This window comes from Dermacentor variabilis, chromosome 1 (assembly GCF_050947875.1).
Source record: "Dermacentor variabilis isolate Ectoservices chromosome 1, ASM5094787v1, whole genome shotgun sequence".
Lineage (NCBI taxonomy): Eukaryota > Metazoa > Arthropoda > Arachnida > Ixodida > Ixodidae > Dermacentor > Dermacentor variabilis.
In genome coordinates, this window is record NC_134568.1 from 166,736,257 (window position 1) to 166,880,435 (window position 144,179).

General features: G+C 45.7%; 2 protein-coding genes across 4 annotated transcripts; both read right to left on the minus strand.

Moving 5' to 3' along the window:
• Window positions 1-25,156: 25,156 nt before the first annotated feature.
• On the minus strand, window positions 25,157-75,015 carry LOC142587847 (ornithine decarboxylase 1-like). Of its 2 annotated transcripts, none has more exons than XM_075699153.1 (10): window positions 74,877-75,015; window positions 68,053-68,142; window positions 53,077-53,176; window positions 50,978-51,054; window positions 48,998-49,164; window positions 45,004-45,138; window positions 38,474-38,639; window positions 27,627-27,780; window positions 27,267-27,370; window positions 25,157-26,534 (listed from the first exon to the last, which is right to left on the minus strand). In XM_075699153.1, exons 2-10 carry the CDS (start codon window positions 68,134-68,136, stop codon window positions 26,220-26,222), a joined length of 1,302 nt encoding a protein of 433 aa, XP_075555268.1. In that variant the 5' UTR covers window positions 68,137-68,142; window positions 74,877-75,015; the 3' UTR covers window positions 25,157-26,219. The 2 variants fall into 2 exon arrangements, with proteins under 2 accessions (XP_075555268.1, XP_075555259.1); XM_075699144.1 differs by lacking the exon at window positions 74,877-75,015 and adding an exon at window positions 68,233-69,131.
• Window positions 75,016-78,784: 3,769 nt separating this feature from the next.
• On the minus strand, window positions 78,785-110,820 carry LOC142587856 (ornithine decarboxylase-like). 2 transcript variants are annotated; one of them, XM_075699165.1, is made up of 9 exons: window positions 110,636-110,820; window positions 106,806-106,902; window positions 102,275-102,351; window positions 97,829-97,995; window positions 96,493-96,627; window positions 91,983-92,148; window positions 83,299-83,452; window positions 81,592-81,695; window positions 78,785-79,803 (listed from the first exon to the last, which is right to left on the minus strand). In XM_075699165.1, the coding sequence occupies exons 1-9, from the start codon at window positions 110,717-110,719 to the stop codon at window positions 79,477-79,479; spliced, it is 1,311 nt and encodes a 436-aa protein (XP_075555280.1). In that variant the 5' UTR covers window positions 110,720-110,820; the 3' UTR covers window positions 78,785-79,476. The 2 variants fall into 2 exon arrangements, with proteins under 2 accessions (XP_075555280.1, XP_075555290.1); XM_075699175.1 differs by lacking the exons at window positions 102,275-102,351; window positions 106,806-106,902; window positions 110,636-110,820 and adding an exon at window positions 99,326-99,434.
• Between the last annotated feature and the right edge of the window lie 33,359 nt (window positions 110,821-144,179).

A 144,179-nucleotide genomic window follows, 5' to 3' on the forward strand; every position in this document is an offset into this window, starting at 1 on the left:
CGAAGTTCCAAGGCGGCTCACACGCATGATGACAACACCCTCACTTGCTGGTTTGACGAGGATAGGCAAGTCCGCGTTGAGAATGGCGACATCAATGTCATAAATTACACCTGTTGTGGATGCATCATCCATCGGGATAATTGAACGCACTTTGATGCACCCTAGCTCCGAGATTTGCTTCAGGTTTTCGAAAGCACTCCCGTTGGAAACATCGATTGCGAGGACATGTTTACGTGTATTTATCCGAATGGCCTTAATTTCATTCGGCATGACCCCTTCGAAGAAAACAGATAGTTTCTGCCTGTTTAGCAGTCGGATGTTGCTTGAGGGTTTCTCGGGTACGAACACGATGGCGTGAGGCCAGCGTTGAGGCCTTGACATCAGAGTCGCCATGCTCGCTTGCGTTGATGTATTCGCATTGACAGTCCTCCTCTTGGCCCTCTTTTTGCGGGCAGTGATGAAGCTATGATCTGACGAGTCTTCATCCGACACGGAGCAAAGCTCAGTGTCCTCGGTGTCACTGAGCACGCTTCCTCTCTTTCTCGTGAGGCACGGCCTTGATGACCTCTGGCCAGGAGGGCCTCTGGAAGGCTCCACGTCCATGGCCAGAAGACCAGGAGCGAGGCACCAGGAAATTCTGAAGGTCTCGTTAGAAACCAGACAACACAGATAGAAGCGTTCTAAGAAAAAGACACTTCATCCTCGTCCGGGAAGTTGAAAAGTTTAAGGTCAGTACCTCGTGTGGTTGCACTAACGCGAACTAAACCCTCGTGTCCAGAAAAGCTGGATACGATTTACTCTGTTATCATGTACCACTCCCCTCTGTAATGCCTCCGGGCCTTGAGAATATAAATAAATAAATAAATAAATAAATAAATAAATAAATAAATAAATAAACCGCTCGGTAACACAGGTCGCTGAGTAAAGCCCTGCACGCGCCCCGGCCGGCCCGGCACGTGGATCGGGCCGGGTCGTCCGAAGCGTCTTTCGGCGGGTCCGTACCGGGCCCTGGCTTAAAGCAGTGGGTACGGGCCGAGCTCGGGCTTGAAGTCACGGGCCCAGGTGGGACTCGAGCCCACTCATTAAAGGGCCCAAGTGGTGCATACAAGCACACGCAAACGTTATGCATTAGATGGTAAACGCATTCTGTGGCGTGCTGAAGTGATAAACACAAAGAGCTGATTCTTAGTATACCGTCGTAAAGAAAATAGAAAAACAGGTCAAGTTCTGATTTATTTTTCCACAAAAACGAACATTTTTTCCGCGTAAGAAAAAAATAAATTCTACAAAAGAATCTCTTTTCGGACAATTTCCCTGTTACCGCTTTTGCGATTGCACGATTACCAATCTCGGTACTGCTATAGTATTTTAGCGCAAACGCAAGTGGTGTCTCTTTCTACTTATGCGTTTATTTTATGCTGTGTGCCCGTGAATTCTACTGTTTGTGTGAATTCATGAATTTGTGAATTCGCATGCTCAATGACCTCATAGGAGCGAATCGTACGATCAAGGTAAATGCAAACGCCCCAGCGGAAGAATAACAGCTCAGGCAATGGGCCGGAACACTGAATGGACCAGAACACTGATAAAGATTTCGGTTTGTATTGCTTGTACACTATAGCTGATTAGAGGCCGAGTAGGTAACGCTGACACATACGGTACAACCTGTAAGTAGCGAACGCAATTTTATTGCAGCTGGCTATGTGCTCCAAGAGAGAAGCACCTGCTTTTCTTGCACAAGAACATGTCGATTGTTGCCTTTTGCTGGCCTTTGCACAGTCCTATTCTTGTGGCATTGCTTTTGGGGGAAGTCCTCTTGTATGATTGGGTGTTACTTTAGGCGTATTTTTTATCCTTGTTTCATAAGAAAGGAGTAATCTTTAATCTTGTGTAGCCTGAAGCATGGTGTGTGACTTGATTATACAATTTATATTGTACGTCGTGATTACGTTTTCGTGTTGAAGTTAGAATATGAACGATTTATATTTAATCTGATTTTTCTTGCTTTCACCATATATAACATCAAGTTTTTTGACCTTGCTGCAACAAACTATTTATCATGAGCCTCTTTTAAGAATTTGCATAATCATTATTGTTTCCAACGTCAAGTGTAGACAAGAGCATTAAAGAGAATGTCCTGGGTTTGCTTCTATCCGCTTCTTCATGTTTGTTGTCCACTTTGTATAAAAAAACATTTTGCTGCGTTTTATTGTCGCTATACTTTTATTGTAAAGATGTTTCATGTACCGCCCAAGCAACGTTTCATTTAGGTTCTGGCGTACTATGTGCCAAAACCACGGCACGCCATACATAGTGGAGACTGCATTAATTTCGACCACCTGGAGTTCTTTAACGTGCACCTAAATCTAAGTACACCGGCTGTTTTTACATTTCCCCCCCATCGAAATGCGGCCGCCGTGGCCGGAAATAGAACCCGCGACCTAGAGCTTAGCAGCGCAACAGCTTCACCGCTGATCTATCACCCCGGGTAAAGGAAAATTTCGATGCACGAACGCACCGAATTTTCCGCCTGATTGCCCTCTAAAAAGGGCAAGGCGCCAATCATCATCATCATCATAATCATCATAATAAAATTTCCTCCAGCGTGTCCGGGGCGGGCCCGGTCATGCCCACGCGGCCATGGCTAAGCTTAGCTGTAAACGCCCGGGCCCGGGTCGAGCCAGGACTTGGTATCACGGGCGCGGGCTGGGCTCGGGCTTCATAAAGCGGCCCCGGGCAGGGCCCGGGCCGTAACATCAGACTCGTGCAGTGCTCTACCGCTGAGTATGTGCCACTTAGTGCGTGGCAAGCGAGAGGACAATTTTCAGCGTTCGCGGTCACCAGCGGGCCGCGTTTCTCATCTAGAAGGCCACGCATGGTCTTCGAAGCAGTGTCAATAGATAGCACAGCATGTCCAGAAAGAAGCACGAGAGAGGAGCCCGGTGGCCGCATGGCACCGCACCGGAGCGCCATACATTTCGGAGGCCACGCGCAGGCTTCGCTGCGGCGGCGCTAGATGGCACTGAATGTTCTTAGGGAAACGCAATAGCGGAGTCCCGCTGCAGCATACATGCCTCATACTTAACTCGTTTCTACATTGGCAATACGTTGTATTGCTATATTGATTCAATGCTAAGGCATAAACGTCGACAGTCATCGTTAGACGGGTGCAGTCGCAACTTCTTCTATATAATATAAATCTAATAAAGCTAACAAAAAATAAACAGGATGCACCTGTGACAACACTGTGACAACAATGAGACATAGTCATTGCAGATGGAATCTATAATACCTTTAACAATTACTTTTGTTACCAGTTACATTTAGTCACTACTCCATAAGATGCGATATGAATCGTGTATTATATAAACCATTTCTTTATTACATGGAAATATACGAAATAATCTTGCATTTTCCTAACACTTATTACGTTTTAAATATCCTGCCCCCGCAGGCATTTATTTGTCCCAAGAGACATTTCTACAGTTTCATTTATTTTATTTTATTGTACCCTGAAGACCGAAGTATTACAGAGGGGAGTGGGTAATATAGGTACAGTTGTAGCTAATACAATAAATGTAACACTTTTAGTGGCGGATATATACCTAATAAAATATACTGTTATACTGCTGCTGACGTAAAAAGTTAAAGAAAGAAATGGCCGTTACAATTTTGATTTTTCATTTTCCAGTTCTCCAAGCCATATAACACATACAGTATTTACGGCACGTTGTATAGTGTGCATGGGGATGCGCGATTGGATGCGTGACGTTAGCACTGATGTTGTTTTCCCCACATGGCTCCTGTAATCCTGCTTCGCCGCGTGACTCTACAGCGGCGGTCGGTGGGGTTGCAGAGTAGTACGAGATATGGCGCGAGTGTTGCGCAGATGACGCCACCTAACGGCGGGGTTACTTGGGTGCCAAAAGGAGAAGGCTCTTCCTCTTTGGCTCGGGCTGGGAAAGCGGCGTGGTCATTCCGCGCGTGTCTCGATCCATGCTATGCGAGACCTTCTCGCGAGGCCTTGGAGCAGTACACCGGAGTGGAAGAACACGATCCTTCGAACGCGCAACAGTTCGCATGACCGTAAACGCGAACGATGAGGCGTTGGCGTCCAGCATGGGGAGAACATATTCGCTCGATATATCCAGTCGTGGTGAGTCGGACTTCTCAGATTTGTCGCGCGCCCATCGGCATGTTCTGTGGATAATAATTTGGCTAGCAGGTATTAGTGTATGAGAGGTGCAATAAATGCCCTTGCGATTGTTTGCACTACTGTGTTGACATTCCTTTGCACCAAAGGTACGCGTGAGACCCCCAGAATAGTAAGAAATGCAGAAGGTGGAGCTAAGGTCAGTATCCACGAAACAAGCGTGATCATTTGTACATTCAGCCGAATTCTCTTGGGCCAATGTGAGCTTGTCAATGTAAGCAATGTATGAAGTCGCAAATGTGTACTGCTTTGTCTTCGCAATGAGTGAAATTCCCGAATGGGAAGTTTGTGGGTCCGAAAACACGGCTGCAGACCTTCTCTGTGAATGTTCTCATTTTATTGTGCACAGAACAGCGCTCTGTACCACGCTCGACAAACTCGACAACTGTCCCTTCACGTAAAGCGGAACTCTTGAACCCTGATCCCACACAGCGTCAGTGCAAGTTGCTTTAGAAACACGGGTAAGTTTCAAGACTACGTGAAAGACAGCGATCGTTATCATGTGCCTCATCTTGTTTTGGCCGACGGATCTTTTGCTCGTCTTTGTTTTCTTCTCTTTTCTGTCCTTCCCTTATGTAGAGTGTGCAAGCCGACACTTAATCTGGTTAACCTCTATGCCTTTCGTTTCCTATACCTCATTTATATGCATATCCTGTCTCTCGATTTTAAATGCCGTTCAAGAAAAAACACACATTTGAGATGAGATTAACTGCAAAGAGAAAGAAGATGAGCTAGTCAGGAAGAAGAATTTCGAGTTTGTAAACGGACAACGTCTGGCGGCACATATTTGAATTTTCTATTTAGCGCAATTCTTGCTCGCAGTGGCTTTTTGGTAGTGTCTTCAAAGAAGTGACCATGGTTATTTTATTGCTGTGTGGCACGGACAGCACACTACCCTATCCATTAAACCACATAGTAAATGCGAACTGAGTTAAGGCCACCTAGCGGAGTGCTCGTTAACTGGGCTTGTCTGGCACTTCCTGCCTGTGAATAGGCGCGCTGCGGACAGTGCGCGTCTGCCACACAGCGCAAGCTGGATGCTTCTTCAGAGTGCTGAAAGACTCTTAACGTTGCCTGGAAGTTTCTAAGAGGGCTGCAAGTGGCACTGGAGTTCTTTCACAGGTTTTCGCGCGCACCGGAGCTTTCTTCTCAGGATCACGTGGGAGCCTCTTAATTTATTGAGGAGGCCTCGGGCCCCATCACTGCTGCTCGCAGCAATTGAGTTAAAGAAATCAAAGAGTCCCTAAGGGCTTTTCTTTTTTTTTTCTCGAAGTTCGCATTTGGCGACAGTGCGATTTCGTCCATTTGGTTGAGCCAAATGATATGTCCAGCATTGCTTCCGCGTCAAATAACAGGTGAAATTAGCCATTTGCATTGGCGTAGCCAGGAGGGGGGTTGGAAGGTTGAACGCCCCCTCGCTCGAAATTTTCTGACGAACCGCCCCCCCCCCCCCCCACTTTTCCACGGAACAATACGATTCAGGAGGTGAGCTCCGAAAGAGCGAGATGGATGAAAGGGAAAGTCCGAAGGGGGAGGAGGGGGCTGTCATGTCACCGTACCAAGAACATAAGTTTATGCAGTTTGCCCATAACTGCTGTTGTGTTTATAGTAGTAGCGTTTCCTTGCCTTCTCACGTCAACTTTCCCCTATCCCCCCCCGCCCCCCCCCCCCTGTATGGGAACTGTGAACGAAGAGTGGCAAGGCTGTTAAACACTCGTTTCGCGACTGCGTCGGTCCTACTCATTCTCTGCCTCCTCTCCCCCCTCTACCATTCTATCCATTTTCTTTCTGGACTTGGATATAGTAGAAAGGTAATCGCTGTAATTTCTGCAGTGGTTTTGCGAGAGGTCACGGATAATTACTGCTGTCGAGGCTAAGTGGCGATCGACGCCCAGGGTCCTCCAGATGGAATTGTGCATATTCGACGTTTTGCAAAGACTCAAACGAGTTTCTCGCGTGTTATTTCTTCTCTGCCACGTCCCTTCAATGTATATACACGGTCTGAACCGTCGATGTATGCAAACTTTAGAAAAAAAAGTTTCGCTTTAAAAGAACGCTGATTTGCACCCGGCAAGATGTATCAATGACAGGGGTGGTGGGCCAGGGAAGCTAACAAACCGCCACAACAAACAGGTGGGAGGGCAAGGAGGAGAATGGCCTTGAAGTCCACGCATAAACAGAAATATAGTAACGTTAGCGGCCGTCGTGCCATTCAACAAACCGTTGAACATTGAAGAGTGTGACAGTGACTAACGAAAAAAGACTTTAAGAAGGGGAGCGGATTGATGCATACGAGGCGGGGGGACACGCATAAAAGGCGTCAAGAACGAAGTTGGCGGATAATTATGGACATAGGGAGAGTGTATCGTCACTGCCCGATCGCTCAACCCCAGACATACATTGTCAGTCGCCTAGCTGAGGCTCACCCACCACGTGGTAACACGTGCTGCTTGCTGCGGAGAGCGCATCCTAACTAAACGCCTCGGAAACTTTCAGAATAGACTGGTGTCAGGAGACACAACGCTTTCAAATCTCTTGGAGCTACTGGCCCTCATTTTACGACGGACAACAGATGCCGTAATTTTCACAAAGGGTTCTAAAGAGGAAGCAGCCCTGCTTCGGACTGTCTGCCTCGTCAGTTCCCGAGTGTGAACAAATAACAATATGCGTCGCGTGATGACTACAATACCAAGATCGCAAGTTACTTCCAAACATCTCTTCAAACAAGTCGGACAGCTGGTCAGCAAAAGTGAGAGAAACTTGCATCATATGATACTATCGAGGTTCTAGCGCAAAGATTCGCTCCTTAATTTTTAAATCTAGAATAATATAGCATGCCCATATCGCCGAAAGCGCGATTGACTGATAGGAAACTTGCAAAATAGTGCCCGCCCTCTCCCGTACGTAGACGTGGCCGTACCACTCACTAAATGATCTGGCTGGTAAACAACAGTGATTTCTACTGTTACCTGGAGTGCAACAAGTCTGGCCTGCAAAGCAGAAGAAACACGACAGTGCGCTGTCTTGTTTTTATATGGCCGTTTTTAGCACTGTTCATTTTTCCAAGTCCTGTACCAGCTAGGTCATCGACACACATTATATGAATGCATCAGTTTGTAAACGAAATTGTATATTTTGTTAAATATCATCAGCTTTGAATATAGCTTAATTTGATGCGAAGTAGCTGCAAAACGTGCATACTCGCTGTTAAAGCATCCTTGTCCGAGGAGTTTGCCTTTGCATGGTCCACAACCTCCATATATATATATATATATATATATATATATATATATATAGAGAGAGAGAGAGAGAGAGAGAGAGAGAAGGAGAGGAAGAAGTGGTAGATGGCGGAAAACACCCCAAAATAATTTTCTGTCTACGCCACTGGGCATTAAAAAAGTCCCAAAAATAATTCTCGTGATTTAATTTAGGCTACATATTCAATTGCAATATTGAAGGCAGCCCAGTTTTAAGGGCTTGCTAATTAGAAGTCTTAGCCCTAGAACATTTTTCTGTATATCGGTTCAAGGTATGTGTGCCGCAACGCACCAGCGTTCCATAAATGATTTTTCCAACAACCCATCTCTAATGCACGCACAGCGGGAAAGAAATGCCTGGAACGCATGGCTATTTCACGGCTCTCATTTTGAAGATGGGAATCTGGAAACGCGTGCTATTTCATCTATATCGAATAGGCACGCCTTCCTCTGTGATTGACTTAAACGGCACACTTGCAATATGTGCCGTAGAAACTTATACATTAAAGGCCAAATTGTCTAATTAATCTAATTGTATACTGAAACTTACCGTGCAGAACTTGTCCGCTTCCTGGATTATTCCAGCTGAAGAGTAGGAGTTTTGCTATCGGCACACGGCATAGTTAAAAATTCAGATCAATTTTTTTTATGATGCGGTATACAGAGCGCCCAGATAAAACGGAAAGAAGTTAAAAAATATATGAATAGTGTTACGCCCACAAAACTAAGTACATCTTGTAGAGTCAAGCTTGAAAGTCACCGTTAAATTGTTCATGAAATTGTACAATAATGTGTAATAGATTATGGAATTCGTTACTTGCTTTTCTAATTCACAATATGTGAAATAAAAAGTTCTAGGAAGGTATATTAAGCATTGAATTGGGATGTTTTCAACTTAGCGTGCTTAATTTTATGAGCTGAAGAATTAAACCTGCCGAACATGAAAAATACCACCTTGTTACATACACATGCATGCGCGCTAAAAAGAAGCACGCTTATGTAGGCTCACTGGGTACGACGGTCAAATTGGTGCAGGTTCCGTACTAACACCAAGGACACGGCCACTCGTTAGAACAAAGCCATCTGGGCCGCGATCTTGTAGCGATGCCTTTTCCGATGCTATAGCTTCTCTCACTTTTCGGACTTCATCAGTGGTCGGAGTGAAGCTCTCCCAACGTTATCGATGACTAGTTTTACATGAACTCGACAGAATTGTAAATCTTCTTAATTGAAGGTCCACGTTGCTGGTGCTGATGGTGTACGTTGTTGCGTAATCGCGTGCTAGTTTTAATGTTTTGCGGGTTTTCTTATTCTGGTGAAAAATGTTAAACCCACTAATTGTAGATCGCTGAAACATCCCACATTTTTATGTCTACAACTTCTTAATTGACATGCTGTCAATTGGGCCAGAATTTAACGAATTATCTAATTAACTGCAGTTAACTTCATCAACAAAAAAATTTCTGGTCGCTTGTCAACCTGACTGCAAGCAGTATGTATACACTTATTTTGTGCCAAACGATCCACGTTTTTTAAGAGCTTGGTCCATATTTGCCGCGATAACATTAGCCTGAAGATTAATTCTCGATGCTAGGCGGTTTCAAATTATTGTGCGAAGTTGCCCAAAATTTTCCTGTGTAATTTCCTTATTTTCTTTAAGTTTTCTTTTATGAGCACAGCAGTTATTACATGGTAGAGAAAGAGACTTTTAGCGCCCGCCTAGCAAAATAAATAAATAACTAAACAATGGCGAAAGGGCTTTTCTTTGACGGCAGATTGGGAAAAATATGCTCATATGGGGGGGGGGGCATGAAGTTTTAGTTGCTAGCTTCCTTACGGGGAGGTTCTTTTCTTATTTTTTTTCGTGTTGCATCAAATCGTCATATTAACGTCAAATGTCCGGCACCGATGTTATATTGAACCAACGCAAATGTCATTGTCTTGCATATTCCTCGAGTTATAATTACTGCGGATATTTCTCGTTCCTTGGATAAGCGGTAGAAAAATGCTATCCCTCGGCGTGTTTGCGCAAAAAGCGATTGAAGGGAAATGGGCGTGGGCTGTTGGTGGCGTTATCTTACTTTACAAAAAACCGGCAATTGTACCAACATCCATAATTTAATTTCGCTTCCAGTTGTATTCACTGGCACATTATATGTAAGCTTAACCATGGCACTCGGTTTTCTGAACGCCTTTATCTGAAAGCTTCATTTTATTAGAGCTTTGATCAGAACACGTGTTTATCTTTACCGCAGTCTTCTGAAGGCTGTTGTGTCCGGATCCACCTAACGTGCGTCAATGCTTCTACTCAGATCATGATAAAAACCGTTCAGGGCTTGTAATAACTTACAACAGACATCGTTCTCATTGTGACCATCAAGTCAAGCTCTCTACACGGAGACTCAGAGCCAAGGTTACACTCTCAGGAATGTCAACTTGTGCAATAGTTGGCTCTTGCTATCACCTGAAAGTTCTGCAGCCGGCGACGGACGCCAGTTTGGGTGTTGAAATATCAAGGAAAAAATGGCAAGATTCCCCTGACCCAACTAGCAGATAGTAGGACTTGCTGCTATTTGGCAGTAAGTACAAGGGAGACAAAGTAATTGAAGGAAACAACTACCCGCCACGGTAACGAAGCGGCTATGGCATTGCGCTGCTGAGCTCAAGGTAGTGGGTACAATCGTGGTCACGGCGACCGCATTGCGATTGGAACGAAATACAAACTCATGCTTAGGAGCACATTAAAGAACCCCAGGTGGTCAAAATTATTACGTAGTGATCTACTACGTCTTGCCTCATAATCGGATCGTGGTTTTGGCATACGAAACTACAGAAATTCATGTAACGTTTTTCTAATAAAACAACAAAGTAATTCAAACGTAGCGTTGTCCTACAGGGGAAATTATGCCTGCAAAGAAGGACTAATTCAAACGTAGCGTAGTCCTACCGGGGTAAATATGCCTGCAACGAAGGACAACAGGCGTACACGTCGAAACTTACCAACGCATGTTGTTTTTAGAGAATTTTAGCATTTGTTTGTTTTGTCAGACTATACTGTGTAAAGGATTGCAGTTACACTCGCAGGGCGAGAGCCCTGTGTATGATGTAACGCGGAACTTCACTGCGTTGGCATATGAAAAAGGAATAAGGTGAATAAATCGCCCGTGATCGATGTGGTTTTCATGCCGATTGTTCGAAAGAAGAACACGCGCTTGGTACCGTGCGATAAAACACTTACCCTATGGACGGAAGGAATCATTCATCGGTCATCCTGCAATAGACAATCATTTAAATAAAGAACAGAGATGAATACACACACACACACACACACACACACACACACACACACACACACACACACACACACACACACACACACATATATATATATATATATATATATATATATATATATATATATATATATATATATATATATATATATATATATATATATATATATATTTGCCCGATTGAAAACTTCTGCAAGGACAACCCCTCTAGGGTTGGTTTACGTAACTTGATGGGTTTGGGAGGAGGTAAGTCCAACTCGTCATGATTCATGGTATATCGCAGGTAAACAAGGCCGCGTCACAAATCAACCTATAGCTCCGATATAGAGAGAGCGTCACATGGCACGGAGTATTCATCGCTCCAGGCAGTTAACGACTAAAATAAAAGGTAGGACCCCAAACCTCAGGACTTAGCGCGCTCTCGATATTGCTGCAGTGGCGCACTATTCATTCCTCACCATTTATTTGATAACGCGTTGCGAATGTGCGCTCATAGAACGTTACTGAATGCGCATATGTTTATCACGTTTAGCGGCGCTTAAGTTCGATCAAGCAAAGGGGCGCGTAGCCGAATGGAGAACGGAAATCAACAGGCTGCACATCCGCTTCAACGTTGCTACATGGACTCATAAAATGCCATGAATTGCATTGTTTTTTCGTACTTACTGGAGTAACAGATACATTACCGCAGAACAACAAGTTAAATTCAACTTTCACCAATTTCATTAAACAATCTCGTGAGAGAATTTACATAATAGACCCGTCATGCGCCGATTCGAGTCGTTCACACTGCTGTGTGATGCGCTTCAGCGAGGCGGATAAAATAATAATTATACCAGTAGCTGCGAACATTAAGATACCGGGATGAATGCTACGTGTTTCGCGTTAGCATGCTGATGTGCTTAGTACCAAACCAAGCACACATGTAAAAAAAAGGAAATATGAAAAGCCACAACACATATCGTTTAAACACCCTACAGAATTATAGAGTTTGTAGAATAAGAGAAAGAAAGAAGGGGAAAATTCGAGAAAGACTTATAGCCATCAATACACATTTGGCACCTTTTATCGCCATTGCTTCTGTTATGGTGAAAATAGACGTGCCCAAAGATTTATTTGTACAGCAAAGCGTGCTCACGGCGCTCCTACACGATCCACTCAACTTTAATATTTTTCTTGGGCAAACATACCAAGATAACAAAGCCAGTTGAACGGTAATACTAGCGATAGATGAAAACAAGGGGCAGGGGTCGCATTTTGTTAAGATTCATTTACACTACCATCCTCTTTGCGTTTTGTCAGTGGCTCGCACAAAGCTGCGCCTCTCCTGTCACCGCGATCGCCCACAAGGTGGAACGCATGCTAAGAATTGTCTGAAATGAGAAGAAAAGATTCATAACAAATAGAAAGCTTTTGTGTGACATTTCCGAATACGGCGCAAAACTTTCTCCGCAAACAGCGAATACTGTTCTCCATGGCTGCTGCGCAGGTCAGCACAGTGACGTGGAGAGCCGGTGATGCTCTCAATAAAATTACGTAGGTTTAACTACTTTACGCTTATGCATCTTTGAATGGTAGTTTTAGAGAGCTCTAAAGCCCCTTAAGAGGTCATGGTCTATTTCGGATGGTTTAAAAATAGTAGCTCCCACTACATTCATATGGTCCGTTCCAATCACCCGATGTCAGGATTGGGGGCTCAATCCCATCGCTCGTAATCAGTTGTTAAGATTGGAGTCGTGCATGAATTATATGGTAGCTGGCCCATGCCGTTGTCCAACTTATCCACGCTGAGGACGTTGTTCAAGGGAAGGACTGCTTCTCCTCGAGAACGAGGAATATGGGTTTATTTACAGTATCTACATCAGGACGTTGCAGTTAATCAGCCTAGCATGACTGCGAGAGAAAGTGCACTGAGCAGCCGCACAACAGCAGTTTATAAACACTCGGTCCTCCCTCGATCCCAGGTTGAGGGAAACGTTCGACCCGGAGACCAGCCGCCTCTTCGCGAGGGATTACACACACACACACACGCACACACACACACACACACACACACACACACACACACACACACACACACACACACACACACACACACACACACACACACACACACACACACACACACACACACACACAAACACACACACACACACACACACACACACACACACACACACACACACACACACACACACACACACACGCGCGCGCGCGCGCGCGCGCACAGTTTCACGGTCCCCCCGAGGGCAAAGGGCCTTCGCAGAACTCGGAGCTGACCCCCTCAGCGCGCCCGCCATGGTTTCCATTGTCTTGCTTCTTGAACGGCGCGTGGGAAGGGGTCTCCGTAGACGTTCCCGCGGCATCTCCCCCGCTCATAGTAGATCAGGTCCGCGGTGGCGGATTAAGCACTAGTTCTCGCTAGTCCTCTCTACACTGTTTCACTGAGGGTGATAGACGGAACGGTGTATTAACTTTACCCCGAACTTTTGCAAGAATGTGGAAGTCAGTGCGCTGGTGAATACTGACCCTTCATCCGCCTGAATTTCGGCTGGAAAGCCAACTCGTGCAAACACTGTCAAAAGAGCGTCTACTACTTCGGTGGAGCGGAGCCCTTTCAAAGGGATTGCTTCTGGAAACTTTGTAGCCGGACACAGCATGGTAAACAAGTACCTGTAACCCGATTTGATTTTTGGTAGAGGCCCTACCGTGTCTATCACAAGTCGTCTGAAAGGTACTGTTATTAAGGGCACTACCTTTATTGGAGCTTTCCATGTCTCTACTGGTTTAACCGAGCGCTGGCAGGCGTCGCATGATCTTACAAAGTTTTCTGCGTCTTTGAAACAGCCAGGTCAGTAGTATTCCATAAGCAATCTTTCCTTTGGTTTGTTTATGCCTAGGTGGCTGGACCACCCATTTCCATTGCAGAGACTCGAAAGGTCCTCCCTGTCTTAGTAGGTACGACTAACTGATCTAAAATCCTACACTTCCGATCTCTTTAGCGCCGATACAACAATCCGCCTCTCTCATGTATCGTCACGTTGCGCCTAGCAATGCCTTCTTTAGCTGTGTGATGTAATTTAGCTAAGCTCTCATCATTCTTTTGCTCGGCTGCCAGTGACTCTCTATCCACACGTAAGAGCTGATCAAAGTTCTTCGACGCCGGTGATAATAACGACCCTGTCTCGCTTGCGATTGCGTCAGCTTGCTCTTCCTGCAGGCTTGAACGTTGACACTCTAGTGATACGTTCTCATTGAGCTGGTCAGCTGGCAGGCTCTGCTCAACTGTTTTTTTGTCCCTCGGGCCTAGCTCGGATTCGGGTATCGAAGTTATCCCTTTTTCTGCTTCCGCTGGAGCAGCTTGTGCATTTTCAGCCGAAAGCTACGCGAGTTTACGAGCTTGGCCTCGGGTCAATGCCTGTACTATGCGCTCTCAGAGTTTAAGCTCTTTTTCACGCAGTAACTGATTTGAACGATTCGAAAAAAATGTAAGGGTACTGCAGTGACAAAAATTTGGAAACTGCAGCCTCAGTCACTAGCTCCCCGAATGGTCCACTGATTTTGACTTTGGCCATGGGCAGACACACGCTTTGTTATTCTACAACCTGTTTGATCCATGCTACTTCTTCGGTGAAGTCATCTACCGTCACGTTAGACGGATGGACAATGTCCATCGTGGCGGCCCTGTCTCTTAGCACCCGGCATGGTTTGCCATTAACTTGCAGGCCGTGAAGATATGGGCTTAAAATTTCCATATTCTCGTCTTTTTCATCCACGTAGGAGAAAACTACGCTAGGCTTCCCGCAGTTTATAGCTATATGTCCCAGTTTGTGGCATTTATAACAGCGGATTGGTCTGAAAGATTCGAATTTTCTTTTCCGCTCTTTTGGTAATGTTTCCCCGTTTGATTTCTCCTCGCTCTTTTCTGAGGGCTTTTCCTCCACGTCTACAGGCTCCGGTCGTCTAGTCTGCGAACCCTTTTTGAACGGAAATGGTTTCCGCGGTCCATTTCCACCGTCCCAATTTCCGTCCTCGGCGTTCAACTTTCTACGCTTTGTGTACTGTTCGGCTAATTCAGCCGCCCTTTCCACAGTGTTTACATTCCCTCTGTCTTGCACCCACAGTTTCACAGCTTGGGGGATGCTTTTGTAAAACTGCTCTAGACACATGCATTCAATGATCATGTCTCTGCTGTCGTACGCTTCCGCGCTTTTCAGCCACTAGACTAGGTTGGCCTTTAAGCCGTATGCAAACTACGGATACCGCTCGCTATCGTTCTTGCCTGTGCTCCTAAATCTTTGCCGAAAAGCTTCGACTGAAAGGCGGTATTTCTTCGGGAGACTAGCCTTAACTGTTGCATAATCATATGCATCCTGTGCACTGAGTCTGGCGATTACTTCCGCCGCCTCACATGGCAACATAGACAGCAACCGCTGTGGCCATGTACTCTGACCGAAGTTCACCTTCTCGCTAGTCCTTTCGAAATTGCTTAGCAGCAAGGCTATGTCGGTCCCGACCTCAAATGGCTTTAATACCCTGTCCATGCGGTATGATTCTGCCTCACTTGATCGTCCCAGAGCCCGTTCACTTCCTTGAGACAACTCCAAACGTTTGCTTTCAAGTTCAAGTTGCATTTTTCTTAACTCGCGTTCCTTTCTCTCTCTGTCCCGTTTCTCTCTTTTCTTTAGAAGTTCCAATCCCATTTCAATTTCTTCCTCACTGGCCTGTTCGGAAATTAGCTCCAATAATTGCACTTTTAGCATTTCTTTGCGTACATCTAGGCCCAGTTCCTCACCAACAATCAACAATTCGTCTCTCAGCAGTCTCCTTAACTCCATGATTGCTGCTTTACTGCCTCGGTCCTGCTCGCTAAATCTACCTACGAAAATACAACCTAGCTAACAATCAACAATCTAGCTTCCCTACAGTTCTGAAAAGAACAACCACAAAATGAAGCCTAGAGAGTCAAAGCAAGAACCAAGCACTCAGCGCAGACACAGCATCACGTCGCAAAGTCCATCCCACCGCTGCCACCAGTTGTCAGGATTGGGGGCTCAATCCCATCGCTCGTAATCAGTTGTTTAAGATTGGAGTCGGGCATGAATTAGATGGTAGCTGGCCCCTACCGTCGTCCAACTTATCCACGCTGAGGACGTTGTCGAAGGCAAGGACTGCTTCTCATTGAGAACGAGGAATATGGGTTTATTTACAGTATCTACGTCAGGACGTTGCAGTTCATCAGTCTAGCATGACTGCGAGAGAACCTGCACTGAGCAGCCGCACAACAGCAGTTTATAAACACTCGGTCCTCCCTCGATCTCTAGGTGAGGGAGACGAGCCGCCTCATCGCGAGGGATTACACACAAACACACACACACACACACACACACACACACACACACACACACACACACACACACACACACACACACGCACACACACACCCGCACAGGTTCACGGTGCGCCCCCTCCCCCCCCTCCCCCCCGAGGGCAGAGGGCCTTCGCAGAACTCGGAACTGACCCCCTCAGCGCGGCCGCCGCGGTGTCCATCGTCTTGCTTCGAACGGCGCGTGGGAAGTGGTCTCCGTAGAAGTTCCCGCGGCAACTCCCCCGCTCATAGCAGATAAGATCCGCGGTGGCGGGTTCAGGCACAACGCCTGCTTCGTCAAACTCGGCTCCAGCGACGGAGAGTCGAGGACGCGCGCATTGTTGTCCACACACAATCGACTTAGTGACGCCGTATCTAGAGGTTTGCAGTGGCGTTCCAAGAAAAGTTTGCCGCCGCTGTCACAACCGTCTGGCAAAACTTGCACATCGCCACCTCGGCAGGCCATTCCTAAGAGCTAAAACTTGCATGTCAGCGGGCCGTTCTTAACACCGACACCAGATTATAGCGAAGAAACGCGGTCCTGATATCCCCGCCAAATCTGGTCGGCTTCGGGTCAATGGCTCCGCCCGTTCCTGTGGTTGCTCTGGCGAAGAGGGACGCTCGATACGTTGATATGCCGCCACTGACGCCACCTTTCACATCTAAATTCATTCGGCGCTTGAGGCGGAGCTGGCCTTGTTACCAAAAGTTGACCTCAGCTATCGCTTCTTTCCCTGTCCCTGCTCCAAAAAGCAGCAGGCCGTTCGGTTGATGAATGATATGATATGATATGATATTATATGATATGATATCTTCTACATGGATTCAGAGTCCCCGCAGAATCGGCCCGCTTGGATTCAGAAGATCATAGCGGCTATACGAAGATGCCACTAGTTTCGTGGTGTGCACGGTGCTGAATGTGGTTAACGATGTTCTGCGTAAAAACTAAACGTAAGCGTTTGTGTTGCTTTAGGTACTCTCCAGATAGTAGAAACGTGAATAACTTTGCTAACTTTTGTTTGTAGGAAGCTGCGACAGCCGTGCGTATTTAGCGAAAGAAGCGAAACAAGGGCAAATCCTACATACTGTACACCGATAGCACAGTTCCTGCAGCGCTTACCGGACAACAGACGGATTCTTTCCTTTATGCATTGTGAACTGTCATGTCTAGACTCAGTCATAGTGCAGCATAAACAGGTCGTCGGACTTATTACAGCGATGCTTCGTAGGAATGCAGTGGCTTTGGCCCGATACCAGCAAATTGTATGTGCTCTACGCAAAACGTCCGTGTGGCACGTGCAAAACAATTTATTTCACAAACTCTCTCATGCATCCACGCGGTCACCTTGGTGTAGTCACCAACATCAATGTGGTCACCAACTACTCCCAATTTGACACAGTTGACTGGCTCCGCGTCTGCTTTCATTGCTGGAACCCCCGTCATCAACGATGTCATTTTTTTTAAATGTCATCCCATATACACGAAATGCCGCGCCAATGGCACCAATTTTGCATTTAGTGAAAGAAAAGTCGCAGGGCGCTAAATCCGTCGAAAAGGGAGGGTGTTTCCGCCGAGTGACGGAACTGCGTGTGAAAACCGCGCCCATTGTCAATGTAGAGTGCGCACGCAGGGGAATTATTGTGGTGTAGAATGCAGCACCCTATTTCGGCAAATTTGGTGGCAGCACGCGGCCCACACGATCTTTCAGGCGCTTGAGGACATCCACGTAGAAACTGCATTCAGAGTTTGACCTCACTCACACTTTGTACCGATCCGTCGTGCAGAATTCCATGGCAGTTAAAACACATGTAAACATGACTGCTTTTTGCTTTGTTCTTCGCCGCTTTTCGCTCATTGACCTTATTCCATCTCGATGTCGTACACATAGATCCAGGTTTCTTCACCGCTGGCGACCCTTTGCAAAAACTATCAATGTAGTCTGACGTTTTGCAATCAATGCAACATTCTTAGCGTCGCAACTTTCGTTCAGCAGTCTCGGCACCAACGTGGGGCAAACCTTTTTCATTTCTAAATTTCCAGGAAGAAAAAGAAATGTTGTACCAACGACGTTCCCAAACCAGGTGCGTCTAATATTGTTGTAACAGTCGTTGGGCAATCGCTAAGCAAAAGAGAATGCACAGCATCGATGTTTTCATCTTCGCATAAGGTGGCGGGACGTCCTCCATTTGAATCATCTTTGGAGTCGTCCCAGCCTCCCCGAAAATACTGGGCCCACTTAAACATAGTTATTTCCTTTAGGATATCTTTTCCTTTTGGCATCGAGCCTTTTGCAATACTTGAGAAACTTCTGCACCGTTCTTGCCCAATTTCACAAGAAACGTGATTTGATTCTTTGTTCAGCCGGTTAGTCGATCTACGTTTTGACAATGACTAAAAATGGGTTGCAAAAAATACACGGCTAAAATTCTGCCTAGTCATACAGCAGCTTTAGCGTGGAGAGAGGGGCGCCGCTACACACTCTCCAAGATTCTTGCTTACTTATTGCATGAATGTTTGGGACAAACCTCATATGTCATTTCTAAAGGCACTGTTTCATGTTGAGCCACAAAGCACGCGCCGCTTCAACTGCCATCCGGGACGCTGTGCCAGGCAAGGGCACTGTAAAGTGAAACAGGCTTCGGTTGGGAAGGATAAAAGAAAAAAACAATCAAACAGGGGCCATTGTCCCGCTGTGAACGGTGCAAATTCTATCGTTTTTGACCTCTTTCTTTCGCCACCCAAAGCCGGGACACGACGCCGACACGGCGAGTGGAACTGGGGTGTCCATAAAGAAGAAAGAAAAGAGAAAGAAAGAAAGAAGGAAATAAATGAAGAAAGACGGAAGTAAATAAATAAAGAAAGGATGGAAGGAGTAAAAGAACCTCAGAAAACGCCTTTTCTACATAGTACACACATCACTGGGATGAGAACACGTTTGGAGAGTGAAGCCCTCTCAATGGTGCTTTATGTTGAATGCATGAAGAAAGAGAAGGCATTGAACCCCTTACGCATATGTTGAAACACATTTTAATTCCCCGATTCCATCGTGTACATTTCATGTAGGTCGCCCATATCAGGTCGTTTGTACTGTTGCGTACTCCAGGGTAGCGTAGCGTTCTGCTGCCGAGAAGTAGCGACGCCTGCCTATCGAAGCTCGACCGACATTACTTATTGGGTAGCGTGGCGTTGTCGGCGGGCTGCAGGCATCCGGTAGATCATGGCGACCAAGCAGGGGCGAGACGATTTGCTAGTGCGAAACTTGCACGGTTTATTCAAAGGTATTCTAAAGAAAATAAGAAAAGCATGAAGCATGAAGTATCAAGTCTGAAGTCTCTCAAAGTACATTTCGGAGCCCCTTAAATAGGCTCTCTACAAGTGTGGGCGGGAACTTGACACGTGACAGGCACGGAGAGAGGGCCCCTCCTCCTGCAATACTGAGCACGGGTAGGAGAAGTCGATCCTCTTTTCGACGAATCCGGGGAGAAGGTCGGGTGAATGACCTCTCCGGCGCCGTGGGGTCCGGCCAAGAGAAGGTGGAGGGGATGAGGTAGCACACACGATGCCACGACCAAGAGAAGGTGAAGGGGATGAGGTCGCCCGTGGGCTCCGGCTCAGGAGGTAGGGTGAATGACCTCTCCGGCGCCGTGGGGTCCGGCCAAGAGAAGGTGAAGGGGATGAGGTCGCCCGTGGGCTCCGGCTCAGGGGGTAGGGTGAATGACCTGTCGCCACGTGGTGTCAGACGCCAACCCTAACAGCATCTCCGGCGGGGGAGGAAGATACCGACGTGTAGGGGCCAGCAGCCGCTGTACGAGGGATCGGCGTTTCGGTATCAGGATTCCCCGTAGAGGTCACGAACCCTTCGTTCGTAGCAGGTAGATTCCGGGGAGTGGTCATCCGTCCTCGTGGTGCTCTTGTGATTTTTCTCCTTGGTCCGGTCCGGTGAAATTGGTCTTTGCAAGCAGGTCTCGCAACTTTTCGTCTCCTGTGTGGGCAAGCAATAACCCCAGAACAGTACCGGACCCACAACCACAAAGCAGCGAGCACAAGGCCACTCTTCCCCAAGACACACCCGGCTTTTAACAAAAAAAGAAAACCCGCTACACCTTTCCCATTTCCTACACGCGTCCTCCCCCCCCCCCCTCTTAACACTAAAAACAGCCATTTCTTGAAAGCGTTAAGTCGTCGTTATTAAAATCAGCTAACAATCGGCTTCACTTCGGAAAAACACATGAATGCACGAAAAAAAAAACGCCACGGAAACCCGGATGAGCATGAGGCTTTCGATACTCTAGGGGCAATGACTTAAACCGTCGGCATTGCCGTTAAGCTTACCCTTCTTGTAGCGAATATCGAAGGTGTACTGTTGAAGAGCCAAGCTCCAGCGCAAAAGACGACCGTTTTTCGTAGACATGGACTGCAGCCATGTGAGGGGACAGTGGTCAGTCTCTATGGTGAATCTTGAGCCAGCGATATAGCAAGCTAGCTTCTGTACCGCCCAAACTACGCAGGCGCATTCCTTTTCTGATGCACTGTATGCTTCCTCACGAATTGAAAGCTTTCTACTGGCGTACAGTACAGGATGTTCGTTCTCGTCATCTTTCTTTTGACAGAGCACCACCCCCATACGCCTGTCACTGGCATCACACTGAAGAATGAATGGCTTAGAGTAGTCGGGCGCGTGTAACAGTGGCTGACTCGTTAGTGCGTTCTTCCGCATACTAAAAGCCTTTTCTTTTGCGTCATCCAACTTTACCGTTTGTGGTTCTGTTTTTCTGAGAGCATCCGTTAAAGGACTCGCAATCTCGGAATACCGCGGAATATATCTTTGGTAATAACCCGCCAAGCCAAGGAATGATCTGATGTCCCGCTTGGTGCGTGGTTGCGGGAAGTTTTCTATCGCGATCAGTTTAACCTCGGAAGGCCGACGATAGCCTTGCCCGATTACGACCTAGATAAGCTACCGCCGCGTGCCCTAATTGGCATTTGGGAGCCTTAACAGTTAAGTTGGCCTCTCGTAGCCGACACAACACGGTTCGCAAGTGTTGCATATGGTCCGCCCATGAAGAAGAAAAGATAGCTATGTCATCGAGATAGGCAAGTGCAAAGTCCTCCATTCCTCGTAGCACCTGGTCCATAAGGCTAGGGAAGCAATATGGCGCATTCTTTAATCCAAAACTCAGGACTTCCGGACGAAAGGTTCCCATCGGGGAAATAAACGCTGTAAGCCTGCTTGCCCTCTAGGTCAATGGAACCTGCCAATACCCTCTGACTAAATCGAGCGTAGAGATGAAATTATCACTGCTCATTTTCTCAAGCCTTTCCTCGATATGCGGTATTGGATAAGTCTGGTCCTTCGTGATTAAATTGAGCCTGCGGTAGTCGATACATGGCCGCGGCTCTTTTCCTGGGACCTCAACCAAGATAAGAGGCGAGGTATAATCACTCTCTCCTGGCTCGATTACACCTAGCGCTAACATCTTGTTTATTTCAGCGGTCATGACTTCACGTTGACGAGGCGAAACGCTATAAGCTTTCGAACGAACTGGGTCCGATGAGGTTAACTCGATGTCGTGAAGGATCGCAGTTGTCCTGCCCGGTGTGTCTGAACATACGTCTTTAAATTCAAACACGAATTCCTTCAGTTCGGCCCTCTAATTGGGATTCAACTCCGCCTGTTCTACTAACTTATCAATGGTCTCGTCAATGTCTTTTGTCTCCGTCACTGCTGTTAACTCTGGAAAGTCGACAGGCATTTCCTCAGGTTGGTTATTCAACGAGGGTTTCACGATCATTCGCTTTTCCCCAACTTCAAAGCGTCGCGTGCGAGCCGTCCTGTCATAGTAATGCTCGGCATTGTTTTGTGCTTTACGTATTTCCTGCTCGGCAATCATTGTGGCAGGGCTTACGTTTAACAACTTTCTCCTACATTCTGCCTCTCGCGACATTTCAGGCTCCGCAGCTTTCCTGATTTTTTCATTAGCGGGCGTACTTTCCGCCTCATCCCCTGTAGGGCTGTCCTGTTCAGTACTGGTTGACGAATCAGCTGTCAAACCTGTTTTCTCCACCACTGGACATTCGTACACTGCCTTGGAACGAGTTAGGGCTTGCACTGTTCCCTCACTAAACCCGATTCCCTTGCGTCGTAGCAAATCCTCTGATTGGATAGAAAACAAATACGGATACTGCGGCGGAAGATGTGCCGAGACGGCGGCTTCAGTGTCCAGTACTCCGAAAGGGCCTTCAATACGAATTTTGGCCAGCGGGAGACAAACACTGGAGGCCTCTACGGCTTGCCTTATCGAAGCACATTCCCCCGTGAACTGGCCTTCCTCTACGTACGACGGGTGCACTACGTCCATTGTGGCTGCTGAGTCGCGAAGCACCCTACACGGTTTGCCGTTTACCACGAGGTCTCGAATGTACGGTTCTAGCAATTTCAGGTTTTCCTCGTTACTAGTTAGTGACATCAACACTAGTTTGGGATTTCTGCATCCCACGGAGATGTGCCCCGTTTGCCGGCAGTTGTAGCAAACTACTGGTTTCTTGGCCTCGAAAGCCTTTTTCTTTTGCTTTTCTGGCCTCTGTTCGGGTGACTCCTTTTCTCCTTCGCTGTCCTCGTCACTACTTTTCCCTGAATCTGATCTTTCCTTTGTTTTATACCGACTCGACTTTGACCATCGTTTTGGCTTGTCGGGTCTGCATTTATTCATCTCCTCCTTAGGAGCTTCGCTGCCTTCGTCCGCACGGCGAGTTACGTACTCCTCAGCGAGATCGGCCGCTCTCGAAACAGTGTCTACGCCTGGCCTATCCTGAACCCAATACTTGATGTTTACTGGCAGCCGGCGGTAGAACTGTTCTAAGGCAACGCACTGCATTGTCTTTTCGGCATCGCCGAGTGCACAATCTTCTCTGAGCCATTCCTTCAGGTTTACCTCCAAGGTGTATGCAAAATCTGAATATGACTCACTTTTGGTCTTCTCGACTTCCCTGATCTTTCGCCTGAATGCTTCCGCTGATAATCTGTACTTTTTAAGCAGATTTGCTTTGACTTCATCGAAGTCCTCTGCTTCTTCCCTCGGCATGCGGGCGATAATATCAGCTACCTCACGTGGCAGTAACGTAAGCAAGCGTTGCGGCCACGTGTTTCTCGCGAATTTTGCCTTCTCACACGTGCGCTCAAACTGTACCAGAAAAAGACCTATGTCCCCTCCTACTGCGTAGGGTGCCACCAAGTCTGTCATTCTGCGCTCGCTTTCACGTGCCTCTGTGCTAGGTCTTTCGCTATTTTGTGCTTTCAGAAGCTCAATCTCTAGGCGCCTCATCTCGAGGTCGCGCTCTTCCTTGGCCTCACGTGCTGCCAGCTCGCGCTCCTCTTTTTCCTCTAGGCGCTTACGCTCTTCTTTGTCCTCTCTTTCTTTAATGCCATCTAGGCATTCCGTCAGTTCCTCGTCGTCTGCCCCGGTCGCTTCGATCGCCTCAATGATCTCCGGCTTTCTCTTTGATTCGGCAATTTGAAGGCCCAACTCTTTGGCCAAGCTCAACAATTCCGGCTTCTTTAGTGCCTTCAAGTTCATGGCTGCCCTTAGTGCTGCTAAACTTTCACTCTATACAACCTTGGCGTACTCAAACTTACGTCAACGGTTTAAAGGAAAATCACTGGTATGTACTTTTCCAAAAAATGCGTAAAAGCCAAGTGATATCTTAGTGAAGAAAAGCCGTGCACTCACCATATGCAGTCATGATCCAGACACCTTCCTTCCGGACGTTGTTGCCAGGACGAAGAGGCTACGATCTCGTAGTTGTCGTCCAAGTTGGGGTCTCCAGGATTCCGTATCCCAATCGCTGCCAGCCAGTTTGTTGCGTACTCCAGGGTAGCGTAGCGTTCTGCTGCCGAGAAGTAGCGACGCCTGCCTATCGAAGCTCGACCGACATTACTTATTGGGTAGCGTGGCGTTGTCGGCGGGCTGCAGGCATCCGGTAGATCATGGCGACCAAGCAGGGGCGAGACGATTTGCTAGTGCGAAACTTGCACGGTTGATTCAAAGGTATTCTAAAGAAAATAAGAAAAGCATGAAGTATGAAGTATCAAGTCTGAAGTCTCTCAAAGTACATTTCGGAGCCCCTTAAATAGGCTCTCTACAAGTGTGGGCGGGAACTTGACACGTGACAGGCACGGAGAGAGGGCCCCTCCTCCTGCAATACTGAGCACGGGTAGGAGAAGTCGATCCTCTTTTCGACGAATCCGGAGAGAAGGTCGGGTGAATGACCTCTCCGGCGCCGTGGGGTCCGGCCAAGAGAAGGTGGAGGGGATGAGGTAGCACACACGATGCCACGACCAAGAGAAGGTGAAGGGGATGAGGTGGCCCTGGGCTCCGGCTCAGGCGATAGGGTGAATGACCTGTCGCCACGTGGTGTCAGACGCCAACCCTAACAGTACTTAGTGTTTGCGTATCTGGTTCTGTGGAGCGGATGGGGGGTAGTATCATTCTTTCAGATAAACAATAATTTGAACAGGGCTGATTTTTTTTTGTGGCGAACACGCTTCAAAATAATTGTTGGCCATTCACTGAAGCATGGCCACCAACAGATGGTTCTAGTGCGGTTGCAGAAAGTGTTCGCCATCTTGTTTCCCACTGCCAATATACTCTCGCGTAATAGGTGGGGTGGAGATGAACTTGTTTCCTCGGTAAAGTTATGAATATCAGTTCTTTCTGACAAATAAAGAAAAGAGGAACAGACAAGAAATTTCAAGCATATGATTATAGGAAACAATGCAAACATTTAAATGACAAGCTGGTCAAGTTAAGTTTGTTTATAGCATATGTGGCCATCCCAGCACAATGTAACACGGCATAAGTTTTGAAATAATGAGACACTGAATTGATATAGTGTTTTCGAACGAAAATTTTTACAGTTATCAGCGCTGTAGGATACTGCGAGAAATGGATCACGTTCTTTTGAAATAATGATCGCCAATGATAAAAATATTCAATAGCTCGACAAGACCTATTATATAAAATAATGTAGAGGGCACAACGACTTTATTTCTTAAGATACAAATGAACCCATTATGTACAGAGTGAGTTCGGCTAATGGAGAGAATGTTTTATTAATATCAGCAAACACCACAAACATCTCAGCTACACTCAAATATTTTCGTGTCCTGTCTCGATAAATATTCATCAGAGTACCTCGTAAACTATCGCTGTGTTTTTAGTTTGGTGTCCTTTGGAAAATATTGTAGTGGACAGACTTATTCGTGCATTTCTCGAGCTGTGGGGCATGCTGTAGCACAACACAAATCACTAAAACATGGTGAAAGTTGGAGATAAGGTATTTTTCGATTTGCAATTTTCACCGCAGATGGGAACCAGCGTCCCCTGAGTCTAGTTTTGAAGTGGTAAAACAATGACGCGTCTACAGAACTCTGAGCACAAGAAATTCTGTCTTCCACTGTAACACTCATGCAATCATAATTTACCTGTAGAACACGTTTAGGAGTGCGCGTGTGCGCCTCTGGCACATTAATTGCATTCCTGTGTCAGGCGATAAATTTTGCTCCCCCCGTCGCCCCCGATAACATCAATTAGACTGCAAGGAAGTGGAACGCAGTCATTCGGTGTTACATTACTACTCCTTTCACGAAATGTGAATAGAGCCTTAAGTTTATGACTGCTTACTGTAAGCTGGCTGAATAGATGGCACGGTCCCAGTAGGTCTATTCAATTCATTGTATTCACGCAAGTCATTAGCCACTGCTCGGTTCTAAGAAATCAATCCTTTTCAAATGAGCTTGCTTTCATCAGGAAAGTTTGTAATGAAGCAAGTCACAACATGCATGGATGAGCTTTCGTTCTGCGGAGTGAAATTCTATCCCAAAGCAGCTTCGTGTTATCATATGTAGTTTTTCGATTTCTATCATACACATTAAATCAAAAAGGGGGATTAGCTCTATTCACGGGGAGTAATTTGTATGGACTTTCTGGCACAGTATAGCTAACATTCATTCTGCCGTTCATGAGGGGACCCCGACCACTACTGTCGCGCCCTTTAGTAACATCGAAGAGGATAAAGCAACAAATAATATTCAGCAATATGCGGTGCCTCGCACTGACTTGATTGCACGCTCCATCTGAGAATAGCCACTGCACACAGAAGCCGCCGCTATGCCTTTACTGACGGTATCGGCGTCGTCTGTGGAAGCAACGTAGACTACCGGAGGCATGCCCGAGCCATTGAAGCTGCAAGCTAACACTAGCGAGTAGGCACCTATGTTGTTGATGAGGAGCCAGTCATTGACCTCCACGGGCCAGAAAAGCTGCTTGTCAAATATTAGGTCTCTCGGGTTGCTGGTGGCGGCCCAGAAGGCAGTCAACACATTGCGCGGCCGGTCATTGCACTCCTAGGAAGACAGTATAAATAAAAACAATATTAATGCCAAATATATCAACTGGAATGACCCGTATACCACGGAAGCAAAATGTAGCCTCAGCGAAGGTCTCCATGCGCACATTATGCATTTGCAAACCACCGTAGTGGCACAACTTAAATGGAGCTTGGTCACTTAGCACAACGTGGTGGGCTGTGCACGTATGAGATGAATATGAAATTTTCTCTGTACTGAGGTTTTGCTGCGTGATATATAACAACAGCTGAGGAGACTTAATCCGAAGTCCTCAAGTAGCAATCACAAGTGGTATGGTGTGACTTTACCATGCAGAGGTGTCTGCAATAATCACAGTAATCATCCCTACAGCGTCATCATCACAAATGTCAGCATTATCACAATATGCCTTTATTACCACTACCATAAAATTTAAACACCTTTTAATTTTCCTCCGTCTAGATAAGAGGGGCTCGCCTGCTAAACCGCTTCTTCCAGGAGCCAACGCAAAAAGATTACAAGTCGGAATCTGACAGCAGCGAAATGTCCCGACTACTGCAGGTACTTCCAATTTGTAATAGTAACTGAAATATCCCCACAAGAATAGCACCTCTGTTTGAGCAGCGTAAGAATTGAACTGAGCATTTACGCTAAAATTTAGCTTCAGATTGGACTTCAGTATTCATTATCGCGACTCAGCCGTTCTTTCTTTAACTTCGAATTCTAAAGGTTGATTGGCGTCAAACTCACCAATAAAGGCCGAATACTTATTCCTCTTTCTTCGCCTGCGTATCTGGGGATGCTGTTGTACTTGCTTTCGTTGATAAAAACCTCTTTATAGTATTTGCATTTACCTGAAATACAAGAATGAATCCCGCAATATCTACCGAATCCTCTACCAAAAGTTCTACAATCTTACTGCACTCGACCATCAGGCTTTATATATTTCTAACTTGTTCATTGTTAGGGATCAGTAATCTCCAGATGACATAATCACCGAACGATGTACACAACGGGCAAGCGCATGTATAGAAGTTATGGCAGTCATGCTCATGCAAACAGCGACCAGAATGATGAGACTAGGATGCAAACGGAGACTAGGGAACATACCATCAAGGAAGCTTTCTTTGGTTCTTATTCCCGCAACTTTGGCCGCAAGTGTGTAGGATGAGGCCACCAGAAATTGTCCTGGCTCAGCAATCACTGTCGTTCCCGATGACGAAGGAAAGTATGTCTTAAGTGCAGAGCTAACCAGGTGGCACACCTTCGAAGATGAAAGGGAATTAGTCAAAAAAAATCACCGGAAATACCTCATTGAATTAAGTTGTTTACTATTACCACCCGGCCCGCTGCTGGGCAGCGCCCGGAAGTACACCTACAGAGTGGCCAGGGCACAAAGCGTTTATTGTCCTTGGGCTTTTATCAGAATGAAAGCTAAGCGAGGGGGGAGAGGGAGAGAAGGACGAAGGAGGCGCGCGCATGCGTAGACTGACGGCGCCTGTGCAGCGGCGACCAGCAGTTTGTGGCATTCCTCCTTCCTTTGACTCCATAACGCTCCACTGGCTTGATACGTGTGGTACGTTGTAGTTCGGGAGGCGGGCGGTCAGGTGGGCTGGTGGCAGTGGCCGCTGGAGTTTCGCGGTCTTGTACTGGCGGGTCCGGGCTTATCTGAGGTCTATCGCGAGTCTCTGAAGCCAAGGTTTCTTCGATGCTCCTCCGCCTGAGCAGGTCCGTGTGGCGCTGAACAAGCTCGTTCTCCGGGTCTACAGACACGAGGCGTGCCCCCATGGTTGACCGGACCTTGCCAAGGGTCCATTTGTCACCATGGCCGTAATTGCGAAGGTACACAGGATCTCCGAGGGCGAAGTCCCAGCTGCCGCTGTCAGCAGACTGGACCTCTCTGTTGACCGTCACCTGGGAGGAAAACAGATGTGCGTTGTCTGTATCCCAATAACAGTTCCGATGGTGAGCGTCCTGATGGGAGCGGTGTGTTTCTGTAGCGACACAGGGTCCTAGCCAGCGTCTTCGACAAGTCTGCGTCCGCACACTTCTTTAGTCCGTCTTTGAAGTTCGCGCAGCCCGTTCCGCCAGTCCATTGCTCTGCGGCTGGTAAGGGGGTGCCTGAATGTGAACCAACCCATTTCGCTTTAAGAACTCATGAAACTCCCGCCCAGTGAACGGCCTGCCATTATCTGACACTATTGTGTGTGGCAGACCGACCCTACTGAACAGCGTTCGCAGGGTGTCAACTGTGCTGCGGGAGGTCGCGTGAGACAACGGAATGGCCTCAATCCATTTACTGTGAGAGTCCACGACGACAAGCACCATATTGTTTTGGATTAGTCCTGCAAAGTCGACATGCAGTCGCGACCATCTTTCCTGCGTCTCTGGCCAGCTGATAGGTGCTTGCGAGGGTGGCATGGGCAACGCCTGTACGCAATTCTTGCACGCAGCGGCTAAGCGCTCAATATCGTGGTCCAAGCCAGGCCACCAAAATTTTCACCGTGCCATTGTCTTCATTGCCAAAACGCCTTGGTGAGCTCCGTGTATTAACTTCAGTAGCTTATTCCTGGCTTCCGCCGGAACCACAATACGATGGCCCCAGTGAAGCAAGTTCTGTTGTACGGACAGCTCGTGTTGCCTTTTTCGGTACTCCCGCCTCTCTGTGCCTTCAGCAGTCCTTCCACTGGCGCCGCAGGCTCGTCCAACTGGTCCATGACAAGGACGTACTCGGCCGTATCCTCGGCGTCCTGCAGCCCATGTGCAGAAGATTGTGGTAACCGCCCCAATGCATCTACATTGAGCATAAGTTTACCGGGCTTGTACTGCAATTTATACTTATATGCACCAAGTAGTAAGGCCCATCTTTGGACCCAGCAACGCCTGGTGATCTGTAACAAGGATGAACTCTCACCCCAAAGGTAGTCCCGCAACCGAGTAACACCAAATATTAAGGCCAATGGTTCGCGCTCGATCTGGGAGTATACTTTCTTTCGGCCGTTGTCAGTGTTCTCGATCGAAACCCCCCCGGGCGCTTCTGGCCTTCAATGTGATGAAAAAGTGCAGTCCCAACAACATAGGGTGACGCATCACACTCCAAGTAAAGCTCACGGTTCAGATCGAGATGCGTCAGGACTGGTGCCGTGCATAACGCGTTCTTCACCTGGATGAAGGCTTTCCTTGGTGCTCCACGTCCACTTAGCACGCTTTTCTAGCAATTTGTACAACGATGCCAGAATAGTGGGCAAGTCGGGCGTAAACTTCTAAAATGTTACCATGCCCAGAAATGGGCTCAACTCGCTGACATGTGGGGGGAGGCAGCTATCCTGATACCATCCATATTCTTTTCCATGGGATTCAGTCCGTTCGCGTCGATACGATGACCTAGATATGTAACAGACGGCTCGCTGACGCGGCACTTTTCAGCACGAAGCTTAACGCCATGTTCACGAAAGCGCTGGAGCACAGTCATCAGATTTCGATTGTGGCTGTCACCCTCTTCGGCTATCAGTACGTTATCTAGGTACGCCTGTACTCCAGGCAAGCCTTGAAGGATTGATTAAATCCGCCGTTGAAATATCGCTGGTGCCGAAGCAATCCTAAGTGGGAGGCGGTTGAAGCAAAATAGTTCCTTGCGGGTGTTTATCACGGCCAATTCACGAGACTCTTCGTCCAACGGAATCTGGTTGTAGGCGTCGCGCAAATCCAAAATGCTGAACCACTCCCCAACCTAACTGTGCAAAAATATCCTCGATAAGAGGCAGCGGGTATTGTTCCAGCTCGCATACTGTCCCGAAGATAAATAACACGGGCTCGCCGAAGCAGAACAGCCTTCTTTTAAGGATGGCCGACACCCAAAAAACCCCGGAGCACAACTACGCCCTTCGTTGTGTTCTCTCTTTTGATCGGTGCCTGTATTGGGCAGCTGATTTGTGGCGATTCGGACTCGGTAGATGGCAGCTTACTTCGCGTCATTGCTCCCCACGTGAAAAGCAGCCGTCCCGGTCGCTGATCCGAGGGCGACAGAGGGCGCAGGAGAAAGTCTGAGACGGACAAGTCTTCGCGGGCGTAGTACGTACTACGTGGATAATCTCGGCTCGTGGTCATCGTCGGCTCGAGCTTGTAGTAGTATTCGGAGGGACTACCTCGTAGTTCAGGTCGCTGAGTCGCCTGACGATCTTGTACGGGCCAAAGTACCTAGGCAGTCATTATTCCGACAGCCCCTGATGACGGATGGGTGTCCAGACCCAAACGTAATCGCAGGATTCGTACTGAATGTTCCTTCGGCCACTGTTGTAATGGCGGGCGCCTGTACTCTGCTGGAGGCGGATGCGGTTTCAAGCAAGATATAGAGCTTCTTCGGCCTTCTGGACAATGTTGTCAGCACTGTTGCTTTTTTCGTTGTCGACCAGGAGCATGGCGTCTGAAGGTGTTCTTACGCAGCGCCCATGAACCACTTAAAATGGTGTGAATCGGGTGGTTTCCTGAAAAGCCGTATTGTGTGCGAATGTCACGTACGGTAAAATTTGGTCCCATTGCTCTACGTCAACGTACGTCGAGATCATATCGGCGATAGTTCTATCGAGGCCCTCCGTATGTCCATTAGTTTGTGGGTGATAGGCCGTAGTTTTCCGATAATTGGTGTGGGTCAGTGTGATAATCTCCTGTATTAGGTAAGCAGTAAATGCAGTCCCTCGATCGGTTATTAAGACGCAAGGGGCCCCGTGACGTAATACGATGTCATGGATAAAACATGGCGACTTCTGTAGATGTTCCGCGGGGTATAGCCTTTGTTTCTGCGTACCGCGTTAGGTGGTCCGTTGCAACGACTATCCATTTGTTGCCTGCGGACGACTTAGGGAATGGACCGAGAAGGTTCATTTCAACCTGTTGAAACGTTGCTGGAGAAGGGTCCAGGGGTTTCAGAAGACCAGCAGGTTTTAAAGGTTGAACCTTGCGCCGTTGACAATCACGACAGCTCCTCACGTAGCGCTGAACGGACGAGAACAGCCGTGGCCAGTAGTACTTCTGACGTATGTGCGCTAACCTGCTGGCGAAGCCTAAGTGACCGGCACACGCGTCGTCATGACACGATTGCAACACTTCTTCGCGCAGTGAAACTGGGACGACGAGAAGATACGTCTCTTGGCTGTTTTCGAAGTTCTTTTTGTAGAGAACGTTGTTGCGGAGTCAGTAAGAAATCAGCTCTTGTGACATGGGTCGTCGGACAACAAGGTAGAGGTACAGGATGAGGGGAAGCAATGTACTGTCTACAGGTTGGAGGTCAGCCATCTCGACAGTGTCTACTACACCAAGAAACGGGAGGTCTTGCTCTAAATCACTTGGCTTCAAAGCTATAGGTGCACGTGAGAGGCAGTCGGCATCGCAGTGCTTTTGTCCGGATCGATAAACCACTGTGACGTCGTACTCATGAAGGCGGAGACTCCAACGAGCTAGGCGGCCTGAAGAGTCTAAGACTCGCAAGCCAGCACAGTGAGTGGTTGATCACTTACTACTCGAAAAGGTCTGCCATACAGGTAGGGTCGGAACTTGCCGACGGCCCAAACAATGGCGAAACACTCCTTTTCAGTCGTGGAATAGTTGACCTCCACCTTAGTCAGACTACGGCTTGCATAGGCCACTACTCGTTCGGCGCCGTCTTTCCACTAGACGAGTATGGCACCCAACCCCCCGTTGCTGGCGTCTGTGTGGATTTCTGTGTCAGCCTTGTCGTCGAAATGTGCGAGTACGCGGGCTGTTTGCAGTCGCTTCCGCAATTCTGTAAATGCTGCTTGTTGCTCGTCCGTCCACTTGAAGAGTACATCTTGGCATATTAATCTCGTTAATGGTTCAGCGATCCTTGAAATTCCTTCGACAAAACGACGATAGTAAGCACAGAGACCTAAGAAGCGTTGTACTGCCTTCTTGTCAGTTGAAGTCTGCGACGGCAGCTAGCTTCTCGGAGCGTGGCAGAACACCGCGGCGACTGACTACGTGTCCGAGAAACTTGAGCTCCTGAAAACCAAAATAACATTTCTTAGGCTTGATTGTCACATTTGCTTTGCTGATGACAATGAGTACGTGCTTGAGTCCTTCTAGATGTTCATCAAACGCCCTCGAAAACACCACAACGTCGTCTAAGTAGATAAGCACGTCTGCCATTTCAGTTCAGAAAGAACGGTGTCCATCGTCAACTGAAATGTGGCAGGTGCGGAAGACAGGCCGAATGGGAGGACTTTAAATTCATCAGGCGTCACAAATCAGGCGTCACAAATGCTTTTTTTTTCGCGGTCACGCTCATCTACTTCGATCTGTCAATACCCTGACTTAAGATCCAAAGAGGTGAAAAATTGGGCTCGGCGTAGATGATCCAGAGCGTTATCGATCCGTGGCAGGGGATAAAATTCTAGTTTGGTGACACCGTTAAGACGTCGATAGCCAACACAGAAGCGTAGTGCATTGTCCTTTTTTTAACCAGCACAACGGGGGACGCCCGTGGACTTACGGACGGCTGAATCACGTCATCGTTGATAATCTCTTGAACCTGGCGCTTAATCACCTCCCTTTCCGTAGGCGAAACGCGATACGGATGTTGACGAACGGGCGTGCTGACTTGTCCATAGGAATGTGATGTTTCGCAACGGAGGTGCGCCGTACTTTAGACTCGGTAGAGAAGCAGGCAGTGATGTCATTGACAAGGTCGAGTAGTTGCTGTTTCTGTCCTTCCGATAAGCCGGAGTAAACTGAATGCGATCGCTAAGGTTGATCACTTCCAATGAATTAAGCGAAGCAGTTTCGAGCGAGACGACATCCTTGAGGGCAGCAATTTCACGGAGGAAAGCGACAGCTGTGCCTTGTGGTAAGTGCTGATATTCGTTGCTGAAGTTGGTCAGAAGGACTAATGAGTGTCCGTTCTGAAGCTGGACGAGGCCCTGTGCAATGCAGATGTTTTGCTCGAGCATTAACGGAAGGTTTGCCTCGGCGATACCCTCATAGCTGTCGAACGCGTCGCGCGTTACCAGGGTCAGTAGGCTGCTTTTTGGCGGTACCGTTATGCTGTCATCGACGGTGCGCAAGGCGTTTTCAGTGTGGTTCTCGTTGCCAGCGTCGCTTGCTACGGCTTTCGCCGTAGAGAACGTCACACTCAATTTTTCCAGGTTTATTATGGCTCCATTCGCCTGTGGAAAGTCCATGCCCAGTATGAAGTCCCTCGAGCAATTGGGCAGAATAATGAAGACCCCGACGTCAGTAAATCCGCAACCCAGTCCACTGTGTAAAAACTTTCTTTAACTTTGACGCGAGCTCTCTGCTCATAACCGAGCTGTCAGCGCGAGTGTCAATTAAAGCGGTGACTTCTTTGTCGTCTATGGTAACCAGTATGTCTGACGTTACAACTTGTCATTGATCACCGGAATGCGCCTGAACGTCATTTCGCTGACGTCATTGTCGTCGTGATGGAGGATATTCGATGTCTCGGCTTCCGCGGCCTCACCTCCGAAGTTCGCTTGACTCAGTTTTCCGGGTTTGTAGGGATGGGCGAACGACGCCTACGAGCGTCTCGAGGAAACACGGGACTGCGAGCGAGCGATAAAGAACGGAGCTCGTGCCTTCGCTGCTCGAATGAATTACCACGACGCGTGATGAAGTTCTTTATCTCCATAGGGCGTTCGCCAGGTCGTGGATGAGGAGCACCTGGAGGGAAACCACGGAGACCCACGAGCCGATAGGAACACATCGTGTAGACGTGGCCAGCCTCTCCGCAATGACAGCATAGGGGCCTGAGGTCAGGAGCCCACCAGACGTCTCTTTTCCGAAGCCACGACTCCTCGATGGATGGTGGACTGCGACGCCTGAATGCTACTTCCATTTGTTCGGTTGGGCGAATGACGTTTGAGGGACCGTACAGCGACGGTCGTCGTACCACGTCCGCATAAGTCATTCGGACTGGCCCCCGCCGTTGTGGTACCTCGTAGCGTTCAGGAGCATGGATGACTTGCCTTATCTCGTCGCGCACTATCTCTGCCACAGAAGTTCGTGCTGTCGGCGCGTCAGTTATCTGCAGTTTCTGGAGCTCTTCTCGTACCTCAGCCCTGATCATTTCATGCAGGTCCTCGAAGTGGTTTCCCGAAACCATGGTAGGGGGGCTGTTCGAAAGTTCCATCACGTTGCGGTCGTATTGTCTGGCACGCTGTCGAAGGGCCCTTTCCATTGCTGTCGCTTCAGCAAGAAAGTCCGCAAGTGTAGTGGGCGCATTTCGAATAAGCCCAGTAGAAATCTCTTGCTTCACGCCTCGCATCAGATATCGGACCTTCATGTCTTCGGCCATTGAGGCATCCGCATGTCTTCAGTATACCTGGTGACGCTCTCGTTTGGGGCTTGTAATCTTGCCTGTATTGCCAACTCCGCTCTCGCTTTCCTGTCCATGTTGGAGTATGCGGCGCCCAGCTGTCGTCGAAATTCGTCCCATGAAGACGATGTCGTTTCATGGTTATGAAACCACGTCCTCGCAGAGTCTTGGAGCGCGAAGTACACGTTGCGCAGCTTGCGGTCTTCGTTCCATCCGCTCGAAATGGTCTACCCAATCTTCCACGTCTTCAGCAGCATCTCCGTGGAATACAGTCGGTGCCTGCGGCTGGTTAAGGATGAACTGCGCTGGCACAACAGCCGCAGCAGAAGGCGGGGGGCTCGGGCAAAAGACCATGCTAAGGTCCCTTGCGACGGTGGCTGGTGCGTGCGTGCACAGGAGTAATCTCTCCCGGACTACCCACAGGAGACCTGTCAGTGGTACACTGCGTCTGCGGCAATGGAAGCATGTACCCAGCACCTCCACCAGTAACATGCCACGCAGATAACTAAGACGGGCTCGCCGAAACAGAACAGCCTTCCTTTAATGATGGCCGACACCCAAAAAACCCCGGGGCACAACTGCGCCCTTCAGCGTCTTCTTTCTGGTGATCGGTGCCTGCAGTGGGCAGCTGATTTCTGGTGATCGGGAATCGTAGTGCGTAGGTTAGTTTGCGTCAATACCAAGTTCAATGTAATCTTGAAGTCACGACAAATGCGAACTGTACAATCTTTCTTTAAAACTGGAACAATCGGCGTGGCCCACTCCGAGTGGGTCACTGCGGATATAATGCCGGCTGCGACGAGTCGATCTAATGCCTCTGAAACCTTATCAAGAAGAGCATATGGTACTTTTCTTGCCTTGAACTTTGGTGTGGCTTCAGGCTTAATGTGAAGGTGGACCGGTGGGCCTTTCATGAGTCCTACGCCCTCGGTACACAGGTCGGCGTAGTGATTCATCGCCGCATGCACTGACGGAGACCCCGGGCTTGACTCTAGTGGTGGCACCACTACGTGTAGTACCGCTGCACCTTCCTCTTGTAATTTCAGCAACAAATCACGACAGCGCAAGAGAGGACCTTCGCAGTCCAAGACAATCAGGTTACAATCAACCTCCGCTGACATATGGCAGACACGCATGGACAGTACTCCGTGCACTGGCATCTCCCCCAAATAGCACGCCAGCTTTATCTTCCATTCCTGCAGCTTGGGCCATTGATGATGGTGGGTTTTGTAGGTTGCTGTAGGAATGACGCATACGGGTGAGCCGGTGTCTACATTCATCTTCAGCTTTACATCGTTCCAAGTGAACGTTTCCTGAATCGGTGGCAACAATGAATCCCTCGAAGTGACGGACCATAGTTGCGACGTGCTGCTATCACTGTCGTCGGTTTGGGCTGTCATATTCAGCGCGTTGTCGATCTTTGGGCCCATTCGTGCCAAGTGCCCTTGTTTTCCACATATATAACAGTGCCTCCCGCGCATTAAACAGGCCGACCGTTCATGATTACGCTTCCCACAGCACTCGCATGGCTTTCACCCATCCTGTTTATTCTGTCGTCGTGGCACCCAACGTTGCTCCTTCCCTGCGAACAATTTCGCCGGGCCCTTTTCTTGATTTATGTTCTGCGCATCTATCTCTGCACTTTCAGCTGCCAACGAAAATGCCTCAGCTTCTTCTAATGTGAAATCATGTTTTGCCAACACTTGCATTTGCAGCTTTTTGAACGTATCCCCCATGCGACACGGTCCCTTCACATCCTGTCCAGCATGGACGAGAAATTGCGGTTATGTGCTAAGCGCGTTATTGCCACAATAAACGCGTGCACCGACTCTCCTTTCTGCTGGTTTCGGTGGAAAAATTTGAAACTTTCCGAAATTTCATTTGGCCGTAGATCATAGTACTCGCTTAACACCTTTATGACCGCATCGTAGCCGAGTGCATTTGGCTTCTGCGGTGCGACACTGCCGTACAGCTCCTCAATTGTTCTCTACCCAAGCGCAGTGACCCACAGGGCTCTTTTCCCGAGACCGTCAGTAACCTCGTTCGTTTCAAAATATGCCTCAGCTCTTACGACGTACGCTTGCCACTTATCTGTTTCGTCGTTGAATTGCGAGAAGCGGTGGCTCATGACTGTCGGTGGGGTGGTTGCTTGCCCGCACTCAGGAAGCAGCTGGGCCTAGTTCTTTGCTGGAATCTTCGTCGCCACTGTTACAACCCACCCGCGGGTGGGTTGACCGCAAGAGTGTAGGATGAGGCCACCAGAAATTGTCCTGGCTCAGCAATCACTGTCGTTCCCGATGACGAACGAAAGTATGTCTTAAGTGCAGAGCTAACCAGGTGGCACACCTTCGAAGATCAAAGGTAATTAGACAAAAAAAGAATCACCGGAAATACCGCATTGAATTAAGTTGTTTACTATTACAACCCGCCCCGCGGCTGGGCAGCGCCCGGAAGTACACCTACAAAGTGGCCAGGGCAGAAAGTCAGCGTTTATTATCCGGCTTGGGCTTTTATCACAACGAAAGGTAAGCGAGGAGGGGAGAGGGAGAGAAGGACGAAGTAGGCGCGCGCATGCGTAGACTGACGGTGCTTGTGCAGCGGTGACTAGAAGTTTGTGGCATTTACCATACCATCAATTCGCGGCGTTATGTCATTGCCACTACGGATAAAGGCATCACATAAAGTATTTTGCGAGTACAAAACCAACGTAAAGAAAGCGGGCTTATATGATCATGCATTGTCACAACCCAAATGCAAGCGAAGCAGAGTTCGTTACGGAGAGCTGCGCTCCTTCTTACATCGTCGGAGCATTTCCTACGAAAAAAAAGGCGTTTATAATTCCCGTGAAACATTTTCGCAGGCCTCGTGTGCCTTCCTCACCGTCTAACTCCGCGCTCTAGACCTAGCCACTACAGTTAAGCTGGCGATGGCGGTGTCGAAAGCAAGGCCGCGTACCACTGACGCTCTCAACTTTAATTTTGGAAGCTGGAAATGTATCTTGATCGGCTGATTCGAAGCATAGAGGGTCTTCCGTATGTGGATGCATAGTTTAAAGCAGACGGCTTGAGTAATTTGCTTACAGCGACAATTGTAACATTTCATTCACTGCTTAAATGAGTGTTTTAAAGGCTCTGCTGATCTATTGAAAAATTACTACGATCTCCTGCCTCCACCTAGAGCAATTATCAGAACTTCAGTAATATTGCACGATGCGTTTAATTAACCACACAAACTTCTCACTTCGCCACGCATCACCCTTGACACACTCAAAAATATTTACAACGGCTTCATATGAGCACTGGAGATATTGTTCTTTTGAGCTGTAGAAAGTTGTCTTACCACTCTTGGGAAGTACAATATTCAGTAGTGCCATTATTTTGCTTAGTCCCTTTCTCAAGATTTGGAAGTTCTATATGCCGCAAGTAGCAACAGCTCCACTGGCACCTTAATAATATGAACCAGAGTACATTATCATATGTAGTAATTAACAGCAATATTAGCATCGCCAATACTATTCGCCATGTTGCCTTGATTTCCTGAGAAATATAGGTCACTGCTCTGTAGCACAATGATGCCCTGCTTGCTAATAAATAAGTGATAACGTTCCTACCTGCTTGAACTCTTCATTGTTTTGGGAAGCTATAGGAAATCCGCCACCAATGTCGAGTACTGTCATGGGGAAACCCATCCGTAGTCCTAAGTCAAACACTGCGCGAGCATTCCGAAGTGTTAGTAAAAATGCTTCATCGGTGCCGGCAATTACGCCCATGTCAAACCTGTAAGTGACAAGAGTGAATTAATCTTGTTGCCTCCTCCAGAACAGTGCACAGAGGAAACAGATATTAGGAATTCCAACAAATAGAAGCCGTACCGGCTGCAAGCTGTAAACATGTGTCGTTTCTGTGGGAGAGTGTCACTTTTTCTAATTCACTCCACACTCGGGAAACGAACCTTAACGTCTTCATGAAACATATTCCTTCTACATGCCTGCCTGCACATCACGTATTACCCGTACCATTTTTATCAGCCGGAAACATCTTCGAAACTGGCTCCACCGGTAACACGATTAGCAAAGAAACCGCGGTGTCAGTTGGGCTGTTCCAGGGTTTTTACACACCGCCTCCAACTCGTTGCTGAAGCGCACCTCGATACGTCCAAAAGTTGGCCCAAAATTATTTTCAATATCAGTCACAAAATCGAGGGCAAAAGGAAAGGTATTAAACGTCCTTGTGAACGGACACCCTCTTTCGTGACATGGTCGAGCGGTGTTGAAATCTGCAGCGGAGCCCTCTCATAAGCCAAACTTCAGTTTGCCGGTTCAAATCTGGCGTGCGTCGCATTGTTTGTGGCGTAATTCTACTGAGCTCGCTAATTGGTCAGATATGCGGATCCGCTTGATGTCCATAATTCCTAAGTATGCAGGGCAGCAGATATACATCTCGAGTGTGGGCGCAGTGTGCAGAAATCGCATGTCTGCACTGTATAGCGTAGGGCGCTGGTTTGGGACAGTTTTCACTTCAACATGTTAGCCAGTGCTGGTTGCGCTACCCTCTGCGATAGGAAGGCAGTCGCTGCAGTGAACGATAGGTCATGTGAGTGGATAAGGAACTCCTTCGCTCTGTATCGTGTCAAATGCCGAGATTCGCCGAGACTTGTGGGCAATTGTTGATAAAAGGGAAAAGTGAAAGACAGTTTTACAGCTAGAACGAGTAGCAGGCGACCATGCAGCCTATCGAGTGACTCCTTAAACCGAGTTGTCTCGAACCAGAGGGCTGCGCTAGACGTTGCAAACATATTTCACAGTACATTACTCCCGCACGCTAGACTTGAGCTGTGGGATGTGCAGTCGGCGTGAAAAGGTTATTGACCGTGGTACCTGAAAAGACGTTCAATTTTAGAGCAGTTTGCGGCCGTAGCCAGTAAAACTCTACAATATTATGCTATCGGCGTTTATACTACAGACTTTAAATTCGAACACAAGTCTGCTTGCTAATTATGCATTTCCTCCCGTGGTTCGTATACTTTAGACGACGACTCTATGCTGAGGGACTAATTCACAAGCAACTTTTACTTTAACATAAGGATCTTTATTAAGGCAAAAGCTTTAAGTGCCTCATGGGTCGAAAAATCCGTTGTCCAGCGTTATCGAAAACTTGACAGTCCAGCGTTACGGCACCAAAATACAATGGCATTAACATTGATGGTGCCACCATTGATGGTTGATCCTATGACTACTGATGAGATCGAACCCACGATCTTTGGTGTTAATTAAGGGTAGCTTAATGAATGGACAGTTAATTAAGATAGAATGAATTAAGGCACTCGAGCCCACGACTTTAGTGTTTATTAAGGAAAAATTAATTAAGGCACAGCTAATTTAGATATAGTTAATTAAGACACCCGTAATAACGTCCTTTGGTGCGGCTCGAACACGCGACCTTCGGTGTTAATTAGGCCGAAGTTAATCAGGGTACAGTAAACTTAAGTATAATTAATTAGGCCACTCGAATCCACGACCTCTGGTAGGAGAAAACAAGAGGGAAAAATAACGCATTATAATGAGAATGTCAAGTAATTTAAAAAAAATGTATTGTGAGCGCGCAGGCTTTCGCTTTCATCCTCTTTAGCGTATGCTAAAGCGACTGCCAACTTTTGTCGTAGGGCCTCCTTGCGCCAATTATAAAAGAATCTTTACACGCAGGCGGACGACTTCGTTGCTGCTTTTTGCGAAGGCACTCCCTAAGGGGGCTTATTTTTACGCAGGAGGAGCGCTTCTCCTCAGATCTACTTTGCATCTGTTTATAATGATCGCTGCTTCTGGCCAAGTGGTCATGCTAGCTTAATAAAACAAATATGGTGGTGTTTTTTAAACTTGTTTGGCGGATCGCTGCTTGGCTGTGCCTACAATATTTCTTCGGTGTTCAATTGTCGAGAGTACGTTGACTATAACGAAGAATTGTAGGCTTCGGTACTTGTCTTATGTGAATATATAGTGCGTGATCGCCGTACGGATGGTTGGATGGGTTTCTGTCGCGATGAAAAAGAGGAAATACCTTGCCGTGCAGACTTCGCGGGGGAGTGAAATTTGCAGTCTGTGATTCTGTTGTGAAAAGTGCTCAACCCCTCGGTATACAAGTGTCATCTAGCCTTTCCCACTGCAAAGCAACATTGGGGCATGGCTTCTGGGTGGGAGTGGTATTTACATACAAATGCTTAGTTCTAGCGTATTGGAATGGCCGATAACATGACATGCGACTCCTGTATACGTGCGAGGAAGCCTTAGAGCAACTGCTATGTGCCTGTCTTAGTCGATACGACATCCAACGCCTCTTTCTCTGGACAACCTTAGGCTGCCTGGACTCGGCACTACATTGAGTCAAATGTTAGAGGTGGGCGAATATCATTTTTTTTTCAAATACGAATCGAATACGAGTGGTAAGTATCGCATATAGAATCGAATATGAATTAAGCAGAAAATAGATGCGTATATTTTCCGAGCAATATCAATTTATCTAAAATTAGGTATCATGCCTGTACTGACTAGTTCAAATAGGACAGCTAACTGTCAGAAACAAAGTATAAGTTTTAAACACAAGATCCCTAAATGTCAGTAGAAAAGCCGCATTTGTAGCCTGTAAACGACATTAATGCCTGGCTAAAAACAAGCCCCCCCCCCCCTCCAAAAGAATATGGCTGTTATATGTCTAGGTTTCCAAAAAGACTAAATAAACGTGTTTCGAAAAGAAAAAAAAAAGCTACTGAAGGACTTGTCTACCGTAGATAGATGTAAAAAGAACCATTGCAAGGAAAACATGACTGATTGTAGCGCAATCGATAAAACTGCTACAAGGCTAGTCTTCCCAATAGCCCCAAATGACAGAGCAGAAGCAGAAATCACAAGTTGTCACGTAGCACTCCATCGCGAAACCGCAAACAAAGCATGTATTACTCCTTTTATTACTGCATTTTTTGCGAAATTTTTTGTCGTTCTCGTACTTTTGATCACTATTGATATGTGATATGAGTAACTAGGCTTCAACAGTTGGCTGTTAGTTAGTATGTGGTCAGTGTTAAGTATTCGAATACACCGAATAATTCATTTTCGAATGATAATCGAATATTACGCACCTACTATTCATATTCGAAATTTAAGTTCGCCCACTCCTATCAAATATGATCAGTTTGGGACCACATTCGTCAATGCTGCAAAAAGCTTTTCGTGCACTGCTGCACTGGCCTGCGTGACCGTTCATAGTCCTCGTATGCATTCGCCCACGTGCATGCAGTGTTCACACTCTCACACTTTTCCTCTATACATTCCCATATAAGGCTATATACATTCCATATACATTCCATGTGCTATCAGCGTCAAATGAAACGTGAACAGCGGAGCGCGTGGCGCAAGCTTAAGTGAAGCTATAGTGCGCGCCTTCCAGTCATCACCATTGACCGGCGCGCACATCCGCTTTGGCCGCACTGCGCGATCCCCCTATGGGGAGATATTTTCGCTTCTGTTCTGGTTCTTACATTTCAAAGGGAGAAAAAAAAATTACCGACGATTACGTTACTTCCTAATGCGAAATTTGAGCGCAGCAAATAAGCTGTTTCACCTTTTGGATAGATTGAGGCAAAGAAATCGAGCAACACATGTATGCGCTATCACATAATTTTTTTTTATTTTTCACACGTATTCCTTTAACAAAGACTCCACTAACAGTTCTTGACAGTCATGAAGGAAGCTTTGTGGTCGGAGAAATAGACTGATATATGTTCGACTTGGTACACCAATGCTTGATTCTCAAAGACGAGATCTATACAAGTGCCTCGCGAGGTTGTCACAGCCGTGGGGGAAGCAGAGGCTAAGCGCCGCCGCCGAGAAGACCCTGCCGTTCGTGCCGCCGAAGCGGAGGCTCATCGCCGCCGTCGAGAGCAACCAGCAGTAAGCGAGGCTGAAGCAGAAGCGCATCGCCGCCGCCGAGAAGACCCTGCAGTTCGCGCCGCCGAAGCGGAGGCTCATCGCCGCCGTCGAGAGCAACCAGCAGTAAGCGGAAGCGGAGGGGGGCGGCGTGTACACCCAGCGGCAAACGATGGGGGCAGAAGCGCGCGCAGCAAGCGGACAACACGATAAAGGGAGGAGGGAAGAGATAGCAGCGACTGACTGATGCCGCTGACGGCGATAGTGAGTCAACCCCAGCTATCCGCCACACAAGAACAGGGGGGGGGGGACCCTTTCCTCCTCTTTCTGCATGGCGGCGACGGTGTTCTATGCAGTCACGTTATCTTGACTCTCTAGCGGCGTCAGCGGCATCCAGCGGTATCAGTCGGTCGCTGCTAGCGCTGGGGGGATGAAAGGGGGGCGGAGCTGGTTACGAGGCCGACGACGACGCCGACGACGACGCGAAACCCAGGAACGGACGCCAAAGAGCTGCGCTCTAAAATAAACGAATACAGAAGCTGGAATATTGCTGTTTACGGCGAGTTTTGTAACACAGTTCGCCGAAACCACAAGTGCTGTCGGTGCGAACAGCGGTGCGCGTTGGGCAGTTTGCCCCGTCATCGTTAGAGAGAGATTCGCTCATGTGGTGTGACGCTTGTGCGCCACATTCACTCTTTCAACCGGTCAACTTGCGCAGCGCGGTATTGCTGGTAGCCGGCGTGGGCGTGCCGCGCACGTTTGGCCGTTGGACTTCCAAACGACCGCCGTGCGGCCAAGCCGGACGTGCGCGCCTGTCAACGGCATGACTGGACGGCGCGCACTGGACTTTCACTTATGCGTGGGTCACGCGCTCCGCTGTTCACGTTTAATTTGACGCTGATAGTAGATTCATAGAGTGGTACATTCCCGTAAAAGTGGTGTAACAGCCGCGGCGAGTGCTTTTTGAAGTGACTGGTGTACGCATTTACAAACGCTACCAACAAAGTGCGTCAGGACGCCTTCATGGCATTAGTCTGTGGATTCAACGCAACCGCTAAATAAAAAAAAATGTGCTTTGTATTCTTCATATGGCGCAGCGGTAACGCGTTATTTCAATGTCTGCTCAATACGATAGGCGCCATTAAAATCTAACAATTTCTCTCACTAAATAATTTTCAATTGTTATTTCGAATTTAGAAGAGTGCAACATGGGACAGGGACAGAATGTGATGGACACAGCGGGACAAGGACAGCAGGCCCCCTTCTGTTCTTGTCCCATGTTGGGCTTTTTTTAAATTCAAGGTTATCAGCCAACAAGCCCGAACTGTGAGGTCATCATTTCCTATGAGAGTTTCTAATCTTATTTCATTTAGAGTTTCTTATCGATGATAAACCAGGCAGAGCGCATATGGAGTTTGGACCGCTGACAAAGAGCAGAAAGGAAACGTAATTGGTATAAAATTCTTGCCATATCCTGGCCAGTGCCTCCAATTTAAGGAGTACGCACAGGGTGTCCCAGCTAACTGTAGCCAGAGTTTAAAAATATGCGAATGCCACGTAGCTGGACAGAACCAAGGAGATGTTGTTTGCCGTCGCTTGGAGATTCTAAAATTATTTTTTTCATAACGCCGAATCAGATAATTAGTCTTAATTGGTTAATCAACTCGATTATAATTAGATACGGAGTGTCAATGAGGAAATTACAGCATCATGGAAAACTCCCGATACAGCTTTCTGTTGCTCAATACGTGCTGCATAAAAGTGTTTTTCCGAGCGTGAAAGAAGCGCGCGAATGCCCGAAAAAATTGCCACGCGACTTGCCGCTCGAGGCACGTTGCGTGCATTTGCGGGCTTCTTATACGCTCGGAAAAACACTTTTATGTAGCACGTATTGAGCAACAGAAAGCTGTGTCGGGAGTTTTTCATGTTGCTCTACAATGTTCTCAGGGATACTTTTCATCGAATTATAATACCTAAGAAGTTGATTAACTAATTAAGACTAATTATCTAATTAGGCGGAATGAAAAAATAATAATTTGAGTATCTCCAAGCAACGGCAAACAACGTTACCTTGGTTCTGTCTAGCTGCGTGGAATTCGCATATTTTTAAACTCTGGCTATAATTAGATGGCACACAGTGTATAACGTGCGGCCAGTGATAAGTGGAAGTAGTCATAGTACCACTAGCCAAAATTAAAGTTCCCGGAGCATACTGGTATACTCACGAAACGCCGACGATGTTGAGCTGCTTTTCCTTTGCAAGGTGCATAAGCTGCTCAGCTTCGTGCAAAGAACATCCAAACTGATCATTCAGAAAAGCTTGCTTTGAGGAGTCGTGCACAGCAATGCGTAGTAGCAACCTGGAATTCGTGGCTTAGATTGTCGTCAAAAAGTTTAGACACCAATACTCCACCAAACGCTACCGGGCTGCTGGAAGGTATATTAGCGTCCAAGGTGTATTCTGAGCTTTGCAGTAGCTCAAAACACAGACACAATCATGGCAACAGGCTGTGTAAAATGTGCTAGAACACTGCCGGTTCAATGAGGCAAAAACAAAGAAAAACGTATTTTGCACTCATAGAGGGTTGTGATAACTACTGGACCATGAAACGGTACAAGAAGAGGGCGGGGCGGTATCGTGAAGGGCTGGGGTGCTGCACTAAAATAGGAATAAAGGAGGCTAGGGTTAGAAACGGATGCAGTGTTTGCATGCGTGTTCACAAGTAACAAATTAATTTTCTGGATTGTTTCAGTCCTGACTTAGTAGCCTAATAATCAATTAAGTGGCGACATGCTGGCAGAGTCGACTCTCCGGCTGCAGACAGGCTGACATCCATACTTCTCCCTTGTCTGAAGTAGTAGTTTAGCGCGAATAAAACCACGGACACAAGGAAGACAGACAAGGACTGTCTGTCATCCTTGTCTGTCTTCCTTGTGTCCGTGGTTTTATTCGCGCTAAACTACTACTTCAAATATGGACGACCAACTAGCCCAATAGTCAACTCTTCTCCCATGTCCACAGCCTGACCACTCAAATTCTAGTATACACCCTCTGTTGCCATTTAAACGATGGACATCGTCTGTTTTAATAAAGTATTTGGTGCCGTTGCCTCCTTCCTGAGGAACTGAAGCTGTAAGAACGCCTTGAAGATTTCACAGCCTGGCACTGGCCATGGAAGCGGCAATAGAGAAAAAAAGACAGCCTTCTGAGCGCTGAGGCCGAATGGGCAAAAGTGTGATGAGTACTGCCTGAGTAGCTTGTTGACAACATGATTTCCGTCCACCCTCAGTCTGAGAACGAGAGAAAGACAAGGTCTACAAAAGAATGCACTGGGCCTCGAAAAGCCGCAACACAATAATGGCTAATATACCGTCTGTTTTGTTTCGTGTTTCCTACGACAGCCTGCTGTCGTTTATCGCTGACCTTCCATGTGTCTGTTTTCTCTTCTTCCTTCTTGCTTGCCCCCTTCTCTTTCTCTGTACCTTGCTCCCGCTGCGGCTTCAGGTCACCCCAAGAGTGTACGTGTACAGAAATACCACAATAACTGAACAATGGCATCAAATTTCGTTGGCCGCCGATAGGCACAATATCGGCAAACTTGGGTTAAACGGAATCCATCTTTTTGAGAACTCCCAGTTAAACGGAACTGTAACCGAAACTACCGCCAACCTTATTGGCGTATGGAACAAGACGAGTCTGACATACATGGCCATATGCCGACGCTATAAATAATGAAAAAAAATCTAATACAGTATAAGGTTGCGGTAAAGTTAACGAAACTTAAAGATGTCGAAGTTGCAACGGTGTCTCCACCATGAAGAATTCCATGGGTGAGTAGTCATTGTTTAGAAGGAACAGAACGCTACGCAGTAGGTAGGATCTTGTAGTCGGGTTGCCACTGCAGCTTCGCTCACACCGCCACAAATAGGAGACCTCAGATGATGTCCTTGTTACCTGCTTTGAGGAGATAATTGAAAATATTATCGGTGAAGTTCGGGTGACGGCTATGGTTCTACTGACGAAAACGCAGACATTACTGTTCGAGTGCGCGTTACTGTTTCACACCAGCCGGCAGGAGATGCAGTTGAAAGTCTGCAGTGCTATATTGAACGCGAGGACTGCGCTGAATTATTGGGAATTCCTTCGCACACGAACGCAGCCGAGCGCAACGAATGTACAATATTATAAGGCAAGCGCATATAAAGGCATTTTTTTACCACAGTGAGATCAGAACATTTGGAAAGTTTCCGAATAAATCTATTCTTGATAAATGTGTGTCATTGATTTAAATAAAACATCATATAAACGAAGCACATTTTTCTGTCGCTTCTAGTTCTATTTAATCGAAGTCGACTGTATATATTGTTTAAAGCTTTATAAGTGGCGTTGTTGTTCTAAGAGGTCCAATGAAAACAGCGATCATCCTGGCAGGTCTTAATAAAGCCCGGTAGGACTTACTTTATTCGCGTATCACTTTTGTTAGAGTGCGTGACTTTTTTGTATTTCATGAATGAGGGCGGTAATGTTGTTCAAATTTTGAGTGATTAAATTTTTATTCCATTTCTCTTACTGTTTTCATTCGTCCTGTCGTTTCATCTATTTTTTCTGTTTATTTTATATACCATCCTACTCACATGGAGAAGCGTGTCGGGCACCTCCCTAAGCTAACGTATCCAGCTCTCATTAAAGTATATCCTCTCATTCTTTTCGTTCTTTTACTATGACACTTTGATAGGAAGTTTGAGTTGTACAGTGTAAATATAAACGGACAACTATGATTAAGCATTAGCATTGTTCCTTCTTGGGACCGTAATTTTTTTCGTGTGTAAAAGATGCTATCACGAAAGCTATGTCAGAAAGAGCGACAGTCTGGCAACATTTATATGTCTCCCGTAGCGAAGAGCAATAATTGCTAGTCTGCTTCAGCTGCTGTCACGTTCAATTTTCAGCACACATAACACTCAACAACTCAGCACACCCAAATCTGGTAAACTTTCAATAAATCAAGAAATTAGAGTGCATGCACATATAGCCTTTTCTCTATTTTTCACCCTACAGCAGCTCCCAAGTCAGTCGTGTAGGCGCCTGGATTTCCAGTGTTTGAGATATTACTTCCACCCCACAGACTGATTCCATCGTGCTTCTAAACTGTCATTCGCATAAGATGCTTGATGAACTTGACATGATGACATGACTTGACATGGCATGATGAACGGGTGATGACATTGCCAGTGAACAGCGCATATAAAATGCGAAAAATATGGTGTTGCGGCACGTTTATTCACTTTTTGGTCCTGGCTGGCTGCGGATCCTTTTCTACAACGAGAGTTACAGGTACGACGCCTGCGTCGCAATATCTTAGCCCTCTTATCTCAAATGTGGCTATAATGTAACACTGCGCAGTTCTAAGAAATTTGTATGCACTAAGATGATAGCCGTTTTGAGTACAATCCTCCCCCTGTCCACCGGCACCCGTGTGTGTGTGGGGGGGGGGGGGGGGGAGGCACACACACACACGAACACACACAAACCCTTACTCGTACCCACAAGAACGCATGCATGTGTAAAGGGCAGAAGTTGCTCTCCGTGTTCTTGGATAAATTTTCAAATTACGTCGCTGTACCCTGCGCAAACCAATAGGCCGTGGGGGACGTTAAACAAGCTTTCTTTTCGCTCCAACTTTTCTTTTCAGCCTTTTCCGCTACATGCAACGTTCACAGACTCCAGTCAATGCAAATAATGGAAAATCAGGTGAAGAGCGTGCCTCCGTCGCGCAAACAAGTCGCAATAAGTGAAACACGAATCATTGTGCGTATATTTCCTTATCTCTCTGAGGCTTCTTTATTTCGGAGTTGCGAACCCGTGAAATGAAGCTAGGAATAATAAAAGCGTTGAGACAAGGGCAAAATATAAGTCAATTTAAGAGATAAACATTTTCTAGCGATCGAGCAAGGCCGATAAAGGCCATTCTTTGCACAGCACTTCAGCACATGCTGTTCATAACATGTAACACAGGACATCGTAGGTGTTGTGCGATTGTCATTCTTTCAAATAGAGCGAAATAGGGCGCATTATTTTAGCAGCTAACCTGAGTAAACAGTAAGATATTGTTCATCGCCTGCGCAATTAAGAAATGTGCTTCGTAACATCTTGCTACCCTTCACCTAGTTTGGAATACGGCGCGGCCAAATAATTGCGGACCGCCGGGTTGAACTTACCTAGCGGTGTCGCCGCTGATCCTTTTCATATCGGCTGCCGAGTCACTACACATTAGCCGCACTCCACATTCTTCGGCGAACTTTAGATGTGAAGGACATTTTGTCGTACTGTTGTACAGAATTCGGTTTTCGTTGACTCCCATGTCCAGCAAAATTCGCATTTCATGCTATCAGAAAATGAACCAGACAAAGCCAAGTAAATGTGATGTAGATTATTGTGCTGACAAAACTGTGAAACATTCCATCATCAGCTTCCTGAAGACTTCTCTTCCAGCCGGTGGTAGGACTTTATTCGTTGTGTTCTTTAGCACTCAATTTTTTTAAAACAAACTCTTAACAAACACTATCTCAAGTGAACCGAGTACAAATCTGGAAAAAAATTTATTTTCTAAGATGAGTACAGCGTTAGGAAAACCATTCTCTATTCGTTTTGAATTTCCTTCGGGTTGCCTAACATGTGCTTAACTTGTAACTGAATCTATCTCCGTGCCACTTACGGTGCCACTGGCAAAATAAGCAATTGCTCCCATGAATGCCACTCCTAAATGCCGCTGCTGTTGTCAATGATAACTACAAAATATCGGCCCTCATGCAATTAGATTACCACACTCCTTGTCTCTCTTATGTTGAATTTCCTTATTTAGGGCAGGTTTTTTTAAAGATCAAGAATAAATTACAGAAACCGATGGAAGTACTTCGCAACTGCAAGTCCTACTCGCTGCGAGAAGAAGCTATAGGTGACAGCACCGTCGCCGCGTTAGTGTGGATATAGGCGGTCAGTGGCGCCTTGCTGTGAGTCATTCGGGCCGATTGTCTGTTAATGAACGCGCTGACTGCAGTAATAAATTATTTACCTCTAAGGTCACATTTTTTGCACGAAATGAGCATAGCACGTTCTTATTACGTGCGAGAAGCCAGAACCGTCATTTCAAGGAAGACTGGCACTCGACCTCAGTCAATGCCTCGGCCATTATTTGTTGCTTTCTGGGCGTTTTCGGCTTGCGTTCTGCCTAGTAAACAAGCTATGTTATTGAGAGCGCTAAGGCGTTGGCAGGATTGCCACGTTGCTTCTCACACGGTTATTTTTAACGCAGTAGCAGTTAACCACCGTGCATTTTAACACAGCTGTTTTTGTATGGTTATACGCTCACCAGAGCGATTAAAGGAGGTTGTAATTGTTTCTTAGGTCAAAATTATTACATTATTTTCTTTACGTAAGCAAATAATGACCACTAGTTTACGTCAAACTAGCAACGCCATAATATATATATATATATATATATATATATATATATATATATATATATATATATATATATATATATATATATATATATATATATATATATATATATATATATATATATATATACACATATTGCAGGCTGGTCGCGTAGCCACTAGGCGAACGCCACCTCATTCACGTTTTAACAAGTTAGCGGATTGATAAATTACATCGCGAGAAGGATATGCTAAGGCGCTACATTCACGCTTTACGGAAACCATTTGATTTGTTCAATACGATGGCTCATATATTTTCTGATGTGCTTGAAGCACAAAGCGGCAATAAAATTAAAGTGATTGTGGCGAGTGGAGGGTGCGATAGTCACACGTCCCGCATTCGATTCATGCAGTCACAGATCTTATTACAGCTCAAAGACTACAGCGCAAGATGAGATTCTTCTGAATAGTGTCAAAATACATGCTAGCAGTTACGGCCATGCACTACCAGCACTGAAAAGTCGTTAATGGATATGCATGCCACGCACATGTAAGTACGTTGTGACTAGCAGACGAGGTGAGGTGCGATTAACACTATGCGTGGATCAGACAACGCCCACCAGGCGGCAACTCTGGGCGAGTCACTTTTTTTTTAGAATTTCGTATTGCTATACTCCGTTGTAAACGGAAGTCTAACGCTCAGTGGACAGATTCATACAATGAATTCAAGAGTATAATGTCAAAATACGCTGTTCATACCTTCGATCCACAAGCAAAATTTACTTCACTCAAGCTCAGACTTTTCAGGACGACATAATCTGAGCAGCATCTCACACCTGAGAAGCAAGAAGAAAACATCGTTAATCTTCTGTTGCACGATACTCATCGCGCTGAAACGGAGAACTTATATAACGCTTTAAAGAATAAAGTCAACGTCAATTCCCCAATTTAGAAATCTTCTCGCTTTTAAAATCAATTTGTGCATCGGCCACCTCAAGGACACTTTTGTTGTTTTCCTGTATGCTTTTCATATGGAGAAGCGAACTGCTTCTCCATATGACTCTTGATTAGGCGATACCGTCCCTAAGTTCTAGAGCGCTTCATGCATGCAGTGAAACATGAAATAGCGGCAGGCTTGTGAAGAACCAAAGCACTCATGCCGTAAGTGTACTTAAAAGGAACATCGAAACTACGGATCGCGAGTCTCAGATACCTGTATAGAGGCGCCCTTTATGCTTGCTTCAAAACAGTAAATAAAGTTACAGCTACGAAATTTTCTAGTCCATGTTCGGGTTCTAATCTCTGCTCACAATGCACGCAGAAACACTGTGATTATTCTATTTTAATAGCCTTGTTCTTCGCGGTTCGTTACTAGTCCGTATTCTGCTCCGGCTTCATAAACCGCAGGATTTACCGGGGTCTAGCGGGGAACGTGAAGAATGGATTATTATTGAAGGACGAGATACTTTGGGCATACGGGTCCTGATGTTCTTCACTTCATTGCTTTTAAAGGATTGATCTTGGCAGAATTTTAAGGGCAACCTACCACACTATTCCTTCTGCGCACACACATTCACGCATTAGTCGGCACACTTTTTTAAAATATCAGGTCACGCAGGACGACAAACATGCGACAACGCGATAAGGTGCTTTTTTATTTACTAATTATTGTTTACTCAATTGGCAAAATTATGTCTTTTAACAGTGGCGAAGGTTGCTAGAATGTGGCCTCAGGAAAGATTTACGCAATTTTCAACCCCTTCTTTTATCTGCAACACTTCCTTATAGAGGTTATGTTATGGAATTGTGGGCTGCGTTATGCTTGGCGTAGGAATTGAAGGTATCAGGATTAATGAGGGTGTTATTAAGAGTTTTACAACAACACAGAGACGTGAACAACACGCAACAACGCGCAACAACGCGCAACAACGCACAGCGAACGTGAAGCAAATGGTCAGAGTTGCCCTTCGTTTACTGCAACATGCGCTGACAGATCAAGTGCCTTAGCTTGTGAGAACGCTACGGGTGTGGAAGCCGTACGGATGACAGTAGCAGTCATATCTGGCTTTAGTACAGTTAACTATATTGCAAGGATGTTATGCTACTGTAATTTTCAATTCGAAGCATTCCTCGCCTTTTATCAGGTATTCCACCTGATCTTCATGATAAATATAGTATAGCGTAAGATGCACATTATGGCGCCAGGTACCTGTCTCGTCGCTTTTGTACATTCTTCAATAAAGATATAGCTGTACCATGGTGAGATTTCCACCAAGGTCGCTCAGTGCAATAGCACAATGCTCTAACCATTAGGCCACAAATACACGTACGGTACAAGATAATAACGACGTCACCACTCTCCTGTCCTCGTGCTAGCTAGCCCTTTGAGACAGTTGGCGCAAGCATCACGTCGCATAGCAACAATCTTGCTTATAAAAGCGAGAGCGCGCCAATATCCGCCACTCTTTCTTCGTGGCAGCTACTGCCCAGTACTACTACACAGTGCACTGCCTTCGGGCATTTACGCATTTATTGAAAAAATATTGAAGGGAGCGGGATAATGTACTTTTTTTGCGGTAAATTTGTTCAACCGATGCCTAATCTGCTTTAATTTCCATGGAAATCATGGGCGAAGTACAGTTGTTGATAGACGTAAAAACAGGCTAAATATTGTTGGCAATTTAAATGATGCGGCTAAATGAAATGAAGACACAGCTTTCTGGCAATATATGACGACGACCATGACGACGACGACGACCACGATGACGACACCACCACCACCATCAACAACAACATTATTTTTTTCTCTTCTAAATTCATGAGGCATGCATGGTTACAATGCAATTTAGTTTACTCACAGTAATATGGCTGTATTTCCGGTAGTTCTTGCTGCCACAGAGAAACCTTGCGCTTAATTTCCCTTACGTCACAAAGGAAGAAAGCTTCATCTTCGTATATCTGCAAGAAATTGCAGTCATGATAGTTCAGGGTGTGCGGTAAGTGTGCGACTGTATACTTTTAGAATAGATGGACAACAAAGCGAAACGGCAAGCTAGGGGAAATTGTCTTTAGAGGCGAACAAACATACGAACCTTGCGCTTAAGCAAAGAAGTCATAGGTCTGAGTTTACTCAGCGTCAGGCTATCTAAGGCAGGCAGAAGTATGGATGCAAAATTGCATTCAAGTTTGAGGGTGAGACAAAAAGACGCTTTTTTCAGGAAATTTTGACCGAAATTGAAGCTACAGTAAAAATAGTTTATATTTACTATTGATGCAACAAGCATATCTATACTCAAATAGGCGTAATAAATACGGAGATAACAATAAACAATAGACTGAACACCTTTTTCTCTTCTGTGAAGCATTTCAAACTGATACCCGAGAAAAAGGTCACTCAGTGTCGATGTTACTCGCGCTTTTTTATAGCATAAAGATCACTGGCAAAACACAGTAGAGATCAGTGATTGCAATCAATCGTGGCTGCTTCCACATTCAAATTTTATTGTATATAGACGAGTTTTCGGACATGTTTTCTTGTGAGCCTTACACGTGAGCCGGTTGCGAAGCTCCTTATGAACGTTTTCAAACAAAAACTAGTTTCGGTCACGACTGGCACACGGCGATCAAAGGTATCCACAGGTGCCTAAACGCTACACGTATCATCGTCTAATTAGTGCAAAGGCCTTGGCACCAGACTGACGGTTTTCAGGCTTTGCGGAGTCCCAGACGTCAGTCCTGGATCAAAACCTATAAAGGGCGTCCTGCGTTGCACTACACTTGAAGGCTACACTTCGTTTTCAAAATGAAACTGAAAGCATACAATGAAGAGACTTCAAAATTGTGCTTCCGTTTTTCTGTGAATCGGCGTCGCTTCTAGACATGTATGCTGCACAGCAGAGAATAGCAAGCTTAATTGTGTTTTCTACTTTCTCTGTGCTGATGCGAAAAAACAAACACAGTTTTCTTCCCCCCCCCCCCCCCCCCAGTCTTTCCGGGTTTCTTTCCAGGCAATTACACCTCTAGGCAGAAGTAACTAGCAACAACCCGCCTACTACCTGAAAATATGGCGTGCTTCTGCAGGCACCGGTGTATGATGGATGCTGTTTGAGATCTTGTTACATACGTAGATCATGAAAGAAGCTGTGAAAGAATCACTATTGTAGTGTTTCTAGACATAAGGCACGCATTTCACACAGCCAGCTACACTCACGTACCCCATGGGTTAATTCAGTTGGGCATAGTTGGCCGAACACTCAGATGGATTGCGTATTTCTTAAGAGACAGGAAAATCTTCATTGAAACTGCTGATGAAAAAGCACAGAGCATAAGGTGAATGAAGGCGTGCCGCTGGGTAGTGCACTCAGTGCGTTTCTATTTAACTGTGTTACGGCTAAATTAGCCCATATCCTGCCTGACACGTTGAATTATTCACTATATGCAGACGACTTGCGCATATGGGCATCTGACTCCAGTGCTCAAGCCGTTCAGCAAAAGCTACAAGCTGGCCTAACACTAATTAACGATTGTTTGAAACACAGAGGTATGATTATTTCACATGCGAAAACTGCTATATTTCCTTTTACAAGGTAACGCCTAAAGAGATTACAGCTCGTGCTAGACCCTCAGCGTCTGCAACTTGTGCGACAACGCAAGTTCTTGGGCATTATCATAGACAGACGGCTATCATGGGCTCTGTTACGGTTGGCGTCTAGCACCCCGTGCAGAAAGGACTCTCGCCTACCATGCCTCATCGAAACGAAGTGTGACTTCCTAATTTGCCATGGTTATCTCGAGTGTATGCCGGTCTGGCGGAAGCCCTGCACTGTTTACAGGCCCTTTTGTGTATGTGCAACTTTAGAGGGACCCTTTCCTCGAACTGTCAAGCTCTACAGGGGAACTTCCGCGAACCAGCAATGCGCAAAAGAGAAGGACAAGCGTCTACACTTCCCGGACCAGAGGCTTGGTATAACCAGAGGAGGGACGCCCTTTTCCTTGCAGCAGGCTTGGTATCTACGGAGGCACGTCGCCGATCGACAAACCAGACTCTATGCCTGTCACGTGACGTCGACGGGAGCAAGATCCCTCCCGCGATTTTAGAGAGCCTACTTAGAGGGCTCCGAAATGTACTTTTCATTACTTCATTCTCTTCTCATCATGTTTCACCAACCTTTGAATAAACCGTGCAAGTTTTGCACTAGAAATTGTCTCGTCCTTGCCCGGTCGCCATGGTCTACCGGATGCCTGCAGCCCACCGACAACGCCACGCTGCCGAATAGTAAAGTCGGTGGAGCTTCCATAAACAGGCGTCGCAACAACTTGGCAACCATGGAACATGCTATCCTGGAGTACGCAACAAACTGGTGGCAGCGGTGGGATACGCAACCCTGGAGACCCCAACTTTGATGAGATCTACGAGATCGTAGCCTCTTCGTGCTGGTGACAACGTTCGGAAGTAAAGTGTCAGGATTCATGACTGCATATGGAGAGTGCACGGCTTTTCTTCACTAAGATATCACTAGGCTTTACGCATTTTTGGAAAGTACAGTGCAGTGACTTTTCTTTAACCGTTGACGGAAGTTTCGAGTACGTCAAGGTTGTTATAGAGTGAAGAGTTAGCCGCACTAAGGGCAGCCATGAATTTGAAGGCACTGAAGATGCAGCAATTGTTGAGCTTGGCCAAAGAGTTGGGCCTCCAAATTGCCGAATCAAAGAGAAAGCCGGAGACCATCGAGGCGATCGAAGTGATCGGGGCAGACGACGATGAACTGAAGGAATGCCTAGAGAGCATTGCGGAGAAGGAGGAAGAGCGTAAGTGCTTAGAAGAAAAAGAGGAGCGCGAGCGGGCAGCACATGAGGCCAAAGAAGAGCGAGACCGTGTTGCACGCGACGCACTCGAAATTAAGCGCCTAGAGATTGAGCTTCTGAAAGCCTAAAATACTGAAAGATCTAGCACATAGGCACGTGCAAGCGAGCGCAGAATGACAGACTTGATGGCACCCTATGCAGTAGGAGGGCACATAGGTCTTTTTCTGGTACAGTTTGAGCGCACGTGAGAGAAGGCAAAATTCGCGAGAAACACGTGGCCGCAACGCTTGCTTTCGTTACTGCCACGTGAAGTTGCTGATATCATCGCCCGCATGGGGAAAGAAGAAGCAAAGGACTTCGATGAAGTCAAAACAAATCTGCATAAAAAGTATAGATTGTCAGCAGAAGCATTCAGGCGAAAATTCAGGGAAGTCGAAAAAACCAAAAGTGAGTCATACTAAGATTTTGCATACACCTTGGAGGTAAACCTGAAAGAATGGCTCAGAGAAGAGAGTACACTCGGCGACGCCGAAAAGACAATTCAGTGTGTTGCTTTAGAACAGTTCTACCGCCGGCTGCCAGTAAACATCAGGTATTGGGTTCAGGATAGACCAGGCGTAGACAGTATCACGAGAGCGGCCAATCTCGCTGAGGAGTACGTAACTCGCCGTTCGGACGAAGGCAAGGAAGCTCCTAAGAAGGAGATCAATAAATACAGACCCGACAAGCCAAAGCGATGGTCAAAGTCGAGTCGGCATAAAACAAAGGAAAGGTCAGATTCGGTGAAAAATAGTGACGACGACAGCGAGGGAAATGAGGAGTCACCTGAACGGAGGGCAGAAAGGCAAAAGAAAAAAAGCTTTCGAGGCAAAGAAACCAGTAGTTTGCTACAACTGCCAGCAAACGGGGCATATCTCCGTGGGGTGCAGAGATCCCAAACTAGTGTTGATGTCACTAAGTAGAAACATGGAAAATCTGAACTTGCTAGAACCATACATACGAGACCTTATGGTAAACGGCAAACCGGGTCGGGTGCTCCGCGACTCGGCAGCAACAATGGACGTGGTGCACCCATCGTACGTGGAGGATAAGGCAAGCCGTAGAGGCCTCAAGTGTTTGTCTCCCCGTATCGAAGGCCCTTTTGGAGTACTGGACACTGAAGCCGCCGTCTCGGCACATCTTCCGCCGCAGTATCAATATTTATTTCGTAACAAATCCGAGGATTTGCTACGTTGCAGGGGAATCGGGTTTAGTGAGGGAATAGTGCAAGCCCTAACTCGTTCCAAGGCAAGAGAGCTCGCGGCCCAGGCAGCGTACGAAGGTCCAGTGGTGGAGGAAACAGGTTTGACGGATGATTCGTCTACCAGCACCAAACAGGACAGCCCTATAGGGGATAAAGCGGAAAGTGCACCAGCTAATGAAGAGGTCAGGCGAGTGCCGGAGCCTGAAATGTCTCGAGAGGCAGAATGCAGGATAAAGTTATTGAACGTAAGCCCTGCCACAATGATTGCTGAACAGGAAATGCTTAAGGAACAAAGCAATGCTAAGCATTACGATGACAGGACGGCTCGGACGCGATACCTTGAAGTTGGATAAAAGGTAATGATCCTGAAAGCCTCATTGAAAAACAAACTAAAGGTTCAATTGGATGGACCGGTTGACATAATTCAGAAATTATCTGAAACAAACTACGTAATCATGGTACCGGGAAAACGAAGGACACCACAAGTATACCATAGCAATCTACTTAAACCCTACCGGCAGAGGGAAGCCATTGTGAACATGTCCCTTAACCAACCTGAGGAGATGCCTGTCAACTTTCCGGAGTTAGTTAACAGCAATGACTGAGGCAAAAGACATTCATGAGACCATTGAAGAGCTAGTAGAGCAGGCGGAGTTGAATCCCAATCGAAGGGCCGAACTGAGGGAACTCGTGTTTGAATTTAAAGACATATGTTCAGACACACATGGCAGGACCACTGCGATGGTTCACGATATCGAGTTAACCTCGTCGGACCCAGTTCGGTCGAAAGCTTATCGTGTTTCACCTCGTCAACGTCAAGTCATGGCCGCTGAAATAAACAACTTGTTAGAGCTAGGCGTAATCGAGCCAGGAGAGAGTGATTATACCTCAACTCTTATCTTGGTTGAGGTCCCAGGAAAGGAGCCGCGACCATGTACGGACTACCGCAGGCTCAATTTAATCATCACGAAGGACCAGACTTATCCAATACCGCATATCGAGGAAAGGCTTGAGAAAATGAGCAGTGATAATTTCATCTCTACGCTCGATTTAGTCAGAGGGTACTGGCAGGTTCCGTTGACCGAGAGGGCAAGCAGGCTTGCGGCGTTTATTTCCCCGATGGCAACCTTTCGGCCGAAAGTTCTGAGCTTTGGATTGAAGAATGCGCCATATTGCTTCTCTAGCCTTATGGACCAGGTGCAACGAGGAATGGAGGACTTTGCACTTCCGTATCTCGATGACATAGCAATCTTTTCTTCATCATGGGCGGACCATGTGCAACACCTGCGAACCATGCTGTGTCATCTACGAGAGGCCAACTTAACTGTCAAGGCTCCCAAATGCCAATTAGGGCGCGCGGAGGTAGCTTATCTAGGTCATGTAATAGGGCAAGGCCATCTCCTGCCTTCCGAGGTTAAACTGATCGCGATAGACAACTTCCCGCAACCACGCACCAAGCAGGACATCAGATCATTCCTTGGCTTGGCGGGTTATTACCAAAGGTATATTCCGCGGTATTCCGAGATTGTGAGTCCTTTAACGGAGGCTCTCAGAAAAACAGAACCACAAACGGTAAAGTGGGATGACGCAAAAGAAAAGGCTTTTAGTATGCTGAAGAACGCACTAACGAGTCAGCCAGTGTTGAACGCGCCCGACTACTCTAAGCCATTCATTCTTCAGTGTGATGCCAGTGACAGGGGTATGAAGGTGGTGCTCTGTCAAAAGAAAGATGACGAGAACGAACACCCTCTACTGTACGCCAGCAGAAAGCTTTCAGTTCGTGAGGATGCATAGAGTGCATCAGAAAAGGAATACGCCTGCGTAGTATGGGCGGTGCAGAAATTAGCTTGCTATATCGCTGGTTCAAGCTTCACCATAAAGACTCACCACTGTCCCCTCACATGGCTGCAGTCCATGTCTACGAAAACCTGTCGTCTTTTGCGCTGGAGCTTGGCTCTTCAACAGTACACCTTCGATATTTGCTACAAGAAGGGTAAGCTTAACGGCAATGCCGACGGTCTGATTCGTTGCTCCTAGAGTAACGAAAGCCTCATTCTGACCCGGATATGCATGGAATATTTACGTTCGTTCACACGTTTTTTTCGCGAAGTTGTAGTCGATTGTTAGCTGATTTTAATAACCATGTCCTAAGGCTTTCAAGAAATGGCTGGTTTTAGTGTTCAGGGGTGGAGGACGCGCGAAAGGAATGGGAAAGGAGTAGCGGGTTTTCTTTTTTTAAAGCTTGGTGTATCTTGGAGGAGGGTGGCCTTGTGCTCGCTGCTTTGTGGTTGTGGGTCCGGCACTGTTCTCGGGTGATTGATTGCCTACGCAGGAGACGAAAAGTTGGGAGACCTGTTTGCAAGTTCGGTTTCACTGGACCGGACCAGGGAGAAAAGTCACAGGAGCGCCACGAGGACTGATGAACAACTCTCAGGAATCTACCAGCTACGAACGAAGAGTTCGTCCCCTCTGAGGGGAATTCTGCTACTGAAACGCCGATCCCTCGCACAGCGGCTGCTGGCCCCTACGCGTCTGGATCTCCCTCCCCCGCCGGAGATGCTGTTACATTTGGCGTCTAGCACCCCGTAAGGAAAGGACTCTCGCCCACCATGCCTCATCGAAATGAAGTGTGACTTCCTAATTCGTCATGGTTGTCTCGAGTGTATGCCGGTCTGGCGGAGGCCCCGCGGTGTTTACAGGCCCTTTTGTGTATGTGCGACTTTAGAGGGACCCTTTCGTCGAACTGTCAAGCTCTACAGGGGAACTTCCGCGAACCAGCAACGCGCAAAATAGGACAAGCGTCTACAATTCCCGGACCTGAGGCTTGGTATAACCGGAGGCGGGACGCCCTTTTCCTTGCAGCAGGCTTGGTATAACCGGAGGCGGGACGCCCTTTCCCTTGCTGCGGCTTGGTATCTACGGAGGCGGGTCGCCCATCGGCAAACCAGACTCTGTGTCTGTCACGTGACGTCGATGGGAGCAAGATCCCTCCCACGATTTTAGAGAGCCTACTTGAGGGGCTCCGAAATGTACTTTTCATCACTTCATTCTCTTCTCATCATCTTACACCAAGCTTTGAATAAACCGTGGAAGTTTCGCACTAGAAATCGTCTCGTCCTTGCCCGGTCGCCATGGTCTACCGGATGCCTGCAGCCCACCGACAATGCCACGATACCGAATAGTAACGTCGGTCGAGTTTCGATAAAGAGGCGTCGCAACAACTCGGCAACCGTGGAGCACGCTATCCAGGAGTACGCAACCGCTCCCCAAATGAAAGCATTAGAGGAGAAAGTCAACTCCCTAATCAACATTCTCCGTCGATTGGCTGGGGTGAGAACGGGTGGTTCAACCTCTTGCTTATTAATATATTAATAATTAGACAACCAATATACACTGCTCTTGTGCTACATGGAATATCCTGTAATCTAGATTAAACAATTCAAAGCTTGCTTGCCAGAAGCCTTCGCATATGTTTTGGTGTTCTACGTGCATCTGCCAGTGCTTTGGTGCACTTTCCATGCACCAAGGTTTACGGAAACTAGCCGTCAATTTTGTCGTTTGGCTACACAACATGCTAACCATCCAGTATGCTAAGACCTTCCTGATAGAAGTGCTGGACGCATACATGAAGAAATACGGCGGTGCAAAAACTTAATGCCTGCTTAGGAATACTGGCCTACTTGCGCAACTCATCCCCCATGGCGACTAGAAATTCCAGAAATAGTCACTTCAATTCCTGGAGTAGGTCGCAAATTTGATAACCCCGTAGTTGCCATAAAACAATTAATCACATCTTTACACTGATAACGTAGATCGTATTCACGTGTATACCGATGGATCATGCTGAAAACAAAGCTCCATATCTGCGTTTTATATACCTGCATACCAAGAGGAAAAGCTTATAAGCTTTGCCACTTCACAACGTCGACAACTGTAGAGCTTTACGCAATACTTTCTGCTTTACGTTACATACGTCAGCAGTCAGAACCGCTTCCTTGGTAATTTTAAATCACTCACAAGCCTCATTGCTCTACTTAAAAGAAATCAGCTTAAGAAAAGCAAACAGCCCATTGACATACGAAATACAGAAGACATACGCCATAGCGAAAGATCTATGACACGACATAACTTTCCAGTGGATTCGAAGTCACTGTCGAATCATGGGAAATGTAACAGCTCATCACATGGCACGTGCAGCACATCAAGAGAATGAATTATCACTACTTCCTCTAGCGGCGAGTGATGCGCGATGTCTATTGAACAAACTATGCGGTAGATTGTCCAAGGAAACTTGGTTCATAAATGATGCGCAGAACTCTCAATTATATAATATAGATTCTGGGATAGAATTCAATATTTCTTTTAAGGTTATTCGATCTGTTGAAACTACAGTTCATAGGCTTTGACTAGGCACTGCCTATACTTAAGACTTCCTTGATAGGATAAGAAAAACTAGCAGTGCTACATGCTCATGCTCATGTGAAGAGACTGAAGAATACATAGAACACCTTCTTGAACCCTGTAAAAATCACAATTCTCCCCGTAATAATCTCTCGAAAAAACTACAGGGCTTGGATAGACGGCCACTATCCTTAGGAAACATTTTAGGTCCATGACCAACAGAGAGACATCAAACCATCGCTACGCGGGCCTTAGTACAATTTTTGACGGAATCAAAAATATCACAAAAATACTAAGTCATACAATAGTTATAGCTCACATAGTTATTATTAACAGGCACCCTCAATCACATGTTCATTGTGTGTTCGTGTTCATGTAGCATTTGTATTTGCTGCATTTAGAGTGTGGCATTCAAGAAACATCTTCTGTGTGAATATCGTGGTTTTGTGAACATTTATGCTGTGTGAACTCATGTGTTGCGAGTGAATATTTCGGTTTTGTGAGCATTTATGCTATGCGAACTCTTCTGTTGCGCGAACATTTATTTATATTGCAGTATTGAGACTTAGTACGTGAATCTTCATGTGTTTATTTGTCCAGTTTGGTGATTGCTGAGAACTTTCTGACGATAACTATCGCGTAAGAGAAGAGGAGTAGCCGGCGCCATACATAGGCACCAACCTCTCCGTAAATACATTTCATAAAAAAACCCCGCCTATTCGACTTTTTTTTTTTACAACTGCCAATGACCCTTAGAAACTGCCACGATAAGTGCACGACTTATATTCGTCGGAATTAAGGAAAGGCTCACAGTGGCCAGACCAAAAAAGAAACGTTGTTTTTTATAATGGAATGATATGTACGCACTTTTTTGTTTTTGTGTTATCTGCTTGTAAGAGTGAAGAAGAAGCGCTATCAGTAGGTGCCTGACCCGCAACCTCCTCATGTCGGAGAAATTTTTTCTATCAACTTAGCTATTGCAATGACTATCTTTCGTGTGTTCCTTCCTTTTATTTATCATTATGAATGCGCAAACGACGGTCACAAATGACACACCAGTGCCACATGTGACCACAGTAGCCGATGCGACACACACACATGCACAAATACACACACACACACACACACACACACACACACACACACACACACACACACACACACACACACACACACACACACACACACACACACACACACACACACACACACACACAAAGTTCACCGACGAATACGATACTCCACAACACAAAATTTGAGCGCAGCAATACGTGTTTTCATTTCGCGATATATTGAGGCAAGGAATTTGAGAGATACATGAAGCAGGGCCGGCGATCTTCGAAAATCTGATCTGCGGCTCAAATGCACCGGCTTGTATACATAACTCGTCGAAGGTTCCAGTTTAATCGCTGGTGCCGCGCGGCTTCCAGGAAGTACTACACAATTCGCGTCGCGCGTGCAATGAGATTACAAAACAATCGCAAACCACGACAATCGAAACAAGCGCGAACGAGACCAAACCAAGCAAACCAAACAAGCGTGAGCGAGAGCTGACGCGAGCAGACGATAGTACAAAGCAAGCGGTTAGGCTGAGACCAGTTACGAGTCCGCATAGAGTGGTTCGTCGGGCCCGCATCACACCAGTTCCCGCGCGCATCTCACGGAAGGGGCCGCTCTCATTTTTCTCCGCCGTTCGCGGCTCGCATCTTTCATATCCCGCTCTGCCTTCGCTCTTTCGTCTCTCGCTGTGCTCGTTCGCTCGGTTACGCAGCCGGCGCCAAAGCTCGCAGCGGGAATGGGTGCCTAAGAGCTGCGCTCTCTAGCCCTTTTCATCGGGCAAGGAGGAAAGCGCGCGTGGCGGGCCTTTCCTCCTCTCTGGCTTGTGCGATCCGGCACGGCACTGCTTGAAAGTATCTTTCTCGCGTGCTGCGGAACGATTTCGAAGTGTTTTCGATCGCACTTTGCGAAATTTACGCAATATCTGTTCATGTAAGGTCGCCAGGGAAGCCTTTCGGTGCATCGGCAACTACAGTACGTGGAAATATCTTTTGGGGGGCAAACATGCGACGCGCATTATCAGTCGCGGTGTGTGCATGTGTTGTGAACTATTATGCGTATATCGCTTTTAATTCAACGAAGAGAATCGGCGTCTCTGTATTACCAGCATGAAATGGTAAATCTGCTCCCTAGCTGATCGCTTGGCGTAGGGACTAAAACATAAGAGCGCACGCTCGTGTACGGCCGACCTAAGGCAACCACGAAACATCTAAGCGGCAGGAGCTATCAAATATTTGTAATACACCGGCATCGTTCTCAAGCATTTCATGTCTAAAAGGCTTGAAATCACTATATGTCTACGCTAGCCTCCTGCATGAGGCTGATGGCACTGCTCAACACAGCGATCACTGCAGTTGGTAAATCAGCATGATACATATGTAAGCTATGTGCTTCGGCATTGCCTTTTTGCCCTGTAAAGCCATAATATCCGAGATGGATCGCATAAAAAGAATGCGATGGCTATTTTTGATGACAAAACTTCCATAATACGTGTGAGTGCGTAGTAGAGAACGGAACGAACACAACCGAAAAAAAATTTGGTTATCATCCTCTTTCTCGAAAAATAAAGAGAAAGAGAAAACGGGCTAACGCCGCAGTACGACCTCGCATAGACATGCCGCACAACGTCTATAGATCTATAAACGTTGATGCCGCATGCTTGGACCAGCGCACAAATATATCTGCAATCCAGCACCTACCACTGCTTAGGATGCTCGCGCAGTTCGTAAACAGTTGCTTTGCTGGACAAGTACAGTTCACACTGTAAGGTATGCTGTTATTACTAACCAAAACTATTTTATTCATGGGTGGAAACCTCATCTACCGAACCAAGTAGTCACGCAATCTAATGTGCAGCTAACAGTTTGAACGCTTGTCAAAGTATAACAGCACAGCTGCTATCGTAGCAGAACGGTACCCACGCTGTTACGATCGTCGCACCTAAACCGCAGCTTAGAACGAGAGGATAATACTGCAATAAGGTCACATTAGGGAATGGAACTTTCAAAATACACGATCTCCGAGGCTGATTGTAGGATCAAACATGCGCGCACACATCGTGCTGCGTGCTCCGTCCGCCTCAACGCCAGCAGAAGGTCCTGCCATACCGACTTAAACAACTTCAGTACGTCTCACCGAACCGTTTTCTACGTAGGAGGCGCCACGTCATACTAAATAGACCGCACGACCGGGAAAACAAACGCCAGGAACTACCGCCGAGCGTACCTCCCATGCAAAACGGAGCGCTCGCCCAAGCCAGCATGCCGACTGGCCGTAGATGGCGCCACTGCGTAGCAATATGATGGCGCCCACGAAAAAAAACGGTCTATAAAAGAAAGAACACACACACACGCACACACACACACACATGCACGCACGCACGCACACACACAAGGACACCTAAGCACTTATGAGTTGTGAATGCGAAATCATTAATGCCCAATTGAACGCCACTGAGCGGTCCTTCGAGTGATGAACTCCTCCAGGGCAAGTGAGCGCGTTGAGACGCTTGACCAACGCCTCCTAGATAGCTGAAGGCCGGTGCACTTCGATCCGTGACCTCATGCTACCTTGCCCGATTGCCATAGAATCGAATAGGGATGCTCCCAAGTTAGGCGCGGTGATTTTGACGTCACCGCTTTCGTCCCACCGGGCTTGGCAATGGAGTTTTCGCTCCAAGTAGTATGATGCCATAAAGCAGAGTGCACAGGCCTGATATGTAGGAGACGCTGGTCGTAGATCCAAAACTTACTACCGCCAACGTTCTTTCTTCCGAATTTATTCTTGTTTTGTAGATTTATTTCTTTGTAGAGATTACCGAGGCGAAGGTAGAACGCAGGCGAGAGCTTGCGCGGCCAAGGAACGGAAAGGATAATACAGGCTTGCGAGAGCGATGGTGACGTGGCGTCGCGGCCATCCTCTCCCCTTACGCAACACCTGGAGCGCCGGCGCGGCAGCCGGTGTTCCCTTCCGCCCGATTTGCTCCAACGAGGCGCGCTGGTAACCTGGTGACGCGGCCAACGGGAATTTAGGGGCCATTTCGTTGCTACATACGCCACCTTTTTCGCTCAATGGGCCATTTGATGCTTTATCATCAATAACTAATGAAAAAATACCTCTTGTCACTTAAACCGCTATAATTTCTCACATTTGTACTACAATAAAAACCACGTAAATATTTTATTTTTAAGTAAATACGTTTTATTTACGAGTAGTTTTCCCTTCTTCATCACTGGCCGCGTATGAGATTATTGAAAAATTTCTAAAATCCTTTAAATTGCTAACTCTTTTAAGGCGTTTCTTTTTACCTACGTACATGTAAGAATATTTTCGCACAAGACCCCCACCACTGACAGAAACGAACGCTCCTGTCTACTTCACGTGACAGGACACCCCACTGTTTTATTGCTGCGTCAACAAATATAAAGAAAAGGACATCATCAGACGCACGTAAGACTGTTTACGTGTGACAATGCGAAAGCATTATAGTCCCTTTGGTGAACTTTTTTATTTTATATACTCATTTTATACACTCATGGCGTGACGTCACCTCCTCACAATTGGGTGAGTCGTCACGTGCCGAATGACACACACACTAGGTCCCAAATTTCGTCAGCCAGATGGCTGCGACGTGACGTGTTCAATGAGGCACGCCCTAGGCACGCCTTTATTCACCGGGAACTGTGGGGCCACCGTGGCATCGGGGAAGCGTGCTCGTCTCGCACCCCGGATCCCCGGATTCGATTACCGCCCAGACCACAATGTAGGGAATTTTCTATCAAAGCCATCAATTTGCTTTGTTTACAGGAACCTCCTTGAGAAATTTGAAGTCAATCCGAGCATTTTTTGACGTGTCGTCTTTGTGCCGTCGACAATTTTTTGTACCACCGCTCGGCCACTACGCCTACGCCATCGAATTTTCCCGTAATGTGGCATGTAATGCTTCCGCATTAAAAACGCAACTGGCTATGGCACTTCGATATATCCAAATTGGCGTTGCGCTGGGGCGCTGTAACGTAAAGCTATTCCAAACTTTTCTATTCCAATTCTGCGATCAGCCCTCCGCGATTGGTCAAAACCTCTCTTGGACCAGCCCCACTGCGCCCGTATGTCATCCGACGTCACGAAAACCGCGATAGCTCCCAATCTGAGAAGACGTGTACCCACTGATTGTGCATGATTCGACCGAAGAAAAGAAAAATAATTATTGCTGATTTGACGCTTTTCGCCGTTAACCCTTTGCTGTTGACCACTTCACCTGTCTGTCACTCGACGTCGCAAAACCGCAAAAACTCATTGAATCGAAGTGACGTGTACGCGTTAAAGATGCATTAATACGCCGAACAGAACTGGATTCTTTTTCTGAGTAGCCGGAGACTGTCCCGTTCCAAAACGAATAGAAGATGGCTGCCGCCGGTCGCTCAGGCGCTGACCACTCGCATCTGCCGGAGAGCATGGGTTTATTAGCGTATAGCGAAACTTTTTGCGCGGCCCTATAACAATAGCGAGCCCTTTCGCCATGTATACGACTTCGCTCTGCCAACTCGTCTTTGCTGAGGATCAACTTTGGCGGCCTTTTTAACTGTCCGTTGCACGCTGCCGCGATTTTAGACAAGCCACCGCAAGCCAAGTAAGGGCAAACGGACCAATCATAGGCACCGACACCTCCCTCTTCATTCGGTTATCTATATTCAATGCGTTAGCTCGGCCCCATCGAAACCCTCTGCGCTTAAGCATGCTACTATCGCCTCTTGTCAGCCAATTAGACAAGAAGAGCCTATCAATGTAGCCAATGTTATTCGTTTCAAAAGCAAACAAAAGTGACCTCCTATAAACCAGGAGAGCATTTGATTGGGCTGTTCAGGCAACGCTGCGGGCCACCGCCCGATTCTTGCGTCGGCGCTTGCGTAAATTTAACGTCACGAGATTGGAATAAAACAGATTGGAATAGTTTTACGTTGGTGCCGCCCCAGGTTCAGTCGCTGTGGCAGTATACTGACAAGTGATATTAAAATTACAAAATAAGTAGAGAAGAATCATGCGAGTAACTAATGTATATTTGCAAGCTCAGTGAGGCTAAAATCCTCCCAATTTGAGCATTAATTTAAAAAAAATGCATCAAAGGGTGTGCCATCTTGAGGCAGCAGACATATTTTACTTGCACAGGGCACAAGGAAAAAGAAACGATACGTTGTCTTTTAGGTTACGTTGTTCTCTTTGGTCCTTTATTTTTGACGTGTTTTGGACTTAATGGATAAAATAATGGATATAATATATCGATCAAGATAGCTTCTTTTGAAACAGAAACAAATACCTATTAGAAACGTACCTTCTGCTCAATTACTATTCGCGCAACATCCGCGACATCCTCGTCCACAAACAGCGATGGAATTCCACTTCCTACCTTGCGCATCTCCACCTGCAGACAGAAAGAAATTTAGATACAACATTTTTATAGCTGAAAGACTGAAAACAGCCAATGACCTATAAAGTGAACTTGATTACTTACGAGCAACTCAAGGCACAGCACTCGTTGGCGAGCTTCGGAAGTTCGAATGGTTCCACGAAAGTTCAAAGCCATCGAGAAGCTCTTATAGATAGACGAACGCCCAAAGGGCAATCGTGTCGTTGCTTATCTTATCAAAGCACTCTTCCTCGGACTGCCTTTCCTGTGAGTTTTTGGGGTCAATCTGGCACTGGTGAAGATTTACACAATGACTGGTTCCCCACTCAGGTGAAGAAGGTAACACTGAAAACCCATTTCCAGAACCTTGAGAGCAACGGCTTGCATTAGCTAAATAAGGATTTCTTGAGGGCAGCCTGCTCCTATTAGAAAGAGCTCTAATGACCACCCGGAGTATACATCAAAGACTCTCATGTCTTGAGCTACGACACGTTCTTGCCCATGGACTGGCGTCCGCTGCGCGTCCCGCGCCATGAGCGCCCTTTGAACCTTTTTGAGAAACGCAAGGTCTCGATGAGATACGTTAGATTGAGTGAATGTTGAATGTTGTGGTGTATTTTGTGTAGGCTGTGAGTCTGTTACGTGCGTCTTGCGTGTAATTTCATTTCTGATCATTCTCGAGCAGCATGCTAGGCATGCCGCACGGTAAACCTCTCCATGACTCCCCCCTCTCTCGTGAGGGCACTTGGTAGTGCATAAATAATGCAAATAACTGTATTCTCTTCTTCTGTAATGGAGCTGGGGCACTGATGATTCATGCGGAGAGTCAGGAATATCGGGCGCCGTTTTCTTCAGCAATTACTAAATTTCACAGCAAAGGAAGGATACAGCGCAAACGTGCCGAACCAGAGTTCTCTCAAAAGCGCAGAATAACTAGCCGCAGTAGCTTCGTTTTCACTAGAAATGTTAGTGTTACGGTTGCTAGCCTCTATTAACAAGCCTGACGTAAATACAAACCGAGGGCTCTTAAAATAGTTTTTGATCTTTTTTTTGGTGGGGGCGGATCTCTTGAAGCACACGTGCTTTCTGTAACATTTCGTCGTATGCCGATTCTAGAACAGCCGCGTTACACAAAAGCATGTGAGTAAATTTCCATATACTTCAGAATCAAATGCGCCTTCTTTTCTATTATAAGCTTTTGTTGAATTGTGCTAGACAAGAATTCTAGAATCATTTCAGCTTTTGTTTGCGAAGCGGACCATGCAAAACGCGTCGCTTGCACAGGAGGCTGTCTTATTCAAGGAAGAATGGCGCAAACGAATAGCGACGCGGTAGTAAACACCTGTCGCCGCTGTTCGTCCTTGAGTATTGATTGCCAATGCGGCCAACAGTCAGTACTTCTGCAAGGCGCATAACATTCACCTTTTTATAGACAATGTAAGGAAAGCAATCTCTTGGTACATGCGTTTAACGAAGATAGAAGGGGCTGCGGAAGGGTATACTGTTCCGAAGTTTCCGTTCCAGCTCAGCGGAATCAAAAGAAGTATTGTAAAAAAATCAAGACCCATTCCACTCTGTGAAGGTGGTTGACCAGCAAAGCTGTTTATTAGATGACACGGAGGTGACACATAATTTTGAACAAAGGTACGAACTCATTTATTGTCTTGATGGGTGGTCATCGTGACGAAAGGTACGCACACTCGTCTATTGTCTCGATCGGTGGTCATTATTTCAGTCGCAACTGCAACCACATTCTTTGATAATCGATGCACGCATCCCGCTGGATGGTCGGTTGGGGCGGATTGCTATGGCATCGGAAAAGATCTGTCTGCAACACGGAACGCGTAAACAGCTCCCTTTTCGGTTCTGACACATCCACATTGAAATCACCGACAACGACCGCAGGGGTAGTGATATCGCTGCCATCCACATCGAAATCAGCGACAACGACTACAGGGGTAGTGTCATCGCAGCTAATTCACGCAAAGTGAGCAGCCACGAACCTTACGGGACTATGAGTTATTGCATTTTTTCCTTGCTTACGGGGGTATGAGCCATTTCTCACGGGGGTATGAGCAATTGATGATGACAGTTTTTGACATGCTGTTCTGTATGTTGTATGCATGATTAGAAAGAATTTAATCACTGTTCGCTTCACTTTGCTGAGTGCTTGTAGCCTCTGCCTTACGGGGGTATGAGCCATTGCATTTTTGCTCGCTTAGGGGAGGGAGTATGAATGCTTACAGGGGTATGAGCCATCGATGGTGATAGTCTTTGTTCACGGAAAACAAAAGTGCATGGGACCCTAGCCATATAGAGCTTCGTTGTAAAAACACAGGGGCATTTGGTAAAGGTCGTTGTTCATGGCAGCTCAAGTTCCCGCTTCCCGCGGAGTTGACAAACTGCACTGCGTATCTCTACGCTTCAAACCAAAATGACAGTAGTCTACCCTGCATGGTGACCAGTATTCCTGCAAAATTGCGTGTCTTGATGTATGAGTATATACGTGGTGCTCATCGCCTGTATAGACACCCTGATGTCTGGTGACAAACATTACACCTAGCGCAGCTCTGTGACAGACATGCTTATTTTTACCACTGAGATGCTGAATAAATAGAAAAAAAGTTAAAATAATTAGGTGCTTCAGTATATATAACCGTGGTATACATGTAAAACTTATTCACAAATGATATTTCACTTTCTGCTGCAATGCTGCTCTTTACCCGGAGAGAGTGATTTTATTTATACAACGATAACTATTGTGGACTTCTAGCTGACTTAGGTAAGTCAAAAGTAGAGGTTTCCATCATCGTTATTTTAGAGCGCAGTTCTTAGGCGCCCTTTCCTGGGTTGAGCGTTGGCGTCCCTCGGCGTAACTACGCGGACGTGGTCGTGCCACTGCTCGCGCGTTCGTCGTCGTCTTCTTCCATAGCTGGCTCCGATGCATCTCAACATGCGAGCGTTCCCATACTGCCCCTCCCTCTGCAAAGGCGCTGATGGCACTGGCCCACTGCCAGTCGGTGCGGTGATTTCGGACTCAAATTCTTTGCTTCATTATACCACGAAATGAAAACACGTATCGAGCTGCGCTCAAATTTCGTATTAGGAAGTATCGTAATCGTCGGGCACTTTTTCGTACCATTCTGCACAGTTTTCTTTCTTTTTTTGAGGTAAAGGCACAGCGCTTCCCACCACAGTGTGTATAAGTTGGCACCGGTACAAAAGTGACTACGGCGGAACCACACCTGTTGATAGGAAAAGCTCGTTGACATACTCTTTACGCGTCATTAACGTTCACTCACTCAGAGGCATTAGAGAGTATGTCTAGGGCTATAGTGTTCTGCACGTTTCCTTCAGTCAAAGTCTTTGATATGCGATGCATGAGGAGAGGAAGCACTAAGCGCCGATAACGTCTATTTTGTGTAGGTAGACGAATATTCGAAGTTTCGAGTAGGAATCGAATATTACACACTAACTATTCGTATTCGAAAATGAACAATTTCGCATTTTAGTATACTCAAACTAGCCAAATATTTCATAAGAACAGACTGATAACATCTGATCCCTGTTTTCCGTCTGCTAAACAAAGCATTGCAAATTATGAGACGTGAAACAACGACAAAATTTTTCGAAGCAGTTGGAAAACAAAATGGGTAAAGCAATGTTTGTTGGCTGTTTCACGGCGGAAACTTATACCTGACAACCTGTAATTTTTGCTAGCTTGTAACCTATCATTTAGTGTTCCAGTCTTATCTTTCACGCCACAACCTGTGATGCTTTCCTTGCAACGGGCCATTTAACATGTGTCTACGGTACGCAAGTCCTTCTGCAGTTTTTAAAGGCGAAAGCCTTTCTAGGCTCGTGGTGAAGTTTGTGTCAGCAGACCTGATTGCCGGAGCGTCCGCCGAAGCGTCATCACGCCAATGAAGACCGATTAAAGACAGATTAAAGAATGAAAAATGATTGATAGTGACAGTTAGTGAATGATAACGTTATAACAGTTATAACAGTGATTGGTAAAGGTTAATAATGACTATTAATGACTAATAATGACTAATAATGATTTGTAATGACTACGATATGGGCAATATGTCTAACTATGACTAGTAAAGAGCAGTAATGACTAAAATGACTACTAATGACTTGTAATGACTACTAATGACTACGAAATTACCAATATGTTTAACGACGGCTTGTAAGGACCTCAACTGATTACAAATAACTAAAATGCTTAATAGTGAGCAGTAGTGACTAATAATGACTGAAATGACTTGTAATGACTAGTAATGATTATGAAATGACCAATATGTCTAACGACAACTTATAACGGCTGATTAGAAATGACTAAAAATACTTAGTAATGACCAGTAATGACTAATAATTACTGAAATGATTTGTAATTACTACTAATGACTATGAAATTACCAATATGTCTAACGACAAAGTGTAACGACTACAATTGATTAGAAATGACTAATAATGACTGAAATGACTTGTAATGACTACTGATGACTACGATATGACCAACATTTTTAACAACGGCTTGTAATGACCACAATTGATTAAAAATGACTAAAATGCTTAGTAGTGAGCAGTAATGACTAAAAGAAAGAAGAGAAAGAGAAGAGGCAAAGAGAAAGAGGAGAATGATAAGAGGAGGAAGAGCACGCTTTCGCCGATCACCTATTAAGAGAGATCTTAAGAGACCCTGTAATTTTTATTTTCTTTTTCCACAATTTCTCATCTTTTCCCGGTAACCACTTATTTGGTGTTCTTGGAAAGCTACTCACAAAGCAGCTATTCAATTTTCGAAGCTTGTTCGAAACAAGGCTCAGAATATGTAGAGAGGTTATTCTTTCAATTTTTTTGAATGAGTAATATTGATTTTAAATGTGAAGCTTTGTCACAGATTGTTAGCCGAATTTCTTCCTTTGGGAGTATATGTGCGTGTACCTAAATATACCTAAATAAATATTCCTGTGGTAAATAGATGCCTCTACCTTTGACTATTCGATATGTTATTCTGATTTAGGTACTTTTCATACGTATTCATTTGTATTCTAAGAGATTGATATTCGCCTACCTTTACTGTCTTATTTTACTTGTATTTTTTCTGTGACCTTCCCCGTTATGGCGTCAGGTCAATTGTTGGCACACACACACACACACACACACACACACACACACACACACACACACACACACACACACACACACACACACACACACACACACACACACACACACACACACACACACATATATGCGTGTGTGTGTGTGTGTGTGTGTGTGTGTGTGTGTGTGTGTGTGTGTCTGTCTGTGTCCGTAAGCTGCGGTCGACAAAAAAAGTTTATATTGCAGCGCCAATCTCGTGTTTACTTTCGTTTCCTACGGCATCCACATTTTGGTTTAGAGTGCGTCCTATCCGCGATATAGATGGCGAGAGGGTTTATAGGGGAGGTTTTCTTCAACGAAGTGCGATTTTAGGGATATACTGCCACTGTCGCAATTCACCATGATTCACTTTCATTCGCTTTGGGTCTGTTTGGAAGGTGGTCCAGTGCTCTCTAAATTACGGTGACAGTTGACAGTGGCGTAAATAGCACCCCGACTGAGCTCTCTCGCTTTCTAGTTTTACTCTTTTATTACACCTGTGCTTACTCAAGCGCAATGGCAGTGTGCTCAGAAGCACCTGCCTGGGTACGAACGAGCACAAGGTCACGAGTAAGGTTGGAGAAAACAGCTCGAGAGCTTTCAGAATTCATCTATCGCAGTTATAAGGTGAAGTGATGTACGAAGCACGAAACCAAAATTGTGGCACCGGATCGGCGTGCAAAAAGGAAAAGATCACCGACGATTACGATGCTCCCTCATAGGAAATTTGAGTGCATCTCTAAACGTGTTTTCATTTGGCGCAGAGAATCTGTCTCGTGCGCCACATTGCACAAGAAGCGAAGTATGGCGCGACTGCCTCACTAATCGGGAGATCGCGAGAGGCAGCGAGCGGGTGCCGCGTGGGCGTGATTCACAGCAGCCGCCGTAGATAGACTCCCCTTATGCAGCGTTTTGTTTCCCTATATGGTATCGGTCGACGCACTCGCTGCATGTCATCGGTGAACAGACAACGGCGCGTTACTCTGGCGTCATCTCGTAGCGGACGTAACCGCAGAGCCCGTCTTGCGCGGCACTACGCTTTGCTTCTTGCTCTTTCGCAATACCCTCCTCCTCCGCTTTCCTCCTCGCGTTCTCCGCTATCACCTTATTTCATTCCCCGCTGCGCTCTGCATTCGGTCTTTCATCCTTCGCTTTGCTCGTTGGGGTTACGCCGATGGAGAACAAACGAAAGAACAAACAAAAAATATAGAACAGGATTGCGAAGTACAACCTTTTTTGATCCAATCCATAAAACGGAGCGGCCCATGAAGTACCAGGAAAAAAAATTATGGCGATTCTGGGGACATGCTGGAGCCTATCTGCAGTGAATGTTTAATGAAGCTATTATTTAAATGCTATGCCTATGAGGGCGAATCAGACACTTCTGTTTATTTTCATCCTACAGCGCGTAATATCATGTGATATTTATGTTTATACACCGCAGAGGCAGCAATTTTACTTTCATGTAAAGTTGATGTTGGTGCACAAAACCATTCACGAGCTATTTCAAAATGCAGTCATCAAATCATGTACGCGTACATTTTGAGACGTCTGCACAGCAAAATCACGAGGAGGAATAAATGAATGATACTCGCCGAGGGAAGAGTGATGATGACAGGTGCACGCACAAAGAAGGCAAAGAAATCTTCGTTTCAGATACAAAACAAAGAAGCTGTTTTCTACAAATGGACTGCCTGTTTGACTAGCTACTGCTGTACCCACTTACAAGAAGAATGGAAACTGTTGTGCCTTTCTTCTACTTCAGCTTAGAGGGAGCCACTATCCTGTATTGCACCTTAGCCGCTCGAAGTGGCCATGAAATCAAGGACCCACCGTACTCACTCCTTGAGTGTTTTGCATACGCTGCTTGGAGATAGTGTGAGTGCGCCTGACACGTGCAGGCCTACTTGATTTAGAAGGGAACCGATATAAGCAAAGTTACTAGAACTAACTGATTCCGTCTGAAGAAGGGGGTGGGGCCAAAATCAAAACCACTCAGACCAGAACCAAGTTCTTTGGGAGCCACACGGGCCACACATTATTGGGAAACGTTGCATCTTTATTTTGCTGAAGGACAGTCTGCGCTTGGCGCATTCGTTGATGTTCTCAGCACGTCCTGCAATGCCACATGAGTCGTAGAAGACTGAAGGCAGGTCTTGTTCAGAGCAATCAAAGAGCATAACTGCTAAGAGACCTAAGTGAGACGCTGGTTTTGGAGCAGCTTTAGCTATGTTGACGTATATGTGCTTCATTAAGGTTCTTTTCATTCCTCGGGGCGTTGGTACTTATCGCATAGTACAGAAGTTTGCTTAAACAGGCTGTAGTCAGCTTGGCCAACGAAGGCAACGAAGCGCGTGCATGTGTTACAAAGAGTTTGCGGAAGTGGTTTTATTTCGCTTCCGACTTTTATGTAAGCGTTCAGTACACGTACCACACGAAATCTTGCTGTCTTTACTCACCTCTCGCGTACTAAAATAACTACGGTGAAGAGATCTTCTGTCCCAGCTTATCGTCATTCATCGTCAGCTTTCAAACCAGCTTGGCGTTAAAAAAACTGGCCGTTCATCTTTTGTGCGCCACATTTTTCTTGTGGATCCGGATGTATGCTATTATTGTTGACGTCCTCACACTACGGATCTCTTCTGGCCATTCTACAGCGTAATGTGCATATGTGTGATTTTCACGGTGACTCTCCGTCTGCCTTATCTTCCTGGCGTTTGGGTGTGTGTCGCTATACAATCACAGTTCTTCACACATTACATCACAGTTAATTCATTACAGTGCGTTACATTTTTATACATGGGTCCCTACAACCGTAAACTATTCCCCATATGTTTTTATTCCAATCTCCTGACGTCAAGTTTACGTAATCGCCGACGCAAGCATTGGGCGGTCACGGGCAGAATTGGTTGAACAGCTTAATGAAGCGCCCTCCTCGTTTATTAGAGTTTAGCTTTGCTTGCTTTCAAAGCCAACAGCAATGCCTTCCTTGACAGGTTTCAAATGCGTAAGCATTTCTATGCCTACCCAACGAGGAAAAACGTCCGTCCGTCGGTCCGTCACGGAAGACGATCGCTTTCGAGATAAGGCCTGCAGCAGCGAGCGAATTGACCTTCGCACTGTCTCTCGTTTCAACACGAAATAAGCGGCGAGAACACAGCGTGCACGAATCTATCAGCACTCGCTGCACTCTATCCCTATCGCAGGTCGCTTTCGAGATAGAGGGGCGCGGGGCAGCACCATACGCCGCCGCCGCCGGAGTACGGTGCGTCGCGGCTGGTAAGGGTTCAACGGGGATGGATAATGCGCTAAAGAGCGATAACGGCTTACAATGGTCGGAACGTCATCAGCGCACCTGGCGCCACCATCTGTAGTAGTTTGCTTGCCTCATCAATTCACCTTACGCGGCCGTCCACAGCAGTTGGTGTCGCCGTAGCGCTGTCGTTTATAGTGGTCGGATCAATTCTCATAACATTGATAATGACACCGGGCTGCGTGGAGGCGAGCAACAGGAACAACGCTTACGCATACTTAGAGAAATCCGAAAACAGTTTCTGCGACAATTTTTCTTATCTAATTGGCAGAGAAGAGGGGAGTAGCACGCAGTAGTGGAGAGGGTTTCAATGGGGCCTTGCTAGCGCAGTGGAAGTAGATACGCGGACGAGGAGGGTGGTACCGGCGTCTGGGAAAAACTCACTTCCCCTTGCTTAGCTTGCCGTGGCTGGTTGAAAATTGCGGCGGTGTGAAACGGAAGGGTAAAGTTATCGCTGAAAGGGATCCCCAGCAAAGAAGAGTTGGCAGAGCGATGTCCTATACGTGCCGAAAGGGCTCGGTAACGTTATGCTGCCACGCAAGAAGTTTTGTCCGCAAACAAGTCCGTGCCCCCCGGCAGCTCCGAGTAGCGCAGCCAGTACCAGAGCGATCGGTGGGCAGCCATCTTTATTTGTTTCGGAATGGGCCAGTCTCCGGTTATTCTTTAAAAAATTAAGCTTTGTTCGGCGTATTAATGGATCTCTATTGCGCAAGCTTCACTTTGATGTGGTGAGTTTTCGTGGGTTTGTGACGTCGCGTTACAGACAGGGGAAGTGGGTGCAGCCCGAAAACTTTGGGCCCATTTCTGAGGGCTAATGGCCAAAAAGGAGTAGAATCAAAAATAATTATTTTTCGTTTGTTCAGTCCAATCAAGAATAATCAGTGTGTACACATCACATCAGACGGGAAGTTTTCGCGGTTTTTATGATAGACAGGTGAAGGGGGTGTGGCCGGAAAAATTTCTGATCTATCATGGAGGGTTGACTGCAGCAATGGAACAGGAACAGTTTTGAATAGCTTTACGTCATAGCGCCCATGCGCTACTACGTTCGGGACACTTGGCTTAGCACTTTTACCATCAATTAGACATTTATCACATATATAATGGACGGACTAAATAAACTGAGTATGCGATGACATACTTAGATTGCGACGATTGCCGTGTCTCGTCAACTGCACGCCCGTACGCCATGGGCGATCTTGCACATTCTCATTTATCGAAGTGACGTTTCTGTACTTCGCATATATTACAAGCTTGCGATTTCATTCACAATGTCAAGCGCTCAACACACATGTAGTTTTCTATTATAGAAACCTGCAAAGGGAGGAAAGTCCACCTATCATGTTATAAAGAAATGCGTGGCCGATGGTGGGATCCAACCTCTGTCTTTAAGCAGTACAGCCCAACGCCCTAGTCATCAGGCCACAATCGCACTCATGCTTCTCCCTGGCCAAAGTAGCTCGTTGAGATGTCGTGCGCGTGCGTTACATGCCAGTTTTTCTAATTATTCCCTCGTGACAGTTATTACTTTGAGACGCCTTGTTAGACTGACTGCCTCGGGATCGGCAGATATTTTCCGTTTGATACCTTCAAGGTTAGTGAACTTCACGTACGATGCTAACGCATAAAAATAAAGAAAAGAAACGAAAACGAAGAGAAGAAGATAAGACAACGGCGTCTGCGTATACTAATATTTCTCAAAATTTAATAATGCCTATTTCGCAGTTTGGTTGTAAAGGATTTTCAAGAATTTCAGTGGGAAATTTGTGCCTGGCAGTTCCACATACCGGTACGTCGGTAGTGCCATTTTCTTTCAGCAGAAATTTTGGCTCTACGAATTCGCAATTGCTAGTATGTCTCCTAAGTGTTTCATATGCGTGTCATATTTTTTCTTCAGGAAATTCAGTTCGGCCATATGTAATAATAATATTTGGGGTTTTACGTGCCAAAACCACTTTCTGATTATGAGGCACGCCGTAGTGGAGGACTCCGGAAATTTTGACCACCTGGGGTTCTATAACGTGCACCTAAATCTAAGCACACGGGTGTTTTCGCATTTCGCCCCCATCGAAATGCGGCCGCCGTGGCCGGGATTCGATCCCGCGACCTCGTGCTCAGCAGCCCAACAGCATAGCCACTGAGCAACCACGGCGGGTTCGGCCATATGTAATTGACATGAAGACAACGACGAAAAGGTCACAGTTTTATTGCTCAACGGAAGCGACAGGGAAAATCAGAGCTCATTGTTGGAAAAGGAAATAACGTTTCAGGCACTATAAATCCAGAAGAAACTGTAGAACGGGCACAATACCTCTCAGCATAGAATTATTTTGAGAATCTGCCACACCAGGGGCTGTATTTTTTGCACCAAGCATGCAAAATACTTGATTGGGGTAACAAGACAATAAATATAGTGCATCGCATACTGATGATACTGGATATATAAATTTTCAGATTCTAGCTTCAGGACTCTGGAAGGTTGGGCAAAATGGTTTTCGATTACGCGCGGAGTCGTAGAAACGTTTTCGCACAGCTTCTGTCAGAATAAAGATAGCGATAAATGGGTGCGAATAAACAACTGCTTATATACATTAGGAGCTAACACCGACTGGTAATTTCGATGTGTTACTACACGGGGGCTCTGGTCTAGAGTTTTGGCATAAAGGAAAGTTAATAACAATGTATTCCGTTTACAACAAATCTCACTGACCATATCATGTTTTTTTATACTCTAGACTATACGTGTTGGTAACGCTTAAGGTAAATAACTGACGGAGTACGCTGCTACAATATTGAACATTCCGAAACGTCCGCTTAGCAGTGTATTAAGTATGGGGCTGGCAAGAAGGTCAGCTCATCGAGTTTTACAGGCGTGAAGCTAGCTAAGCCTTGTGTGAAAGACTGTTTCGCATGCGGTGCCACTTGACGGCCTGTTGCAAGTGGCCGTAGCCAGATCGGACCACCATGGCGTCGATGGTGCGACGAAGTTGAGGAGCGATCTTCGCCGTGGAGATGTAGTGCACTTCTGGCATGGGAAAGCCGTTGAAACCACAGGCTAGCACTAGCGTGTAGGCGCCCATGTTATCCATTAGCAGCCACTCTTCCACGGATACTTTGAAGAATGGCACCTTGCTCAAAATGCAGTCCATGGGATTGCAGGTGGCGCCCCACAGAGTGGTGAGCACGTCTGGAGGCCTCTCATAGGGTGGCTGAAACGCATGGATTGCAGAAATTCGAAGGCCAGTTCAGTTAACAAGACCATGGAAGGAAAGAGCGCCTATAGTAGACATACATACAAGGCAGCAGCAAAACGTAAGAGCTGTGACGGCTAAAAAGAGAGGTTGTTTGACGTGATGCCTTTCCGCAACACAGGAGGTTGTTTTTGTTACGTGCATTCAGAAAGCAGTGGCTATTCTGTATAAAATTTTCTTCCTCATTAGCACTTATGTCTTACTTCTCAGCTTCTTGTGCTCGATTCTTCCGCAGTTATGGCAATATTTGATGCCTGTGTTTATAACGCATAACACAAAACGATGAAACAACTATCCCGAACTTCAGCATTCAATAGCTCAAGTATCCGATATATTGGCTTAAGGAGGTACATCCTTTGTCAAAAATATATGCGCCGCGCAACCTGCGACCGCGAACCTGACTACAGGCTTTTTCGGAGAGTTCCTGGGGTCTGTCATTTGTTCCGACGCCTTTGAGAATGAAGCCAACGCTCGTACTCACCACCTATAGGTTTCGCGCATCGGCAGCGCAACGGGAACCACACCACACAGACGAATGACATGTGGTGAAAACGCAGAGCATCCCGTATACTTTCGACAAAGGCGGTACGTTAACTTAGCTTGGCGGACTTTGAAAGAAAATTGGCAGGTCATCGCAAGTCTTTAGCGTTCGGATAATTAGCGCCGCTTCTTGTCGTCCAGCCGGACAGGGGCAACTTTGCCAGCCGCCACAAAGAGCGCGCGCACAAGACCGTGGGAGGCCAGAGAACTTCTTTCTCACTCGTTCTTTTTATTCCTTAGTCCTTTGGCAACTTCAAATTGTGATGAAAAATAATGCGGTTTTCTCTTCGCATAGAATATATGTTCATATCAAGCATTCAGTGCAACCCGTAACCTTTCACATTGGTGCGCACAGTGATAGGTGGGTTATTGAGATGTTAATAGCGTAGAATGTTTTATTTTGGAGCACTTTCGATCAACATTATATCAACTATGATCTTTTACCATCTACTGGTCGGTGGGGGCTTCCGGCATCACACTTAATTGTAGCCTTCTTGGGCGTTAGAATGGCCATGGAGGAGCCTTACTGTCAATGATAGGAACGTGGCACAAGACTCAGTCTACATTCATAAACACTGTTTTAATATTTTGATTTCTTCAAGTCGGTTAGCGTAGCTAAAGCAGGAGCATAAATAAACTAGAATTATGAGTTTTGCAGAGCACCAATGTGACCAGGCGCACTATCCCTCCCCCTCCCCTAACGTACAATGATGATGATGAAGACTATTAATAATAATAATAATAATAATCCCCTTTGAAATAGGGTGGTGAGAAATAGTCACCTAGTTAATCAGGTGTGCAATACACGCTTTTCATGATAGCCTTTTGTATATATATCCGCAATCATCTTTCTCTTCCTTAAAACTTCTATATCTATCTGCAGCGCTACCTATGCCTGTAAATATTCGGAACCGGATATCCTACTACACCAGCACCCCCTTTTATTTTTCGTTTCGTCCGGAAGAAAAATCAGTCTCTCTAAGGCACACTATGCACCTCGAACCCTTGCCAGTCACCGACGTGTTTATAAAGCCGATTAGAAATGCAGTGCAGTAGACACATATGTAAAAAAAAAGTAGACGTGAAATCTTACGCTATTTTAGCTTTTTAGCCGCATATATAAAGCTACTGCTTGATGAAGAAGCGTGCTGTTTGAACAAAAATGTATGCGCGTAGGTGCCTGAAAATATATGGAGAAATACTTACATCAAGTGGTCGGTAACTTATGTCCATAAACTGGTAGAGGTCTCGAGGAATGCAGTTGTATTTGCTTTCATTTATGTATACGTTTTCATGCCTTTGTGTTAGGCCTAGAAAATACGAAAGTAGAGAACATGAACAATATATCAAATTCCGTCTAACCAACAATTTTAAAGGTTCCTTAAAAGGCAAGCTATCGACAGGTAATATTTTGACAGAAATCTGCCTGAACGGGTGACATTTTAAATTGGACTAAATATTCTCCAACCAACTTACCAAAAGAAATTTTTGAAGTTACAATGCCGGTACGGCCTCTTTTTCAGGAAGGACTCGCGGGCCATCGCAGTGAGAGCAGCTATCAGTGGCTGCAATTTCTTTTGTGCTATTTCGTTGTTCTCGGCCTTGTCCCGAATGGCGTTGTCCGCACATGCTACGTAGTAACTACGAGTGACCTGCTCATGTTCCGAGATTTCGATACAATCTGCCAGTATTCTAGAAACAGCTTCCGTACACTGAACTGCAGATTTGTGCTACAATAAGGTGGATGAAAGTTCTTCCCTAGAAGGAATTAGTTTCATTTAGTTTCAGTTTCAGGAATTAGTCAAACCCCGCAAGCACCGTGGAACTCAAATGTTGTCGTCGCATTTTTTTCGTAGTGTTCTATTAGAGCGCCAAGCTCCGCTTCTAACTTCTGCGCATTCTTTTTCAGGTATACGGGAGCCTTTCAACTACGGTCTTCTTTTTGCTGGCATGTATGGCAGGAGTAGGGTTGCAAACCGTCCAGAGTTTAAGGGGACAGTCCCGACTTTAACCTAAAATTCGCGTGTCCCTACTTTATCGAGTCGCGATGGCCAAATGTCCGGTCTTCTGCTTTCTTTTACTGGATTACAATAAATGGACCAGATTTCCTTGTTAGAATGCCTGATAGCTCATTTGCACATTCTTTTTTGTTGCGCTCCGTTGTATTGTCAGAAACATAATCACGGTTTCAATTTTGTCGAGGTTCTCGTTGTGTCGTACGCCCTGACCGTTTACAGTATTTTGTTAGATAAGGCAAACATACTGCACCTTGTCGCAAATTGCGGCTCGCTAGGACTAAAAAAATTGTTCCACTTTGTTGCACAGGCGGACAGGCGGCTCCTAGCACTGGCAAGGCGGTCGTCACCAGCGGCCCCACGTTCCCGACTTTTTCTACTCGAGAGTTGGGAGCCCTAGATAGGCAGCCGGTGCAAGACACCGCCCCGGGGAGGTATTTTTTTTTCTCGGAAAATGGTCCTTAGGCGTCGGCTGCAAGCCGCATGTCGCTATTATCGGGTTTCTGCCAGTTTGAGTCGGACACCTTCCTTCCAGAACGTTATTAAAACCTGTTTGGTTATCGCGTGGTTGTATGGTATGGCGATGAAAAAAATGAGTGCAGCGGAACCTCAATGGCACGTGTAAGCATGACAGGAACATTCGAATGTTCCGTGACATGAGCCTGTAAGCCATTCCTTCACGGCCACACTGAACTACACATTATTTTTTTCAGAACACACGGTACGCATTTCTTGTAGCCCTCCTAGGCTTGCCATTGTTAGATTTGAAGGGCAATACCAATGATCGGCGTGATTGTCTATAGAGAGGAAAGCTTAGTGAACTTTACTGCTGCTCTGATGAATGGGGCGGGAAATGTTTATAAACCAGTTCAGTCATAAAAAACAGATGTAAACTAACCGTCAATGACGAGTTCCTTCGTTTTCTTGGCGACCACTTTTATCAGCAAAGTGTATGCGGATGTGACGAAAAATTGTCCTGGTTCACCAATAATCTCGACGCCAGACGAGGCAGGAAAAAACTTGTCGATAGAAGATCGCACAGCTTCGCAAACCTTTAAAGAGCAGAGCAGTGCAACAGAAGCATAGTTGGCGATTCGCCCCCTGTATGTTATACAATAATAATCAATATAGTATAAATAAATAACTAAATCACTCAATCAACCAACCAATCAATCAATCAATAATTTGTTAATGTGCCCAGGAGCAGAACTGAGATCTGGATGCTGGTGCACAGAAAGAAAGGTAAAAATATAAAAGAACTGCGACTAAAAGTTATGGAGTAAAGAATGAAATGAGAAAAACCAAACAAAGAACGAACTCGATAAACAGCTACATAATGAACAATAATATAGCAATAACACGTAATTGAGAAATGGAGAACATGTACGGAAGGGGAAAGAAGCTATGAGAACTCTAGTGTAGCTAGAGAGAAGACATAAGAGAAAGTGCGAAGATCAGAACAGAAAGAAGGCAACACGCTTTGAAAGATATCAAGGTGAAAATACTGATGCCCATAAATGTAAAACTAATAAAAGTAATACGTACTTTTGCACTTAAAAAATGATACGCAAGACCCAATGTACCGAAAAGAACAATATGGTAGACAAAACAATGTGAGGTAGAGAAACAAATAAAAAAGAAGTAAATGAGGAAGCGGGCGTAACAAAGAGTTCATCAAACAAGATGTTCATCTACGCATACACAAAACACAGGGAATTAACTCCGAAATATGTCAATACAGGCAGAGTACTTAATACATTATTTTTTTTGTAGCCAAGCAGGCATAGCACAGTCTCTGCTAGTACAAGGTCACGCAGAAAACGCGAAATGCTGCCTGGTATACTTTCGTGACACAAAAGGTTGTGTATCATCCAGAAGCTTTGGGCAATGTATAGTGCCATGTAGAGGAAAAAGATGTATGATTTAAAACGTCTTAATTTGAGGAAGGCGAATGGACGTATGATTGAGAGGGCTGGACTATGGTTGTCAGAATGGCAAAATCGTTGTTGCAAATAGATATCAATTATTTTGCTGCGTGTTCGATGAGGTCAGATTTAGAGTGGCACGTCCCACCCCAAACTACAGAGGCATACTCCTGTAGTCGAAGGCCCACAGCGAAATACAGTTTCCGAAAGGCAGCAGGGGAGTGGAAGTAATGCGATATACGACAAACAATACCAAAAGCGTGAAGGGCACATTGCTTCGCACAATTAGCGTGTGAAGAGAAGCACCACGTTTTGTCGAAAGTACACATCAAGATCTTTCATTTGATCGACCCTGAGCAATTGACCATGATGAAGAGTGCGAGAAAATTGCACGTGGTGTTTTTTCCGCGTATAATCTAATACCATAGCTTTGGAAGCACTTAAGACTAGCTTATTGGTCTTTGCACAAGTTTGAAAGTGAGAAATCAATCAATAATTTATTGACCATGTCGACGAAAAACACTGAGGTTTGGATGCTATTACACAGAAAAAGAAAAAGAAATGTAAAAATCGAAGATATCTATGACGAAGAGTTACATGATAAAACAATTGAATGAAAAAGAAAGAAAAACAATAAAGGACTGGATAAACAGTTGCATAATGAGCAACGATACAGAAACAACACGCAGTTGAGCGACGGAGTACATCTATACGGAAGAAAGTATGAGAAGACAGCAGATGATCATAGCTAGAAAGAAGGTTCAAGAGAAAGTGCGCTCCTCGGAACAGAAATAATTTTCAACATGTCTTGAAAGATATCAAGATGAAAAAATCACAATTATAAACACTTTGCATTGTGTGGAGCTATAATACAAATAAATAAATAAATAAATAAATAAATAAATACATAAATTATTTACCGTGCCCAGGGACACCCCTAAGGTATGATTGTTGGCGCATGCATACGTTAAAAACCGAGAGACAGACAAACAAACAAAGAAACAAAAAAACTACTGGAGAATATAAGTAAAAAAGACGAATAGAAAGAAGTTTCGACAGAAGGCTGTAGATACAACAAAGCGCTAGGTGAATACAAAAAAAATATAGGTGGAAAAGGGCAGTTGAACAATGTGTAAAAATATGACACAACAACGCAAAGCTTGGAAAAGAACAGTGCCAACGAGTTATGAAAAATATCGGGATAATGAAAATAACCGTTATACAGACTCTGTATTTTGTGGACGGCTGAGTGTCGACGATGATATGCAGGAACATAGAAATATCTAAGTTTTATGGTGATTTTCCGCGTAATACGAAACATGGTATAAGACTGTTGAGTTTGGGGCCGGTGCGGACACCGGGAAGCACTTTGAAAATAAACAGAAGTTCAGCGTAATTATGTCGGCGGCGAAGTAAAGGCAATGTCAATAATCCAACTGCTCAAGAACAAGGTCCAGTGCCCGTATTAGCAAAGCGGTAATGATATATTCTTAGAAACATTTTCTGGACCCCATCTACTTTTGTATAATGTAACTGTTGCATCTAGAAATGCCCTTTCAGATGACCGATGCGTATTCGAGTTGAGGAAGACAGATTGTTGTGCACAACTTGCGGAACGTTGTAGGAGAATTGAATTTTCTCAATCGTCTGAGAGCCAAGACAGCGCATACCCGCAACACGTTGCAACACGTTTACTGTCAGCTGAAAAGTGCAAGGTTGTATAAAAAAGCACACAGAGATCATTGATCTCACAAGCCTTATACAATTGTACAGAATCTACAGAATAAGAAAAGGAATGCTTGCTGTTTTGCATACGAAGGTCATGACTTTGTTCTTAGTAGCATTGAAAGTGAGGTTATTTGCACCATTTAGAAAAAGAAAATAGGTCAGACTGCAGGATGCGACATTAATCAACAGTGTGAATTTCCTTAAAAAGCGTGATGCCCTCCGTATGTAGAAGCAAAGGAAAATTCTGAATAGCTGAAAGAACGTCATTATTGTTATTCATCATCATCTTATTCTTCTTTTCGTTATTATTATTATTAACAATAAATTATACATTTTCTATAGTACCCATGAACAGCTATGAAGCTTTGGCACTGATGCACTTAAAAACTAATACTTAAAACAGTATGAACAGAAAGGCAAACGTGGTCGACAAAACAAGATTACGTAGATGAACAAACAGCAGAAAAACAACGAGGAAAGCGAGTTAATCTTTCAATATGACGGGTAAACAACATGATTCACAATATAGCTTACAAGTGAATGCGTAACAGTCAGTGAGATTCTGATGAATCGCCATTAAGGTCCTGCGTACTTACTCCAAGCTTTTCCTGCAGTGATTTCAGGAGGTCGTTCAAGTCCGTTTCGGAAACTACGTTCCTTCGCTGCAAATCGTGCAGTGAAACCGAAGTCCGGCAAGCAACTTGCAATGGTTGCTAACGAATGGTTCGTCTGGCTGTTTTGCTCGAACAAGTTAACATTTAGGTAACGTTTTTTAGGTAATGGAATTGTACTAACTTCTGAGTGCACTTTTCTTAGAAAAACAGAACCATTTGAGCAATCGGGCGCTAGTTTACGCCCTGCTTGCTTTCAAGGGGAGAGGTACTTACATTTAAAAGTGAGAGACTCGAGAGTCATCATTCGCAAATTTATATTTTGCGATGTGGCGGTTTTACAAACACGCTATATCGACGGCATCTGCACCCAAAGTTTCATTCCCACCATCTAATTTATGATAATATGTTAAAGCTTTGTCTGAATAAATGACCCCAGCGAATATGTTTGAGCTGCTTTGCACATAAAAACACACACACAGTTTCGACTTGTCCTTTCTTTAAAGTTTCTTTTTTATATTCAGATGTAACAAAATCAAAGATTTATAGTGTTGTTAATCAAATATATTTAATAAATATGGATTAATTAATTATTGGGTTTTTACGTGCCAAAACCACTTTCTGATTATGAGGCACGCCGTAGTGGGGGACTCCGGAAATTTCGACCACCTGGGGTTCTTTAACGTGCACCTAAATCTAAGTACACAGGTGTTTACGCATTACGCCCCCATCGAAATGCAGCCTCCGTGGCTTGGATTCGATCCTGCGACCTCGTGCTCAGCAGCCCAACACCATAGCCACTGAGCAACCACGACGAGTAATAAATATGGAGGCCGCTGCAGTACTTCGAGATGCTTGTACACTGTAGCAGAAAACCTTTTCAACCTCCCAACTGTTAATTAATTTTATAGTGAAGCTATATATGGCTAGGGTACCATGCATTTTTGTTCTCGGTGAACAAAAACTATCATCATCAATGGCTCATACCCCTGTAAGCATCCATGCTCCCGTAAGCAAGCAAAAATGCAATGGCTCATAGCCCCGTAAGGCAGAGGCTACAAGCACTCAGCAAAGTGAAGCGAACAGTGCTTAAATTCTTTCTAATTACGCAGACCACATAGAGAAAAGCATGTCGAAAACTGTCATCATCAAATGCTCATACCCCCATGAGCAATGGCTCATACCCACGTGAGCAGTGGCTCGTACCACCGTATGCAAGCAAAAAAATGCAATGACTCATAGTGCCGCAATGCACATGGCTACTAACTTTGTGCGAATTAACTGCAATCTCACTAACCCTGTTGTCGTTGTCGGTGATTTTCAAAGAGGATGTGTAGGTATCAAAAAGGAACCCGTTTACGCGTTCCGTGCTGATGATTTATCCCTTGCGATGCCACACCAATCCGGCCCAACCGACCACCCAGCGGCGTACGTACTTCGATTTGACGTTATCAAAGAATGTGATTGCAGTTGCGAGTGAAATAATAAGCACCCACCAAGACAACAAATCAGTTCGGAGCTTTGTTCAAAATTATGTGTCATCTCCGTGGTAAACCACCTACACAGAGTGAAATGGATCATGTTTATTTTGGCTTCGCCTTCTTTAAGCGTAATTACCAGAGGAAACTCCTCAAAAGCTCTCACCAAGTCGTGAATGATGCATTGAGATTCCGACGTTCCGATATGAAATCAGCCAGAAATTGCCAATTACTTAGAATGATGAAATCTCTGCGTTTACAGGTCCAGGGGTGTATATTTAAATGCGGCTGGCGCTTAACAAAGTAAGAGTAGTAAAATGCCTAGGTTGACGTTTTATACAGCAATTTTTTTTAAGTTGAATGGAAGGAGTTCAGGTTGTGAAATAAATGTAAACCTTCATGTAGGAGGATGCTTCACCGGCTCGCCTGCTTACTGTGCCTCAGATATAGTTTCATAGCTAGGAGGACGAGCTAAGAACTTCAGCTGCTCATTGGCATTTATTTTCATTAAAATCTGGTTCAGTAACAGAAGCCATTCTTTCCTGTAGAATATCATATGAAGTAGTTCTCCATGCTTTCTTAACGTTTCGGTATTAAAAAAAGGAGGGGGAAACTTACCATCACGAGCAAAAGGAGAAAGAAAGGAAGAAGAAATGCAAGTCAAGTGATACAAAAGAGGAGCCTTCTGTAATGCTGGCCGAAGAGGGGGAGCACACGGACGTACGCACGCAGAAAATGTGATCACAAGTTCAGCTTCAAGGCTTCAGCCTTATTTCCCTGTAAACACCCTGCTCTCCCACTATTTTATACGTGAGCTAAAAAAAAGCAAACCTCAATAATGCGCAGGGGAAATATAAGCGAGTGTATGCCTTGCTACTAAAAAAAAATGATGATGATGATGATGATGATGATGATGATGATGATGATGATGAATGTGAGGAAATGCATGATTTAGGGCAACCATTTTGCTATGCCACTGATAACGACTGAAAGTTGCGCGGAGCAACGCCTCAAATTTGATTGCTCAAAGGACATTTCGCGCACTAAAAGCACTCCCCGCCATCCGCTTAGAATAAGCTACGTTTAGATGTCTATAAGGCACACTGGAGAGTTTCACGTTGATTATCGAAGCGAGAACAGTGGCACAGAAGATGACCGATGGTCTTCACACTTGCACTTAGCGCACATTGGTGATTCCGCCATTCCAATACGACAGCTGTAGGAGTTGGTGAATGCTACTCCTACCCACAACCGACACAGTGTGTGCCTTGAATAGACTGGATGACAGGCCGTTTACGGAAGCGAAGATCTTGGGAGTCTGGCCCCACAGTTCATTAGCGCAGAAAGCAGTTCGAGCGCTTTGTCACTACCTGAAGGCAACAGACTTGAGTGCCCGACTATAGACATCCTACACCTAAGTTGTCTCTCTCTCCTTCACTCCGCATTCCCCTCCCCACGCGTAGGGTAGCAAACTGGACTCAGTCTGGTTAACCTCCCTGCCTTTCCTTTTTCCCTTCTCTGTCTCTCTAGATGTCTATAAGCCTGACATGTGGGAGCCCTAGTTATCCTCAGTGCGTCTTGCTTGAACTACGTGCTAGAACTGACACTTGGCTTTAGCGACGTTCCTTTAGCAGAGGTGGCCGCATTTCCCGGAGAGATTTCCTCTATCAGTGAGCACCATGCTTGGACACCATGTTCACTCCCCGATTAAGCAGATGCGTGCTGCCACCGCCTTCGGCGACTTGTTGGTCGACAGCGATTTCATGGAGGACCTCTGAGTGCCGCTTCAATATTGTGTGTCTGATTACCGTTCCCATGATATGCTTTCCGCTTATTAAGTTTATATACAAGTTTCAATATTTCCTGTTACTCTCTCATTTGAATGGCCAGAAGTCAAGAATGGGAAGCTTGTGGGGGCAAAGAGACAATTTCGCGCCTTCTTTGCGATTGTCCTCGTTTCAGCACAGAAAGAAAGACGCTGTGCTTTATGCTCGACGAGCTCGACAGCTGCCTCCTCAGAGAAAATAAAATTCTTAGAACCTGGTCCGAGCCGAGACGTGCCCAAGTTTCTTTAAACGCTCTAGCGTTATTTTTTTAAAGCATAGAGACAGACACAAAAACTATAATCGTCAGTTGCATTCATTGTGTTTGTGTAGGGAGGTTTTCTTAATATCTTCTTTTCCTTTTTCTCATCTTTTCTGACGATACTGCACCCCCTAGTGCATAGTAACCAGCCTGTCAGCTAATCTGGTTAACACCTCTGCACTCCATTTCTTATTTTCTCTCTCCCTCTTTCGATACCACATATATTTGATAAGATTCATGTGGGATTCTCTGCATGTGATGATATCATGACAATACCAAACAACTAGATAGCACTTCCGGTGCTCGTGCCCGTGGTCACACTATTTGCATGATTTGATACTTTAGTGGGACCTGTACCAAACAAAAGGAACGTGCTGGGTGCTGGTGCCACGTATAGTGACACTACTTGCATGCTTGTGACTTAGTATGTGTAGCGTTTATTGTTTTCTTCACACCTTCTCTTATTTTTTTTTAATTCCTGCGTAGTTCATTTCAGCTTTCGGTATAAAAAGCGCTAAAAATACCCACCTTTGAATTTTGCGTCAGTTATGCAATAAAGAATTATGCACATCCAACTGACAACTTGAAATCTACGTGCAACGAAGCTGTCGGGAAGCGTCTAATCAAACGCTATAATTTTGCCCATTTCATTCGTTGTCTTTGACGTAAAGAAAACTAACGCCCCAAACGTGCCCTCGCCCACCCGCGCTGCGTAATGCGACCGACACGGCGACGATTACAAAGAGCTAGTTGACATCGGCATGATAGCCGTACACGTGCGATTGAAGCCTAATGGTTAGAGCATCGGGCTGCTGCACTTGGAGGACCGAGGTTCAATCCCACCATCGGGCACGTAATTAAACTTTGTTAAGTGTGAGCTGTTCGACCAGACAACAGCAGCGCCCAGCAGCCACGGTCAGGAAAGTCTGCGAGGGGTCATGGAGAAAGTTTCGCTTTAAAATAAGGTCGAGAAACGACAACAAGCAGCCCTACCGGCTCTGTGCTGCTTCCGCAGCTTCTGGTGCTTGCACTTCGACCCCTAGTTTTGTCATACAACAATTTTGCAGGCCACGGTGGAAGCGCGCAGTAAACAATGGCCGTAACATTGCTACAGGCTAATCGCGCAACCGTGTTAAGAGCACTAGGTAACAGTAAGGCTGTGAGCCTATTGTGTGCAAAGTGCCATGAAAAAAAGAAAATGTTCAGACTCGCTAGACCTCGTTTCGTGAAGGGCGAAATTGTTGAGGTTACCCCGTAAAGCTTGATAAACGGTTCCCTTTTTCAGACATTTGTTCCGCCATACTGAACCTTTATTACTAGAAGGCGAACTATATGTCATCGATATACACATAGAGCACAAGCAATGTGGGTTTTAGCATTGGTAGCAAGACAAACGCGATGAGGCATCTCATTACTGCGCAATAAGGTTGATTTCAGTATTCTACTAGGGTGTCAATGTTACGATTTCTTGTACAGCCCTTAACGTAATCGCGTAACACGCCTAAATGCGTCGGAACTCCTACGCTCCACCTACTACACACCAACACAACATAGACATTTCAGAACTGATCAGATATTATTTTGGCACATAAGTATTTCACGAATTAAAGATACTGAATGATATTTATTCCGAAGATCCGTGATTAAAGGCTTATAAAATAAATCCGTCAGTAAAGTTCGAAAAACACATATGTGGTGCCTACTTGCTTAGTTAAAATTTTCTGAGTCGCTGAAAGAAAGCACTGGTTTTCAAACCTTTTGGAAATTGTCTTTCTTTCGGACGCCGCCAGGAAATCCACCCCCGATGTCAAGAACTGTCATTGCAAAACCCATCTCGATGCCAATGTCGAAAATGGCTCTGGCATCAGCGATTGTCAGTGCGAATATTTCGGGATGCTTGTAAGCGCACCCAACATGAAATCTGCGAGTAATAGGGAGCAAGGTGGCATCAAGTCCGAAGCAAAAAGCAGAGACATTGCTAGTGCTTGCTTTTGTCGTTAAGTTCACAATTTAAGATGTGCAATGTCGCAAAATTTTAGCGTACAGCTTGAATTCACACCAACGGATGTGAGAAAGCACTAATGCAATACGTTGAAACAGTTTTACCATGCTGTCCGCTTGTTACCGTTTAAGCCTACCTCAGAACGTACAGCAGGTAACGCGCATATAAGTCAGCTACGCCCACCCCCCTCACCCCTACCTTTTTTTTCAGCCTTTTGCAATGCCACTATAGTGTTATTGACATGTGCATTGCAGCAGTGACATACAAAAAAATTGATTGTGCAGTCTTTTTTCACAGTATTTGGAGTAAGAGTGGCTCAGATATGCAAAAATAAACACACTAAAAGATACGCATGTCGAAGGACAATGACTATAACTTATGATTAAAGCAAAAAGAAAAGCGCGGGTTCGTAGACAGCAATTTTAATGCCAGAATTGATATTAAACTACAGCTTGTTTGCTTTCACTCATGCCTCCAGTACTTCCCATGAGTCTTTTTCAACTTCGCAAAAACACAATTTTTAGTGATCATTATGTTCTAATGTGTGAGCCCCTAAGGGTTCGAAAAAATTGCAGTTATGCTATGCCTATGTGACAAAAGTGTGCTGTAAACCATTACACGGAAATAAATGACAATAAAGGAGCAAACAATGTGAACTAAGAACACTTTGTCAGCATGAAAATTATGTTTGTCATTTTAAACGGAACAACCTCAATTTCAGCTCGCGTGTGTGTCTTGCTGAAATGTCAATTGCTTTAAGTCACAGTTCAGCGAGTCAGCTTTTGTGTTCAACGCAATCGTTAAGATAAAGCACATTATGTGTAGGATTATTTGAAATTTTCAGGTAGAGGCGTACACAACTTCTGAAGAAAACTGAGTCAGTCTGTTGCCTGAAGAACACAACGTTACAAATTAAAATTTTTATGACTCCCCTTAAAGCAAATGTTACAGGACTCGAATTAATTATCCACAGTAGTAAGCCATTGGCAAAATTTGCTACCGTAAGTGCCCTTAAAGGTATTCAGTTACAATGACCCTCCGTTAGTCCATGCCGCTGTGCACACAAACACAACTTGTGCTCAGTAGAAACGTAATGTGGCAGTGCAAAGGGCTAATGAATGCGAACGATGCCGTAGCCTTAAGAGGAAGCTTTAGCTCGGGTGCTGCTATCTAAACACATGTAAAAGGAGAATTCGTTTTTCTCGGCAACCACTGCACCAAATTTGACGACGTTTGTTGCATTTAAAAGACAAACTTAAAATATAGTGACTGTTGGTTTCGAATTTTGGATTTAAGTCCTCATTTCTTTTAGAAAAGAAATCTCAAAAATTGAATATTTTCAGGAAATGAAACTATCACGTTTACAACTCTGTACCTCAGCAACCAGAAAAGATAATATAGTTCTGTAAATTGCATCTAATAGTACAACTAAAGCGGACAAACTTGTTATGTTACTCGTGAATCTAAAAAAATGAGTAATATAAAATGCAGCTTTTGCAGAACCCTTGCAAACAACGTAACAAATATATGTAAGATATGAAATGACATGCCGAATTTGTCCGGTTTCAATGGTCTAATGGATGCCGTTTACAGATCCGCGATATCTGTTTTGGATGCAGAGCTATGAATATGTAAACTTCGTGCTTCTATCTTGTTCAAACTTTCGAATTTTGGAGATCTTTGTAACAAAATTCAAGATCTAAATGGAAATTCCGATTCCAACAGTCACTAGAATTCCACTTTTTCTCTCAAATGCAACAAATTTCATTAAAATCGGTCCAGGGGTTATCTTATAAAAACGTTTTTGCGTTTCGTATGTATTTGAATAGGCGGCGTCCGAGTTGGACCCGAGCTAAAGCTTCCTCTTAAGCACCGCAGATGATGGCTGCAGCTGAGCAATCCATCTTAAGGAAAACAGAGGACAGATCGGCGTTGTAAGAAGGCAATAAAGATAAGATAGAAAATCAGAATTCATAATTGCGTGTGATGAGTCGCCGGTTTGCATGAGGATACACTGAAGCACATCAACAACAGGGAAAGTCAAATGCGTTAGCTTTGGTATCTCGTTCACCCGTCTCGTGCAGCTCTTCCAATTTGTTACGCAGTGAACGGCACGCCTATACATTTTGCGTTTCTCAAATTCTCTTGAAAAGTGCTGCTCTGGAGGAGCGACTGCCGGTAAATATCGCATGGCCAGATCCGCCTGCAGTGAACAACCTCGTTTTTCTCCTCCTTGGCGAAAAAATTACTTCATGTTGTTGCTCGAACTTGCATGTCAAGTGAAACAATTACCGTGCTAATCAGTGCTGCATGTATAAGTGGTAAGTGACTAGAGCTTTCTCATTTAGCACGTTATGCCCATCTACTACAAAAGTCCATGACTTCTACAACGTCTTGGGCAAAATGAAGGTAAACTAAGGTTAACTATTCTATACCCGACGCTAACTTTCAGGCAACAACAAGAAGAGGAAGTTCCTGAGGCTGCGCAGCGCATCTTACGCAGCCGAAGCAGACTTTCTTTTTAATACGCACCTGCACGTAGTCCGCAAATCTAAATATCGGTAGACTACTGAGCGTGAGGGAAAGCGCGTTAAGGATTCTTTCGTTTCTTATTCCAGGTAATTTTACCATATTAAATTAAAATCTTGCTGAGTAAAGGATTTTTGTTTCTCGCTGTTTCAGGTTTTCTGAATTTCTGGTGTCCATGTCTGGCTCCTACAAACAAAGATGGCGTTGCTGGGTTGCAACAAGTATGAGCGACTGCTCGCGAGCTGATCTCAATTCAGCTGTCAGGAGCGAACGATGAGAGCGGCGTGTTGCGGAATGTTTGGTCGGCTGCTTACAATCACGAGAAAAACGGCTGTGTTGTGCAACTGATACCACCAGCGCAAGTGCGTCGCGAGTCCGCCAGACGTGCAAGTACAACTAGAATTAGAAACAACACAAAAAGGAAACCGACCATTTCATAAACACTATGGCAATGAGGATTGGTATTTTCACTTGTTCACTGTCACGGGTATAGTGACTTTGGCAAGATTTCGCGTGTAGCACCAGATGCGTCAGCGTCTACGGGAGGCAGAGTTTCGGGCACTTTGCGACGACAGTTATCAACTTCAGGAATACAGACACTTGCCCAAAGTTCCACCTGTTGACCCATATTCGTCGATGTCTATTATGCGGTTGATAGCGTTCCTTCCACTCTGCGAAAACAGCGTGCTTAACCGGTGCCTGGAATGATGTTACCCGTAGACGCCGACGCGTCCATTGCTGGGCTCGCCAAATCGCGCGAAAGTTATTGCATCCCCGAAAGTGAACAATCAACAAAGCCTCCCTTGTATTCCATAAAATATATGAAATGACTTGTTTCCTTTACGTAGGAATTCTGATTACACAGTTCCTCGCTGGTCCATGTTTTTCCGAAATAAAAATGCTTACTTTAATAAAAGTGCTTCCTACCCTCCTTCGCAATACAAAATATTTTATCGTAGCCACAGAACGTTACTATAGCGCATCGTGCGCATTTGCACGTGTATCTGAGTAGCGTGCCGTTAAGCGTAAATTAGAGGTGACCTTGAAGTAATATGTTTTGGAGAGGACATCCCCTAACAAGTCCAGTTATCCTTTTCTTGAGTGCGCCACTATGTATTCATTAATATTTGTGTTTACTTCTCATAAATGTTATACATGTCTGTTTGCCTTGGCGTTAGTAGTATTCATAGTATTCATATAGTATTCATATAGTATTCATATAGTATTCATATAGTATTCATATATATATTCCTATAGTATTCATATGCCTAGCTGAGCTCATATGAAAAAGCGCTGGTAAAAGCGAAACTGCCAGCAAAACGTTCAGACTACGTGGCGTAGTAACATACGTACAGTAGCTCCCAGCTATGTAGCTTTGGCTGCGCTGCTACGGAAAGTTGCCGAGTGTAACCAAACTCCATTTTGCTAATGTACACTGTCCGAAGGACTGTTTCGGCTGCAATGATCTTCAGCGCCATGTAGAAAAACGAACTGCTTAACACTCTTCTGAAGGCTTAAACGACCACAGAAGAAGCGCACTGTCGGTCATCGTCTTGATTGCATGCTCCATGTTTGGTGTTGTGTCCACACTATGTGAAAAGAACTTCCCACCAGCCCTTCCTAGCATTCAACATATCGGTATTGTGCCGGAGAAATACCTGCACGGTAAACAGCTTATTGAATCATGTCCTCAATTTGCGTTTTGCAGTATTGGAATATGTGAAGTATACTTACGACACACCAACCACATTCAATTCCATATCGCGAGCGGCAGAGAGAACATTTCTTGCATCATGGAATGGAATCCCATATTTGGCATTCATGGACTGCTGTACGCCAAATTCGTTTGCAGCTATACGCAGCAGCAACCTGGATATCATAGACAAGACTTTATGCTAAGAAATGCGTTATAATTTGTGGCTTGAATTAGTTGATGGAAAGCGCTTTATTTTCAAAGGTTTAAATAATGCAAGCATTTCATTTAAGCAGTGAGCATGTAGAAAAGCAAAGTTGGTTTCAGAGTCATGAAAGGCAAGCAGGAGCGACAGCACACTAGTGGAGACAAATTTGAAATACTGCGTAGATGAAAGCGCAAGAACCCTAAATGTATTGCACGTCTGCCTTGTTGCTTTTTGATTGATTGTTGAGAGCCGCCATCGTAAAGGACTCGGCAATAAATCTTGAATATTTGGGTGTCTTTAACGTACGCATACGCTAAGCTCATTGCCGGAATGTTTTTTTCTTCCGCTGCCATAGTAGTAAGGTCACCGCTGCTAGGAATGGCACCTGTGACCTCATGCTCAGGAGCCACATCTGTGGGTGATTTTTTTTCCCGTGTATTCGTTTCTAGCTTTTAGATTTACGCTCCATGAATCACAAACAACTTAATTGTCATGACTCAGATTTTTCTGCAAGCGCGCGGTTTACTGCAGGCTCAAATAAACGTTTTATCAATCCAATCCAATCTGCACTTAGTCATATCGCATTTTTGTTGCAAGATGTTACCCTGAAGTTTCAGAGTGCTGTCACGCCTATACATAAACCTAAGTACGCACAGGAAAATGGGAAAGCCGTAGCGTGGCATTATTATTTACTTTTAAGGAAATTTTCCCTTTTGATTGATGTGGCGTCCGCTTTGACGCTTCACTGAAGCGACACGTATGCTGACCATTGGTTTAGGCAGTGAGCTTGCGCCGAAATGATCTCCGCGAAAGTGATCGAGTGAATACGACCACTCAACTTTCATAACGCCGAAGTAGTAAAGGCGTGGCACCCATTCGAGCATACGCATTGTCATTTTGGGAAACACTAAATGTGAAACTAAGACAGTACTCAATAAAAATTGTTACTGGGCTTGTACAGCGCGTAGAGCTGAACAGGCAGCGTTAATGAGCGAAAGACGGACATGTTGGCCACGCCGGTTTTGCTGTATTGTTTTTCCGCAGGGAACGAAAGGAAGCATGGACAGGCGGAGGACAACGAAGAGAGGCAGCGAGTGAAGTCGACAAAGAACAAGGGCAGTCAGCGAAGCAGAAGACAAAGAAAGCCAGTTGAGTTGCCATTGACACACCTCGCGTTTGGGTCCTTGATTTTCTCCAACTCTTCCGCTGAATCAAAAGTTATGAGGGTCACGCCTCGTTCTTGCGCGAAGCGCAGATGTGACGTGCACTTCACGGTGTTGGCGTACACGATGCGACTTGCAGTAACGCCCATGTCGAACACAGACATCATTTCGGCCTGCAAGAAAACGGTCTCCCGAATTCATTCCGTACAACGCACCAAATATGTACATGTCACGTGTGTTACGCCTCTCTCCAATTCACCCTTTCCCTATGCGTGCCATTTTACACACTCTGCCGTTATGCATGCTTATTCTGGGAAGGGTGCCTTGGAATCGGAACTTTAACGTTTATTCAGTGAAGCAGAATTCGCTGATTCTGCTTTTAGTGACCGTTAGACATAGTCATCAAAGATGAGCTAGGTGTTCTTTTATTGTTGAGGCCAGCTTTACAGGAACATTCCAACACATTTTATTTGAAGCTGAGAACAGACTCGAATGAGTGCGACGCCTTTTAATGATTATAGTCCTGGACGAGTTGTGTCGCTCGCCTTCGTCTTCGCCTAGCGATTAGTTTTGATCATGAACCAGCCTGACTTACTCACTTTTCTGTCTTAGTTTTTTTCTAGAAATAGTATTGGAGTATATTGTAACGTTGAAGGATAAGACAACGAGGACGACCGTAGCTCCAAAAAGTATGACAGGCCAGCCTGGCGCATGCCGCGCTGACTAAGATAGAAAAGAGCTTGAGCCAGGCTGTGTTTGAGACCGGAGAAGTCCTGCATCAAGCCCTCATAAAGGGACATGACATCATCTTCCAGTGGCTTCCGGGGCACCGTGGCATCGCTGGAAATGACCTTGCTGATGATGCTGCGCGGTCAACCCATAAAGAAACCCTGACAGCTCCTATACCCTAATCAAGGACAGACGCTGCGAGGGGTCTTCGTTTACTTGCTCAAAGCAAAACAGAAACTTCGTGGAACACCGCGATTTTATCCAACTGCCGTCTCCACCGGCTGGATCCTACATTGAAGCTGCAGATTCCATCGAACTTCTCCCGCCGTGATGCAACTCTACTGTGCCGCCTCTGGTTAGGGGTGGCTTTTATGAAAGCCTACTCATTTCTTATTGGAATGTCCGACACACCGATCTGTGACTCATGCAACTTTGAAGAGAAAATCGAGCACTTGCGTTTTTTTAAATATCAATGAGACCGAACGCGATGTTCTTCAGAGTGGGTTAAGCCGATTAGACAGCAGACGATTCTCAGACATTAAGATTCTCGGACCATGTCCCCACGCGTCGCAGGCTTACAAAGCGACACGGGCATTGCTACGATTCATGAAATCGACTGGCCTCAGTGACCGATTATAAGCAGGAAGTGATGGACAACCGCACGTGTTCACACTGAGAGTACCGTCTTCCCTCCTTCTCCTTTCTTTTCATCCCTTAGACCCCTTATCCCCTGTAGGGTAGCAAACCGAACGTGTATCTGGTTGATCTCCCTACCTTTGCTTCTTTTTTATTCCTCCCGCTCCTCATGCGTAGTGGCGCCGATACCAATGCCCTGCCTATCACCTGTTTCTTTCTTGTTCGTTCCGCGAAGCACTTATGGTAACCTTTCCGGGTTGGCGTGTGACAAAAGGGCTCGAGAGCAACAAGATAGAGGCGCAAGGACGAACGAGATGCGTGAACTACCGCTCCCCTGTTTGTTAGACGAGTGGAGGGGTGTGCGTGCGCGTGCGGGCTTTTGCTCGGAAGCAACTCATGGTCTTGAAACAATAACCCATTGTCTGGTGTTTACGGGCTGTCTGGCTGGCTAACGTCATTGACGGTGTCAAAAGGGGCTTCGAGATATTGCGAGCTTCCTGATGCAGGCGATTGAATAATATTTGGCTCGCGTGTTCGCGGTAGCTTTGCCTTTTTCTTATCGTTTTCGTGAAGTGTCTCGTTGTTGTTTAAAGCAGGAATCTTTCTTTCTTGTTTTCACCTGTAAGCGGAACACCAAAACACACTTCTTGGTCCTTTTAGTCCATGACATCAGAATGCAGCATTCTCGACACTGCACCTTATCTAAGCTAACATAACCGAACGTTTTTTGTGTTTTTACCGCTCCCTAGCTCAAGCGTTATTGCGAGTCCGGTGCAGGGCAACGACGCCATGTTGTGCGGGCATAAATAACTTCGATTGCGTTTTTTTGCCCCACCGTAAATGCAAAACGAGCCTTCAGAAATAAAAAAAGATAAGCAGCTTTGACTTCTATCAAAATACAGATTACAGAAACTCGGTAATGGAGCGATATCTTCTATTTACTGGAAAGACTTAAAAAGTAGTGAACTTAAGTATCCTTATGTGATTTGAATGCGAAAGCATTATCTTTTATGTATTAATTGGTGTCCTGCATGATACGTGACGTCATGCATTGTCGTGTGTCATTAAAAACTGTACCTTAATCAACCTTTATCTAATTCGTACCAACCTTAATCCACGTTAACCCACCGCAATCCACCCCACTTCAGTTTAATTCACCTTAATCCATCTTGCCGTAATTCGCAGCAACCTTAATCCATTTTAATCTTCCTCAATCCCCCTTGCTCTAAATTGTATGAACTTGAATCCATCTTAAACCACTTCGCTCTAATTTGTACCAACCTTAATCTACCTTAACGCACTTTAATCTACCTTAATCCACTTTCATTCAGGTTCATTCACTTTACTTCACCTTAATTCACTTTACTCCACCTTAACACACCTTACTCTAACTTGTTCTAACTTTAATTGTGTATTACTACTGAAGTCATACAGGACGATGATGACGTCACTGATGATGATGATCTTTGGTACCATTCATTGCAACAATGCCGGCTTTTCTGCCTCATGGGACATATAAATGCTTCGAGGATTATAGCAGCAGAACTTGTTGAACACAGACACAGAAGGGAAGGAATAGACGCACACGCACACTGTCAGCTGACTTCTTTATTGAAATTTCCGCGCATTTTATTCCGTCGACACACCTCATTACTTTTATCAACCTGAGGCTTCTCTCAAAAAGGCGACTTTTTTTCTTGTCAAGGCGGTGTGCGTACACATTGGACTCGTGTTTGACTTATCTCAAATGCCTCAGGAATCTCTCGAGTTAGCCTATCGTCATTCTTTTTCAGGACTTGCACATCATGCAATTTGGGGGTGCACGTGCGCCCTTGGATATCTTTTCTTTCCTGTTCATTTCTCAATGTTTGCAGTGCAAGGCTAAATTGCTGCCAGGGGTCCCTGAAAGTGATGATGCGTGCTCTCTTGTCCGATCATTTAGACATCTTACTGCGTGCCCTATGTATTGTACTCATTTGACGAAATCGCAGTATCCGGTTTGATGCGGGATCTGGCATTGTGGTTTCTTCTTTTCCCGGTTATAACAGCGTTTGACTACATCAATAAATATACCATGCTTATGTTGGCTCTGTCAACATTTGTGTTGTTAACAGACTGCGCAAGGATTGAGGAAGTTTTGGCGATCGATAAAAATGCATCCCAGAGGAGTGATCGTGGCCGTCGCCCCTCGACCATCATTTGCGCCTGAGGCCTATTAGTACATCCGGTCTGCGGGCAACAAATTACTCGCTGGAATACTTATAATATGGCACAGATATCGCCACATGCAAGTGCTTGGTGATGTCACGTAGTACTTTTAGGCAGTATTTTTTTTAAACTTTGCACTCTGTTTTTGTAGCGCCAAAAAAGTATAATCAGGGCAGGAATCTTTATGAAAAAGAAAATTAATTGAATATTTCTGTGCAAGCGTTGACAGTTTGGGGTTTAAATAAAAATATTTACAGTTGGGTAATTATTTTGGAAATAATTACCCAACTAAGGCCTAATATTCAACAAATATACACATATTTGTTAGAGAGGGTAGTGAATAATACTTCGTTGCATTCGCGTAGTCGGACCTTCTCTTTAAGAACTGGCTTAAAGTAGCCGGAACACCTTGTATAAGTAAGGCTTTGCCACATTGAAATGGTAAAAAGACAAAAGAAATATACACACCCACTAGTTTACACAGTGTCTGAGGTGTCCTGTGCAATTCACATTGAGATTTGGCCATTACTGCATACGGAGGCCTACTTAAGTGAGATGTGACCGAAAATACAGTGTTCCGGCATTGTACACAAAGAGGCGTCCCAATCTAGTCTTGCTGGTTCAGCTGGACTTTGAACGGCAAGACAGCGCAGGAAAGTGTGTGTCTCCCTGTTTTCGTTTCCTACACTGTTTCATTGTTAAATTCGTCAACACAATGAATACGTTTTATACTTTATTCCCTCTACATATGTTCTTGAGAAGTGGGATTATCCCAGGAAAAACTCTGTACAGTCGACACTTGAGACATCAGGAAGCGGCAACCGTGGTAACAAAAGTTTTTCTGACGTTGTTTTATCATAAGTAAAAAACAATATATACCTTGTTTGAACAATCAAAATTCACTCCGTGGGTGTTCAGTATTTGAAGTATTACAGGATCTGAGCATGCCTTGACAGCTGTAAAAGAGAGAATAATAATAATAATAATAATAATAATAATTTTTCATCATCACACTGATGACAGAAGCTGTAGGTAAAAGCTGCTCTGCGTAGAGGCAGCTTGACAAAGGCCTACAGCTACCTTCGTACAAAACAGCCAGCAGCGAAAGTCACAATAACATGCAACATACAGCAAATCCGTTAAAATAAATATAGAGGATCTCTTAGTCTCATAAACAGACAAAGCACAAGAACAAGTTTAAAGATGAACAGAGAGCCAATGCAATTTAAAAACCTAGCACATGCAATTTTCGCAATTCGATCGGTGTACATTTCAGAAAATCTATGCCAACATTCAAACATTTATTAAGTAGTGTAGGAATTATGTAGGATAATTTATCTTTGGAATAATTTATTTTCGGGGTTATCACTTTCCACATTTCTTTATATCGTCTATTAAGCAATGTTAATGTTTTGTTGTAAGAGTGTGCATTCAGCTCTAACATGAACAAGTCCTGAAAACTACTTACCGCTTATGGTTAGCAATATTACTTATTCTTGGGGACACTAAGGTCCTAAAAACGTTTCTCTTCGGATCCACCAGGAAAGCTAAAGCCGAAAATAATGTACCCTTGTCATTCATCCCTAACGTGTAGACGAGTGGGATTATACAAGTATGTATCTTGTCCCGCGAATACGGGTATGTGCTCGCGTTATTCTGAATCGGAATTGCGCATCTGCACGTTGGCACTATTGTTGAGAATCGCGTGTGAAAGCCGACGTAGACTGAGCATAAATATGTATGGTAACGCTGCTCTCTTCAACGCTTCTTGGATATTTATGTGTGTAGATGCTGTAGATTTGTGTGTGTAGATACATTAAATCTGAGATTAGTCTATCACTGGTGACGATGACAACAGAAGGCGGCAATGCGTCGGCGCAGGCTGCGAATTCACGGACGTGAAAAAGTCTAGCGATAGCTCATAGTCACGATAGAGTACCTACTGAATGTCTTTTCTCTCCTTACCTATTCTTCCTGTTTCCCTTCCCCAAGTGTAGGGTAGCCAACCGGGCACGTCCTTGGCTAACCTCCCTACTTTTCCCTCTTCTTTTCTCTCTCTCTACTGAATTTATTTTTCTGCGTATACTTGTATGCACACAATTCGAAAAAATATGCACGTCATGGAAATGTTGCCGCCATTAGTTTCTCCAAGTTCATTTAATTTTAATCTCTTGGTTATTTCTTGGGTTTTGAACTCATTTAATGCGACAGCGGCCACTTCAGCGACTACTCAAAACTCCTGCAAAACTCCTGCAGTCTTTTTAGATCTCGGCCAAATGTATATGGCGACGACAACACTGCGTCAGTAACCACGGTGGGGGTATGACAACGACTCCGGCAGGACAATGGTGGTGTGGCGAAGCCGGCGACATGACCACAACTACAGAGCAGCGGCAAAATGGTGGCCGCGACGGCGATGGCGGCATTCCGACGGCGATGCAACAAAGAAGAATGCTACATTATGACGAAGATACCATGACAGTGACGGCACGACGACGACAACAACTTCATTGACTCTGATATACTTCATTGACTGTGATATCAAAGAAAGCGAAGAGTAGACTTTTGGAGAGGAACGCTCTGAAATACTGCTGCGTCGCACACCAGCTTATGGTGCTTGAGCGCATTGCATGCTGTTGATCCGAAATACATACGCTGACGCCTTGAGTCTCTTGGTTTCCGTGGCGTTCGCTATCAAGTCCGCACAAATGTCCAGGGGCACAAGAGACAGGCCAGCGTAGTGTTTAGCGCATCTGATTAGTAATTGAACATCGCCGCAATGGTGTGTTTTTGTTTTTTTCTTGCCGGCCATATACATACGTCTATTTATATAAAAGCGTGGAGGCACCCCTCATGCAGAAATTGCAGCACTGACTTAGCGAACATAACGTGCATGAGCTCCAGCATCCCTTTAGATGCTGGAGCAGCATTTTGGAGAGCTCCGGGGTTTTCAGGTACTGGCTCCAGGCCCAGGTGATGGAGGGTATAAGGGCTCTCCAGCACGTATCTCTGGAGGGAGGCTTTTTCCAACCGATAATGATTATGGGGAGCGGAGCAGACACACCGATGAATTAAGGCGCGCGTGGCCCAAGGGAGAAGCGATTCTTGGTGGAGGAATGATAGAGCGAAATGCTGAAGAAAATGTATCAGGTGGAATGTGTGGTGTGGAAATAAGTGGACGTTCCCTGCGCCCAGTGCATATTGGCAGTGTATGAATAAGACCATTGAAGATAGTGTATGCATTCTAAAATTCATAGCTTCTTGGAAACTTTCTTTTGAAACTGCACAGTGAAGAGCCAGTCAGTGTAGATATTCACCACGCTGATGGTCTGCAATGTATTGGCAGGTTCGACTGCGTCCTTCAGGGCCTGCAGCTCAAGCATCAAGAATAATGAATCGTCAATGAAACGTAAAATTGGGCACAAAAAAGTTGCTGACCGTGCCATACATTGGTGGCAAGGAAGATGACGTCCCCCACCTCGTTCCTAAAATGGCAACCGCCCCCATTATAATGTGATTATATGCAGGCATGATACGAAGCCCGAATGAAACATTTTTGCTATTAACATGCGGTAACCATGAAACCGCGTGTGAGAGCGCTTCAGTCCAGATTCGCAAGTGCGTAATAAGGGGTACTATAAAGTAAAGCTATCCCAAACATTTCTATTCCAATTCTGCAATCACCCTCCACGATAAGTCAAACAAATTTTGAGCCAATACCCACTGCCTCTGTCTGTCACACGACTTCACGGAAAACGCGAAACCACCCCATTCCATATAATATTTGTACATTGATTATGCATGATAATACTGAACGAAAGAAAAATAATAATTTCCGATTCAACGCCTTTTTCACCATTAGCGAAAAAGGCGTCCTTTAACCAATTGGTCAAGCTTTTTCGGGCTGCACCCACTTTCCCTGTCGGTCACGCGACGCCACAAAATCGCGAAAACGCACTGCGTCAAAGTGACGTGTGCAGGTTGAAGACGCATTAATATGCCAAACGAAACTGAATTTTTTTTTCTGTGTACCCGGAGACTGCCCTGTTCCGAAAGGAATACAAGCTGGCAGCCGGCCAATTGCTGTGGCACTGGCTACTCGTAGCTATCGGGAGCAAGAATTTATTTGCGTATAGTAAGAGATCTTGCCTGGCACTACAACGTTATTGAGTCCTTTCGACACGTATACGACATTGTTCTGCCAACTATACTTTGCTGAGGATCCATTTTAGCGGCCTTTTTAACTTTCCGTTGCACGCCGCCGCGGTTTCCGACCATTCACCACAAGTTAAATAAGGGGAAGCGGAACAATCGCAGCCGCCGGCACCACACTCCTCGTCCTGTTTTCTACTTTTACTGTGCTGGCTCGGCCCTATCGAAACTGTCTCCACTTGAGTGTGCTCTTGGCCTCTTCTCAGCCAATTAGATCAGGAAAACTGCTCAATGTAGGCAATGCTATTCGCTTTGAAAAGTATGTGACATCCTATAAACGAGAAGCGCGTTTGATTGAGCTTTTCAAACAACGCTGCCGGTTACCGCCCGAAGCTTGCGTCGGTAGTTACGTAAACTTGACGTCAGGAGATTGGAATAAGAACAGATTAGGCGGAGTTTTACGTAACAGGGCCCAAGGTGACTTAATAACCTTTTGTGGAACTTTTTCAGAATATAGAGAACCGAGCCTCATTAAAGGCAACTTGGCGTAAACAAGCACATTAGGCGCTTTGTATGCCCTCTATATAATTTAGGTCAATAAATTATTATATAAAAATTCGTTTGAAATATCGTAACCTAATATCTAACTAAGCAAGTTGCTGATATGATAAATTGACTGCTATTGATGTGTGTGCCTTCCGCCTGCTTGAGACACACGTTACTTTTTGCTCTGTCTGTAAAAATGTACGTGAAATCTCAACATGGCTGAAAATTCGTAAAACTTTCGGTGAAGTAGCGTAGGTCTCAGTACCGGTAACCGGTGGTTAGAATTGTTTCAACGTGCAGCGAAAATTCTGGGGTCTTACGTACTAAAACCACGATCTGATTATGATGCACACCGGCTGCATTTCTAGAATGAGGGGTTCAAGTGCTTAACATCATTGAGCTCTGCCACTCGGTAAGCACGCACACGCACAAATCCCTCCCACCACACGCAAACGCACATGCAGAGAAAGAGAAGAGATCGACAGAAAGACACACACACACACACACACACACACACACACACACACACACACACACACACACACACACACACACACACACACACACACACACGCACACACGCACGCAGAGACGAGAAAACAAAGAGATATAAGCTGATGCGTGAGGTGGTCTAGAAGAAAAGCAGCAACTGCTTCAAATCAGAGCCAAGACAAAAAATCACAAATGCGCTACAATATCCTTGAAGACTTACCATAGAAAGGCGTCACACGGGGCATTTCCTCACGCCATAGCTTTATCTTTGCTTCCAAATCACGTATATCACAAACAAAAAAGGCATCGTCTGCGTGCTGTCAAGAAAACATTGGTTACATAGCGTATGTCAAAATGTACCTAAATGCAAATAATTTAATATATTTACAGAATTGGCGTACCAATACTATGCAGTCCCATGTAACGGTAGTTTATTCTTTGCCAACTTCTTTCGAGCGCCGAACGCCGACAAAGAGGACATTCAGCAAACCATTCAGAAATTTTGAACTATGCCTGCAGGCCTATATGAAGTACAAAGTCTTTTTATGTGAAGATTTTACGTTTTGAAAGGAATTTTTTTTCTTGCAATGATATATTAAAAAAAAATTCGAGGACCTGCCGCACTATACACGAAGCTGCTGTCCATGTCATTCCTAACTATCTTGCGAAACATAGTGCGCCGTACATTTCCTTCTCTACGGTAGTGATAGGTATTCTCAGGGCACATCGCCCAATCAGTACTGTACAGCCTCATGTAACCTGGGTATTGCGTTGTTAATGAACTCACGTAGGCATCCACAGAGGATCCTGCCCCCTGTAGAAGGGGGCAGGACACCTGTAAGACCCTCATCAAGCTGTTTCAGCTTTCTGTCCCGTCTTCCCTTTTCACATCGCAAAGGAAATAAAAGTGATTTATTGTTTGACTGATTTCCTTAGCAAATATGAGAATTTAGGATATTTAGTGGCCAGCTAACTCAGTCTGATTTAAGAATACTATGAAATAAACGAAAACAAGAACAGAAAAACTTCCAGATCTACTATGCTACTGTAGCGCCTGGCATCAAACGACGATGTTGTCCGAACAAAACACGCGTCAATTACAAGTGGCGGTGCAACACGTGCAAGCGTCTGTCAACAGAACGCACGTGCACGCCAGACAAGACTAAGTGCACAATGATAAGAGGCGCGGCGAATGCTATCCCCGAATCTCACACAGTGTATCTCGCCGAGGAACGCGTCCCGCAACCGTTGTTGGTCACGGTTGCACTTAGGGCCCACTAGGAGGAAACACAACCAGAAACCTTGAGAAAATATGAAAGTTGCTTGAAAAACAGCCGTTCACAGGGTGAAGATGGTACGATAACCCAAACATCGCGAGCCTACAGGCTCGGCGTCGAGCGTAGTTGAATTGAGTCCACTATGGAAGCAGTGTCATAGCCTACCTCTGATGTTCCTCCCCTCCCCCCCCCCCTTTTTTTTAGATACGTTACATAGAGTATCCGTAATCATGCCTTATGGCATTTATTTTCTGCGAATGTCGGTTGCGTTTTCGGTGATTTTATTATATGACGGTGCATAAGCTTGCTTTCAATATTTAATTGTAAGGTTTACGTGCTCTTCGTTTGTGGCAAGTATTCTGTGTTGGCAATAATTAAGCTGTTTTGACGTTGCAACAAAGATTGAAATGAAGAAAAAGACTAAAATTCCGTTATTAAAGGAGGTTGCAATATTGACCACACTTTTCTTGTACACAGGGGGATAATTAAGGGTGATGAGTTCTTCCGAGTCGATACGTATTCATGCAGAATTATTTGAGCTGTCATGGGTTTCAAAATTTAATTATGGTCTAACAGCACCTTTTTGTATTCTTTAAAAGTTTCCGTGTGATTTCGCAGTTCCCAAAGGTTATTAGATTGCTCGCAATTACCTAACAGTATCCTTTGCAACTAAGAGCAACTTTTTTAGCAGAACACCTGTTCTCTGGTATGGTACAGATTTTTTCTGCAGTTATCACTCTGTTCTCGCTAACCACGCGCAGTTTAAAGACATTTTTATACTATTTTACCTTCCTTGGAGCCAGGGTAGAATTTTTATTCATGCCGCAGTGAGATAGAATTGATACGTTTAGTGGCACCTTCATGCCATCTCGAGATTCGTGGTTTACCGAGGAAATACTTTTAAAATACGCCAATGCCACGTAGCCGGACGGAACCAAGGTAATGTTGTTTGCCGTCGCATAGATATACTCAGATTATTTTTTATTGCACCTAATTATGTAATTAGTCTTATATAATTAATAAACTTCTCAAGCATTATAGTTAGATGAAAAGTATCAATGAGAAAATTGTAGAGCGACATGAAAAACCTTCGATACAGCTTTCTGTAGCTCAGTACGTGCTACATAAAATTGTTTTTCCCTGCGTGAAAGCAGCCCGCGATTACACGCGAAGTGCCTCGAGCGTCCAGTCGCGTGCCAATTTTGGGTGCATCTGCGGGATTCTTTCACGCTCGGCAAAACACTTTTTTGTAGCACGTACTTAGCAACAGAAAGCTGTATCGGGAGTTTTTGATGTTGCCCTACAATTTTCTCATTGACACTTCTAATCTAATTATATTATTTGAAAAGTTGAGTATTTAATGGAGACTAATTATTTCATTAGGCGGAATGCGAAACACACCCTGAGTATCCCCAAGCGACGCCAAACAAGACTACTTTGGTTCTGTCCAGCTACGTGCCATTTGGATATTTTTAATCTCGGTGCATGATAGTTGGAACACCCTGTGTATGCGAACGTTACATATGTTCCGAATGCCAGTAGCCGCAAATGCGGTTACCTAACCCTTGTAGGCTGATCGACACATGGTGCTACTATGGTATGCGCACACATGTTCAGTGTAATAACCAATAAATTCGTACCTAAAACGTAAACACATAATTTCGGCTCATAGGTACCTCCAAAGCAAAGCCATCTCGTAATGCAAGACTGCAGTATACTAAGCAAATTTCTTTATTTGCTTGATTTTCTTTGATTTGGCCACTAATTATGTACCAATTGGCGCGTTCTAATTCTTCATTAGTACACCATATTGAGTATGGGCCACTGTGACACAGAAAGCATAGAATCCCTGAATGTTCCTTGAAATATAGGTGTCGTACTTCTCTGTGCCATAAATCGTTCATCAGCATTCTTCTCGCAACTAGCATCACACATCACGTTCACACTCACGACATCGCTCTGTAGACGCCACACACTGTGCATCCGTATAATTTGGTGTTCGCACTTCCGCATAGCTTGTGAGTGCTGCAGTACATAAATTTAAAGATTGCACGATAATAATGTTGACACCTTTGTGGTGGATAAACATAAACGTTCCGTAAGATAAGACGTGGCAAAGGATGAAAGTAAGCACAGTTGTAGGCATCGCTGCTAGTTTCACTAAAACTTCGCTACACATAGATTCAAATATGTAGGTCGGCTGTGTGTATTTTTTTCGGTATTAAGCGTTGGAGCTCTGTGCCCACGTAAGTTCGCGAAAAGAAATGCCCAAATCTATTTGTGTTTGGACATCAAGCGCACTCACTGCTTAGTCACATCACCTACATCACTTAATTTATGAATAGTCACATCGCCGCGTGACGCTGAGCCATTCCTTGCTGCTTCTCGAAGCATTGCTATTCTGTTTATTTATTGTAATCACATTGCTGGAGAGCACGACTTACAGCAGAGCACGACCGTACAGTAGGTTACATATTACATTGCATAGACAAGGTATGAGAAATGTAGCGGCAATGCTCCTCACGAATTCAAAACGTACTAAACAACTGTTGCGAGTACAACGAAAATAACTGACATTGCCATACGTTATGCTAGAAATGCATAAAAATGGATGAGCTACATGGAGGATAATCAATTTTACAGTGCGTTGGCTGTCACGTTTCAAGCCAGAATGCTCCACAGAAAGCAAACTCATGATTTTTGAAAGATAAGAATCAGCACTCAGGAGCTCATGTTTACCGCATGCAAGTTCTTGAACAAACTTTAACATTACCTGCGATTGAATGACTTTTCGGGCGACATCCGTGACTTTTTCATCAACGTGAACCAAATCCTCGCTGTCCTTGGTTTCTCCCATTGCAAAACTCGCGCTGCTCTAACTGCGAAACGAAAACGCCAGTGCTCCTTCTTTTTAACGGAAGGCCGAAAGAACGTCCTTAAAGGCAAGGACAAAGTACGCAGTCTCCTGGCGACCACAAGAACACGAATGCAAGAGAGAGATAAGAAAACCACCGACACGCAAAGAACGAGAACAACACAAAGCGGCACAAACACGTAGCTTCGCCTCGCAGTAGCGAAAAGAATATGAAGCTGTGACGAGTTTTCGTAAAGACTTCTTCCAGTGTCGAGAAAAGAAAAATTGTGAAGAACCGGCGGCCGTCGTCAGAGGTGACGCGCTGCTGCTGACCAAAGTAAGAGATAAACTTTGAACGTCTCGACAAGTGCGTGCTTACCGCAGCTCTTTGACGTATCCAACAGCGGCTCTTACCCCTCTCGCTTCGAGTGAAAGTAACGTCACACTACTGTTCCGCACACAGGCACTCAATGAAGAACCACCGTAAAAGTGATGAAGCATCTGTGACTCTTAAGATTTGGCTAGAGTGTAACAAGGAGGTCGTCGGCTAAGAGTTTACCGCAAATACAGCTCAAAGAAAGAAGAAAAAACAAGCAGCAAACTTCTCGCGTCCAGACCGTCTTTCGTTTTCATTTTTTTTTCTCTTTTCTAGTCGTGCTTAAACCAGGCAACCAGCGCCTAGTCATTACTGGCATGCATGTTCGACGAAGAATCCTGGATATAGTTCCGTACCATAAGCCTGTGGTTACGACTGATGAAAAGAAGAGCGAAAGAAACTCTAGACGAGGAATTCAAACTAAGGCTGCAAGAATGAGTTGCTACGGGGTAGACTTTTGGCGCAGTTACAATGCACACCCCCTTTTTTCTTCTTCAGGAAAAGGCATACGAGGCGATGAACAACTGGCGAAAGAACACTGCTCACTAAATCGAGAAAATTTCGCCTCAGAATTTAGTAGTAAGATTAGAAATTGTTTTATTTTGTGCGGAACTCAAACAGGAGCTAACTGGTGATGGCATGAGAGACCATGAATATTGGATAAGCAAGAGACCAGTAGAAATCACTGGCGAGTTACTAGATAATGGTCACTCAATGTTCTTTTTCTTTTGAATTCAATTATATAAATTTATTAAACACATTGGCGACTCTAGATAGCCCTGCTTACATTTTGTCGCAGGACAAGCAAAAAATGAAAGCGGAACGTAAGTGCTGAGATAGAATGAAGACCGTGTAAAAGCATGAACGCCTCCACGGTTCATCACACGAGTAAAAAGAAAACAGAATACAGTAGAGGAGCACACAAACATGCAGAATTCCCTAAACAAGTACAAGTGAAAAAATCGGAGAACACGTACGAAATTTACAGTTTTGCATTGGAGTGAACCAACGCAACTGCACATATTGCATAACATCACAGATAACTTCAATTAGCAAGCTTAAACTTGCATGAATAATATGCGCTCTGTTTAATTCATACATTTAGACATTTATGATGCGGGCGCTTCACTGATATACACTGTCATTGATCTGTAACGTCCCTACAACAGCAGAAACACCTGAAACGACTCACTGGAGCCTTATTCATTAATGTTAATGGCGCCTATGACAATGTAGCTTATCATAAAATTCTGGATGCCTAAGATACTTTTAAGATCGGTGGACACATCTTTCGCTAGATACGCACCTATTTGTGTGAAATATCTTTCTTTGTTTTAACTGAAGACAGATGAACGCCGTCTAGTAACACCTCTCGTAGTTTACCGCAAGCCGGAGTACTTAGCCCTACACTGTTCAACCTGTCTCTGGGATTCGTTGCCGCAAAAACTCCATATATGAAGACGGCATTTTCATATGGGCACCACAAGTGACCCTCGTGCAAGTCCTCGCATGACTTCATAACGTTTCAATGGTAGTGTCAACAAATCTAGGATGGCAAGGGCTGAAACCGTCACCTGAAACGTGCGCACTCGTTGCTGTTACTCGCAAAGCAATGGCCCCGTGCGCTTTGTGTATCAATAATAAAATTGTATGAAACAGAAGAACGCGCCCTTTTCTTAGTGTTATCGTCGATAGAGACTTGCCTTTTTGGCAAAATAATTGCAATACATCAGGACTATTCGCCAACACAATTCACGCCTGCTACACGATTATCAGTACCATTGTGGTGTCTGAATAGGCCTTAAGTGTAATTGACGATTCCTGGCATCGGAAAGAAAGCTAAGCTAGGGCGGTGTTGAAAGCTTTAAGGCAAGCAACTTTGCAACACCTTTACAACGTGCACAAAACTCAGCAACATGTATACACAGATGGTTCGGTGAAACGGAACAGCGCTGCGGTTGCATTCATCATCCTGGTGAAACGTGAACAAATCAGGTTGAAAGCATTATGTATTAGTAAAACTTCTTCTTGGGCAGGTTGGTCCTCTTCTTTGTCCGTGGTTCTTTGCGCTACAATAGCTTCAATACATTATGCATGACCACATCGACGGGTGAGAGCATGCTGTCGTTGCTGCCATTCAATTCCATGCAGCCATTCCATGCAGTCCATTGAATTCACGAGTCAGGACCACAGCAACAATCGACAGTTTTCTGCAACTGCAAGGCAGCGCCCCAAAGCATACAAAATGCAATGGCCCATGGACCCAACGAAGAAGTGTTCTTGAAAATTCGACAGACCTATCACGGGACAGTCGTGACAAGGGATATGAGAGTTCTTTCATTGGTTTCCAAATGTCAGCGGGAATGACTGCTGTGATGAAGCCGCCTGGTCTGCGCCTGTGAGGGGCGGATGTGTTTTGATTCTGCTTTCGCGAACTGACGTGGCGGCTGCGCTGAACTCGAGGTCTGTTGAATGTACATTGCCCCAATAGGACTCGAACGTTTTCACCACTTGTCGTTTACGGTCGTTGTCTCCCGATATACAGCTGCATCTACCGCCTGGATTGCCACTACGCGAACAGACCATGCTGTATTGTTTGTGGCTTGGCGTCACATTTACTTACTCCTATGCCTTCCTCATTGGAATGGCCAACAGCACCACGAGTGACACATGCAGCTATGACAAGATTCTCACGCAAATGAGCTGTGTCACCCGCGCTATAATGCTCAGAGGCAAGTGATGCGCGCAGTACTGGACCAAACGGAAGATCGTTCATTACCAGAACAAAACGTTCTAAGCTGCTGCTCTCAAAGAAACTCCTCACACAAGGATTCATTCATTCTCTTCGGCTTCCTGAGGCCTACGGGCCTTCAGATAGACTGATTTAAAAACACCGTCACTTACAACTCTACAACTCAATGCATATTTTAAATATGCATTCTTTCCAAGTAGTATTCACGAGTGGAACGGTTTGCCCGAACATCTTGTCGTCGCCTCACCTACAACATTTTTTTTAATAATTTGCAGCGTCTCATGTTCGACATTTGAATTTTGTTCCTTATACCATGACTGTCCTATCTATATGAATATTTCGTGTTTTGTAATTTTCACATATTGTATACCTATTGATATTTATACTATCATTTTTGTCAATGAAAAAATGTGCTTATTTTTATGGTGACATTGCTGACTTATGAAGCTGATCCGGTTCCGCTATTTCTTTGCTACCGTTATGTACTGCACACATGTTTTGCGCACCTGTGCGATGTCCTGCACTGAGCGCATGTCTTCATTATCTACTTGAATCATACCATGTTAACTCTTGAATAGCTATAATAGGATTCCATTTCTGTACACCCTCTCCCCTACAATAATGCTTGATAAGAGGGATGTAGGCATTCGAATAAATAAATAAATAAATAAAGCGTGCGCGTTTACTTTAGTGGAGCTCGTCTCTCTTTCCCTTCCTCTTTCTTTCCACTGACTTGCTCTTTTTATCCACCTTTTTGATGAGGAGAGTACAACTGGAGCACATATCCTCAGACACACAACGGACGCTCTCACATTCCGGAGCCCGTCTACAAACATCACGCACCATAGTCAGCAGATCCGCTGGAGAGTTCCTTCCCACTGTGGCAAACTTAGGCCCAAGAGCGAGAGGCCATGTCACAAACTCCGGTAGGGTCATACCTACATCTGTGCGAACTTGTGTCGCTGCCTTAGGGGTAGAGGCCCTGCAGTGGTTGGCAAGACGAAACAATTCCTGCTGCCACCTATGCTCCACACTGCTGTCAGCAGGCACAGTCAGCTCTCGTCGTTTGTCGGCCTTGAATCGACGGCTCCCGGGGCCATGATCCACTTTAACGCTGTGAGATTGGCGATAAATCTTTGCCTGCCTCAACCATACGGAGCGCAGTATTTTACATACCCTTTTTCCATGCCCTACGGACAAAATGAATCCACGAAAGGCCACAAGGACCTCAGGAGGCAGCTGTTACTTTCGGCTTCGAACGCAGTAAGTCAGGATGCCGGCCTGGCAAAGGGTGAAAGCTGTCAAGGTAACAAAAATGGACGGATGCAGACAAACAGAGTTAGCCATGTCCGACTGAAGCAGGGTTTGAGTACAGGCTAGTTGGCCTTCCATTGCAAACTTGACTTACAGCGCATACATAGACAAGAGGACCGAAAGAACGACGAAGACAAGCGCAGACTTGCAAGTAAAAATTTTAGTTCCAATAACTAGCATACATGACCAAGATACAAAGACAAAAGCGCCCCTTCCAGAATACGAAGCCAACATGAGCAAGCACTCAAGATTCAAACGAATCACAACCGCCCTCTTAAGACGATCGAGAGCTCATGTGCGATCTCAAGAAAGCATGTTCTTTAGCTCTTCATGCAAGTGACGACTTACTGACCGAGTTAGCCTCGGCGATTGCTGCTGCTTCAATGAGAAGTCCAGTGTTTTTATTAGGATGCCTAGCTAAGATACTGGTCGTTTTAAAGAAAAGAACACAACCGCATTGTGCGAAATGGACTCCAAGGAACCTGTCCTCGCTATTTTTGCTCGTTATTGCTATGTTCTTGGGGTACAACATTTAGAAATATACCTGTCCGTCCTACATAAGACAGACCGCATTGCAGGGGTACCCATGTACTTAGATTTAGGTGCACGCGAAAGAACCCCAGGTGGTCCAAATTTCCGGAGTTCCCCACTACGGCGTGTCTCATAATCAGAAAGTGGCTTTGGAACGTAAAACCCCATAATTTAAATATAACTTCGTGTCCTTTCTCTGTCAGGTTGTGAATGAGATATGTAATCTCGAACACAAACCGCTCCAACGGGCCGCGCCGTACATCTGACAAAAAAGACCGCCAAGATAATCTAAGAATGAAGGGCAAGCAAAATGCAACTATAGTGAAACAGAGAACACTTTGGGAGTACAATAAATATGAGGTCGCCCGAATAATCTGGAAAGGAAAACAATAGTGCGAGCGCTAGCGTTTGAAAGTGCCATTCTGTGCTTAAAATCAGAGATCTTGTCAGCTGGAGTGGGGAGTTAACCAAACGTAAGTGGGCTCATTGGTATTGAGGGCTCACGGTGAAACCACCGATGAGGCCGTGGAGCGTGAGATGGGTTGAGTCTCTTTTGAAGTCAGAGAAGCGCAGAACAAAATGAGTTTTGAAAAATACTCAGGAATATGTATGAATAGAAATGGGCGGCTAAAGTGCACACATATCTGTACCTCAACAGCATGGACACGCAATGGAGGAAGAGGTAAAGAAAGTTGGCGACCAAATACAGGTAAATTTAAAGCGTAAATAGAGAACCAGGAGCCATAAATAAAACGAGAGAAACAGAGACGATAAGCTAGATGTAAAAGAGGGAATCAGGAAGGTCCATGGATATTTACAGATACGACAAGAAAGAAACCAAAGCAAGAATCTGTTCGAGAACGCAAAAGGCCGTGCCTTGCTATTAGGGGCCCAAGCTGAGCTAGAAAAAAAGAAAAAAAAAACTAACGGAGCAAATATTAGCTACCACATGAGGTATGTGTCTGCTGTAGTAAAAGTCCGGAGATGACTCGGCACATCGTAATGGAATGCCAAGACATTCACCGAGCGAGAACCGTAGCGGACGTCCACCTTCCAGTAACTCTGGGATTCAAAGGGGATACAAGCATTAACTCGTGTGCAGTCGAGATAAGCAAGAGGTGTTTAGAGTATTGGGGGGAAAATGCAGGAACGAGCTTGATAGAACCAGAGACGTTACACGCATAGGTAACTGCACAGTATAGAGATAGAGGTTTTAAGGAAGACAAGGGAAAAAGGTCAAGAAGAGATGCCAAAATGCTATAGTCTGCAATTGATGAGTAATACTTGGTTGGCTATTTGTCGCCGCCTCGTTTCGAAGGGGATACTACCAGAAGTCACCAATCACCATCGCATCAAGTCACCGGACTCCTCGGTCCGCCCTCACATGCTTGACCTCACGCCTGCAGCAGATCACGGAACCTCTGACGAACGGTAGTCAGGCCGAGCCCGCAAGGCGGACCGGACAGCCCACGCGCCTCGTACTCGGCACAGCAAGGCTGCACTGACGGTGACGGCGAAAACGCGCCTCGAGTGTCCATATAATTGCTACCGCAATTTTTCTTGGCCCGGATTCGAAGTCGGGACCAGACCAACCCCTTTTTAGTGAGGTCGCTCCGCTATCTAATCTAAGAAGTAGGCTGGCGAATTGCTGCAACGGGCCGAAATAATGGAAAACTCCAGCTGTAAGAACACTAAATAAGCCATACAGTTTCGTGGAAATTAGTTCGGCACGGGAAGTTTTGTGAAAGATAAAAAACAGGATTTTTCTCTTGCATATGAAGACTATGCATGTTTTCATTGCAAACGTGTTCTTTACAGTGCTTGATGTTTCGGGAAACACATCTACTGCAGGCATCCGAACACAGGTGCACGTATGCTACTTTTTTCTTGACTCGATGAGATTTGCAAAAAACGTTCGCTTCCCGACATCGTTCGGTATACAGGCACTGTCCCCCTCATATGCTTTATTTGTGTGACGCTGAATCCAAGAAAAGTCGGAAATAGTAAAGGGAAGATTAGCATGTTAATTTCGGATCGTGGCATTTATATCCTCTTTTCTTTCTTGCTCACGGCCAACATAGTATACATGTTGTTATGAGAAATATTTATGCCAAAAAATTCTGGCACCCACAGGGTAGAAGACAGAAAAGAGTGACAAATTTTACAGTTTTTGTTTGGCTTGAGCTGGTTTTTGCATCAGAAAACTTACTTGTAATAAATATGGTTTTGTTGATTCAATCAACACGCAGGGTGTTTCAACGAAGAATTGAAGTAATACTTAAGAATAGCCGTTTTGATATAAAAGGACGGTTGCTTCGGGCACATGCCGTCAGTGGTGGCGACCACGCATGATGGGTGAAGCGGGATAATTATTCGCTAATTAACAAAAACCTATTATATATATTTTAAACGTTTAGTTTCAGCGGGCTCACTGTAATTGGTAAGTTGAATCGAGCTATATCCCTACAAGCCATATCAACTTTTGGATCTGGAAAAAAATTTTCTAACTTTATAGTGGGCAAATAGTGTTCATACTAGTTGGAATATTGATTAATTTGTTTCTATAAAAAGTCGCAGTTTTGCCCGAAAGGCGAAGCATCGATTGCGATATAAGGTTATTAGGCAGCTATACGAATTAAGGATAGTAGCTTTATCGGCCGTGTAAACTTGGAAATATTCGCTTGCTAAGTGAATTAACAAGCATGGTGTCAGCGCGCACAAGCAAACTTGAACACATCATACACGATGAGTATCGACACTCACTGTCAAAACGCTGGTGTGAGCAAGCGCTGCAGCAGCAGCGAGCGAAGTGACCTTCGTGCGCTCTATCGCTTGAACGCAAGAGCGGCGAGAACACAGCGCGCACAAATGTACGAGCCTTCTGCAAACCCTGTTCAAGATACGGCGCGCGCGACCTAGAATGGCCTTGTAAAGTACGGGCTTGTTAGCAGAGTCGAAGCCACCCCTCCCCAGCCTCCCGCGCTGCCTCCCTGCTTTACTCCATATATGGCGCGAGATTGAGCCGCGATCGTCAGTTCCGCTTGCGCCCGGTGGCGAAATGCGCAGTTGCTGTCGCAGCACCAACGCCGCACCAGCTCCTACCCTCCCATCCCCCCACGGCCTTTCGCGCGACGAAAGAAGGCGCGTTTGCTCTCAGCTTTCTTCCTTCGCGCGCGCCATATTGAGCCGCGATCGTCGGCTTCCCTCGCGTGCTTTCACTTGCACAAACAGCATACCAGCCGCGGTGCGCTCTATCGCTTGAACTGTATCACCCTTCGACTTTATAGGAAACATGATGGTGACGCCGAAGGCGATGGGGACGGCAAACATGCGCCTGGTGTGTCCATATAATTGCTATAGGAAAAAATTCCATTGCCCACATAACTGTCGAACGACGAATTTCGGCTATCAGAGCGCGCGAAGCCAAAACTGGGAGGCTGCAGGGAGCGCAAAGCCGCTCCCCTCGAGGCGGCGTTGCATTTACGTCACCCAGTAAGGGCCAGCCAGCGCCGTGGGGCTCCGGGCGCACCCCCTTCCCTTTACTAAGAGAGTCTTATTTGGCATGTTACTCATCTTGTCGGAGCTCGCAATGATCATATTATCAAAGTCGATGCAAACCATCATCGACACCTAGCATGTGCGCCTGTGCAGATCGATGCAGTTCCTCCTAGAACGACCGCGTGCCAATCTATTTCGGTCGCTTCTAACTGCGACAGAAGTTCTGCCTATGGAGACGTCGACACACAGGTCTTATTTGCTGAAAAAATCAAGTAACATAAGTAATAGCGGTTAAGACGGAGGAACCGAAAAAGAAAATGCGTGGTGCACGTGGTACAACGCGCCGTCGTTCCTGCTTCAGCACTAAAGGCCATTCTTGCTATCAAAACTTACGCGTGCAATGCGAAGATGTGACCATCTGTATTGCATCTAGGTTCTCGTCACCTGCAAAACCCGGCGCACCCCCTTCCCTTTACTAAGAGAGTCTTATTTGGCATGTTACTCATCTTGTCGGAGCTCGCAATGATCATATTATCAAAGTCGATGCAAACCATCATCGACACCTAGCATGTGTGCCTGTGCAGATCGATGCAGTTCCTCCTAGAACGACCGCGTGCCAATCTATTTCGGTCGCTTCTAACTGCGACAGAAGTTCTGCCTATGGAGACGTCGACACACAGGTCTTATTTGCTGAAAAAATCAAGTAACATAAGTAATAGCGGTTAAGACGGAGGAACCGAAAAAGAAAATGCGTGGTGCACGTGGTACAACGCGCCGTCGTTCCTGCTTCAGCACTAAAGGCCATTCTTGCTATCAAAACTTACGCGTGCAATGCGAAGATGTGACCATCTGTATTGCATCTAGGTTCTCGTCACCTGCAAAACCCGGCGCAGGGACTGATGACGTGCCTCACTCACGAAACAAGAGAAGCATTACTTAACCGCCGATTCTAACGGCTCTTTGGCGAATACGTATTTCTAAGTGGACTTTTCATTAAATCGCACCATTCTGTAGCAGGAGATGCGATAACACAGAATTTATCGTATTTGTTGGGAACTTGTATTGTGGCGGCAGGAAAAACAAATTAAAGGCACTATTGCATGACCTAGCAGCAACGTCTAGACTCCTGAGTAGACAGCGGCGTAATGGAATTCACTCAGTGCCGTTGTTTTGTGTTATTAGACCTGATAGATAAACCGTAAATAAGTACTCTCGATGCGGCCTCAACATCAAAAAGCGTGTTCCGGAATACCCTGTTCAAGGCTCAAAAGACTAATAGAATACTTGTCAGTTTGATTGCAGCGAAGGCACTGATGTGAGTCTATTACGACCTTAGTTAAAGAGCAGGCGGGTTTGACCGCTACGCAGACCATTAAAGACGACTGCTCCTGTCTATGCTACTGTCTTTCCCTCACAAAGAATTTTACATTCACACTAAGAAAAAACGTAAATCCTTCCGAGAACGGGATCATGTCAGCACTGTAAAGCGGCTCGTATTTTCACCTTCGTAAGGAGCTGCTTCGTAGCCTGTCACAATTGCTCCCTAGCCAACTTGAGCGAACGCGTGACCCACACCTCTTGAGGAAATGCGACCGAGTCATGGATCCCTGCTAGGCGCTTCAGGTTTCTCTCACCTGCTTCTCTTCGGCACGATTTCTTCCTCTAAAGAGCATATGTAGAGCTTCTAGTGCTCAATTAAGTTACGAACTATCACGCTCGATACATTAATTTGTGGGGGCAGAAGAACAAGAGTAGAACAGGGTAAGTGAACATAGCAGAAGAAAACAATGTAAGGCCCTTAGTCATCCTCAACTCAATTTGCAAAGAATAAATTTTCGGAACATATTTTGATTCGATGCGTATTGGCCGTATATGAGGGCTGTTTGAGACAACAGAACTACAGATATGGTATTATTTGGGGAAGGGACGAACGCTATGACGCCCGAAGACGTGCATAGAGGCGATGGTGTTAAGAAAGCCAAAAACATCCCCTGTGTAGATTTAGCACAAAGCTTACACTAACTCCAGGTCGCTCCCATGAGGCCCTCGGTTCATAAAACGAGCAGACGCAGGCGCTGCCCTCTAAGAAGCGACTGTAGATAAGTGTTCTGTACTGCATTCCGAACGCGTGGAGGTCGCGTGATCTCGAGCGTGCGCGTCTATCAGAAACAGCTGAAGGACCGGCCAACTTGTGACCACGAAGGTCGGATCATTTGACGCACGCGGACGGAAGCTTCCCTCCTCGGAGCTTGTTCTATAGGCTTTGTCCGAAAGTGGGTCAGGCACCTGGGAGAGGAGAACAACGGTGACACTCTAACGGAGCTTTTGTGCCACTTGGCGCAACGATATAGCGCAGCGCTGCGGTATGCGACAAAAGAGCAAAGCGGTTTTCTTTCAACAAAGCGAAGATAGAAAATAGCAAGGCGTCAAATATATCAGTTCACGTAATTGCGGAACCAAAATAAAAAGACGTGGAGACAGCGAGGGCCGCCATTCTCGAGCTATAATTTTCACGTACGCTTCTATTTTGTGAACCGTAACAACGAGCGCGATACCCCGCAGCGCAGAGACGCACGTTCGATGACGTCACTACGGTTATGCTGCCCGTTCTCAAAACGCACTGAACTATCGCGTGATGTAAATAAGACGTTGATGAAAGATTGCTCAACCAACCGTTTTCCTTTCCTCACGTCGGGCTTGCCGCGTGTAAGCTGGTTGGGGCACACTGGGCTTGACATCTCTAAGTTTGTCGATGAAAAAATACGGGTCTGAACAAAACTTCCATAATATGACCTACAATTATTTCAATAGCTCGGCTTGAATTCCGTTTAACTATACAAATAAAACGAATAAAGCCTCGCGACTTTTAGAGTATTGAAACAGCATTAATCTTCATTAGGTTTTCACGGCGGCAAAGTGTTTCAGCTCAAACACGTGGTATCTCTTTCACCGACGCGCTGCGCGTTTCGCTTGAACTAAAGGCTAACATTTTAAGCAAGACAACGTGCGCTTTAAAGAAAATCTTGCACGCAGGGCTGCTTTTTTTCGCACCGACATTTTGCAACAAGATCGTGTTTACTGGTTAGCATTCTTTAGCGAAGCGGCATCTCTGCTTGCCTGTAGTTTATGCAGAAAAAAAGAAGCTCCCATTGTGTACGCACCGGGCCATCGAACATGCGAGCTGCAGCGGAGAGGTGGACGTGTATCGCTGTCTGTCCACAAATGAAAGTCCCGATGAAACAGGCGCGCAACGACGTCAAATGTTTTACTGAACGATGCAGACCAGCGCACGGAATCTTATTGTAATGTTTAAAATTAAAATTAAATTCCTAGCTTCACGGGCGGAAACCACTATCTGATTACAAGGCACGCCGTAGAATTTCAGAATTACAAGGCACGCCATAATTTCGGAACCCAAAGGGGGGGGGGGCGTCTTTGACCACTCCTGCGGTTCTGAAATTCATACCCCCTGAAGTTCTTTAACGTCCCTCTAATGCTCTGTACACGAGCAATTTTTCTTTTGCATTCTGCCGCCATCTCAATGCAGCCGCCACGGCCACGTTCAAACCAGTGACCTCGATCTCACTTGTTTAACACCTTAGCCACTGGGCTACCGGCCTGAGTTGGAATATTTGAGAGAAAACAAAGTAGTAAGCACTAAAATCTTCTTCTGACTTGGTAATTATCACGACACAGATATATAGAGAGCAGAGCGCTTTAATGAATCCAGGAGCGATTTACCTGGTGCCATGGGTGGCACATCAGAGCGATGACAAATGAAATGATGCGCCCAGTGAACGTCACAGAACCATAACACGCACAAAGCAAACCTTAACACGCAACACACAAACTAATTAAAGTACCTCATTTAGACCAGTCTCTATCAGTAAACAGAGGAGAGAATAAAAGGAAATGGCAGGCATAATAACCAGAAAAGCGTCCCGTTGGCTACCGAATACATTGGGGAAGGGTAAGTGGAGACTAGAAAGATGAGAAAGAAAGTCGAAGTAAAGGCACGATGAACGCCTGCACATGCTTGGACGACGCCACGCAGTGGAAGGCGTTCACACAGGCTAGTCAAGCGCCAAAGTGGCTTTACTGCTCTGCGGATCGACGAGCAATGAGGCCGGTGTTCAAATAGTGCCTGCGTTGACAGCATCCGATTATCCAATAGTGGCAATGCTTTGGAAATTGATTGCCTTTGTGATTGACTTTGCGAGACACTGTCGCAATAAGTGGCCGTCGTTTTCTTCGCAGTCACAGACATCGCACACAACACTGCCTTGCAGGCTAGTTAGTGTTGTGTATGGCTTCGTGAAAGGAACTCCTGACCACAGCTGACACAGATGTGGTGCATGCCTCACCTCGAGAAGTCCTGGTTCTGGGTCGTAGTTGCACCAAAGTTCGTGCAGTCTGGTGCGCTTTATATTTGGGGTGTTCCGCTCTGCTACTGAGAGTGTTCGTGCCGGGTGGAGAAGCTTCCTCAGAGAGTCTGTTATGGAGAGTGGGATGAGAACGGCTGCGCTCTTCTTGATAGGACGCTCAAGCGGCTCTGTCTGCGGGATCATTACCAGTGATCCCGCAAATGCAAGGTAACCACTGCAAATGCATTTTGTGGTATTTTCCTTTTAACTTGGCGATGAATTTTTCAATTTTGCACGCCAAGTGGACGTAAGCTTAGGAAATTTCCAACTGTTTCCGTTGCATGGCATGCACTGCCAGCGCTCGTATCATAGTACGTATCATAGTTCTATGTACGACAGTTTTTGATGTATATGGAGTGTTTTTAAATTACATGGATAATCTTGCCACTGTGCTGTGCGTGGAACACAACCTAACCTGCTCTTGCAGCATATTTACATTAAAAAGAACATCCCCAATATCTACACTGAATAAAAATGCAGGTCAGCCTACATAATCGCTCGACAAGACCAAACGGCAATCTTCCACGGAGTGGGCGTGTTCGTCGGCAGAAAACAAACCATGAAACTGCCAAGAAATGTCACCTGCAAATGCTGTGTTTCCACATCGGCTAAATGAATATTGATGCGTGAATCTAAGCGAACATATGCTGTTAACGTATGTCATGCTTCTTTTTAATACAAGCCATTATCCCCTTTAGAACAAGTGCATGCCTTCAGTCGCACTCATTGATGTATTCAAAGGCAAAATATTGTGCCCAGCTCGAAACGCGTATAAAAACTATACTGCCAGTGGTATGCCTGGCGGTGTACCGGACAACGCATTCCAACGCACTTATTAGATGGATCAATATGCTACAGCTATAACGTACAATTTCCCATCAAAAAAAAAAATAAAAGAAGTGACACTCGGCAAACAAATAAAAATGTGCCCGTAGACTATTCCCCTGCTCAAAGCATATCGGCCAGATGGTACTCGAGCTCGTTGACACTCAGCGTGAGGCGGTTCCTAGCCAGTTCCGGTATAAAACACTTGTAAGGAACGAAAAGCACATGTACAACGCGGCAACCGATAGCGTCAAAGTGCACGCCTGGAGAGAATCCTCCGATAGCCCCCACTTCGGTTCTACTGCCCACGTAGTGAAATAGGGCGCTCGAGGTATTAGCTCCCTTATATGTATAATGCGTTAGTTTACTTTCGAATTATTGTGAGCGCAACTAAGGGGCCTGACATTCGGAGTTCTGCCATTGATATTGCCTCACTGATTGTCGGAAATACGGTGCCACACACTTTTTCTATGGGTACATCCCGCTGGTAATTTTATTGCTGTAACAACGCGAATCAGCGTAGCTATGGCTATTTCCAAAGTCTTGCCACCACAGTGTATATATATCGAATTAGATACCTTATGGCCCCAACAGATCTTCACCAATAAAATATAGATGATGTTTGCGGCCAACGCCCAAATTATCGCTCTAGTTTTGTTAATCAAGTACGCCATCCGTCATTCTGGCCTTTTTTTATGAAAGACCACTTCAACATTCATAATATCTAATAGAATTCTGAACTTTCTTTTATGAGTCTAAGGGGGGGGGCGGTATTCGAAGTCTTGAATATGAATCGAACATTACGCTATAACTATTCGTCTTCGTATTCGAAAATGAACTATTCAGCATTTTCGAATATTGGAACTTACCAAATCTGTCGCAACAACCAATTGTTAAAATCTGGTTCCACCTGCTCAGCATAGTATCACAAATAATCAAAAGTGAACAACGACAAAGGCTTCCGAAGCAATGCAGTAACGAAAATGGGAAATTAAGCCTTTCTTTTTCAGTTTCATGACGGATGCCTACGTAAATGACAAGTGTGATTTTTGTCTGTCATTTAGTGTATTTGGCAGTCTAGTCACGCAGCAGCTTTATATTTCACGCTACAGCCAGTGATGTTTTTTTTTGGAACGGGCCATTTTACTTGTGGTAACGGCACACAAGTCCTTCAGCAGCTTTCTTTTTTTCCGGAACTTGATTGTTTTCTCGGTAACCATTTATTTATCGGTAACCATTTATTCAGTAGCCATGCATCCTGGAAAACCTGGCTTGCAATCTCGCTCTATTGATGATGGGAGGCTGTTCATGCAGCCTTTATTTTTGGGGAGTATCAGTAATCTTGTGTTTAAAAAGGACTCGAATTGGTCCCTGGTAATGAGCTGTCTTTTTTTTTCACTAGGAACTACAAGCACCTTACCTAATTATACCAAAATAGATATTCCTGCTTTTAATATAGGTGTCTGCGTTTGACTATTCGTTGTTCGATACTTAGTATTCGTATTCAATTCGTATTCGAAAAGGTAATATTCGCCCACCGATAATGAATTCCTTTTGACGTTTGCAGAACAACTGTATGTCTGTTAATACCTACCTTTTTTCAGCTAAAACGGCCCCACAACTAACCAAAATAACAAAATTAGTTGAAAATACTTTTTTTATTTTGTTCCAACATCATGGCACAACCTTGTTTGGAGTTTCAAGCATAAAATATTTATTTGGTTTGAGTGACCACTGAGTTTCGAAACCATTAGCAGTGAACTGAGCACATTTATTGAAATTCCTTAGCTGATTTCGACGATCGCACAGTACACTGGCGATTTAACTGATATGTTTTTTTTTCTTGCCCAGTTGTGGCTGACCAGAAGCACCCACGGTAAAAAGTAACTTTAGATGTTTGTCAAGCAAAAAGAACTACATTTAGAAATCTGCCAAAGCTTATTTCGGACTTCACTCGATGGGCAGCTTAGAAGCTTTGTTCGATTTAACTGGGGCCCTACAACGTAAAACTATTCCAATATGTTTTTTATCTATATCTCCTGACGTCAAATTTGCGTAACCGCCAACGCAAGCACCGGGCGGTCACCCGCAGGGTTGTCTGAACAGACCAATCAAACGCTCTCCTCGTTCATAGGGGGTCGCTTTTGTTTGCTTGAAAAACGAATAACATTGCCTACACTGAGCGGCATATCTAATCTAATTGGCTGACGAGAGGTGAGTAGCACCCCCAAGTGGAGAGGGATTCAAGAAGGCCGAGCCACTGCACTGAAAGTCGATAACCGGATTAAGGGGGCTGTGCCGGCGTCTGCGATTGGTCCGCTTTCCGTTACTTAGCTTGCGGTGGCTGGTCGAAAATCGCCGTGGCATGCAACGGAAGCTTAAGAACGACGCTAAAACGGATCCTCAGCAAAGAAGAGTTAGCAGAATGAGGTCCTAAACGTGCCGAAAGTGCTCGAAAACGTTACACGGCCACGCAAGAAATTTTATTATACGCAAATAAACCCATGCTCTCCGGCAGGTGCGAGTAGCCAGCGCCTGAGCGATCGGCGGCAGCCATCTTTTATTCCTTTAGGAACGGGGCAGCCTGCGGCTATTCAGAATAAAACTCAGTTTTGTTGGGCATATTACTGCATCTTTAATGCGTACACGTCACTTTGACACGGTGAGTTTTTGCGGTTTTGTGACGTCGCGTGACCGGCAGGTAAAGTGGGTGCAGCCCCAAAACTTTTGACCAATAGCCGGGGGCTAACGGCGAAAAGGCGTCGAATCAGGAATAACTATTTTTCTTTTTTCTGTCATATCATGCATAATCAGTATGTACACGTCATATCAGATGGGGAGCCATTGCAGTTTTCGTGAAGTCGTGTCAAAGACAGGTAAACTTAGGTTGGTCCAAAAAATGTTTTTGACCAATCACGGAGGGCTGATTACAGGATTGGAATAGAAAAGTTTGGAATAGTGTTACGTTATAGGGCCCCTGAGAACCATGCTACGCAAACGCTAAAGACAATTTTGTAGATAACATTTTTTACATGTATATCAACAACCGACTCCCCGAAACTTTGGTGTGTCCTAAAGACAAAGGAAAATGATACCTTGAACCTGGTTGACCGGGGATGAAAGGTTATTTTGTCGAACCAGTGCGCGAAGATGCTTCAATAAAGATTTTGTAAGCAATTTTGCAATAATGTTTACTTGTTCACCACTGTTTGCGCAGTACTGTGACTTCTTTTTTATGTCTTGTTGAACCGAGTGGCGTGGAGAACTTACTCTAAAAGTTAAAAGCTTGTTGCTCCTCTTGTTGGACTTAATCCTGAATTTGGCAGAAAGTAAAAGACCTTATTTCTCAATTATGCTAACAAGCAAGTCCAGCATTGGGGTGCTCGACAGCCGCCGTATAGCGGGTTCAGTAATGTGGCAGGTTGGGCTTGTTGGTACAACGTAATGGTGAAATGCAGCGCAGATATGCACACAAGGACGGAAGAAACGAGACCACAGACTGAAAGGCAGCGCTATAGTTGATCGTCTCGTTTCTTCTGTCCTTGTGGATATCAACCCTGCAATCCACCAGTATAACAGGTGTCTCACTAAATGCGTTCAAAATACCTTAAAAAATAAGTAAGGGAATGCAATTGAATGATTTTGCCTGGATTACTTTTGCCACAGAGTCATACATTTAAAAGATGGCTCTATGTATTAATTAGAAAAGTCATTATGCAAATTAGGCTAACTGTTTAACCAAGAGAGCTGTGCGAGTGATCCCAATAAAACACTTGAAGCGCACCATAGGAAGAGCTTATGAAATGCTTTCTAGAAATGAAAAAAAATTGACGCTGTTAATTTTTTACAGTGCAATGAATTGCGATCAATTTCACACATAAAAGTAGAGCTAAACAGCCGAAGAGCGCAACTATCCCGCCGATAGTAGACGCCCGTGAGTGACGTGATTGATTCTGCCTTAGAGGTAGGCGAGCATATTGCGAGTGTCCTTATCAAGACGCGATCTCGGTCGCGTCATGGTCGCCCGACAGCGAGCCGCAAGCAGCCACGTCACTGGTGGACGTCTACTACGGGCGTCACATTTGCGCTCTTTAGCTGTTTCGATTTTCGGTATGAAATTGGCCGGAATTCATTACGCTCTAGAAATTAACAGCGTCAACTTTTTGCATTTATGGAAACGGTTGCGACCTCCGCGGATGCCCCGCTTCAAGTCCTCGATTGAGATCACTTGCATAGCTCTTAAGGTTCAAAAGTTAATTAGTCTAATATACATAATAACTCATTTGTTTACTATAGAGTGGTCTTCAAATGTATTACTCTGTGGTAAAAGCAATGCAGAGGAAATCCTTTATTACCTAATGATTCCCGTTTTAAAGGAATGTTGAAGGCGTTTCGCTGAAACACTCGCCGTATATATACATGTACCGGGTCTTCAAAGTTTGAGTAACGGTCATCTTAATAAAAACTCTCTGATACCTACGCAAAAATTTCCTTGCACATGTGTTTCATGCGCTTTGGCGGACACAATTTTCGCGACAAAGTAGTCACTAGAGAGATAATTTACAAGAACTTTCGAAATTACTTTTTTTGCTATCACGATTATGGCACATGCTTATGTATAAACCGTTGAGACAATCACATTCGAAGACAACTTCACTTTGATTCTTTCGGAGTGCTTCGGTTCCGAGGTATTCATCATCAAATTTGAGATTCAGTCAGCTAATTTTGTCTTCAGGGGCATGGGTATTGACAGAACGTCAAGCCCCCAGTGTGACATAGCGTCTTGCGTGTGACACATTGTTTGCAAGCAGGTTGAAGCTAATAACATCGACGCTCTTACTTTCGGCTGGCAAAAATAAGCAACGACTGACTTTTTTCCTTTCCCGACTCCGCGCTGCAGCATAACTGTCATGCTTCTTCATGTAACAATGGGGATCTTACGTTGTGTCGGGACCCACGCCTCCGAATGCCAAATGACTTAAGTGTTAAATTTGATGTTGAAAAACTGCAGCAGATTCAACGTGCCCTGTAGGAATCCATATACAGCGAATCTTATGAGGCATTGTTCACGCGCACGTTATCATCCGGCTCGAGGATCCCACGAGAAAGAAGCTCTAGAATGCAATGCATCTTTGAACGCAACCACCGTGATCGGGGTTGAAAGAGGCAAGCTCGACATCTGTGCCATTTCTTTGGGGTACCCAACCTCCCCTTAGAGGCACAGCTGCGATCGTCCACGCCGTTGCCAGGCCGGCACAATACATGCGCAACGTGAGGCCATCATCTCCGGTGCGCCCTCTGCCGTTTCAACGCGGGTCTCCGCGTATGAGCAGGCCGGCTTACCCCCTTTACCTTCCGCTCCTGCGAGCGAAGTAATGTGAGCCATCGCTCCTAGATGGCGTCAGTATATGGATAAACGAAGGCAATAGATACATGGAAACACAGGAAAAAACAATAACAGGAAAGGGAAAGAGAAATGCAGCCATAATAAAACACAGAGAGTTATGGGGATACAATAGGTACGAGGTGCTCCAGGGTATGTGGAAAGGTGTGATGGTTCCAGGACTTGCGTTTGGGAATGTGGTTGTTTGCTTGAAATCAGGGGTACAATCAGGACTCGATGGCAGCCAAAGGTCAGCGGGATGCCTCCAATTGGGCTTTCACGGGAAGACTACAAATGAAGCTGTGCAGGGTGATATGGGCTGGACTAGTTTTGAAGTCACCGAATCTCACAGTAAAATTGATTATGAAGAGCGACTGAGGAATATGGAAGAAAGTAATTGCGTTGGGAGAGTGCTGAGGTATTTGTACAGGAAAAAACATTGACTCACAGTGGAGGAAAAGAACTAGGAAGCTTACCGGCGAGTATGCGACCTGTATGGTGAGCAACACCGCAACAAAGAACGTCAAGCGGAAAGTCAGGGAGGCTGAGATAAACTCATGTGGCGGCCATGGTGGCGGCCATGGAAAAGAGACCTGCCATGAGTAACTATACTTCAGAGGAAAAAAACGAAATCAGGAAAGAAACATTTTATAATAACTTCCCTTTATAGCTTCCGTAATGTAATGTAAAGTAATGAGCTTCCCTTTATAATAATAAAGGGAAGCTCATTACTTTTCGAAGCGAGAGCAGGATGCCTTAGACCACGCCCCTATAAAGCGAGCTATAGGAAGGAAGAAGAAGCATGTGCTTGCTGCGGTAAAGTTAGGGAAATGATGGAGCGTATTCTATTAGACAGTGAAGATATCTGCGCACCGTCGATTTAAAATCACTGGCCTCCTTGAAGCTCTTGGTTTCAGCGCGAGCAGGCGAAAAGTAAACATGTCAGCAACAGAGATTAGTAAGAGGCCATTGGAAGATTGGTGGAAAAAAGTAGTGAAATGACAAACAATGGAGGCGTAGAAAAAGGAAGTTCACAATAGGGGTTCAGAAACATTGTTTATGAGAATTCATCGTGGTTTTTTTCCCTTTTTTATTTTTAATATAGGTAGGACATTAGGTAATAAAATAACAAGAGCTTGGTGGCGCAACCCACCGCCCCGTTCCAAAGGAGACGCTCATAACTTCCATCCATCGATAAAGTCCCTAGATTAAACAAGTTTACGAGGTAGCGACCCTGATTGTTCTTCGCGCCGGCCTTTTCACTCTCACGCTTACTCTCTCTTCTCTATTTTATTCGAGAAGGTAATTGGTGCATTGCTTGCACGTGATGTGCTAAAGGGCTAGAGGTGATATTTAATACATTGCAAAAGGTTAAAAACTAGTGCGCATGCGCTAATGCCCCTGGATTTTCTGCGAGCGAAAAATACCTAGGGACTTTAGCGCTAATGATCTGGTCAGAATTTTTCTGGAAGAAAAGGTGTAGCCAAGACATAGGGCGGCGTTTTCTAGTGTGCTACGGCAGTTGGCATTAAAAAAAAGAAAGCACGCGACGCTGTAATAATCTGCATGAGAAGCTGCTTCCAGCTCTGTAGAAGCTACTGGCTCCTCGGAGCATGAGGAAGGCGAACACATCAAAATGTTTTTGTCCGCGTTTTGTTGCCTGCTACCGACGCCTGTAGCGTCCTAAGTGTCCTCTGCAGCGCCCATCGTTGCGTAACAATGCGCAAAGTAGGCATAGCAGGAGCCACGCGAATTATATTCATCTTGTGCAAGCGCCTGCGTTCTGTTTGAATCCCACCGATGGCAACGGTTGTTGTGGTCGCACCGATGGTACGACCTGTTGGGAACTCGGCGCTGACGCCCGTGGTTGCACCTGGGTCGCAAGCCCCAAGGGTAGCGTTGGCCTGGCGGCCTGGGGTACAACTGGAAGCATCCGAAGGTCCCGGCAAAGCATGAGTCGACTGGTAACAACAAAACAACTTGTTTATTTTAACATCGCAAAGAGTTGGTGGTCAGGTTGACCGAAGTAGAGAGACGGGAGAGCACTTTACTCAACAGAAGAAATCGGAGCCCTCCTTTTGCGTCCGGGGGCAGCTGTTTTTATACTCTCGCAGTTGAGGGCAAGAAGGAACCCCTCAATAGACGAGCACGTGATTGTACAATGAGATAAGGTGACGCATACTGTCGTGGCGCCGCCGGTCGGGCACAATGGCTGGGAGGAGAAGGTGACTCCTACTGTCGTATCGCCTCCGGTCGGGCACAATGGCTGGGAGGAGAAGGTAACTCCTACTGTCGTATCGCCTCCGGTCGGGCACAATGGCTGGGAGGAGAAGGTGACCCCTACTGTCGTATCGCCTCCGGTCGGGCACAATGGCTGGGAGGAGAAGGTAACTCCTACTGTCGTATCGCCTCCGGTCGGGCACAATGGCTGGGAGGAGAAGGTGACCCCTGCTGTCGTATCGCCGCCGGTCGGGCACAATGGCACATACACTCACACACGCACATGAAGACACGTGGCATCGGAACATGCCTGGACGCGCTTGGCGGGGAGCGTAGCGGCGACGCCGAACGGGCCAAAATGTCTGCCGCTTTGTTGCAGTCGCGCCGGCTAAACCGCGCGTCGTAGGCGAAACGTAACAGACCGCCCCGCCGGGGGAAGGAGATCCCGATGGACAGGGGACTGCATCCGCTGTCCGGAGGGATGTCGCTCGATGATGCTCATAACCGAAGTCGGGCGTCCCTCGACGTTTCTTGAGCGCAGCGCACAGAGAAGGCCTCGTTCTCTCGTTCAGGTTCGCACAGGACACTGCAAAGTGACTTCGGGAGAGTTCACATTTTTGTTCTCGTTCCCGGCAAGCGTTAGAACTACGCTGAAACTCAACCGCTCAGTCAGCAAGCACGGCACAACCCTCACTAAGCCCTGCCAGGCTCTTTCCCCTTTTATACCACTGCCTAGTTCCTTACAGTAGTCTAGCATCACTCAGAACGCGTCCACAAATTGGAAAATTGCACTAGAAAGCATATCATCACTTTGAAACACTAAACAAAAGCAATATGTTAAAAAATCCTGCCTCAGGAAGAAAAACATCAGTAACAAACAATTTTGAGGCTGATTCCTACGTTAGGGGCTTCGACTTAAGCCATCGGCGTTACCGTTGAGACTCCCCTTTTTGTAACGCACCTCAAAGGAATATTGTTGCAAAGCGAGGCTCCAGCGCAGGAGGCGGCCATTTTTGAGAGAGATGGTGTGCAGCCATTGGAGAGGGCAGTGATCCGTCTCAATGATAAACCTCGAGCCGGCTAGATAGCATGACAATTTCTGAACAGCCCACACGAGACATGCACACTCTTTCTCGGTGGCGCTATACGCCTGCTCACGACTGGTCAGCTTACGACTAGCATACAGGACGGGGTGTTCTACTTCTCCATTTTCCCGTTGGCACAGTACAACGCCCATGCCTCGCTCACTAGCATCGCACTGAACAACGAACCCTTTTGTATAGTCTGGCGATCGTAGCACAGGCTGGCTTGTTAGGGCACTCTTTAGGGCGCTAAAAGCTCTTTCCTTTGTCTTGTCCCAGACGACTGTTTGAGGCTCTGGGGAGGTAAGTTCTATGTCATGAGTAAGGACAGAAGTCCTACCAGGCCTCTCAGAGAACAGACCTTGAAACTCTTGTAAGAGCTGGTGTAGTTCGGTTTTCTGCTCACGCGACAGCGATGCTCCACTGACTAAGTCACTAATGACTTGACCGGTGTCTTCCCTGTTCGTCACTGAGCCTAGTCCCGGAAGCTCGACCGGAAGCTCTTCAGGAACGTTTACCATCATGCACACCACTGCTTCCCGTTGTTTATAGGGTTTGAGCAGATTACAGTGGTAAACTTGCTGTGCTTTCCGCTTTCCTGGCAGACTTACCACGTAGTTAACGTCCGACAGTTTCTGAACAATTCGTGCTGGGCCCTCCCACTGCACGTCTAGTTTGTTGTTTAGCGATGTGCGCAATATCATGACCTCATCGCCCACCTCAAAACGACGGGCCCTGGCTGTCCGATCATAATAAACCTTGGCCCTCTGCTGGGCCTTTGCCATTGCTTCACCTGACAACTCCTGTGCCCTTCTTAAGCGTTCGAGGAGCTTAAGCACGTACTCCACCACGACTGGGTCGTCGCCCCTGCCTTCCCACGATTCTCGAAGCATGCGAAGCGGAGACCGAAGCGAGCGACCGTACACCAGCTCAGCTGGCGAAAACCCCGTAGCTGCATGCGGCGCGGTCCTTAATGCAAACATCACCCCAGGCAGACACAGCTCCCAGTCAGTTCGATGTTCAAAACACAATGCTCTCAACACGCGCTTCATGACGGAGTGGAGCTTCTCAACGGAATTCGACTGTGGGCGGTACACTGAGCTGTGTAACAGCTTTACCCCACACCTTTCGAGAAAAGTTGTCGTCAAAGCGCTAGTAAACACTGTGCCCTGATCTGATTGGATTTCCGCAGGAAAACCAACTCGCGCAAATATGGACAGTAGTGCATTGACTATCTCAACTGAGCTGAGTTCTTTAAGCGGCACTGCTTCAGGGAACTTTGTCGCTGGGCAGATCACAGTCAAAATGTGTCTGTACCCCGTGGCTGTTACCGGCAGAGGTCCCACTGTATCAATAACGAGCCGTCTAAAAGGCTCCGTAATGATAGGTACCAATTTCAACGGCGCCCTCGATTTGTCCCCTGGTTTGCCTACCCGTTGACAGGTGTCACATGTCCTCACGAAATGGTCTGCGTCCCGAAAACACCCTGGCCAATAGTACTCTTGCAAGAGACGGTCCTTAGTTTTCTTAACTCCAAGGTGTCCGGACCACGAACCCCCATGCGTCAAGCGCAACAGATCCTGACGATAGCATTGAGGAACGATCAGCTGATCGAACTCCACTCCTCTGCGGTCTAGATAATTCCGGTACAGGACTCCAGCTCGCTCCACAAAACGCGCATTTTTCCGGGCGATGCCTTCCTTGACATTGCAGCGTATGTTTTCTAGGCTACCATCCTTCTTTTGCTCGGCTATCAAAGCCGACCGGCTGACTTTTAGCAACCTATCAAGTCCATCTGACGTAGGCGCGATGAGCAAATCTGTAGATAGCTCTTCTAACTTTCCCGTGTCGGGCATTTCCTCTCCAGTATCTGGCGCCTTCAACGCTACAGACTCAATTTTATTCAGTTCGGGCGTGCTCTGAATATCAGCTTGCTGCGCCTCTGACCCTTTCTCATTGTTCGATAACGTCGGCCCCGCAACTACCGCCTTTGCAGCGAGCTCCCGAACCTTCAACCTGGTTAAGGCCTGAACGCTAGCCTCACCAAACAAAAGCCCCTTCTCGCGCAGGAGGTGATCGGACCTGTTCGAAAATAGGTACGGGTACTGGGGGGGGGGGGGGCAGCATAGAAGACACTGCGGCCTCCGTCTCAAGCGCTCCGAAAGGTCCTTCAATAAGCACTTTTGCTACCGGCAGACACACGCTATGAGCTTCCACGGCTTGCTTGATCCATGCGCACTCGCCCGTGAACATATGGGGTTCTACATAAGACGGGTGAACTACATCCATCGTAGCTGCGGAATCGCGATGCACTCGGCACTCTTTCCCGTTCACGAGGAGGTCTCGCATGTAAGGCTCGAGAAGCTTCATGTTCTCGTCAGTGCTGCATAATGAAAAAAACACGACTTTTGGTGTTGTTTCCGGACACTGCGCCGAAAAGTGACCCGGCTTCTGGCACGTATAACAAACGCGCGCTTGCCTCATCTCGAACCGCTTTCTGCGTTCGGCTTCGGCTGCCGCCGTCTCCTTAGGTTCGGTCGCACTGCTTCCACTCGCATCCGCACTACGTGTGTTCCCCTTTGCTCTCATGGGTGTGAACTTCGGCCTCTCAAACTTCGATCCAAATTCACCCTTTTGACCGTCCTTAGCTCCGCGAGCCCGACGCGTCACAAACTCCTCGGCTAGCTCAGCGGCTTTAGCCACCGTACAAACGTCTGGCCTATCCAAGACCCAGTACCGCACGTTCTCAGGTAACCGACTATAAAACTGTTCTAGCCCGAAACACTGCAGAACTTTATCGTTGTCACCAAACGCTTTCTCTTCTTTGAGCCACTCCTGCATGTTTGACATAAGCCTGTACGCAAACTCTGTATATGACTCACTTTTGCTTTTCTCATTTTCCCGAAACTTCCGACGGAACGCCTCCGCTGACAGCCTGTACTTTTTTAGCAAACTCGATTTCACTTTGTCGAAATCCTCTGCCTCCTCTCTATCCAAGCGAGCGACTACGTCGGCCGCCTCGCCGGGTAACAAAGTGAGCAAGCGCTGTGGCCACGTTTCCCGAGAGAACCCCTGCTTCTCGCACGTTCGCTCAAAGTTAACCAGGAACAAACCAATGTCCTCTCCAAGCTTAAACGGCCGCATCAGGTCAGTCATTTTGAACAATACGCGTTCTCCTGCACCGTGTGCCTGACTTCCATTACGAGCGCGTTCCATCTCTACCTCGAGACGCTTCATTTCCAAAGCGTGTTCGCGCTCTTCTTTTTCTTTCTGCTCTTTAAGTTCGCGCTCCTGTTTCTCTTTTTGCTCTTTAAGTTCGCGCTCATGTTTCTCTTTTTGCTCTTTAAGTTCGCGCTCCTGTCTTTTTGACCTCTCCTCAATAGTCTCAAGGCATTCCGACAGCTCGTCATCCTCAGCCTCTAACTCAAGAATAGCCTTTAGCAGTTCTGGTTTTCTGAGTTTGTCCGAGACATCCAGACCCAACTCTCTTGCAAGCTCCAACAATTTCGGTTTGCGCAACGACTTCAAATCCATGGCTGCTCTGAATGCTGCTTTCTCTACTGCCTATTATTGTCTTGCCGGAATCTAACCCGGCAGCAACGACAACCACAATTACCAGCTCTGTTTCTGACACTAACAAAAGCCTGGCAAAGCTCAGAAGAAGAAAGTCCCGCACTCACCAAACCTCGCAGCCAAGAGTTCAGCGCAGTCGTTCCGCTGCAGGCAACCAGTCATCACACAGGGCTCGTTGCACTGCTCCCGGATCGTCGTTGAGCTGCTCAGCATACAGTCAACTGCATATCTTCGCTGCTGGCCTCCGTTGTCGCGATCCCACCGCTGGCAGACAGCTGTTTGAATCCCACCGATGGCAACGGTTGTTGTGGTCGCACCGATGGTACGACCTGTTGGGAACTCGGCGCTGACGCCCGTGGTTGCACCTGGGTCGCAAGCCCCAAGGGTAGCGTTGGCCTGGCGGCCTGGGGTACAACTGGAAGCATCCGAAGGTCCCGGCAAAGCATGAGTCGACTGGTAACAACAAAACAACTTGTTTATTTTAACATCGCAAAGAGTTGGTGGTCAGGTTGACCGAAGTAGAGAGACGGGAGAGCACTTTACTCAACAGAAGAAATCGGAGCCCTCCTTTTGCGTCCGGGGGCAGCTGTTTTTATACTCTCGCAGTTGAGGGCAAGAAGGAACCCCTCAATAGACGAGCACGTGATTGTACAATGAGATAAGGTGACGCATACTGTCGTGGCGCCGCCGGTCGGGCACAATGGCTGGGAGGAGAAGGTGACTCCTACTGTCGTATTGCCTCCGGTCGGGCACAATGGCTGGGAGGAGAAGGTAACTCCTACTGTCGTATCGCCTCCGGTCGGGCACAATGGCTGGGAGGAGAAGCTGACCCCTACTGTCGTATCGCCTCCGGTCGGGCACAATGGCTGGGAGGAGAAGGTAATTCCTACTGTCGTATCGCCTCCGGTCGGGCACAATGGCTGGGAGGAGAAGGTGACCCCTGCTGTCGTATCGCCGCCGGTCGGGCACAATGGCACATACACTCACACACGCACATGAAGACACGTGGCATCGGAACATGCCTGGACGCGCTTGGCGGGGAGCGTAGCGGCGACGCCGAACGGGCCAAAATGTCTGCCGCTTTGTTGCAGTCGCGCCGGCTAAACCGCGCGTCGTAGGCGAAACGTAACAGTTCCCATACCTTGCAGCCTTGGCTGTGCTAAATGCCGCTTATGAGACAGAGTACATTTCAGTGAAGACAGGGTTTTTATTTATTTATTATTTTTTTTAGTTAAACGCGGCCCGCATCGGTGCCCCGAAACAGCTCTATGACCTGACCAGCCGTCGTTGAGAAAACGAAGCCGGACGCCGGCGTCGATGATGCATCACAAACAATAAATGTTTCGGCGCTATAACTATAGGCCGCGTTTACTTCAATGCTGGGGCTTCGTTTAATTTGCAGTACGCTTTTTTTCAGCAGTTCCTTCAACTTAGCTTAGCCGACAACAGGGCCAAGCATTCTTCTGAATATTGCCACGTGTACATGTTTATCTCTCTCGGTGACCATGTTTCACCGCTTAACAAATGTTATCGCACAGCGCAGGACGCGCCTGCATGCATAGGAAGTTTCTCGAATGTTATCGATGGTTCCATCCGCTTTCAGTCGCCGAACCTTGTGTAACCTGATTGCATGTGTGTGCGACGTGAATAGTGTAGAACTTTGTGGAAGACACGCGGGTCCCAGCGATTAGTCTGGAACATTCGACAATTGATGCATAAAACCCGACGCGCTTGACCCGTTGATGACATTTTCGACGACCGCCGACCGTGTTCGCCGCTATCGTTGTGCTAAAGTGTAGCCTATTTTTGTAGGTACAGGTTCGCACAATACAAGTTAGTTTTGTCTTTCACAGTACTGCTACTGTGTTCTTCAACGTCACCACCACGTGACAATATGCTCACCCTCACCACGTCGTCTACTCGGCGTCTATTTGGCGCTTGCTCCTCGACGTCATCGCGTGCCGCAGAAACGCGGAGTAGAAAATAGTAGTCCAATAAACCATTACGCTGTTAAAGCGTTATGCGTCGTCAACGCATCATCAGCGCTAAGGCTGTGGTGGCGTCTGCCAGGTTAAATTAAAACCTCTTTTATACCTTGGCGTCGTGTAGGCCTAACAGCGTCAAAAAAAACAACAAAGATCTGATTTCAATAACAACGACAAATCATACCTAACGTCCTGCCCTCAGCGTGAGATTAGGCTAAGCGATGGCTGATCTCATCTTTTAATTCTTGCCGTTGGAGTGGAGAGCAAGTAACAATCGTGAATTTGGATAGAAGCGGGCGCATGCGAGGGTGCATGCGAGGTACCATGGCTAGTGGTGCAAAATATAAAACATGCCCATCGGTGCTAGTTGGACAGCACGCATTACGCTTTTTCTAATACTGTACTTTACACTTTATACTAAGCAATTGCCCATTCTATGTGGGATTTACTTGTATCCAAACATATATATTTAGATTCAGCGTGTTAACTTACATCAAACATTCAATTTTTTATGTAGGCCCTCATTAATTGACATTAATTTAGACCCTCATTAATTTTAACCAGCAGAAAAGGAGGAGTGGCGCTACCTTGAAAACTTGTTTTATCTACGGACCTTAGTAGACGAGCGTGAGCTATTCGGCGAGACAGGAGCAGCAGCACGCGGCAGCCACGGTCAGCGAGAGAGGCGCAGGGGAGTTCCCGAAGAAAGGTTCGCTTTACATCTCGGAACCGTAGCCGCCGCTGACGGCTCGTCTCCGAACTTGCTCATCGGATTAGCGGCTCCACCCAATTGTGCGGCGCAGCCGGACACCATGGGCAATGTAGCTGTTGAGGCGAAGAATTGTATGTATTGAAACATTGAGAATTACTTCTACTGAAATAACTTTTGCTTTAAAATATACGTAATTAAAAATTACTTCAACTGCCTAGACTAAAAGGAGCTCCCATTTCAGGCTCACGCCCGCGACGACTGACTTCGATTCGTTAAGACTCACGGGTAGCAATGAGTCTAAGCGAGTATGAGTCAGTCGATTCAGGAGTGAGTTTGCCAACCCTTGCGGAGGCCTCTCAACACTGGGAACTGCATCAATGCATGTCGTGTGTTACAGAGGCTTAACGAAAGTATCGGACATCTCTCGTACAAGCGCTTCTGGAAATAATCATGAAACTATTATCTGAAGGTCTTTTTTCCGTTACATTCTGCGCATAATGTGTTTAGCCGTTCAAAATATATGGTTGGTAATGCGGAAGTGCCACGTCTGCCTTGTACGTAACCGTTCTGAGAAAATGCTGAATGTTCAAGCCCGCTCCCGTCAGATTCGCCTGAGCAGCATAACTCTGAGCGATAATATCCTCTTTCAGCATCGTACGCTTGCAATCACGCTCACTGAGATCTGTGATCCTCAGCGGTTCTCAAGCGTTACTGCTGACCATTAACTTTACTAGAATGAACAAAAGGTGTCCGAAACTACGTATATAAAGTGCAGAAGGTATAGAAAGGCGACAGGAACATTACGACGAAAGTGCACTTTAGCGACTCCCTAGCGACTGTACTATGCCGGGCCACGCAGTAGTAGGAAATCAAGCCTGTGCGACCGATATTCAAAATCGGACATCTAACCCCTCTTCAACAGAGCTATGAACACCATAATTGGCGCGAAATATCTGCCCAAATATTGATGTGTGGTTTGAAAACGGTGGCAAAACTTTATTTCACACTCATCCAAATGTATAATTTGATATGCCACCAACCGTCAGCCGGTCTATCGAAAGTGATATATATTAACTGTTTCTAGCGCTATGTACACAAAGCGTTGTCTCCAGTGTAGGGCGCGAGCCGATAGTACGGCAGGCTCTTGCCAGGAAAAAGGGGGTATCCAACGCTTCCGTGTTTCACTGCTCTAATCATGCGAATCAAATATTAGCTCACTTAAGCGATTCCCCAGGCTCTTCAGCGCACCAGCCATATACTCAACATTCCTGTCATAGCGACAGCTTTTCGCTGTTTTAGATGCCTGTCAACAATGGGTTGCTGTCACTGTCATCGTCGTCATGGCGTCGTTATCGCTGCAGTCGTGCTTTTTATTTTGGATTTTTCTTCAGGACATTTATTCAGGATGCTTATTCAGCAGAATGCGTTGGCGGGCTAGTTGGTGCGAATCCATGAATACTTTGTTTTGCGCTAAACAAAGTATTCATACTTATTCAGGATATTGTCATATCTTATTATCATACCATAAAAATGTGCATTGTCCCCTTGAATTGTGGATGCGTTCCGTTGCTTGCGTTTCAATCAAATTACTTGAGGATGTAGTTTATTCATGTTTATTAACTCTGAGGGTTTGTATGCCGTATACATTCTTAATAATTTTTTATCTGGCCTCAGAAATGTGACGCACTCACTTGCGACAAAATGGCGCCTTTCCCTAATTCCTTCTTTAACGTAATTATTTGAAATAATGGATGTAAGGGCAAAACAAAACCTAACCATGATGGCTCATTCCTATTAGCAGTGATATGGCGGTCACCAACACGACTACGCAAGTCGAACGTCGCTTGTACTTCTTCAGTATTTGTTTATTTGAAAGAAATGTTTTAAATGCCAAGTGGCTGGACGAGAAGTTTCAAGTTTGCGGAACCGATGTTTGAGGGTACAGTAAATAAGTAGAGTCAATGGGAGCAGTACTTATCGGACAACGCCTTTATCCGTCCAAGGTCGCAAATACGGAGGATGGCGATGTACAATGCACTTTAAGCCCCCAGAGCAAGGATTCCTCCTAGAGTCGGCCAAGAGGCTGCGTACACAAAACTGGTTGTTTGTTAAATCACTGTCAAGAATCGTTCAGCGCACTGGCGCAGGAAATGAGTTCTTGGAACAGCTGCCAAGAAGCTGGGTGGCGGCATCGATGCTGAGCGCGTCATTGGCGCGTTCGAATTTACATCGCTGCAACGGTAGTCGTATGTAAACGGACAGAGAATAGGCCAAGCTTAAATAAGTTCGCCGTGTTGTCTACGTGTAAAGCGCCTACTGAAATGATGTGGAAAGTAGAAGGACGGTGGGAACAAGGGAGCAGGTTGGACTTTATGTAAATAGCTTCAGGCAGGGACATGGGGCTGAGGGAGGTGAGGGGATGCGTTGTGAACTCATCAAACTTCGGGCTTCTGGTGTGTACGCAGAGTCACTGCTGAAGATAGCATTTTAAGATTTCTAGAATAGTTGTAACTGTTGTTCCAACACTGATAACACCAAATTAAATTAAGAAACTCTGCATAAAAAAAGTTTGCTTTTTGGGTAAGTAATGCTCTGAAGAAAGCGACTTTATAAGAAGGAATTAAGCGAATTGCCATGACTTTAGCGCATAACATTATCGACTTACATGTAACTTATTACCTTAAATTATATTACATAATAGCTATTAATGCGTACTTAATCTGAGCAGGTCGCGTCATCACCCGCCACAAAGCGCCTTGGGCACTTGCAGTACCATAGGAGGTGCTAAAATATCAATCTGTTATATTTTGCTGTTACATTTTGAATCATGCAAAACCAACTAGCACAGTATGTTTTTCTCTAAGAAATGCGATCGCATTTGTTTTTTTTAATAGCATGTACGAAATGATACGTAAAGACGAGAACACGTTCAATAGCACGCTGTATCACCGACTTCCGTTACAGCCTTGCGAACTCCGTATGCCGGAAACTTTAGATAAACAACCATTGCTTGATTTGAATATTTATCGCCTATATACGAAGTGAAGGCCGGTCTGGCGTCTTTAGCGCGCAAAATTGTGCTTCCGCTGAGCTTACACAAGCAGCTACTCAAAGCCATTGACAGGGGAGATAAGCGATTGTTTTATGATATATTCTGCCGTTTATGGTGGGTTATCTGAAGTACAGTAGTAGTTGTCTTCCTGTGTTTCAGGGGTAAATTAAAGTACTCTTTGTTGTATTGTTCCGAACAAACATTAAAGCTTGTCGTAATAAGTATGAATATCACCATAGACAGTGGGAACGAATAGGTGTAGCTAAATATAAAATACACGATTAAGCTTCGGCAACTTAGCTTCCGGCTTCAGAAGGCAACGTCGCAACATGAGCAAAAAACTATCCCAAAACTTAACAGTCAAAAAGCATGCATGGTGCAAATTTCACACCCGGCGAGCATACTTCATGGTGTGCGGAATAATTGTTCACGCTCTAAATGATCCAGTGATCGTACATTCAGCATCTCCATCACGCGTTTTGTTCTTGCGAAGGAACGTGTAGTACGCACGTAGTTGTGCAGGCCATAGGCGTAGCCAGCTAGCGGGGGGGGTTAGAAAGGTCGAAACCCTCGAAGTTTTCTGACGAACCTCGCTCCCGCCCCTTTTCCTAGGAACAGATAGTTTCAGGAAGCGGCCGCCGAAAGAGCGACATGGATGAAAGGGAAAGTTTGAATGTGAAAGCAAGGCCAGGGCTTGTGGCGGTATGAAAGTGCGGGGAGGGGGGGGGGGCTGTCACGCGGTGATACGTCCTCCCATGCACAGAAGATTGTGGCCCCACTCATGGCATGCATCTACCTCATTCCGGATTGTGCTAACCATAACTGCTGAGGGGGGATCAGCGCTAAAAATTCCACCCACAGATAAAGATGGGATGAGCGCGTGCATAAAACTTTGTGGCATTGTTGCTCCTCACCAGGCTTTCGTGTCGTCGAAGAACTCATTTCTGGTACTTGAGCGAATCGTCAACCACGCTGCGTGGAAGAAAAAAGATTACGAAAATAACGCAACCTGAGGCGCTATAACGTAAAACTATTCCAATCTGTTTTTATTCCACTATCTTAACGTCAAATTTACGTAGCCACCGACGCAAGCACGGGGTGGTTCCACCTGGACCAGTGTCCTAGAACTTCTTGTTCTGTAAAGGGGCGATGGTCCACTTTTCTTGATACTGTAACGGGGACAGTCACAGTGGAGGTACTTAATCGTCTCATCGCAGCCGCAGTTGTCGCAAGCAGTGCTATCGGCCATTGTAATGCGGATCGAATTCCCTCTTGTCCCACAGAGTCTGCGTAAGCTAGCGTGCGAGGTAGCGAAGCCTTGTGGCTGCATCTGTTCTCGACAGTGATATGGGTATAATATGGGCACCATCGTAGGTCAATCGGGCAGCGTTATCCGCATTCTGATTTTCCGAAATTGCGCACTGACCCGGTATCCACTGGTATATGATGATGTGCCCTTTCTCGATTGCGTGATGGTGGAGTAGTAGGATGTCTGCGACCAATTGCACGTTATGTACGTGGTTGAAAAGGAACAGCAGACGCTGGAGAACTGCCTTCGAGTCATAAAAGATGGACTACGACTGTGATGATTTGTGACCAATGAAATCCAAAGCAGCAAGGATAGCTGAAAGTTCTCCAGCCGTCAATGATGTAATGTGAGACGTCTTGAATTGGATGGTGACAGATTTTGCGGGAATTACTCCTGCTCCAGCTGAACTTTTGGAGCAGACAGAACC

Coding starts and splice junctions, on each gene's coding strand:
- LOC142587847 (XM_075699144.1), bottom strand. CDS start 68,304: ATGGCTTTGAACTTTCGTGGAACCATTCGAACTTCCGAAGCTCGCCAA. Junction 51,055..53,076: donor GGAAATACAGCCATATTACT/GTGAGTAAACTA, acceptor CTTGCTTCTCAG/GTGTGAGATGCTGCTCAGAT. Junction 26,535..27,266: donor TAAGTATTCGGCCTTTATTG/GTGAGTTTGACG, acceptor CTGTCTTCCTAG/GAGTGCAATGACCGGCCGCG.
- LOC142587856 (XM_075699165.1), bottom strand. CDS start 110,719: ATGGGAGAAACCAAGGACAGCGAGGATTTGGTTCACGTTGATGAAAAA. Junction 96,628..97,828: donor ATCAAGGACCCAAACGCGAG/GTGTGTCAATGG, acceptor TATGATATCCAG/GTTGCTGCTGCGTATAGCTG. Junction 92,149..96,492: donor TTGAATGTGGTTGGTGTGTC/GTAAGTATACTT, acceptor TATTACTCGCAG/ATTTCATGTTGGGTGCGCTT.